The 144,179-nt window shown below is 45.0% G+C and overlaps 1 protein-coding gene and 2 long non-coding RNA genes across 4 annotated transcripts; 1 reads left to right on the plus strand and 2 right to left on the minus strand.

Moving 5' to 3' along the window:
- Positions 1-19,538: 19,538 nt before the first annotated feature.
- On the minus strand, positions 19,539-20,658 carry LOC129381898 (uncharacterized). The gene is made up of 2 exons (XR_008610004.2): positions 20,414-20,658; positions 19,539-20,298 (listed from the first exon to the last, which is right to left on the minus strand). It is a non-coding gene; the product is annotated as an uncharacterized lncRNA (long non-coding RNA).
- Positions 20,659-20,677: 19 nt separating this feature from the next.
- Positions 20,678-30,481, minus strand: LOC129386289 (uncharacterized). The gene is made up of 3 exons (XR_008613738.2): positions 29,977-30,481; positions 28,928-29,062; positions 20,678-21,779 (listed from the first exon to the last, which is right to left on the minus strand). It is a non-coding gene; the product is annotated as an uncharacterized lncRNA (long non-coding RNA).
- On the plus strand, positions 25,256-110,285 carry LOC126536556 (protein lin-9 homolog). Of its 2 annotated transcripts, none has more exons than XM_050183570.3 (16): positions 25,256-25,283; positions 25,610-25,645; positions 25,818-25,864; positions 25,991-26,098; positions 26,185-26,259; positions 35,777-35,904; positions 39,038-39,163; positions 54,624-54,781; positions 58,375-58,508; positions 61,033-61,146; positions 79,124-79,228; positions 80,544-80,624; positions 84,173-84,298; positions 90,263-90,502; positions 100,326-100,420; positions 103,779-110,285. In XM_050183570.3, the coding sequence occupies exons 1-16, from the start codon at positions 25,265-25,267 to the stop codon at positions 103,885-103,887; spliced, it is 1,701 nt and encodes a 566-aa protein (XP_050039527.1). In that variant the 5' UTR covers positions 25,256-25,264; the 3' UTR covers positions 103,888-110,285. The 2 variants fall into 2 exon arrangements, with proteins under 2 accessions (XP_050039527.1, XP_050039528.1); XM_050183571.3 differs by lacking the exon at positions 25,256-25,283 and adding an exon at positions 25,295-25,452.
- Positions 110,286-144,179: the final 33,894 nt, after the last annotated feature.

Raw genomic sequence — 144,179 nt, forward strand, 5'->3', positions numbered from 1 at the left:
TGTGCGTGCGTGCGTGTGTGTGTATGTGTGTGTGTGTTCAGAGACCTGGATTGGGAAGAATTGGGGATAAAAATTAATGGAGAATACCTTAGTAACTTGCGATTCGCTGATGATATTGCCTTGCTTAGTAACTCAGGGGACCAATTGCAATGCATGCTCACTGACCTGGAGAGGCAAAGCAGAAGAGTGGGTCTAAAAATTAATCTGCAGAAAACTAAAGTAATGTTTAACAGTCTCGGAAGAGAACAGCAATTTACAATAGGCAGCGAGGCACTGGAAGTCGTAAGGGAATACATCTACTTAGGGCAGGTAGTGACGGCGGATCCGGATCATGAGACGGAAATAATCAGAAGAATAAGAATGGGCTGGGGTGCGTTTGGCAGGCATTCTCAGATCATGAACAGCAGGTTGCCATTATCCCTCAAGAGAAAAGTGTATAATAGCTGTGTCTTACCAGTACTCACCTACGGGGCAGAAACCTGGAGGCTTACGAAAAGGGTTCTACTCAAATTGAGGACGACGCAACGAGCTATGGAAAGAAGAATGATAGGTGTAACGTTAAGGGATAAGAAAAGAGCAGATTGGGTGAGGGAACAAACGCGAGTTAATGACATCTTAGTTGAAATCAAGAAAAAGAAATGGGCATGGGCAGGACATGTAATGAGGAGGGAAGATAAGCGATGGTCATTAAGGGTTACGGACTGGATCCCAAGGGAAGGGAAGCGTAGCAGGGGGCGGCAGAAAGTTAGGTGGGCGGATGAGATTAAGAAGTTTGCAGGGACGGCATGGCCGCAATTAGTACATGACCGGGGTTGTTGGAGAAGTATGGGAGAGGCCTTTGCCCTGCAGTGGGCGTAACCAGGCTGATGATGATGATGATGATGAATTTCGCGCGAAGGGCGAAGCATCGACAGGAATAACAAAGGTTTGGCGTGGCGCTTGCCTACGGAGTTCTAACTATATGCGGGTGCGACATGTTTGGACGAAGAAGCGCGCAATCTTTCTTTTCTTTTCTTTCTTTTTTTTTATTTTCGTTTTCTACCGCGACAGTTTCTCGCGAGAGCCACACGCAGTGCTCCTTACGTGCGCAGAACGGCCGATGCAAGAGTTTCCACATTCCGCAAGTTTTCCACATTCTGCGCAAAGCGAATTTGGATCTGGCGAGGCCTTCACGTTTGCATAGCTCCTACTCCCACGAAACAATGCCTAATTAAATATTCACGTGTTATTTCTGCGCCTGTGGCTTAATGCGAATATTGGAAAGACCAGATTAGATAGATTTAGCTGGACATTTACTGTCCGTTCCGCTGAGGCCAATCTACAGGCACCACGGTGTGGCATGCCCACAGCTACTCAGCCGGAACACTAATGTGTCTGCGCGTAGCGCTCAGGCCCGTAGCGAAAGGCAGAATGCTTCCCTGACCCTGCCAGAGTCAATAAAGCTTAGCGTAACGGTAAGTCCCTTTCGCTTTGTTGCTTTTTTGCTTTCTTTTTAAGCCAAATGCACTGCGCGTCTCTGGAGACCGGGCAGAGGGTTTCGGAGGCGGGAGAGGAGGTTGGATGTTGTCTTCCACAAGGGCGCGCTCGCACCACTGGACACAATACAAGCATGGCGACTCGGTTAATAGGTCTAGCCACCTACACTATCGCTACAGGATGCTGACGGAACCCCGCAATGAAACAGGAAGACCTGCCTTACAACCTGACTGCAACAAATACGTATCCTTCGAGTGCATGATTTTTTTAATGAGGCAAATGTTTTTTCCAGAAACGTTCGGCTATTCGCTTACGTCGGCAATCGTCGTATAGTAGTGGTTTGCGCGCAATTTTCGTATTGCGCCGCCATCCGAATGCAGCTGCTGAGGCTGGGATCGAACACGCAACGTCGTATTCAGCAGCGCAACGTCACCGCCACTGAGCCATGGACCATGGCGCTTTCCTTGTTAATAATTTTTTTCGTGCTTTAATCACGCGCATTCTGTTCATTCCTAAATTTATTTACGTCTTCAGCCCCCCGGTTGTCCGGCCGCTCGTCAGTGGCCACACTTTCTTCGCCGGTACAATGGCGCCAATATCACGCTGTCCGTCACCGCTTTATGCGTCCAAGCGTCCGTCTATCTGTCGTGGAAGGCCTCCAGTACCTCCTCCATACCTCCACAGCCCACTTCATGTTTCCATGGGTGCTGGAGGGTGCGATAGAAGCTGCGCAGGGCAGCCTCCCACAACCCGTGTTCGCGCAGAACCAGCCTGCGAGTAACGTTCGTCGACGAACGCCGGATAGCCCTATATTATCATATGCAAGAGGTTTGCGGTGTCTGCAGGTGTTATATGTATACGGATGGTTTGCCGGGATGCGTGTGTCCCCGAAATCCGCTGTGTGTTAATTTTCTTTGTTTCTCTTCTTTTTCGTTCTTTTTTTTTTATTTTTGCTGGTATGCACCGTTCCGTCTTCCCATGCAGGTCACTACAGCTTTGCCTGTAGACCACGAAGCGAGGGGGATCTGCGTGATTTTAAAAGCGAATTGTCGCAGACGTGTTTAGCCTTCGTGGCGTAAAAGAAAACTCAGTGGCGCGGCCGCGCTGTCACGCCATCGTCCTTACGACGTCCTGATTCCGTTGTCGTCACGTCTCCTTGGTCACGCTCCCATCATCGGTATTTCATCGTCGTCACATCGTCATCGCTGCGTCAGCGTCGTCACCACGCTGTCATACCACGCAAATACCAAAATGATATCGACGTTAATGGTACCGCGCATCCCCAAAAAGCGTTATCGACGTCGGCATGCTATACCTCAGAAGTATTGTTAGTAGGCCTATTTTATTTCTGCGGCCCGCATAAACTATTTCCTCACTATCATCGTCGTTGGTGTCAGCAGCAATTTTTGTTTCTAGTGTTTGTTTTCTCTTATACGCTTCAGTCCACATTTTTGCATAAAACATCTTTATAAGGTGTCTTACATACATATCTGAATAGGACAAGCTATGAATGTCGACATTCGAGCCGCTTGCAACGGACAAACATAATCTGGCCGTCTTACGGATGGCTAAACGACTGTATTTTATGTGTGTCGACAACAAATTTCGGATCGGATATCTTCTTACTCGAGCGGAGTGCTTTAAGTGACAGCTTTTCCTTTATTCTTCATCATTCGCAACTACCCATTCAGGTATCGTGAGAGTGATTATATCATCACTGGGTGAAGGCGGTGCATAGGGAGGAATACTTGCCAAAATAAGGGGTGACACGAATGTAAATCGGTGGTTCCGCCCTAAATGTCCCAGGCGCTGTGCCTGGACAGCCCCGATTTCCGTAAGATCAACTATTGATAGTGCTTCCTCACCTGAGGTCACTTGATCGAATCCCTGGCACGGCGGCTGCATGTTGATGAAGGCGAAGTCCAAAAACGCCCGTTTACCGTGCATTGATTGCACATTAAAGAAACTCGGGTAGTCAGAATTCACCTGGAGTCCCCCGATACGGCAGGCCTCAAAATTATATCTGGGTTATCACATGTAAAAGCCTGATAATTGAAAAAAAAATTATTAGTGGGCTCTTAGAGTAGCCTTGCTATTTTTTCCTCGTGACCTTCTTTAGTAACGGGCGCGGGAGTAAAGCAATATATTGTATTAAAAGTTGTAAAAAAAAATTTCCTAAGACCTAGATTAAACCAAAATAAAAGATCATGGCGCTTTATTTAGTTGCTTGTTTTAGGCATAGAATAAAAGCACGACAATTTATTTTTTGTGTGTGACATATGTATATCATGCTTTTATCTGGGGCTCTGCATACGCTTCTTTTGAAATTTTTGAGGAACAGATTGTCTTCCTCTTTTTTTAAACATTATTGCCACACCCAGTAAAGATGAGGAAACTTCCGAACAAAGGCCATAAACTTGATAACAGTCATTCATGACTCTATTCACGCCTAAACTACACGATGAACCTGGCCAAGTAAAAGCACCGCTGATAACGGGTAAATTCGATCCCTTCATTTGCAAATTTCTCAGAAAGCTTCATTGAGCTTAACTTTGTTCAACGGTGAAAAGGATCTTTTGCGATGTTGAATAGTAACTATATACGTCGCTTCGCATTTTCTGCGCAACTGCACCTTAAAAACATGGCGCACGTAGCGTGATGAACCTTCTAAAACGACGAACAAGTACTTCATACACACGGTGCCCGTTGTTGAGCTGTGTGATATATGCTGTGAAGACAGCAATTGCGCAGCAACACGAAAACACGTCGCGAACTCTCGCCTTCGAAATAAGTTTTTTTGTTGTTGTTGTTGTTGTTGTTACAGCAAAGCTGTACGACGATCCCGGTATTTCTTCGTCTCCTTAGCCAAAAACTCAACCAATCACAGCGAAAGGCGCGCGCCGCTGGGTTGCTTGCAGCACCACCAGATGGCGCTCGCCTCCGCGCATCTGCGGCAGCGGCGGCGCCGGCCGTGCGGGGAAAGATAAAAAAAAATAACCAGAAAGCTCGCCTTCGCGCATGGTGCTCGCCGCAAGCGTTTCACGCTAAAGATTGCGGTTGCATAAGCTGCAGTTACCGGGAAGCGGCAACTGCAGCATACGAAGGAGGTAGTGACGTCACTACACTTTCGTATGCAAAAGAAGAACCCGCCTGGCAACTAATTTCATTTGTGTTGTGATAGCGCTATAGAAAGGCCATGCATAGTTAGGACTACCGAAGAAAAGCGTAAACAGGATGAGCGGCGGCGTGAATGACAACTTAAATGTGCACAATGGCGTCGTGCTCAGCCTCTGCAGGACTCAGTTCAATGCTACGTCACATTGGTCTATTGGATCAGGTGATACCATAGCTTCGCTCGCCAACCACATTCGCAGCGTGGATTGGAGGACAATTTTTTTTCTTCAGCATGGGATAAATTCTCCACGTAGTGGGCTGTCAACTTTCCCTTCATGTATTCGCTCCTATTCAATTTATTGTACAAAACACTACGCCTTTTTCATCCGCACCAAAAACGAACTTAAGTACATACGCATGTTTAATACCAGTGACCCAAGTTGCTCGATATCATGTTTGTCTTTCTTTTTCTCGTGTTTACCAAGAACCAACTAAATTAAGTTTTCTCGTGAAATCTGTAAGTAAGGCACCAGGTTAAACGTGCTATCCGTTGTAATTTTTCTTCGGTGGTGTCAACTCCGGGAAGACAACTAGCCAGAGCGCAATATATTCATCAGCACTGTCACCTCTTGGTTCGGAAGCTTGCACACCTTTAGGCGGAAACGCCATTTGAGTGATACGCCGAGCGAGGCCCACGACTTGAAGAGGCGGTTGAGATCGCTGTCGCCTTCAGTTTATCGCTGGCCGTGAAAGCACGCGCAATCGATGGCTGCAGGCGTCGGGGCAATGTGCCTTGAACGCTTTTTGTTTACACTCCAATTTGCCGGAACGCGCTAACTTCTGCCGACATCTGTGCCACGACCGCTTTGTCAAACATGTTACTCTAGCAGTATAAGCCATACATTGGGAACCAAACGGCCCTTCTACATTTTAGCAAAAAAAGAAAGAAGAAGAAAAAAATGATTACCATCCTTTATAGTCAACTCCCGCTCCCAGAGTTTCGTAATTATTAGCGAGTCCGGAAATACCGACTAGAAAGCGAGTTTATGACTTTCCACCACGCATTCAATTCCCTAACACATGCACAGTGTTTGTTAGACTTTAACCCTTTGACGGAACAAATAATTACACCCTCCCCCTCCAAAAAAATTTGCTTATTTTCTATCTAAGTGCGCAAAACGCGTGGACAATAAACATAATCAACGAAAAGAAGAAAATATAACTCGCGTAAACGTTTTCAGCAACAGAAAGGAAACGCCGGGCAGAAAACTGGAAGGTGGCTTCACGCCAAGCCACCTATGACTTTGTTTGAAATTTGTACAGACAGCTGTCGTCATATGTGAACCGTAGGAGTACATTATATTTGCTTTACATCCCGTGCGTGACTCCATCGCAGCCGGAGATATTGCATTGGTCTGTCTGCTCTGCGCGCGCTTTTCAAAAGAAAGCGAGTCGCATGCCAGACTTCGTTTTCCTAGCTGTCTGTTCCTGCTCCAAACCAGTAAGTGACATTTTGCGGAAAGAACAAGAGCAATAAGCGACGCTTGGCGCCTGTCATTCAGGGTTGCCCTAAAGCATTTAGGCAGAAATTGGTACCCAGTAACAAAATTCGACAAGAAAAATCTTTTTTTTTTTGTATTTTTCCGGTGTGCAACCTTCCTCGACAGGTGGTTATGTAACTCGAATTTTATAGCGACGGCAACATTTCTTATACGATGAAATAAGTAAATTCGAGCTGCACTCGCCGATGAGAAGGCGCGCTTCGCCGCAACACACGAAAGGACGACCGATGACGTAAACTATGCGCATACCCGAGGATTCGTTGTAGTCATGGTTGAAGTGCTTCCGGGCGACGAGCGACGCTTAGTTTTCAAAACGGAGAGTGCTGCACTGGACGTGATCAAATTCCGCCGTTATGTCAGCTCTGATTGGCTCGCTTGGCTCTACGGCCTTTCTGATTGGCCCAGAGCGTGAACGTAGTGAAATATGGCAACGTGCCGGAGTTCGACGGTCTCCAGAATAGCAGCCCGTGCGATTCGCACCGACCTGTGCCGTCGAGTGGCGGCCGATCCGTCGTATTTGCCGCGGCCGAGCGCGCGCGAATTCGCTGCGATACGGTTTCGCCTTTGTCTCACCTGTGAACAATGTCCAATAGTAATGTACTGGTCCGCGATCTCCGAAAAGATCTTGCAGAGCTCGATATGAAAGCGAGCTATTGCAAAAAAGAAAAAAGAAGAATCGCAACAATGAAAATCTTACTCTTTTTTTTTTGTAGCAAAAACTAATTTAAAACGTCTTAATTTGATCTTGATGGAAACTCAAGAGCGTCTGTATTGCATATAAAGGAATACTCGCGGTCGTATACGAAATATAGGAAACTACTCCTTGAAAATTTGCTGGAAAAAGGGGTTCTGCTCTCGTTCCCAAATATAGTAAAGGCCAAAAAGGACAATCAACAGTTAAGACTATTCATGGCCTCGCTTTTATTGTCACTTCTTTCTTTTCTTTTTTTTTTTTTTTACTGATTCTGGGATGGTCAGGTGCAGTGTCTGCGACAATTTCAAATCACATTTGAAACGACACAAGATAACGACCCAAACGTTTATCGGGAAAACTTAAGTCCTGGAATCAATTCAAGGCTGGTATAATGTACATATATTCCTTCCATTTGATTCCGTCATTTTTTTCCTGTGAACTCCGTTCCCGATCAGTTGATCGCGGTGATTTAGTGTAGTGGAGCGCCGCTCGGACATATGACGTAGTGACGAGAGAAATCAACTTGTAATAGACTCCCTTCATTAACCTATACACGAGCCCTCAGGTGACAAAGATAGTATAGGGAAGAAAGAGCTAAGTCGGTGATTGTAGAACGGAATCATGCACCCTGTTCAACTCCTGCCGCAACTTATGCATCCATTGTCCTATATAGACATTCCCGAGCAGTACGTCGACACTGTTATCACGTCACGGTTCGCGACTTGCATCTATTGCAGCATCCGATGCATCTGTATACAGCCTGATTATGAAATGAAATGAGTTGACATTTCTTTCGCCATGCAGCGAAAATACACAAGGAATTCCTGCAGGTACAAGCTAACTGGTAGGCGCTTACGCAACTATAGCTTGACGAGTCCGCAGGCCTCTTCGCACACTTTTGGCAGCATAAAAGCACAACATGCGCACAGTTTTTGCAAACAAAAAAACACAAGCCAAAGTTTAAAGATTCAGGCTTAAACTGCCCTTATTAACGCGAGGTAATCAAGCTCATACGTATACGTTTCTCGCAGCTCCTAATATTCACAAACGAAAATATCAGGGTTCTTAATGGGAAAGCCCTAAAAAACTAAAGGAGTTCATGGACACGGTTTGTTGTATACACTTCCAACAAGGTGCACGCACGCAAACCAAGGTTCCCCATGTTTTGTTAAATAACCTAATAATTTTAGCTGTAAATGCGCCAGTCTTTTACTTAGTTACACACAATGTCTTGCGTCTCTAGGTTAAGTTTTACAGTTGCCCGATAATTGTAAAGTTATGCACGCTGGTTATAGGGGGCTTTTGAATAAGAACTTGTGCACGCAAACTTGCCGCGCGACTGGCCGCTCGAGGCACCTTGCGTGTTTTCGCGAGCTTCATTCACGCTCGGAAAAACTCTTTTATGTAGCACGTATTGAGCAAGAGAAAGCTGTATCGGGAGTTTTTTATGTTGCTCTACAATTTTGTCATTGACACTTTTAATCTAATAATATTTAAGAAGTTGATCAATTAATTGAGACTAACTATCTAATTAGGCGGAATGAAAAAAAAATATTCTGAGTATCACCAAGCAGCGGCAAACAACATTACCTTGCTTCTGTCCAGCTAACGTGGCATATTCGCACATTTTTAAGCTCTGGCTGAAGTTTGCTGGCACACCCTGTATATAGTTAGGTAGAGGAAACAAAATAGCGGCTAACTACGTTGGCGCTTCCATTCACTGCCGCTCCACAGAAGCCTCTGCAAGTGTACCTTTCGAAACTTGGCCGCGTCTATTGTTCTCACCTTCCAAGTAAATTTGTAACGTTAGAGTTAATCGAAAGGCGCCTTTTTTAAGGTTCATATTTTACTGCTAAGAGTCGTCTGTATCACGGAGAACAATGACAGCTTTCGTATAGCGGCGTGGCCTCACGTAACAGGATGCCAGTGGATCGTCTGGCGCACACCGCTTACGTTGCAGTCATATCGAGCTGACGTTACTGCGGAGATGATGACTGTACTTTGCCCACGGGTGTTTAACTGCTGCCGCTGCGGCTATTATACGCTGGAACCCGGACTTGCTAACGAAGGAGTTATACCCGCGGACAACTTTCTGTGACTATGAAGGGAAAGCTACGGAGACAAAGCGCGCACAAGCGAGAGCGCTTCTGGAAAGAGTCCCACGTTTTAATCCAGGTTAGTTTAGGCTGGGGAAGACAAAGCATAGACACCTTGTCAGCAACAGTGCCCGCTACGCGCCACGTTTGTGTGCATTTCTTGCCATGCGCCTATGGACAAAGCTGCGTGCTTGTAAACGCAGGAGTATCTACAGGGTGCCCCAGCTAACTTTAGCGAGAATTTAAATATATGCGAAGGCCACGTAGCTGGACAGAACCAAGATAATCTAGTTTTCCGTCGCTTAGAGATACTCATATTATTTTTGTTGTTGTTTTTCGATTCTTCTATAGCTGCATTTCCTGTTTTGTTTAGTCAATTTGATGTGTTTCTCGCTGTACCTGTCATGATCCGGCTGTATTATTCCCGCATGTAATGCTAAAGAAGTTGTCTATAGTTCGGGAGCCTCTTGACCTCTTGATCATCATTGCAAGCTCTCTTGATCTTTTTTCTCTCCATGCCCCTCCCCTCTCATTCATTTATTCATTCTTTCAGATGGGCCGGCGAGTACACAATTCGCAGAAAGTGTTCAATCGAGGGTGAAATAGCAACCATCAGAAAATAAATACAACTTTCTTGCCTTTGCGCATGTCACTCGCTGTAAATATTTTTTTTTAAAACTGACTCGCCATCCTGGCCCTGCGAAAGTGGATGTCAAGCGAAGCTGTTTGAAATCAGCACTACAACTGCTGATGGGGTTAAGCAGTTCTTTATAGCTTTATAGTAATGGTAGTAAGGGTAATTTAAAGTAATGGTAGTATTGGTAATTTTGACAGTACGCCACCGCTGTATTGTCATTTCTTCTTCTTTTTGCCGCTCCTCGTATTCACGCTGCTCCTCAGGAGTCCTAGCTAAGCGTTGCCTACCCATAGCAGTGCTGCAACAACAATGAAATCAGTTGCTTGGCTTATTCTTTTATATGCGAAAGGCTAGTGACGTCACTACCCACGTCGCAAGCTGCCGTGGGCACGGCAGCTTGCGCAACATTATTGTTTACCTTGAAACGTATACGGGGAGCGCTACATGATTTGCATTGTTATCAGGAGCGCCTTATCAATTATGTGGTTCGGATGCTTGTTTTGTGCTTGTTCTTTATAGAAATGAATGCTGTTCTGTATGTTGTATGCGTGATTCCAAAGAATGCACGCACTTTTCGCTTCACTTTGCTGAGTGCCTGAAGCCTGCTTTACTTCCGCCGAGGGTGGGCCCGATTTTTCACTACCTCCGGGATCGGCCCACATTTTTGCCCACGGACGATGCCACGAGAAATGCCGACCAACGAGAGGCTAGCCGCTTCGCTGTAAAACTCTCCTTTTTTTCTTCTTTTTTTGTCTGCAAGGAGTGTGATGCTATTGGCGCCGCGGATTCGTGACGTCACGCCCTGAAACTTGCACCTCTTTCACGCACGCGCGCCTCTGACAGCGTAGCTCGCGTCTTGCATGATCCTCTTTGAGCGATCCGGTCTGTCACCGGTTCTCACGGTGACTCGACGGGGCATATCCTTGAAGTAAGAACAATGGCGTCCCTATTGTTCTGGTCGCACAGTGCGTCACCGTTTCTGATCCACTAGGTGACACTGACAGAAAACTCCGCACCGCCCTCCCCGCTGAGCAGCTGAGGGAACAGGGATGGAAGCGCAAAGTTGCACGGGCGTCCTTTTATTTTATTTTTTTAGCGATCCGTCCGCACGGTCTCGCTCTCACTTCCATACGCAGCGATGTCGACGTATCCCATGCACCGCTGTGTGGCGCGCGGCATTCACAACTTGCTCTAAATACGACACTGTGCTTTCGCCACTGTATAGGCGTGCCTCCTGGCGTACGTGTGCGCCAAATGTATACACGATCATTTCGAAATTAAATCAAGCAATGAGCTTTAACGTCCACAAATGGCGCAGTGGGTTATCGGGAGGCGCCGTACTGAAGGACTCCGCATAAGCGGCGACCACCTCGGAGTTCCTCACCGTGCATGCACCCGATGCACAGTATTACGCCCGACGGGAGCCAGCGCAAGGCGCGTATAGGCACCGCTTCGTCTCTGACCATCTCAACCCTGAGAAATGAGCAGTAGTCAACCGAGCACGTCCTCAGTTAACCTCATTGCCTTTCATTCTTCGTATATTTCTCTCTCTGTATCGTAGACTCGCGTATATTTACAATGTTCACTCAGTATGTATGCGGAGAAATCTATGTCGATGATTAAGAGTATACCGTCCACCAGGAGTGCATTGATCTATAGCCTCCCAGCGCAGGCAGACACTCTTCATCAAAATAGGAGGGATAAGAAAGTAGCCCGGTTTAGCAACTTAGCACCTCGCTCCACATATCCTTCTTAAACTTGGCACCTCCAACTCTCTTAAGCGTACTTAGAATGGGATGATTCTGACGTCTAGACAGCTGCGCGCGCGTGCGTTATGCTCGAACTTGCACCCTATCATTTATATAAAAGTGGCGTTTCTATACCTCTTATCTCTCACAAGCTTTGCGATTTCGTGCTCATTCTGACGCGCTTGCGTACGCTAAACGCACCCCGAGTTTTCGGTGCTCGCGTTCTTCGCTCGTGACAGCACTTTGAGATGCCCTATTTGACTGCACTGCCTACAGGATCGGCCCACATTTTTTTTATTAGAAGAATACAAGGTGGGGGGGGGGGGGCGCACAGGCCACACGTAATGCAATCGCTCTAAAACAGTCATGTAGTATTTATTTTTTTCTGAAAGGGTGCGGAGTCGTAGCTAATTTGTATGGCGTACATATGCTGTAACTGAAAAGTGGAAAGTTGGGCTAGTTGGTGAGTAATAACCATACCTTGCTGGTGAAGCAGCGCACTGACACGGACACAGTGAAGACACACAAGAAAGCACACAGCAGCAGCGAGTGTCGTCTTTTCTTGTGTGTCTTCACTGTGTCCGTGTCAGTGCGCTGCTTCACCAGCAACATATGCTGTAACGTAGGGCCAGAGGCAAAATTAGTAGGAGGGGAAGAAATATGAATGCTTGCCTCAGTCCTCTCCATTGTGACTGTTTTCGGCAATCAACTCCAACTATGCTCACTTGAGCAAAGTATCGTCATAACATGCTGGATGTATTCTGGCTTAGATATTTCATGATAATCACAGTCACCTAATTGTTTCGAAAGCAAAAAGAAAATTACCTAGTAGTGAAATGGATTTATTTTTACTTTCGAGGAATGAAGGGAAAGTAAGAACAAAACTTGTTTTGTTATATATATATATATATATATATATATAGATCAAGAGAGATCAATTTTACCGCACAAGTATCTCTCTTAGTAAGCTTTTCCAAAACTGTAATGGCTGGGGCGATATTCGAGCAAAGATTGAAATGTCTGTTAGGTTTACAGTCTCGAGGAAACTTGCTGAACACTCATTTCTGCATATATGAAGCGTGTAGAAAGTTCCGCGGTGTAACCAAACAGCGACGGCATATTTATCGAGCATCTTATCATTTCATGTGCACCGAAAGTCTAAACTACGTAGGGGTTTTGCAAATAATTAGTAGAAACAGAGCGCAGCTAAGCACTTCTTATGAGTTGTGAATGCGAAAGCACTAATGTGCAATTGAACGCCGCTGAGCCGTGTCCTTCGAGTTCGAACTCGTAGCTCGCGGGCAAGCGAGGACGTTGAGACGCAATTTCGGCCGAAGTAGCATGACGTCATAAAGAAGAGCGCACAGGTCCACTGTCTGTAGGAGGCGTCGGCTCGGCACGTTTTGATTTGGTCTTACCGAGCCGCAGTTAGAACGCAGGCAAGAGCTTGCGCGCTCAAGGAACGCGCGAACAATACTCGTTTTCTTCCCGTTTAGAGGCGCTATACTTTTATCCGAAGCATACTAGCCGCACAACCACGCTCTTCCTTGCTGCGCCGCGCGCGGCCGCGTAGCTACCATATGACGTCATAACAGCTGCAAAAGCGGAGGCTCAACTCGTGCGCTCGCTTGCGGCCGCGTAGCTACATAGCCGGGTCTCAGCTTCATGCGCTCGCCTGCATGAGTTGTTTCTTCGTCTAGCCGAACCGAATATAGCCAAGCAACAGCAGTTCACCAGGCTAAACAGTGGTTCAACAACTAAAATAAAGGCTAGTATGCTTCGCATCCTGGGCTTAACCTTAGCTAAGCCACAGCCATTTTTTGAGAAGGGTTTTCGACTTTTGAGGCGTATCTTGTCACCAATCGATAATGATCCCATGTTTTGCAATGTCTTTCTTTCTTTATTGCTTAAAACCTATCGCCTCACGAACGGCATGCGCGTTTCAGCAGTATACATAAACCATATCGTCCTTGACAGGAAGGTAGCGACCCGCTGTGGTTGCTCAGTGGCTATGGTGTTGGGCTGCTGAGCACGAGGTCGCGGGATCGAATCCCGGCCATGGCGGCCGCATTTCGATGGGGGCGAAAACACCCGTGTACTTAGATTTAAGCGCACGTTAAAGAACCCCAGGTGGTCGAAATTTCCGGAGTCCCCCGCTACGGCGTGCCTCATAATCAGAAAGTTGTTTTGGCACGTAAAGCCCCATGATTTAATTTTTTAAGGAAAGTAGCGAGCGCAGAATGTCAAAGAAAGGAAATACTCGCGAGATAGATAGGCGGCAGTCATAGTTTAGAGAGAAGATAAGCCACAACGGGCGTAAAATTATTCAGAGCGCGTGAAGCGGGTGTTTTGTCTGCTCAGTATGCCAGGAGAACGAAACATCGTTGCACTGATATTTAACTTGCGTAGGGATGGTGTGGCATGCTATACGGGTGATTTACAATCAAGGTTTAAGCTTTTTTTGATCTTTACAGCCATTTGTTTAAAATCACCTATGTACAAGCGTTCCAGAGCGTTATATATGGAGCAGTTAGACGTATGCCTAGTTTCCCCGCGTCTCGAGAGAACTTAAATGCGGAGCCAAGTTCACGTTTGGTAAAAGTTGAAACCCTTGGCAGGAGCAATGTGCCCTGAAGTTTTAACCTCTGTGAGCTAATTGCGCGCTTATTCTCCGTAATTTTACGCGAATATTCTACGTGACGAGATAAAGTATTCGTTTTCTCTTTATTTTTCAGGCGTTACACTACGCTAGTATAGAACGTTTTTTGGGAACTGAAGATGGCACCGATTTCATACTTGGCAGCAATGGTGGAAATGTCTTGGTTGATGTGCAGGGAAATGTTAAAAAAGTGTGTGGTTTAATGACAGCGTCATCAATAAGCGATTCATGCACGCGCTCCGCAACATTATAAATGCATTTCACGAATGGCATATAGAAGTCTTGCACACTGTTTCTTACAGCACAACTATAGCTACACCACTTAGTTATGATTTGCTTAAAACAAGGGACGCATTTATGAGTAATGTGCACACAAATATAAAATGCAGGCATAGATTAATCTGCGGTGCAAATTAGTTAAGCAATTGCTCGAAAGGTTTATACAGCTGTATACGTCCGACGCTATGTTTTCTGGTGTTTGTGGTGAAGTATATGCAGCGTCCTTCGTTTTCTGGTATATATATATATATATATATATATATATATATATATATATATATATATATATATATATATATATATATATATATATATATATATATATATATATATATATATATATATTTCTGAAATTCGGGGGATAAACATCGGCTGTTACTTCGAAAGAGGAAAATCGGGTTCAACTCGGTGGTTTTGTCGCCTGCCAGCCCAAAGTTCGGGATTTTTCTTGCAACTTCTAGAAGTGAGCAATGGCCTTCTTATCAACGCATCCGTTTTATTTAAACAAGCGAAACCACTTACGGGAACATTAATCACAGAGAGAGCTACTCATCTCTACAAATCCTCGTTGTCAGCCACTATTATTATACATTCTAAGAAAGCCTTATTATTAACAACCATAAATAGAGACGGGTTTGACAGTTCCTTTTTTACAGGGTTCTCTGCACTTTTTTCTCAAATAAAAAAAAAGTAAGGAAAAGTAGAGCACACGGGCATACGCTTCGCCGCAGGTGTGAGGCTTTTCCTTATCTTACAAGCCGTCTTTGACGTATATTATCATATGCACTAGGAGCATTTCTGTGTCCATTCTGAACCTATCGGGCTTTTCGTGCTCATTTGTTGTCGTCCTAGCTGCTTTACTAGTTCCTACACTCTTGCAACATAATTAATGGATTACCATATAGACTGATCGGTCACTTCTTTGAACGTAACGTGGCTGGCTAAACATCCTCTCAAGGTCACAGCGGCCATTCGCAGTGCAGAGCAACGTCAGTGCTACGTTGATTAGCTTCCTAGCTCATTACCGCCGTTTACGTGCATGCGACGTGCGACAAGTGCGATAATGCGCCATTTTCGTATTCATGTAAACGCGGCTACTGGAAATGCGACCCTCTTTCGTTCACGCTTTCCCGGCAGGTGCTGATTATATTACATTTTTATATACGCCGGAGTTCCGTTTAGTGTTAAGCGGTAAACGAGGCACATACGGAGTGATCATTTTTAAGTTCTGTGGAAATTTTAGGAGTCACCCGAAGTAGAGTGCATAATTCTTGTCCTCGAGCTGTATTACTCGAAGAGGCGGAGATTACTAGCACGAGATATCGAAGCAAATATTCAGTTAATTAACGCAAACACACTAACTAGCTTGTTAATTAATTACTTTACGGCACATATTGCAATTTACGAATTTCGGCCGGTGAGTTTGTTAGACGTATCCATTTGAAATGAGAGGGAGAAGTAAACTTTACTGGAGGCCTAAATTGGTAGTCGAGGCCCTGGCAGAGGAGCTAGCATGGAGCCCGTGTGGCCGCGTCACGGTTAGCCCACACGGCCATCATGACTCGGCATTCTCGGTCATCCTTGTTGACCGCACAGCCCAAGCCTCGAGCGGGGGGAAAGGGGGGCTTGCCGAAGAATCGTCCTCGGTGGAAGTCTGGATAGGCACCCCCCAAAGAAGAATGTGATTTTGGTCTGTGGTTAGTGCTTCGCCCTGCAGTTTGGTTTGGAAACTTGCTTGCTTGGAAATTGCAGCCAACCTTTTCGGGCTTAGCAGGGGTCGAGTCTGTACCCGCCGTAGAGCCGTGGCCTGCTCCCGGGAGAGAATCGTGCTCGGGAACGTACGATACGCTCTGCGCGAATCCTTGTAGAATTTCCAGGATGACGCCAGTTTTGAGATAATATTTCACAACCTGGTGGGACGAAATACATGGGCCTTCCAGTTACTTTTGCGCTTCAATGTATTAAAGAGCGTTCTACTGAAAATGTAAGCGGAACAACAGTGCACCTTTACGGCGAGTCTGATGGCGCATATATCTCCAAGCTGGTGTCATTCTGGAAATTAATTCTGATTGGATACGGCTTCCCAACTCACTGGCTACAATTCGTAAATTGCAGTGTGTGTCGTAAATTGATTAATTAAGAATTTATTTAGTGAATTGTTTTAATTAGTTGAATATATGTGTCGCATTTCTCGTGCAAGTAATGTCTGCCTCTCAGTAATCTATTATAACTGAAGAACAATAATTACGTAATCTGCAACAGGCAATTTTTAAAAATTCCGCAAAACTTAAGAATGATCACTCCGTGTACTATATTCATATAATAATTATATTCTTAATAGGATAACATATATTGACCACTTGCTCACAAAAGACGGGCAGATTTCAATAGTTTTGTAACACCTGCATTTATTATTAGACTATATGAAGGGACAATTTTCGGGGAGAAAGCGGGTTCAACCCGATTTTCATCAGTTGTTTTCGGGATGCAAAAATTGGCAATTGTTGAGTTTTACCCTAAAATGAAGAGCCCTACACATATATAAACATAGCCTAAACATGGCCCTAAGCACCTAATGTTTCCATTCGGTGTAATTGAGGGACATGCTGGGGGTAATATAAAAAGATTCTCAGTTCCGCCTGAAAGGCGAAGCCCCGATTGCGATAGCAAATTAGTAGGTAGCTGTACCAAGTAAGGATAGCAGATTTATCGGCCGTATAAGCTTGTAAACATTCGCTTACTAACTAAATTAACAATGATAGAATGTGTAAGCGTGATTCAGCGAGGACGTAGAAAGAAACAGACACACAGACAGCGCTGTGTTTATGTGTCTGCTTCTTTCCAATTCCTTGTTCAGTCGCGCTAACACATTCTATCATGGATTCAAACCAACTAGCCCGTCAACGTGTTTTAACTAAATTAACCAGCACGGTGTCATGCGCGCACAGGTAAACATGAACACATCTCTCTCGATGAGCGCTGAAACCCGCAGTGAAAGTTCTGGAGTGAGGAATCGCGGCAGCAGCAAGCGAATTGACCTTCATGCATGTCTCGCTTCAGCGCGAACGAAACGTCGAAAGCACAGCGCATACGAAGCTACCGGCGCTTCGCGCACTCTGCAAACATCGCAGATCGCTTTGAAGATGAGGCCCGCGCGGGCGCGCACTTTGGCCACGTCGCAGGTCGCTTTCAAGACACACGAGCGCCGGAAACACGTCCCTACGGCGTCCGTAATTCGCGTAGCCAACGCCGTATTAGACACCGCGGTTGTCTCCACTCTGTAGGGAGCGGCGGTCGAGCGGGACATCGAGGCACCCTAGCCGCCCTAACAGCCGCCGGAGAAGAGCGCCCCTCCTCCCTCGCCTGACCCCCCTACCTCGCGCGCCACAGGAGAGGGCACGCACCCGGGCCGCGTTCCTCGCTTGCGCACGCAAGATTGAACCGCCTTCGCCGGCTCACCCTCACACGTCTTCATTCATCCAGAACCTCACGGCGACGGCGACGGCGTAAATGCACCTAGAGTGTCCATGTAATTGCTATCGAAATAAAAACTCAGTGCCCTTCCACTCTGTGAAGAACGATGACCAGCGAAGCTGTGTATGTGAGTCCCTTAATGGCGAACTGCACCTCCGCCGCGGCTACGGCCCGGCATTGCACCATCTTCGGGATCGGCGCACGTGTGGGGAGTGCTTAACGCCTTCTTCACCTCCGCCGTTTGTCGGCCCGGGATCTTAGAGATGACGTCTGGCCACAGTTTCAAGTTTTTTATGAATAATTACAGACTTTTCACTACATTGCTTATTACATCGCTCGAAAGCGTTACGCAAGCCTTATGCACGCACTGTGGACAATATTACCTGCCGTGGTTGCTTAGTGGCTTGTGTATTGCGCTGCTAAGCACGAGGTCGGGGGCTCAAATACCGGCCATGGCGACCGCATTTCGACGGGGGCGAAATGCAAGAATACCCGTGTACTTGGATTGAGGTGCACGTTAAAGAACCACCAGTAGTCAAAATAATCCGGAATCCTCCACTGCGGCGTGCCTCATAATCAGATCGTGGTTTCACAAAGTGAGGGTTTCGTGGGCTGTACGTGTATCGGTTCAGATGAAAGTCAGCACTCGAGTTGTCTCGTCTTGCCCTACGCCCTGTATTTTGCGTTTATTCCTGCCAATTGTTGCACCAACTGGCCAGCACTTCTACACTTAAGCGCACATGTTCTTGCGGTGTCCTGCGGAACTAAATGTGTCACCGAGTTTATTTTTGCAGGAAATCGTTGCCCCATATTATTGGTCATGCGTGGACAAAGTTTGGAGGTGTATGGTTTGATTCATTTTCTGTAGTTAGAAATTTATTATTACAACTGCTCGAAAGAAACAGCTTCGCTGGTGATTCGGTTGTAATTCTGCAAGCTCGCACAAATACGTTTTTCTTTTTCTTTTTTTCTCCCACGTACATATGCGTGCATGAACAAATATCCAAAAACCTCCATTATCGAATCGAATACGAAATGTGTAGCAAAGACAATTCTATTCGCAATAGAAATTTTGATCACTATTATGCGCGCCCTTAATTCAGAGGTTGTATACACTCAAGACAACCGGATACATACGTCAGACGTGATCCGCTCAAAGGGAACTCGGCGCCAGTACTACACTGAGGGGCTGACAATGCCTGGCCTTGCCTGGCCTTGCCCCCTTCCAGATGAAATAGAAAAACCAATATGGGGGCATTTGACTGCCTAATATTTTAGTATGCAACTGTGCAAATATCAAACGTTTGTGATTTCTAAAAATGCTTTTTTTTTCAGTCAGAAGCCGTGATGGCGAAGGTACATCAAATATTATGTGGTTGAATGTACGGTCTGTCGTGCCTTTTGGGCTTTAAAGCACTTGAATATATATATATATATATATATATATATATATATATATATATATATATATAGGCGTAAGGCATTGTCATATGTTTCCCCATATGACCCCCTGTGGAGTGCATTGTGTCACGTGTTATTGACAGACGGACGGGCGATTTCCGAGGGAAGCAGCCGTAGAACGCTTACGCATTAAATGCTTACGGCAGAAACTTAACGATGTTGCACGCTGAGCTGTCAATTTTATATTTCTTAGGCGAGCTCATCACTGTTACTCCTGTACGAGAGAATCTGCTCACCAGAGTCGACAGCAGCGGAGAGCAACGTCCTGTGGCTCTGATTAGTCTGTATATTTGAATATCATGGCTATATTCGTGGTAAAAATTACCAGCATAACAAAGTCACTGTATGCAGGAATTTATTTACAATAAAAAGTTGTCAGCTCGCGCGCGCTCGAGCTGTTTAAACGCGCAAAACCTTTCGACTGAGCGGCTTAGTGAATAATCTTTTGCGATAGGCCACTCTGTCCGTAACAAGAGCAGCAATGTTTGACAGGAGGGGCTTTATGAATTTCTTTACGACTATTGAGGATGTGACCGAGGCATGGTCCTTCCTCTCTTGCCTCGCATATAAATAGAGGGCAGCTCTCCAGATGCAGCAAAATCATTGCCGTGATCTTCTTGCACACATCGTTTGTGCCAATACGTGGCACTGCGATGTCGATGTCCTTCTTTACTTTTACAAGAACAGCTACAAACTCGGGCTTTGGGAACACCAAACCCCCTCTAGTTCGGTGGTTAATAAGTCCCATCACTGGTGATATTGATGGTCCCGAATCATTCAGTCTTGGGCAGGCGCTGCACATCCTTTGTTCTTCTATCGTTTTCACGACAGAACCGGCGACGTATGCTACTGCAGCGGTTTCCACTGTTGAAGGTGGCCGCTGCACTGAAAAAGAAAAGGTAAGAACAAAGTGCTCATATCAGGACTAATTAAGGAATATGGAGCTCCAATCCCGGCTTGAAAAATTAATAAGCGCGAAAGGCACAATACACTGCACTGCATGCACAATACATTAAGTATGCCTACTTACGGGGCATCACTTTCAAGGGCGCCAGCATACTGTTTACATCATCCACAAAACTCGGTGGTTCACAAATGCTAGAAAACAAAACGGTCATGCATCAACGCAGCCTTAGCTGCGTCTCGATCGTATTATGCTACAAGAAACAACGTGCACTGTGCAAACCTGATTTGAGGATATACAGAGACGTACCTTGATTTCCTTGCGGTTTCCTCTGGCTGTCAACACAATTTAGAGCGAAGCTGACGCCAGGCTGTAGACGTGCACTCTCCGATGTATTCGCTTCTCCAAGCATGTGCCATGCCGCCGCGCCGTCGGCAGGGGTGGGAGAACAGCGCCGCTCCGCGGCGCGCGAGGAAACTTCTCCGATTACACCTCTCCAATGGGGTGCGCGCTGAATGGGACGGCCGGAGCAAGCCCCGCCGTGCGCGCGTGATCGAGGCGGCCGTGACTTATTGTCTGGGTCGGCGATTGCGTAACGAATGCATGCACGCATACCGTGTCGATACCCGAGCCATAAAAAAATTAAAAATAAGGAAATAACTTGTAACATTACTGTCGGATAGGAGTAACGTATGTACGCCTGCCCTGTTCATGCTCACGCCCTGAGGAAGATGGTGCGTGGAGCCAGGTGACAAATTTCAATCTACGAATTGTAGCTAGTGAGTATGAAAGGCATATGGACTTGGAACGGATCCTGAGGATGGTGCCGGTTTCCAAATATTCGCCGCCAAACCTGCGGTAAAAATGCACTGTTCCACTTTAAAAAAAAAAAGACTATTGTTTGCATTGAAGTACAAAAGTAACTGGAACGCGAATGCATTTCGTCGGACACTGAAAATTAATACCTCGAAATAAGAATTCGTTCCAAGTAGATATGTCTTGCATACTCACTACATTCAATTCGTAAATGGAAATATGTTCCGTTATGTGATTAATTAAGTATGTTAGCTTGTGTTATTATGTTAATTGTTCAATTAAGCATCTTTATCTCTTTTAGAAGTAATGCCGCCTCATCAAGTAATGTAGATCAAGGACTGTGATTGTACTAGCTCCAACAGGAACTTTTTTTTTTTTAATTGAGTGCAGCTAAAAAGAACACCCTGCATTACGCGAGACATTGAATACACTGCGAACCAAGTGCTCTGTGCATTTAAAACACACTTCTTTCCATTTAGTTTCACCTCTAAGCTAACTTACATCTGCGTGCACGTCACCCGTTGAGGTTAAGACACCAGTTATCGAGTAATAATTTAGGTTTTGACAAGGATACAGACGCGTGTGACAGGAGTTACCCTTACAAAGGATGTTCTGTTCTGTACAGCCTGCAAACGAGTTCTAACGACGCACCTATGGAAGTTCCACCATTTCAAAGGACTTAAAATTTATCACATGTATTTTGCATAACTGTCCCGAAACTTAGAACTGGTAAGCAGCCATCGGCTGCAACTGGAGCGTGCAGCAAGCACTTCCGCGAGCAGTATTTCTGCTACGGCGTCGGAGCTCCGATGTTCGCGGTGACTAGTAGTCTATGAAATTGTTGATGCTGGCAGGTTCACTGGAATGGAAAGGGAACGATAAGAAGCAAATTTAAAAACAAGGCATGACATATGTTCATGCTTGTGTTAGCAGCAAAGCAGCGGGAAAGAAGCAACGGGAAATTGCTCGCTGAGAAGACCGATAAACATACAGTGCGACGCAACTTGAGAAATATTGATATGGAAACGTCCAAGAGTTTAGAAGAAAATAAAAAAAAAAGAGATTGAATCGTCGCGACGGCAGATCACAATTCACATATAGGCGTCGAAGGCCCTAGTTATAATGAAATTATTTTTGAACAGCTCAGATAGTCTACGCGACAATGGTAGCTTGTGTACTGTCAAATGCTCATATGCTCACGGCACGAAGCGAAACATTGCGCGCGGAAATGGGTGCATACGCGCACTCGGTCGCTGCAAACACCGCTGCATTGGGTCTTCATTCTTTATGCTCCATTTGGTTGTACGGACAACTCACTATAATACCATATTTTATATAGTTTTCTCTCAGCGATTGCCTACCTTTCACGCAAGATGCCGGTTCGGGGGACTCCATCGCGGCGACCGCGCGCAGTGTGTATGTACGTATTCGGTAAAGAGATAACGTCTGTAAACCATTCTGTGCTTTCTGTTACTATTATTTTGACAGTAAAAACTTCCCTCGTTTCGACAGTACTTACATAAACGTAAAGGAGGGCTCCCGCATGGTGTTTTTATTGAGCGCCCACAGCCAAACCTACGAGAAGCACGCCGCGTTATCCCTCATATATGACCTCCGAGATTTGCGCCCGCCGTCGCGCGCAAGTCTTGGACGCTATGCCTCATACTACGCAAGTGAGGCATTTCCGACCGATGGCGACTCCGTAAGTCCTCGCTTCCCATAGAGTTAACATACTCTATGTCGTTCCCAATAGCACCAAAACCGAACAGAAATTTCAACAGAATTGAACGGTTCCTTTGTCCGAGCGAGATGCACGAGCATGCATTTAAAGCCCCCGCACTTAACTTTCATCGCATAAGGGCCAGCTTTGACTTTACAAGATAATAACAACATGCCGAGTGTCACAACTGAGTTGAGGTCATTCGAAGTCGTTTGGGTCTGGTCTATAGCGTGGGAATCGCTTGCATGCTACCGAGGGCTTCGAGAACGTTACGTTTGCCCAACGTTTCCACTCTGACGTGCCCTAGCAGCGCGTCCTCAGAGTCTTCTGAACAATTTGTTAAAGCGGCTCGGAACGGTTCCTTCAATAAGTACCGCTTCGGATTGGGTTCCAGAATGGCGGAAGAGTAATGATTTGGTTCAGCTTCGGTTTTTGGTGCAGTTCCGGTTCGGCTCGACAATCGCAGCTGTCCTCCTTGCTTGTTCTATGCCGGCCAGTTCGCGCTGGCAGGGGCGTAGCCAGGAAGGCACACCGGGTACTTGACCTCCCCCTTAATGTTCTTGGCAACGCGAATGCGTGCGGGGTTCAGCCTCTGCGCATCTTTGTACTCGAATATGCGGTACACTTTAGAAACAGTCAGTTATAAGTCGGGAAGCGGTTGCACATCTTCGTCGCCTGCCTTGTCCCAGGCACCCGCATATGACATTAGTATTTCTCACAAGCCGTTCTCACTTTACGGCAGTCATTGGTATTCGACGTCAATTAATTATCATTTCGCTAATGCTACAGCGCTATTATATAAATGCAAACACTGCAGCAATGGGCATTATTAGATTACACCCTTCTATAAAAGTTGAAACTTTGGCTAATCTTACCATAAAAAAATCGGAATATAGCTCGAACTTCTTTTCAAAAAGCCGCGGCAAAAATCAACCGCCGTCTTGTATACCGATCACTTATTACCGGTTTATACGTCCCCCTTTTTTTTAGAATTAATGTTTGGGGGGTCGACCTATATTCCGGCCCGACCTATATTCTGGTATTTACGGTATGTCACTATATAAAACTTGGTTGCAGAAAAAATCACGACAGAAGGGATCGAAAATTCTTTCGAAATTCAAATTGCACGCCACAAATGGGCGCTATTACGTAAGTGCGCGGATTATCTCAGAAGGATGCTATTGTCTGCTTTGCGTCAGAGCCATGCACACAGAGAGCGCTATATAAAAGTAAAAATATAGAAAGGAAATGCGTCGACAGCTGTGCGAAGGGTTGCACTGAAGTTGCACTGTCGAGCGGTAGCGAAATGGTACTATCACGAACGATTGTTTTCGGTAAAAGTAATGCCAGAGTCCTATTAATACTTTTTAAAACTATTAAAGGAAGCTGGTAATGCAATTTGAATGTCCTATGAACACTACTCAGTTAATTTAGTTCGACGAAATCACAGCGACGCGCGATTAAAGTTGTACACGCGCCGCGTCTTCAAATTAATGTTGTCGTTAAACTGTAAAAAAAAAAAAAAAAAACAATTATCAGTCTAGACCTTTGCGTTGTTTGTTTTGATTACGCTGTGGACACGTGTATGGTTCTTTGGTGCGTACCTATGTATGTTGATATTATCGTTTTTGTTTAAGTTCGTCCGATAAGTATATATATCTTTTACGTACGAAAATAAAAAAGTCTATAGTTAAAAGTAGTATTGTGTATGTGTGTCATTTTCTTCTCTGTCGCTGCACTTGATATCATGATTGCTATAGCCGAGTAACCTGCCAACGCCAATCAACAAAGCTAAGCAACGCGACTCCTTCGCATGCAATGAGCTTAGTTAGCACCGATTTTCTTATTCAATTACATGCAAAGCGCAGAAATTTGCTATCCTTATTCAACCGATGAAACAACTTGAATGAAATAGGTTGCATGTATGAAAGAATTCCGAATTTTAGCGACTGCGGGAAGCAAAATTTTGATTTAGGAGCTCATATATAGTTAGAAAAGAAAAATGTGAGCACGTTTACAAATCTGCAAGTATACGTAACAAAAGAGAGTGTCGAAGTTCTGTAAACTGCATATGTTAGAGTATCTGAAGCAGATGAACATGATTTTGCAGCTGAAATTGTTTCAGTGTTAAATAACGAGGGTTTTACAAACGTCCTGCTTATTATTTTTATTTTTTTATCGAGGAAAGACAGAGTTGTGCATTTGATGCTTTGATTTTTAAAAATCTTGTTATCGACAATAACTTATATAAAAAAGTAATGATGAGTAGCAGATTTAATTTTTCGCCTTTGAAAGCAACAAATCTAACGAAATCGGTTCACTGGATGCCGATCTATACGATGTATTTGGATAGGAGATTCTGAGGTAGACCTTCCTCTTCAGGTAGCTTAGACACATTGAATCGGATACTGCACATGTTACACATTGTTATTTTCTGGAAACACTGATTCATTTGGCATCGTAGACACAAGCACGATTTCTTTCCTGTCTGCAACTCTAACGTATGCTCCAAACAACGCACCCGTTTGGTTTCAGTTTCGTTTTTGCGGTGTTGCCAGACTGGCGTTTTTTACTGATGTGACGTGGCTTGTGGCGCTGAGGTAGCGGTTTTTAAATGCGTCGACATGGCGGACTCGCTTGAAAGTAGGAAATTTCCTCCGTAGTGTTTATAGGCGTGATCGCAAGCTTGCCGCCCAGCTGTAGCCCGCTGATTTTAAGCAGGATAAACGAAGGAACCTTTGTTGATTGTAGCCGTGGTTCTTTCGTTGAATTTTGCGCGCTATTCCTGTAGCAAAAAATAAATACTGATTGTGTAAGCCTAATCGCAGTCCCGCTGCAGGCATTTTGAATTCGCCTCTGAAGCATTTTGAAAATTTGGCGGAAAAAAGTGCTAGCGGTGTTTGAGCACTAATGCTGGTCTGTAGTGCGCCGCGATTCGTTTGTATCCACTTTCCTTCTTTTCATTTCAGGTGAATCGGCGGCAGCGCTTCTTAGCATGAAGGATGGTACGTAGCCTGAAATGTTTTGTATACGACGCCAAACAGCAGCGTAGCTATGTAGCCCGCCCCGTAAGCGCGCGACATTTGGAAAAAAAATGTGAATATGCAAGGGAGAATACCGTGCACTGTGGCCGCTTGTGAGTATTTGCTGACAACTAATGTCTTCTTCTCTCCTCAGGCGCTCTGAATAACAACACGCAAAAGCAACTGGCAGTGATGTCTAGGGTGAGTCGCTTTCAGGTGTGACCTTATTCAGCCGTCCCACTGTTGATTGCAATATGCTCGTGTCTGGTGTGAGCAAGGTGCGCGTGGTGTCGAGCTCTCCTAGTTATGCCGTGCCGAATCTTGCAGCCACCTCGTATAAGGAAGAGAAATAGGAGGATATTCAATGACTTCGAGGACACATCGTACACGCTATCGAGATCTTCAGCGCGGAAATCGGCACGCATCGCGTCGCCGGTGAGTATGCGATATCATTTCGGCGTTTAATTAGAAATTTGGCATCCCTTGAAAGCTGTTGTGCGTTTGCCTGCTTTTTTCTCAAGATTTCGCAGAAGACAGACGATCCGGAATGGACACCGGACAAGCGGACGGGTAACCGCAGCATTAAAAAAGAGCCGGTATGTTCCCATCTAGCACGCCTTGACCTCTGTGTTCAGTAAAAATTTTATATGCGTATATATATCATATAAGTTTAATTCGCTAACATAGCTAAAAAAGGGGGCATTGTTACATACGTCGCAGTTTGTGTAATGCGCTGCATTGCATATGCGACATGAATCATTGAATGAATTGAGGCTGTATGAATTAAATTCAGAAGCCAAATTTGAAATTTCAACTCATGTTTCGTTAAACATAAAGCAGAAATAATGCTATTAAGCAGTTGGAATTAATTGGATACCAGTGCTATAGTGGATAAAAGAAGATCTTGTGTAAAATCCTGTCACCGAACTAGGCTTTATTGCATATGCTTGCTAAGGAGTGCTTGCTAAGGAGTGCTAAGTCAGCCAGCATCATTTTTGAAAATGAAGTATATGTAAGATAGGGTTTGTCATCCTAATTTCAAAGGTGCAATTTATTGACCTTGCAGCATTGCAAGATTGAAAATTGTGAGGCCTAGTAGCCTTTGCTATCATTCATTCTTAGAAAGTTGCGACCCAGAACCAGTTTTGTGCTCTATAATCTGCAATGCAGATGTGAAGTCGGGGAGTTTGGAAGCAGATCACTGCCATCTTCAATTGTTTTTACTGCATTGCAATGAAATTCATTGGTGCCTTGTTATTTTGGCATTTCAATAGATTCTCTTCTGCTATTCCGTAAGTACCTTGTTCAAGTCGTACATTGGCCAAATGTGTACTGTGGGCAAACATGTAAGCAGCCTGCAGTGACTTGAAGCTGTAACGTTAGGAGTTGATAAAATTTCCATATCCTGTTTTTGCATCAGCTGACTAGAGTATATAGAACTGCGAGAAAGGTATGGTGTCAATAAGTGTACTGTGCAAATGCAAATTACATTTGCTCATGCGATTGTATTTTATGGCACAAAAGCAACTAATGGTATGGTGCATTGATATACAGTGTTAGAAGTACACTATAAAAAAGATGGTATGACGATAATAATCAGAATTGTTGTAAAATGCCACTCTTCTAAAAACTTGAGTGTACAGTAAAATTTCACTCTCAATTAAGAAGAACTGAAGACCAGTTCAGTCTTTATGAAATTATTTTACATATTACAAACTTGTTGAAACTCTGCCTTTACCAATGTGAACAGCTTGAACTTTCTGATACACTGTTAGTAAAACATACTTGGTTAAGTGTCTCTGCTTCTTTTCCGTTGAGCAGCATTGATGTGTGTAATGTAATAATGGAACAACGCTAAAAATTGGGTCCCATATCCTAAGCATAATGGGCGTGGCACCACTAGAGCTCCACAGACAAATTGTAGTCGGCTAAGCACATGCACTATGGTGTTGTGTTTTCACCTCATGCCATACCAGTGCTGAATGTTTGGCCTTGTGCTGCAGAATGTAGGCTAACGGCACTCATTTAACCCTGTAAAGCATAACATATCATTCATGATATGCTGAATTTGATGCCTAAAGACTAATTTGAGCTCTGGAAACCCAATTTAGAGCCCATACTAGCGTTATTGATGTGCTGGGGGGAGTTTTTAGTAGAAGTTCAGCAAATCAATTGCAAAAATATTTAGTTGCTGTAGAAAGTAATTATTACTCAATTCTCATTTCACAGTTTTTTTCATACCTATATACTATCCACGGCCAGAAAAAAAAAATTGTGAACAAGTTTTATTTTCTTTGTCGCAAAATGGTGTACGGTATTTATGGGGTTAAACATGACAGTCCTGTGGTTTCCTGCATTAAGGATCTTGGCAAGTTCTATTAATAGTAAAGAAGTCAGTGTGACCAAATAGAATGAAAACAAGTCGCAGAACCATTGCCATGCACATCTTTGTTAGTACTTATCATTCTGTTCCTCTTTGGTATTTCTTGAATTTGCTTGAATATTTTGCTGAGGTAGTGTAGCAGCTACTCAAATTTCAGACGTCATAATATTTTGCTTGATTTTTTTTTTTTGGCCATTCAAATCGCCATCTTTATTTCATAGCTTCCTTTGGTAATGTGCAATTTTGATCACTGGCACGCAATTTAGGACTGTGAAGTCTCCAGAGCAAAAGAGAGTTGATTAGCACAGCCAGTATGAAAGCTCATGTTTATCTACATTATAGTGAAGACACATTTCAGGACTCAAGCTTGACGGATGATATCAGCAGAATTTCGCTGTGTGGTCCGGGAGGGGCAAGCTCGGCAAGTCTACCAATTGTTACCGTTCCACACTTTTGCAACTATCATTGTCGGCAACCTGTGGTCCTTGGATAAGTCTGTACTTTGTTTCGTACATAGCAGGTGACACTTGGAAGGCTAGGGAGATTCCTCACACTGCCCGCATTCGTGATGCAATAGTAGTATGTCGCATAAGAAAAGTGTAGGCATGCATACAGGTGTTGTTAATCTGAACATATTTACCACCAAACAATCGGTGAAACATTATTGCGACCAGTGGCCACAGCGCACCGCTTGCACTTGCGACTTAAAGATAGCGTGTCATGTACTAGAAACAGAAAAGTGTACAAATAATGTCCGATTCAGCATAACTTTATGTCCGCATGTTATAGTTGTAACATATAAAGTAGTTATCATGTAGAAAGCTTTGCAGAACAAAAACCACAAGGGCATAGAATGAGACTTACATGACCATACTACGTACTTTTATAGCTTCCGTAGCCGTGTCTGTTGAGTATGAAGTGAAGCATAGGGGCCTTATGGTGGTCCACGAATGAAAATGGGTTCAATTGGTGGCCATCATGATGTTCCATTGGCGACAAGTTCACAGTTGTGGTGCCTACAAATTGGAACCCTTTAGTATGCTTGCCGGTGCATTTATCTGACTGAACAGTTTAAGTTCGCGTAGATACATCCAGCAGGCATTAGAAACTGAATTCGTGCGTCACAACCAACAGCACACAGTGAGCTTCACATGCAACTTTGCACTTCGCAGCATAATGGCAGCGAGCAAGCTTTGTTGGAGTTATGTGCACAATGGTCTGTTATTGCAAAATTTAAAGCTGATGTTATTGCATTAAAGCACAAGACCAATCACTGGGCTAATAATGAGATTTCCATGCTACGTTATGACTCAAAACACAACTAAAGAATCTTTTCTTTCTTGAAATTTGCTATCGTGGGCTTTCCAGTCAGTTGAACATCTTGGAGTTGCTTTTGTGTCCAAAAAAAGCAATTGGCGCAAGTCACTATGCTGTTTAAAGGAATGCTATGAGGGCAGCACTGAACACAATTGTACCACAAAGAAGGATGAAAAAAAAGGATCTGTAATTTCCCAATAAATCCATGCCAATCGTAGAAAAATCCACAGGCTACCCATGATTGCAGCACCAATTTCTCTCTGTTAACATTGGCATAAAACTCTTGACTGTATGTTGCTGTGCACCAGCCAAGTGCATGCACATAAGATAAGCAGTGCGGCTTGATGCAGTCATCACAGTGCTCAAACCTAAAGGAAATGAAAGCATGCAAGCCAAGAGAAGCCAGGCTTATAAAGCCAAAAGAAGAGCCAAAGGGGGGATATGAAAGTGGAAGAACGAACAAGAGCAGCTTCTTTGAGTTCTAATGGCGTCAGCGCAAGATGGCGCCAGTGCACGGCAGTGGGCGGGAGGGCAATAATGCTAGTGAAACACAATATTGACCCTCAGCCTTTTCTTCTTTTTTAAAGCTGATTGAGAAAGTGGAAGCAAATACGTTGTCCAAAAATGCCATAAAGGGTGCTTTTCCGGCCGTGCGCTTCTTCACTGACATGAATCGGCTTTCTTTTTTTTTGTATGGTGCGAATTTGAACATTATTAGCGGTTGTCTTTAACCGCTTGATGTGGCCGTCGTGGGCCCGATCGCAAAAACAAAACTAGGCATGCATGAAAAAAAAACATTCCGTGTCATACGTGCAAAAAAGTTGCATTGGGGGGCAGTTTATTACCGCTTTACTGCATTCAGTTGGTTTGATTGGCGAACAATAGGCCTGAATCACTCGTAGCGGAATGCTGCCGTGCACATTTCAATGCGAGCTGCCGACCACGTATCCACACTAGCACAGCGACAGTGCTTCCACCTTCGCTCGATTTGGCAACAAATAATAGAGTGAACTGGAACAAAACACTAGCTATGCCACATACAGTTCGTCCTTCTGTAGTATATTTCGGTACATTGCGCACTCCTTTTTGTGTGCTTTGTCAGTCTTCACCACATACACAGATTGTTTTATGCCAACTTGGAAAAACAAAGTATAAGGGGACAGAAGCAGGTCCTTGGTGCCACTGTTAACTGCTGAAGCTGCTTACCCACCTGCCGTGGAGCTACACATAAAATTGCCATAGTAACTAGGTAATCTTAGTGACTAGTTAAAGTAATGAGCTATAAAACCTAATCTTTACAAAAGCCAAACAGGGAAAAGCTATGTGTGTCAATGATGGCACTGGTATTCTGCCTTGGTTATCTTTTATAGCATTCTACTTCATACCTTGAATAGTAATTTCTTATGGACAAGTATTGTAACTGTTTTCCCAGCTGCTTGCCCTTGCCTTAATCTGATATGAGGAATCAGCAAAACATGGATGAGAGGCAGAAAGCGTGCTAAGTTTATGTGCCATTCTAAGGTTATTTTTTTCCACTATGGCTCAATGTTTATTGAGTGCTTATTAGTTGCTTTCACACAAGTTTGAATTTTAGACTGCAACATTTCTCATTGCAGTGGTGTGAATTTATTGGATTTCTCTTGTTTGTTCTGCACAGAAATTATTTTAATGTCGTGGTCGCTGTTTGGTAGTTTAGGAAGCAGCGTATGGGTACTTGATGTTACTAACATGGGAAACATGCCAATAAGATACAGCGTACTAGTTTCAATTTCCAAGGGGCATGCAGAGCATTAAAAGCATTAGGAAATTGCATTCAAGCATTGTAATGTGAACACACAAGGATTCCAAACACTATTGACAAAGAAATTACGTATTGAGCACTTCATGTATGAAGGACTCAGTCAGATGTGGCTTTGGAGGAATGGTATGATAAAACTTATTTGAGATGACTATCTGTGTGTGAAATAGTTGTAGTCAGTTACATCATCAGAGATGAGTCATCACCTACAGTACCAAGATAAACAGAATCGTGCTTTGTCATTCTTGTAATGTCCCACAAATAACTTCTATAAAAGCGAAGCTGAAAACACTTTGTGTTCTCAGTCGTAAAGAAAGCAACAGCCATATGTTAAAAAGCAAAAATGCGGCGATGAGTTGCATATACATAATGGAATGGGAGGCACGAACAACGGCAGTGGTCAAAAAGCTTATTGGTGACGCATTGACTTGTCAATTTAATCCAAAGCAGCAATATAGGATTTAGTGAAAGTTCCATATGATCACTCTTCAGCAGGCCGAATACTAACAGTTAATCACTAATGTTAGCCCAAAACCCGGCAAACGAATCGCACCATGAGTCGGCACCTTGACACGCGTGCTGGATAAATATTGCTACGGAACAGCCGCCACAGTGTGGCTGCACTGAGGAGGAGGAAGACGACGTGGGCCCGCTTGATATAGCGTCACCATTTTGGCCTTCCGTTAGCGTCCCTGTAAATAAATTGTATATAGCCTTGGGCTTCAGCTACACATAACATTAATTTGGTAGAGATGGACGTTCCCCGTACCCGCAATGGAGCTTCGCAGCGGTCGCAACGGCGACAATGCAACTTCGGCTCCTGCTGGCGGCACTTCATCTACACAACCGTCACCGCCTGCAGCCCCGACCTACGTTGCCGTTTCCCCCCTCGAGATCCTGGTGTTTTCAACGGAGTCGGCATTCCTGATGTTGACGACTGGCTCCGCTTATACGAACGTGTCAGCACCAGTCACAGGTGGGATCCGACTATTATGCTTGCGAACGTTCTTTTTTACCTCGACGGAGCTCCACTTGCATGGTTCCAGACTCACGAAGAGGAGATCTCGAGCTGGGATCTCTTCAAAGAGAAGCTCCGTGACCTTTTTGGCAATCCGTTCGGTCGCCAAGTCAATGCCAAGAAAGCCCTTTCCACACGTGTACAGACGTCGACCGAGTCCTACGTGTCGTACATTCTCGACGTCTTGGCCCTTTGTGCCAAGGCTGACCCGACCATGTCTGAGGACGATAAGGTTAATCACGTCCTCAAAGGCATTGCTGACGACGCCTTCAATTTACTGGTGTTTACGAACATCACCAGCATCTATATGATCCTCAAGGAGTGCCGCCGTCCCGAGCATGCTAAAAGCCGCCGGGTATCCCAGCACATCACGCGACTACGTCAGAACACAGCTGCTACGTCATCCTGTGAGGACCTCTTCCACCAGCCGTCGCGATGTGACAACTTGACCCGCATCATTTGTCGTGAGGTTTAAGCGGCACAACCGGCGGCCCCTTCATTCCCGTCACCTGGTCATTCTCCGGTGGCAATCTCCTTGATCCAGGCTGTTGTCCGTCAAGAGTTGTCCAACGTCGGCCTGCAGTCCATTCATTCCATATGCTCGGAACCTCTCTCTTCACGCACGGCCCCACCGCGCTCTTCTTACTCTTATGGACAGCGCAACCCCTCCGAATGGCGAACCGTGGACGACAAGCCGATCTGTTTTAAATGGCGACGCATTGGACATGTCGCTCGCCACTGCCGCAGCCGCTGGACTTCTCCGACACGCTATTCTCCTAATTACCACCCTCGCCCCTCTAGCGCATCCTTTTCCTTCGCCCCTTCTATGCCTGCCCCATCATCCCTTGTTGCACCCTTTGTCAATTTTGCGCTAACCACGCAAGTTCTGCCTCAGGGCATTTCATTGGCTATAATTAGCGCTTTGCAGGATGACGAGATCAAGCCATTCACAGTGGAAGATCGTCACAGCTCAGCCCATACCGTGACATCATCGCACGGTACTGATGTCGACATTGAGAATATGGTTTCCTCTGATCTTACACCTGCTCAAGCTGAAGCTCTTTGCCGCGTTCTTGAAAGCTATCGCGACATTTTTTACTTTGACAATCGACCCTTAGGCCAAACGTCCGTCGTGACCCATCGCATAAACACTGGCGGTGCGAACCCTATTCACCGATGTCCATATCGTGTTTCTGCGTCAGAACGAGCTATTATCCAACAGGAAGTCAAAAAGATGCTTGCAAAGGACATTATCGAGCCTTCCTGTAGTCCCTGCGCTTCTCCCGTCGTACTTGTCAAAAAGAAGGATGGAACGTGGCGTTTTTGTGTAGATTATCGCCACCTGAACAAAATAAAAAAAAGGACGTGTTCCCTTTGCCACGTATTGATGACGCTCTAGACTGCCTGTACGGTGCCACCTATTTTTCTTCTATCGACTTACGGTCCGGCTACTGGCAGATATTTGTCGACGACATGGACAGAGAGAAGACTGCATTTGTTACCCCTGACGGCCTCTATCAGTTCAAGGTAATGCCTTTCGGTCTCTGTAACGCGCCCGCCACCTTCGAACGAATGATGGACTCTTTGCTTCTGGGGTTCAAGATAGCACCTGTTTGTGCTATCTGGACGATGTCATCGTTTATTCGCCCACATTTGACACGCATCTAGATCGTCTTTCAGCGATTCTTGACGTGTTCCACCACGCCGGTCTCCAACTGAACTCGTCCAAATGTCACTTCGCTCGCTGCCAAATCACCGTCCTTGGACACCTCGTGGACGCCAGAGGCGTGAGACCTGATCCGGACAAAATTCATGCCGCTACGAACTTTCCTGTTCCGAAGTCTACGAAGGACGTTCGTAGTTTCGTAGGGCTAGGCTCTTATTTCCGACGCTTTGTGAAGGATTTTGCGACCATCGCACGTCCCCTTACCGACCTCTTGAAGAAAGACTTGGGGACCTGACCATGCCGCATCTTTTTCGCAGCTCACTACTCTCCTTACCACGCCTCCAATTCTGGCCCACTTTGACCCGTCTGCCTCAACGGAAATTCGAACTGATGCCAGTGGTCACGGCATAGGAGCTGTGTTAGCACAACGCCAGCGTGGACATGATCACGTTATAGCCTATGCCAGCCGGCTTCGATCACCCGCCGAGCGCAATTATTCAATCACAGAGCGCGAGTGCCTCGCTCTTGTGTGGACTGTTGCGAAGTTTCGTTCATACTTGTACGGACGCCCCTTCTGTGTCATCACTGATCACCACGCGCTCTGCTGGCTATCCTCGCTCAAGGACCCCATGGGACGACTCGCTCGCTGGGCGTTACGCCTGCAAGAATATACCTTCTCCGTGGTATATAAGACGGGACGCTTGCACCAGGATACTGATTGTTTGTCCCGCTACCCCCGTCGACGAACCAACTGATGCGGACGCCATCGCTTGCATTTTCTCTGTATCCCAGTTGCTTGAAATCGGCAACGAGCAACGCCGCGATCCTTCATTACCAGCCTCGACCACTTTACTCCGGGTTCTCTGGTGCTTCTTTGGTCACCCATTTGACGTGTGGGCCTTTCAGAAAAGCTGCTGTTGCGCTACACTGGCCCATACCGTGTGGTGCGACAAGTGACCGATGTCACGTATGAAGTCATCCCCGCCGACCTCTCAGTGTCATCGTCGGCTGCAAGTGACATCGTTCACATGGCGAGACTAAAGCCATACCACACACCTTTAACCGCGGATGTGCAGATTAAGCACCGGGACGGTGCTTCTACTGCCGGGGGTGATGCTACGGAACAGCTGCCACAGTGTGCCTGCACTGAGGAGGAGGAAGACGACGTGGGCCCGCTTGATATAGCGTCGCCATTTTGGCCTTCCGTTAGTGTCCCTGTAAATAAATTGTATATAGCATTGGGCTTCAGCTACATGTAACAGTATGTTGCTCATGGAGCAGCTATCCATGCTTGAGAGCGAGACTTCGCCTTTCCTGTAAAAAAACTGCATTTCCGACAGAAAACAAAGCTTGTAGTCATTTCACTAAAGTATCTGAAATGGAAAGTTGGAAACTCACCAGGTGTTTAAGCACTGCTCAGGTGCTTTTCTTGTACACAAACTTCTTGGCTCCATTAGCCTTCTCTCAAACACACCTTGTTGAACTGAGCCCCTTCCAAAATTTTGCCTCAAACCCTAGAATGTTGACAAGGCTATCTCAAATAACCTAGGCTGCTCAAGTTTTCAGCGCAGCTTTTGTCCAAATATTTCTTCAGATCTTTTAGCAAGTGTGGAATTTCTGTAGAAACGCAAATGCATTTCCTCTTCACCTCATGCCTTTTAATGTACCTTTTATTTTAGAAGGAACAAAAAGGTACAATCACATATTTGTATACAAAATTATTGCACAGTGACATAGCTTCATGACACACTCGTGAACCAAACCATGAGGATCAGCAGACCTGTATGGAGCAGGGCTTTGCATTTAACAAAGCACAGCCTGTCCTGCAATAATAGCTGGTTCTTGTTGTGTTGCAATTTATCTGTGTTGCTCACCAAATTGTTAGGGCACTTTGTAAATTTACACCCTTCTTTTTTTTTTTATTTCTGAAGCCGCCTCCTGTTTCGATGCCAGACAAGCGAGTAATCCAGAAAGTGGGCATACGCCTACGGAACCTCCTGAAACTTCCAAAGGCCCACAGATGGGTCTGCTACGAGTGGTTCTACTCAAACATTGATCAGTGAGTGGCTCTTCTTATCTGTTCTCATGCCATACTCAGGATAACAACAGTGTTTTGAGAAAGTGCATGTTTTACACTGCTACTGCATTATGCTTGGAATTTCTTTTAAGGAAGGGTTTCTTGTTTTATTTTATTCGTAGAGTGTAGAGTTTAATGGTTTCCAGGATTTTGTCTGAAAGGACTATACTGACATGACATTTTCGACTTGTCAGAGTGGCATAAACTTATTATGATCAATGTTTCTATGAACCAGTTTTGATTTTGGTACCCAGGAGGGGGTTACAGCATGCTGGTTTGCTCCATTCCTGGGATAACTGCATCTGCCACTTGCAAGCACAGACAAAAGAAACTTGCAACACTCTCGTTTACTCGTTTTTATGAGCAGTGTCATCATAGTTAGCCTTATTGTTACACTGCATCGGCAAACCTTGCTTTATGTTACGATCACGTATGATTCCAGGTTTGTAGTATGATTAAAGTGAAATATTTTGTAAGAATTGCAGAACCTTTATACAGTCGATCCTGGATATGTCAAACTTGGATATATGGAATTGTTGTCTATATCGAACAGTTGTAAAACCCCCTTGAATGCATTCTCAATCTTGATCTTTTCACTGAGTGGTGCTTGGCATGGGATACCCAACTATGTAGAGGTGCTGCGCCACCAAGTGTCTTGTAGACAAGGGCTTTCTGCAAACGGAATTTTAAGATGCCACGAGTGGCCAAAATGAATCTGACCCCAACCTCCACTTGGACGGACCTTTACATTACAGTTTGTATTTAACAAAGCCACTGCATATGTACTTCGCGGAAAGACCATTGCAGCAGCCGTGCGCAAGACTCACTGCTGTGCGATTCACAGCTCCGTGCTGAAAACTTTTTATTCGTGCTCATACGATTACCCATAAGTGGGAATGGACTCTGATGTTTTGCAACTGAAATCCACTTTCAAAACTAATGTTGGCAATCACTGACACAGGGACCGGAGGGGAAGGGCTGAGGACTAAGGGATATACCCGTCACTAGCTGTCAGCAGAGAGCTGAGCGGCATGCAAGAAGAGATGCGCGGACTTTTTAGGGCGGTCGAGAAGCAAGGACAACGGCTTCTAACTGGAAGTTGGTTCCGTAACCCGACACAACAGTCTGCCTGGCTCGTTGCCCATGTGTGACGATTGGATGCACTTAAATAGCATATTGTTGGTATTATAACGGTCATCTCGCCCGGCACATTCATGCGCAATTCACAGTACAAACGTGCTTGTGACAGCACGGCACGTATCATACAGGCTAGTTTGTTACTGCAGTGCATCCATTTCTACCTCATCTTGAAAAAAAAAATAAAAAATTTGCAACAAGCACTTCGACGTGCACAAGCCACACCGTGGTCTCGTGTCCGGAAGATGCAGCCTTTTAGAGTCAGCGTTGTGATCAGTACGGTGTATCAAAGGCCATTCCGTAGTGTGGGTGACTTGCAACGTTCATGAGCAAAAAAGTTATGTTTTGTGCATTCGACACAGTCTTGGAGAAGCAAATCAGCAGGTTCACAGTTTTCACCATCTCAGGGGAAGTGTCCGAGATGTGCAGAGATTCCATATCACTTTCAGATAGGCATATTTTATACATTCGAACCCGGTAATATCAAACTCGCAAAAAAAGCCTATCAGTTCGATATAGAGCATAATTTGATATAAGCCTGCTAAATAATTGGATGTCGTAAAAGCACATACCATTTATAAAATCACTTTCTTGATGAAACTAGCTTAGTTACGCATAAATTAGTCCTGCATTTTCTTCTGCTTGGGCAATTTCGCTGCCTGCGACGCAAGCACTTGCCCAAGCTAAAGCCGCAACCTTCCGCATTCGCGCAGAAGCACCAGACTAGGGAAGTGCACCAATCACTTCGGAGGATGTGGCCAAAGGACCGTTGTTGCTTTCCTCGTTGTGCCCACTTTCATTTATGTTCGGTACGATGTCGGCGATGTAGTCTTCGTTTTCAGGCTCTCCTGTGGTCGCGACACCATCATCTGCGCTCAAAAACTCGTCCACCGTTCATTCGTCAACAGCTCCCGGAAATTCTGACAGCTCGCTCTAAACTACAGCATTCATCAGAATTTACAGTCGTCACTGAGCATGCGGAAACTGGCACGTATGAAGAAACACTTGTACACAGCCATGCGTACACGTCGGGCGCCACGGGCACCGAATCGAGAGTTTGGCCGCTTTAGCCTTGAATCGTGCCGAGAGTGCTCCTCGGAATCTTGCATGCTGCGGGGACATCCGACTTCTCATTGCGTTCGACCCAATTTATGATTTCAAGCTTCACGGCGAAAGGTGAATTCTGCCGCTTCATCACGGCAACACTGCGGGAGAAGGCCCACAAGGCGCAAACACAATGAACCAGAAAAGCAGCGACACAACTCGCACTTTCGCCATCTTGCATGACGAGAGTGCAAGAGCCTCTGATTGGCTGTCTGAGCAAGCGCTGCAGGCGGGCTAGGATCATTTTTTGCGGGGGGGGTGTCGACAGCTCGCCCGAGCAGCCCGAGGCGGCGCAGGCACGGTAGGGAGAGTGGTTGGATGGAGCCACGCCGCTGGGTTTCCCCGCTACCACGAGGGAAAGCCAACTTTTGGGGGCACTTTTCCGCCGCTTGACGTTCTATATATTAGGAGTCGCTGCTATTTTTGTTCGATGTAAACTTAATTTTTGCTATATATAGTCATTGTAACTATACCGTGACCAGAAATTGTTCGATATATAGAATAATTCTATGTAAACAGGTTCGATATAGTCGGGGTCGACTGTATTTCGAATGATCATTATCTTGAACATTTTTCGTAATTCTCTACGAGTTCGGCATATCCGATATCGACTGTACTTGCTAAGTGCCATTCTTTTTACATACAAGAAGCATGTAGTAGCGTTTGTGCAACTTCGTAAAATATGTGTTGCTTGTCGCTGAAAGGAAGAAGCAGCTTAAGCGGCTTATCTATTGGGCTTCCTTGTAACTAGGCTACCATCTTATTTCGAAATGTATTTGCGTGGAGTTTATGCAAATGAAAAGACTCTGAAGGCTCACTTAGGCTGTCATACCATGTCTGTGACTAACTCAGCTGCCCTTATTTTTCTTGAAAGGCCACTCTTCATGGGAGACAACGAGTTTTGTGGTTACCTGAAGCAGTCATTTCCTTTGCTCAAGACGAGAAAGTTGACGAGGGTCCAGTGGTGCAAGATCCGTCGAATCATGGGCAAGCCTCGGAGGTAAGCATTTTGACTGTACTTTATTCATGTCTGGGGCTAGCGTTCTGTTTGCCTCCATTGTAGTGCAGTAAAACCTCGTTAATTCTTCGTGGTGCTGGAAAGAATGTTCTAATTAACCAAATGTCGAATTATCGAGTGCATCAAGAAAACAATAAACGAATGCGTACTACGTCAACATGCTTTTATTTACTGAATGAGCCAGCAAATCCTTTTTCTATTTCACACAAAATTGGTGCTGAAGCTGCTGAAATTCCCATCTTCTTGTCACTAATCAGCACTCGCAGCGACGTAGGCCTCGTGAGTTCCTTCACAGCGCGACCGTGGTGCATGCATTTTGAGACACGCTTTTTCACTACCGCACGCACATCATGATCATTTTTCCGCGCGTGAGCTGGTCACCAACAGATCATCCGTCCATCAAGATGTAGCCATTGCTTTTCATCCTCGAAAGGTTTTCACCGAGTCAAAACGAAACTACAGTGGAGTCTCTTTTAACGGAACCACAAGGGACCAGGGAAATTGGTTCAGTTTGTCAGGAGTACCATTTACTGAGAGACAAAGCTGAATACAATTGCACGAATACAAAACCAACCAACCATGAGGATGGCGTTCCATTTTAAGAGGCAGTTTTATTTTAATGATTTCCATTTATAGAGATTTCACTGTACTGTTCGCCGAAAACGCCGTATGTTAAATCGCGGCCACTATCGATGTGATCAAGGACAGCAACCTTGCGGTGGTGAAGGCACACGACCTATTTTGACAAACACATTCAATCGTTTCCTGGAGGCTGGTGTTTTTCCCGCTACATGAAAACGCTCAATCATCATTCCGATCCTAAAGTCCTAACTGCACTTGCAGTTACAACAGCCCGGAAAGAAAAATAAAATCCGCGCGTATAACCCACGGAAATAACTGCACACTCAAATCTTTGCAAAAACAGTTTCCATTCGTGGATGCATGACTTGCCCACATCATATCTTTGTCATGTTATGGTATAATGCGGAGTATAGGTCAAGGTTCTTTCCATAAATATATTACTAAAAGTTCACCCCTCGACTTATATACTGGCCCTTGGCAAAGCCTGAATAGTTGTCTGGCAACATGCGGAAGCTGCAGGCCTAGCAGCATCTGCATCGTTATCGCCTCCATGTTGACTGACACGGCCTAACGTTGACGCGGCCTACGCAGTTGGCCCAACGCCATCTTCCCATTTTGTGCAGCAATCGTTCCTGGTGTTGTTAATTTCCGCAAATGAGTACTGGTACTCGACGTCGGTTCACCGTGGCATTTAAAAAGAAAGTGATCGAATACGCTGAAGTGAATGAGAACATGTCTGCCCAGCGGCATTTTGCTGTTTCGGAAAAAAGTGTCCGATACAGGCGAACGCAGAAAGTCAAGCTGTCTGCCTGCAGTGCGCGGAAGACGTCCTTTCGGAGGCGCCGCACGGTGTACCCTGAGCTTGAAGACAAGGTGTCAAATTTTATCCCTGAGCATCATGCCAGATCCTTCGCAGTGACAGCTGTACTCATCCGCATCAAAGCTATCGAGCTTGCCCGTGAATCCGGACTGTCCAAGGAGCAATTCCAGCGCTCCATTTACTGTGTTCGCCGCTTCATGCGACGCAAAGGATTCGCACTTCGTCGGTGCGCATCAATCTGCCAGAAGTGTACGAGGACAAACTGGTCGAGTTTTAGCACTATTTTATCCGTTTCCGGCAGCAGCATGGCTACATGCTGGTACAGATGGGCAACGCTGATGAAATGCCAGTGTGGTTCGGCATGCCGTCGTCTGCGAAAGTGTGCGAATGCGGCGCGAAGGAAGTCAGGCGTCTTTCGATGGGGAACGAGCTTTCACGCTTCACAGTGATGCTCGCGTGCACAGCAGACGGCAAGAAGTTGGCCCCATATATAATCTTCAAGAGGAAGACGCTGCCGAAAGAGGCTTTCCCGCGGGACGTGGTCGTTGGTGTGAACGAAAAGGGCTGTATGGACGAGGCCCTTGTGGTCAGTTGGATCCATACCGTCTGGTATCGGAGACCCGGCGCACTCCTGCAGTGTCCGAGAATGCTCGTTTTGGATGCCTTTCCGGGCACTTGACCACAGGTGGGAAAGAGGCGCTCTGCAAAGGGAGGCATGACATCAACACTTCAGCCGCTGAACATCGTGCTCAACAAGCCCTTTAACTCTTTTGTTACCACGAGAAAATGGTCGATTTTTATAGGTGTTGGAAAAAATTATTTACCACTACAAATAATATTCCAGCACACATTGCAGCATAGCACATTCTGCAAAAGGAAATGCTCTTTCCTAACACATATGTTGCCGAATAAAAAAAGTTATTAGGTAAAAGAAAAATTCTAGCAAGCGCCATTTTCGCTGTCAGTTGATAAAAACATCAATAAAAAAACATCATACAAAAATATTATTATCAAAGAAAATTCAGAATATACATTTCAAAGATAAATAACCCAGGAAATGCGTCTGAAGAAATAAATGCTCAGTACACCGCCGTTCTTCGTATACAAAAAAGAAACTAAGACTAGCTCATCGTTCTTGCGATGCAGTGAAGCAGTTCATAGATTCTGTAAAGCATAGGTGCACTCCACAATTTCTCCACAAAACGTATAGCATTCGTTTAACTTTGGGGTCCTCGTAACACATTCGGCAGTTCCGCCTTTTCGGCATTTTTGGAGGATGGTCTGATGAGAAGTCCAAGGAACGCACTTCACCAGTTAGTCTAGAGTCATGCACATCTTCCAGGACCGATCACTTTCAGCGTAGCTGGGCAACTACAGGATTATGCTTCCGAGCATATCTGTGTATTTTTGCACATTTTCTTTATCACCTCTGCAGAGAAGAGCAGTAGAAAGAAATCCCACGCTGATGTAAACTGTCTTGCGTTGATCCGTAATGCTGGGCCGAGATGTGCTATGGGCGGCCTTCTTGGTGTGAACCTAAGTTTCTTCGCTGCCGATGGCAGCACGTCATAACCAAGCGAAGTATGCACCCTGAAGATAATCAGTAAAGCTCTCAAGGTGTGAAAAAAGATCGGCAGATAGGTGCGCACAAGGAAGGAGACCACTCAAGGCCGTAAAGGAAACCCGCCAATGAAGAGCTGCGGATGTCCCATGCTGACTCAAAACATTGTCGCAGTCAGCGCTTGAATCTACTTTACTTTATTTTACTGTCATTGTCGGAATCATAACTCTAGTTCTCATCACTAAATTCATGTGCGGGTACAGCATAGTTTAGAGCGTGACGCTTTTCTCGCGATGCGGGACGACGCCATGGGAGCGACTTTTGATAACTGTGCAGTGACACCGGCAGTGCCCCTTGCCGGGATTTTACGGGAGAAGTGTTACCGAAACTCTTGGAAACTAGTTGCAAAAATCGGGTCCCCATGTTGGACATGCAGTGGCCCTTCAGAAGTACACTTTAGTGGAAGAAAACAACTCAGACTCCAAACCAAAGCTCACTCAGTGAACAGGTGGCGTCATTTTCTATGAATTATCACCACTCAGCACTGTTGGATGGCAAAGCTGGCAATACAATTTAATTCGTGACGTGCTGGGAGTCATTTGATTACAAGATTTTGATGCTAGTGCAGTGTAATCATGAGCAGCGTGCTTTTTTCTCGAGCTCGGCAGGTGACAGCCACGGCTGTTTTCGCTAGAACATACACACACATTAGTTCACAAAAAGGTCCGTTAAAAGTCACGACATCCCGATTCTGAAAGTGCAGTGCCTGTACTAACTACTGGACGGCCTTATATGGATAGGAAACGGTTCCATTGCGTCAAAATAGGTGATCTAAAGCATCGTTCACCAGTGATAGATTTAAATAGGCGTGGTAACAAAATACAGTGGAACCCCGGTTAAACGTCCCCCGGTTTTGCGATGACCCGGGTTTTATGACGGACTAGCGAAGTCCCCATAGAAGCAGTGCATTAAAAACCCCGGTTATCCGACGCAATTTTACGCCTGACCCGCATTATACGACACCCCTCGCGAAGCGCGGGATCCCCGCGACGACCCTCGCGAAGCACGTTCGTTTCTTTCTCCCCAACCAGCAGCCGCCCGCGACGCCCGCTGTGCTGAAATAGCGCCTTTTCTTCTTCGCAATCACTTTATCCCTCTCTTCTCGGCGGCGGCGCCTCTCGTCGCGCTGGGGAAGGGTTTTTCTCCTTCCAGTTTCCTAGCAGCAGATCGCCACCAAGGTAGCACGGAGAAGCCTAAGTTTACCACACATGTTCTTTGACGTAATCCTAGCATTCAGCGGAGGTTTTGAGTTGTGTGGAGCAACGCGACACACAGGCCGATACAGGCTTCGGCGATACAGGCTTGAGGCCGATACAGGCTTCGCCGCTGCCGATTTCGAGGGTTTAAACGTCACGACGACTTTCGCTGAGTACGTGGAGGCCGACGACAACATTGCAAACTGCGGCAAGGTGTCGCTGGATCACGCCATCGAGGAGGCTTTGCCTAGTGCCGACATCGCTGCGACATCGGACGAGGACAACGATGATGCCACAGATGCCGTGCCTGTGCCTACCACGTTCACCGAGGTGCTACGGCACATAGACGGCATCTGGAACTTATCTGTTCACGCAACGCTGCAGGGGACCTCCTTTTGGACGTTGCCCAACTCAAGCGAAAGCTCTTGGTTCATGGATCAAACAAGGTCCAAAAGAAACTTAGTTTCTTGTGCCATAAAGGTTCGTTTGAATAAAGCATGGATGGTACCTATACCGCAGCATTAATTCTTATCGCATTTACTTTTTGGTAGTTTGGGTTTCCAAGCCTGCAGAGTATGTTAGTAGTTTACATGGAAGTTTCTTGTAAATCCGTCGCGTAAAATAAGTAGTATTTTTACAGACATAATTTATGTTCAGATTTTACGACGCATTTTACAACGCTTTTTCGTGGTCCCGAGAAAGTCGCATAATCGGGGTTCCACTGTAGTTAAAAGACCATGTGCGTGAACTGTATAATCAGTGGATGGCCGGCGAAAACCTGAAGACCCTAACCAGCCAGCTGCGCAGGTCACCTCTTGCCACTGTGGCCACGTGAGTGCAGCAGGCTTGGCACTCACTGCCCGATCATGTGGTGGTGCGGGCATTCAAGAAATGTTGCACTAGCAACTCCTTGGACGGCATGTTGTGGGACGCAGCCAGTGAGAAGCAGTCGTCTTCGGACGAGAGTTCAGACAGCTCGAACGAGTGAGCAGGCACTGAGTCTGATGGCACCAGTACATAAAACGAAGTTTTGTGCCTTATAATTTTTATGTTTACTTCTTTGCTTCAAGGTAAGGGAGTCGACCTATATTCCGTATTATATACGGGACCTTGTTCATCCCTCCCTCTTAGGTGACGCTGATAAAGCTGGATTCACACGATGGACGTGATTGTGGACAAATCAGTCATATGACATAAACCCAATCACTTTGCGGCTAGCATTCACATGCAGAGGATGACAGCATGGACGGAGCTGCCCTTGCATGGGCAACTGCAAAGGAGCAAAGCGACCGAGCTGAAAATCCTAACGGTCATTTGCCTCTCCCTGTATCACGAAGCACTTCGCGCAGACCAACGGAGCGCCACTGGAACCGAGTTGGTCAGCACTGTGTGCACTTTTTGCCTGTTACTAAACTAAATAAAATCGCAACCTGTAAAGAGGAGGAGAATGGGCCACCATAAAGAAGCAGAGGAAGGAACTTCTACATGCAGGGGTGGGGATCTGTAGGAGATAATGAAACTTTGAATAGCAAAGAACTTTGCCTTGAAATGGGCCTTCAGGCAGCATGGCGCTGGGGAGAGGGTGGGGTTCCCTAGGATATACCGAAACTTTGTATGGCAGAGAACCATGCCTTGAAATGTGGCTTGACGGCAGCGCAGTGCACACTGCTGTGAAGCCACGCCTCATGGCGAAATTCGCCTGTAACTCACACATCCGATTTTACTGTCAAGTATTTCGAATTCTTGGTGTGGGTGATATGCGCGAATATATAATATTTTCACCACAAGCTGTGTGAGCAGCAACACAGTTTTCATCATTCCCGCTCCACTGCCACGAACCTGTGTACATTCCTTCGTAGACTTGTACCCTGATTTCCATACCAGAGGCCACATGGACAACATGGATTTTGACCTGTCCAAAACCTTTCAGTTTGGTTTTCCAAGCTCCGTTCCTGTGCAAGATGAATTTGTGTGGTGTATGCAGGAAATAGCCAACATTGTTTTCTAGTTGCCTGTCTCATCGCACAAATGCTGTACTCATGTCAGGTTGCCTCTCTAAAGTATTTCACTCTTCCTCGGGTGTCCCTCAGGGCAGCAATCTCAGCCATCTACTCTTCTTAATATTTATCAGTGATCTAGTCTCGCATGTCAAATGCTGTGATGTGTTACTCTTTGCTGATGACATTAAATTGTTTCATAGCACTGGCTCCACTGACGATTGCTGTCTTATGCAACATTGTGTTGACTTTGTTTCATGACGGTGCTCCAACATGAAGCTACTAATCAACCCGTCCAAGCCCCGTGTGATATCATTGTTGCTGTTGCTGCCCGCTTTATCATTCGTATACAGTAAGTGGCCTGGGTATTGCAAAAGCTTCCGTAATTTGTGACCTGGGGGTATATATAGATGACTCACTAAGCTCTAACTGGCACGTTGAAGTCATTACCAACAGCTCTCTGAAGACCTGAAGCATGGCCAAAGAATTCACCAAACCAGCTTCTTATAGTCGAACCTTGATATATCGAATAGTGCAGTGATCGCGAAATATTTCGATATAGCCAGAATTCAGTATATGAAATCACATAAGAAACGCGTTAAAAACTTCTGTAAATCAATCAATGAACCAAGGGCGCAATCGGGGATCCTTGTTTGGAGCGCGCATTTGGTTGTGCCGCGTGGATTTGGCCTAGGCTGCGCCAACTTTGTCCGCCGGGAACGTGTGGTCGATTGCGCCGCACATAATTAGCATAGGCTGCACCGACTTCGTCCGCTGCGCAAAGTCTGCGCAGTCTAGGCCAATCATGCGCTCCGAACAACGATCCCCAATTGCGCCCCAATCGTGGCACAGTAAAGAATTGAAGCTTCACAAGAAGTATTTATTTATGTGGCTAAAAGTGCTGCAGTAGTGTAGCCTGCTTTTTATTCGCAGCCGCGAGCTTAAACACGGAGTCCTCAACATTGTCTAAACGATCCACAAACAATAGGCCGGTGCCTTCTATTGCACCGCAGTAGCGGCATAGAAGGGCCAAAGCAACTAAAGCCTCAGTTGAAGTCGGGAGCGGGGCAACATCAGCGCTTGTGGGATCAACTCCCCCAAAATGACCCATTAGCTGTTATTGTGACCAACTCGCTATCTGTATGTACAGCACTAGCTGCATCTTTAAATTCAAGAATTCAAAGAACCTTTCATTCATTGGTACCTCCGTACTTACTCAAAGTATGTTTGCTTTGGGTACCAGGACATCATGGGTCGCACTTTAATGAAATGGCTGACTCACTTGCACGAACATCCCTCAACACCCCTATCATATCTGTTTTGCCGACATCAGCTTATGTCACCGCGGCTAGGTACAGAAATTTTGCTACATCCCAAAACTCTGCAATATCCAAGTTAACACCGTATTCTGAATTGCACCATCTTGGCTTCCCATGGAATAATAGTTGGTGCCCTTCAAGGCAATTGGAAGTTTCTTTTACAAAATTTAGATGTTGTATACCCCCTCTGAATTTTTACTTGCACAGGTCTGGTCTCGCTATGTCCCCTCTATGTTCTTCTTGCGGTGCACCTGAAACTATCGAACATTATTTTTTCTCGTGCCACTGCTTTCTAATACAAAGGAAACTATTAAAATACTCATTTACCAAACTTGGGCAATCACTAACCTCGCCAACCATTCTTTCTTTTGGGACGACTTCACTGGGATCCAGCCACAGGGATGCTTTTCTTGTAGATTACAATTTTATTAGAGAGACAAAAAGAGTACCTTGCTGAATTTCTAAAATTATCAATTTCTATTATTTCATTTCTTTACGTTAACTTATTTTATCAAAATTCTTAACAATATTTTCATTACACTTCTAAATTAGTTCTATCGTTCCACGCTCCAATATTCAAATCTTGTTTCGCTTTACTTATAAGCATACGGAAAACCGCCTGCTTCTTGGCCAATCCCCCATAGTGGGAACACGCCACTGTTGAGGGTACAAGACAAGGCAAGACTTCTGCTGCGATCTCCACGTCCGTCAATCGAAGAATTTTGAAACACTGCCAGTAACAAAGTATCAAGTGAGACATCTGCCAAGGCGTCTGTGAGTGAGCCCAGTGAGCGCGCACTGTTGCAGGTCTTTGCAGATGCAAACCGCCAGTTCTCGCGAGGCGCGGCAGGCGCAGAGCACTGCACCGAGGAGGTGTCAGTGCAGCAAATTCAATTTGTCGTTGATGCTGTCGAACTAGCCAAGCCGCTGCATGTGTACGCCGCTATGTTCGAACAGTGTCCTCGACGCGATCGATGTGTGCAGTTATAGTGCGCAGCAGTCGGGAATGCCCATCACGCTACTGCTAATTTCGAGGGTGTTGTGGGAAAGCCTGCGCACTGAGCGCACGTGGTGCGGGATGGCGGAGTTCGATATCTCCATATTACGTCCGACCTCGTTCGAAATTAAAAATTAAAAATGCGTCCAATTTTCCAGTTGATATAAAAAGCATTCGATATACGCAATAATTTGATATATCCTTGTTCGATATATCGAGGTTTGACTGTATTACACTACGCCATGCTATAGTGTACTCTAAGCTGGAGTACTGCTTTGTTGTCTGGAACTGCCTGCCTCAGTAGCTCTCTGCCTTGATAGAATGCATTCGGAGAGAGTTCATCAGGATGTACACTAGTATCTTGCCGATACGATCATGCCTGGTAAGAATATTGGGGTGATACGAATTTTTCAGAGGTCCTGGCACAAGTCCATTAGGTTACATTCTGGTAAATTTCGAAATTTGCTAACTGCTTTTCACGCCACAGCGATTGATACGAACAATCGAGCCTCCGTGCATTCCTCAGCAGAGCCGGTGAGGAGGCGCTGGTATAGCACCAGATAGTCTTTTCTCAGGCCAGCAGAGCAGTTGCGCTGATGTGCTGATTGCATTCCTTTTGTCAGGACGGTCTACGTCACTTCACCTTCATTGCACAAGTCGGTCATGTCATTGTCTTCCCATAGTGTGCAGGTGTATATGTATAGTTTGGGTATCGGCCCTGTGCAATTTAAATGCTGTCATTGTTTTTCACTTAGTTTTGCTCCATGCATTCTGTTTGTTACGGTTCTTGTGTGCCTTTATGTGTTTATTATGCTTCTTTGCTGCTACATACACCATTCACTTTGTATGATATTGTCACGAGAGGAAAAGCCAGTCAGTCAGTTCTAAGCGAACGGCCGTTTGCCGTTCGTTTTCGCAGCAGCTACCACGCACACTTCTTCTTCCTCGACTTCTAGCATAACTAGTGTGTGCCATTACCCCTCCCTTCAAAAAATAAATAAATAAAGTTGGGGAGATGTTAAATGCCACAAGAAGAAAATAAAAGAAGGGAGAAAGACAACGGACGTGACGACAGGGGCCGCATCACAAAGTTTGTGGATGAGAGTCGGCGCGAATGGTAGGGCTTCATCCTGGTAACGTGAACAATGTCAGAGGAACGTGGTCTACGGGAGTGGTGCGAAGTGTCGGCTGGAATAACTTCGTAGTTGACAGGACTTAGACGACACAAAACTATGTAGGGGCCAAAGTATCGGCGCAATAATTTTTCTGACTGGCCTCATTGACGTATAGGGGTCCAAACCCATACAAGATCTCCCGGGTTGTATGTGACGTCTCGATGGCATATGTTGTATTGACGAGCATCTTGACTTTGTCGGGATAGAATTCGTTGCCGCGCAAGGTGCCGCGCTGCTTCGGCACACTGAACAAAGGCGTCTGTATCTGGTGCGGTAGGTTGAGACGAAGTTGGTAGGAGCATCACGTCGAGCATAGTGGTGACGTTGCGTCCGTAGACCAGACGAAAAGGAGGAAACCCGGTGGTTTCTTGTAGGGCAGTGTTGTACGCGAATGTCACATACGGGAGCAGTTCGTCTCAATTTTTATGATCCGTGGCAACATACATGGAAAGCATATCCGCAATCGTTTTGTTGAGATGCTCAGTTAAACCACTAATCTGCGGGTGATACGCAGTTGCCGTACGGTGCATTGTTCCGCTCAGCTGCAGAATATCTCGGACCAACTGGGCAGTGTAGGCGGTACGACGGTCTGTGATGACGACAGCGGGAGCACCATGTCGAAGGACGATATTTTTGATAAAGACGTTAGCAACTTCTGAAGCAGTAGCTCGCTGAACGGCTTGTGTTTCGCAGTATCGAGTGAGGTAATCGGTGGCGACAACGATCCAGCGGTTAGCAGCCGAAGACTTGGGAAATGGGCTGAGTAAATCCATCCCGACTTGTTCAAAAGGTGAACAAGGAGGTCGGGCAGGCTGAAGCAGACTGGCTGGTTTCAGTGGTGGAACTTTGCGATGCTGGCAATCTCGACAACTTCTGACGTACTGCTTCACGGTTTTTGTGAGTTTTCGCCAATAGTACTTCTGCTTGATCCTCGCGAGAGTACGCGTGAAACCAAGATGCCCGGACATTGGTTTGTCGTGGCATGCACGTAGAACGTCGTCGCGGAGAGTAGCGGGAACAACGAGCAGGAAAACGGTTGCCGTAGGGTGAAAGTTCCGCTTGTATAGGATGTCGCCACGTAGGCAGAAAGAGGACAAGTGACGCGCGAACTGCCACGGGGGTTGTGGGCGGTTTCCTTCAAGGTATTCAATCAAGAGCTGGAGCTCGGAATCTTGGCGTTGCTGTTGAGCAAGGTTTAAAGACGGAAGAATACAAAGAAAACCAGAATCATCATCAGTATCTAGTGGTGCGGGTTCGATGGGGGCGCGGGAGAGACAGTCGGCGTCAGTGTGTTTCTGGCCAGACTTATAGACGATGGTCACATCAAATTCCTGCAACTGAAGGCTCCATCTTGCGAGACGGCCTGAAGGATCGTTGAGATTCGCCAGCCAGCAGAGAGAGTGGTGGTCGCTGACGACACGAAAGGGGCGTCTGTACAGGTATAGGCGGAATTTCTGGATAGCCCATGTGACTGCCAGACATTCTTTTTCAGTTGCCGAGTAGTTTTTTTCAGCAGCAGACAAGGTTCGACTGGCATACGCAATAACGCGCTCAACACCAGCTTGAAACTGTACGAGTGTCGCTCCGAGACCAACGTTGCTAGCATCAGTATGCACTTCTGTGTCAGCCTCGGTGTCAAAGTGACCAAGGATCGGTGGTGTCTGTAGACGTCGCTGAAAGTCGTGGAAGGCGTCGGATTGTGCCGGGCCCCAAACAAATGTGATGTCGTTCTTGATGAGTCGTTGCAAAGGTTCAGCAATTTTACAAAAATTGGGTACAAGACGGCGGTAATACGCACAAAGCCCTAAAAATCGCCAGACATCGTGTTTTGTCTTCGGTATCGGGAACAGAGCAACTGCCATGGCTTTGTCGGGGTCAGGGCGCACACCGGTGCTGCTGACAATATGACCTAGAAATTTGAGCTCCTCGTAGCCAAAGTGACATTTTTCGGGCTTCAGGGAGAGGCCGGCGGTGCGGATAGCTTGAAGAACCGCCTCAAGCCGCTGGATGTGTTGTTCAAACGGGGTGGAAAAAACAACTACATCGTCTAAGTAGACTAAACACGAGTTCCACTTGAGGTCAGATAAACTGTGTCCACCATGTGTTGAAATGTGGCCGGAGCGGAACACAATCCAAAAGGGAGGACCTTAAATTGATAGCGACCGTCGGGTGTTATAAACGCCGTTTTTTCCTGGTCCCGTTCGTCAACTTCAATTTGCCAGTACCCACTACGCAGATCCATTGAAGAAAAGTAATGGGCATGTCGCAGGCGATCCAAGGAGTCGTCAATTCGAGGAAGTGGGTAAACGTCTTTTTTCGTGATCTTGTTCAGTTTGCAATAATCGACGCAGAATCGTAGTGAACCGTCTTTCTTTTTAACTAATACAACAGGTGAAGCCCAAGGACTTGTCGATGGTTGAATGACATCATCGTCGAGCATTTAACTTGATGATGAATAGCATCCTGTTCTCTCTGCGACATGCGATAAGCGTGTTGGCGAACAGGTTGGACGGTCGGTTCAGTGATGATTCTGTGTTTGATTAAAGGAGTCTGTTTGACCTTCGACGTGGTGGCGAAATAGTCGCTAAATGACGATAGCAGAGTGAGGAGCCTCTCCTTCTCGTTTTGGTCTAGCTGTGGGTTGACGTTGATGTGACTGGTCAAGTCCACATCACTGGGTTCCGGAATCGAGATTGTCGTTGCCGAAGCACAGGCGTTGGACTCGGCCACCGTTTCAAAGTAGGCCATGGTGGTATGCCTCGCAAAGTGCTTGTATTCGCCACTGAAGTTGGTAACTAGAATCGTGGTTTGCCTATGTTGGAGCTCTACGAGACCTCGTGCGACGCCAACTTCGCGATCCAGCAATATGGTGAGGTTACCTTCGGCGATGCCTATTCCTAGTTGGTCTTGGGGGCATTCAACGAGGACGAAGATGCTACTTCGAGGCGGTAACGTCACGCAGTCATCGACCACGCGTAAAGCCGCGCGGTGATGTTCATCCTCCACACTCGAATCTGAAGAAACATAGTTAGAAAAAGTCACGAACAAGTCACGAAGGTTAATGATCGCCCCATATTCCTGGAGAAAATCCATGCCCAGTATAACTAGCCGAGAACACTTGGGCAGCACAAGGAAAGACGCTACGAAAGTCGAAGTAGAAATTGCAAGTCTGGCGGTGCATCGTCCAATGGGTGACACGAGGTGTCCTCCGGCCGTAATCAGATGTGGGCCGCCCCACGCTGTCAGCACCTTCCGTAGCAGAGTGGCCAGTGAGGCACTCATAACCGAGTAGTCAGCTCCCGTATCGACAAGTGCAGTTACCGGATAACCGTCGATGGAAGCAGTAATAGCAGCAGAAGTTCGTTTTGCAGTTTCGAATGAAGGCGTCAGCGGTACGTCGCGAGGTGATGGCGTCGGCGGAGGATATTTGACAGTTCGCATGACAGCGGCCTCACCCCCGGAGGTTGCCGTTTTCAGTTTCCCCGGCGTGGGCTTCCACCGTTGACTCCAGCGGAATCAAAGACGGGTCAAGCACGGTTTGGTGACGCATACCGACGAGGTGAAGGCGACCGTGACTGTCTTCGCTGTGGGGCAGGAGGAAGCCGGTTTCTTTCTATGTATTGCTCGATTTCGTGCGGGCGTTCGCCATAGCGCGGGCAACGGGCATCCGGATGGTATCCCCGCAGACCAATCCGTCGGTACTGGCAGTCGCGATACATGTGACCAGCCTCCCCGCAGTGATAGCACAGCGGACTGTTGTTGGGGGCGCGCGATACTGTAGATTTGCGTATACCAGGATGAAAGGGTGCTTGCGGATTCGTGCGGTGGATCGGACTTGGGGAGCGTCGAGAAATCCCAGCAGGCTCTGCAAAAAACGGCCCGTCGACGGCGCGCAAGCCCGAAGAGCATCCGCGTACGAGAACGTGGCAGGTTCGGGTCGTGTTGGTGGCGAGGGATGAACCACTTTGCCGATTTCTTCCCGAATGACATCCGTAAGAACCGCGGCACTGGGAGGTGCCGGAGCTGATGCATAGGACTTCTGCAGTTCTTCTCGAACAATTTGTCGTATTAGCTCGGTAAGGGACTCCCTGTCATCATTTGCAGGTACGAGAGAGCATGCAGCAGTCATGGTGGTCTGGCGTTCATACTGCGAGAGCCGTTGCCGAATGCCGAAGCATACGTTCCATGACTGTTGCCTCACGAACGAACTGAGAGACTGTTGTAGGAGGATTGCACACGAGGCCCGCGAAAAGCTGTTCCTTTACGCGTCGCATTAACAGACGCACCTTCTTGTCTTCTGGCATTAGTGGGTCGGCCCCACGGAACAATCGCGTCATGTCTTCGATGAACATGGCGACGTTTTCGTTAAGCATTTGGAACCTCGAAGACAGTGCCTGTTCGGCTCTTTCTTTCTTTTCGGGGGTGCTGAAGGCGTTGCGAAGCAGTCGGTAAAACTCCTTCCAGCTGGTAAATGAGCCTTCGTGGTTCTCGTACCATACTCTTGCCTCGTCTAAAAGGGAAAAGTAGACGTTCGTCAGCTTACGACAATCGTCCCAGTCGTTAAAGGCGGCGACCCAGTCGAAATGGTCCAGCTAGTCTTCAACGTCCTGAAAGGCGTCACCATGGAACGGGTTAGGCGTGCGAGGCGCATTGAGAATGCATGGTACGGCAGCATTTGGGATCCCCGCGGTTTGGCTTGCGGTAGTTGTTGACATCTTCCTCACGGAGCTTGCCAGGGGACTGTATTGCGATGGAAGACCGTGGAGGCGACGGCTGCTTCGATAGATTTCTGCCGTCCCCGAGGTACTGGCTATCGGTAGCTTCTGGTTCAGGACCCGTAGGCATATGATGGATGCGTACCCAGCTCCTTTACCAGTTTGTCACGAGAGGAAAAGCCAGTCAGTCAGTTCTAAGTGACCGGCCGTTTACAGTTCGTTTTTGCAGCAGCTACCACGCACACTTCTTCCTCGACTTCTAGCGTAACTAGTGCATGCCAATATTGTGCACCACACTAAACGCACCAAACTGTTTGTGGTCATGTATTCAATAAATAAATGAGTGAGGGAGGAAGGGAGCCCCAGCATGCAGGGGTGGGGAGGAGGTTGGGCATTCTTAGGAGATAACAAAACTTTGTATAGTGGAACACTTTTGCCTTGAGGTGTTGCTTCACAGCAGCAACACACGCACCGCCATAAAGCCACATTTCAAGGCAATGTTCGTGTTGCTGTAATGTTAAACATTGCTGTAAATGTTAAACTTCTTTTTTGTGTTACTCATACAAAAATATGATGTGTGCCAGTGGAGAAGACAGTGAAATAGCAAACAAAGCTAAAATAATGGCATCTTAAGGTGGCTGCACATTGTGGCAAATGAGTCTGTTTTTTGTAGCAGATAGCATATTTTTTTTTTTACTTTTTGTTGACGTGGGAGCTGCACCTGAGAAATTCAGGCCCAAATTCAACTTTAAGAAGTGCTTCCCTTACCTGAATGTATAGTATGGTACTTGTGCGAAAATTGTGTGCTTGAAGTTGGTCAGAGTGGCTATTCGAAGGTCAAAGTTGGTTAAAGTGGCGATTACGAGAGCCTGTACCGAAACCCAGAGCCCCTGCCCTGTGGCAGCTTTCCTCACATTCTCAGGCAGTTCTGAGCAATCTAGGATGACAGATAAAATAGAACCAAGGTAGTGTCCAAGGTGCAGCCTTTTTCAAAGACAGCCATGGCTTTTCTATTTTGAGGTGCTCGCCAGCCTTTTTCGACGAAGAAATCCGAGCACTTCACGAGCGGAGAAACAACATTCGTCAGGTGCAGCAGCGGAGAACAGTGTCCATGGAGAACTACACCAGCCTTCCTGATGACATTCCACTGCCACTGGTGATTGGGACCAAAGTGACTGGTATGTATACCAGCCAGCCTTCCAGGATATTTTAAAAAGCTTATGAACTTACAATACACAAATGCTGCATCGAGTTTCATGAAAAATGAGGTGTTAGAAAGGTGGAGCAGCGCAATATTGAAAAAAAAGAAAGTAGATGTATACAAAAGAGAAATGTGACGATACCTGTGCTGCCCTTTCTTTTTTTCAGCGCAGGATGCCATATGCCAGAGAAGTACTTGCTCTGAACCAGTTTAATCAGCCAAGTTCCTAAAGCAGGCAACATTGGCGGCAGCAAAGTCGCTAAAAATGTCATTGTGATCTAAATGCAATGTATTGCTTCTCTGCCTGTACTGTTCCAAGTTTGCTGCTGCTACTTTTGTGCTGCCTCTAAAGGCAAGTAATCACTAATAAAGTGCGTATGTATCCCACAAGCAGGGCGTGCTCGGGGCGAGCTTTAAATAATTGCATGCTATCCCTCCCCCACCCCTCCTCTTGTGTTGTGAAAGATAGGGCTGCCTGCTCATCATTAATATAAAATTTTGACAACCTGGTAGTCATAATATCAGAAAGTTTGTCATTACACTGCACATTATGAAGCATGCTTTTTTAAACGCACAAAGGGGGCACTAGAGACAATTCCCGAAGTAGTTCTCAAATGTTGGGCTGTTCGGAGTATACATATTCATGCATTGTCATATAAAGGTTAGAAGTGCTGCTTTGTTGGCCAGTTAATATCCGTGTATACCTTCGTGACCAAATTGGTAATTTGTGTATCTGCTGCGATGGCAGAGTAGAAAAAAAAATGTTTTTTTCTCTAGTTTGAATGGTTGTGGCAGATGGTGCCACTATTGTAAAAAGTATGTTGCACTGAGACATATTAATATAGAATTCATTAAAACAATGCAGGTACTGCATCCATAAATAGTGTCTAAGAGTATCCACTGCTGAATAGCATGTCCATACAACATTTTATTGAAAGTGGTTGTGTTTAGCCAGAAAAATCTTACTGTCTTAGTGATGCAGCCTGCTGTTCACTGTTATGTCCGCTGTGTATGGAATTAAAGTTATTGCATTTCTTCTTTAATTTCATGTTTGACTGTGTGCAGTAAACAACGTAAATATCCAAAACCTATTAGAAAAGTGTGGGGATGTTTTAATAGTAACTATTTGATTCAGAGACCAAATCAAATAGGTCTACAATTGAACCCACTTATAATGATACCGGTTTTAACAATATAACATATATAACGAGCAGCCATTGTGTCAAACTTTTGAATGTATTTTATGGTAAAATAAATCGCTTACTGCAATACTCCCATGTGGCGTTGTCATTTATAACAGTTAAAACTGGTTAGTGGGTGTGTGCCTAGGAAGGAATAAGAATGCACAATCCTCTAAAAAAAATGTGAGCCCTTTGTCACACTTGCCTTTGGGCTGTAGACGAGTATGCTCTGCGTGCGCGTGACGGCAGCACATATGAAGCAGGGTTTGCAGGTAGTCAAACCTCAATACTATAATGAACCTCGATGTAACAATATTTGTGATGTGACATACTATAATTGCTGATCTTAGTTGCATTGTATACACTATTGTTTACTCTTCCGCAATTTAAAGAAGTAATTTTGTGACACGGTTTTGACTTAACAATGTTTTCGGCCATTTCAAGCATGTACTTGAGCCTGTATGGCTCGTAAATCTAGCAAGAGACTATGAAAATGACGCCCGAGGCAGAAGTTAAATTTAACGTCCTTCTGCACGAAAAGTTCAAGCAAGACCACTTTCAAACTGCGCGCGCGGCGGGATGCGGTAGGGGGGAAACAGCACTGCACCATTTGTTGCGCTGGTAAACAACTTGCGGCGGCTGCGGGACGTGTGGAAGCTCGTAGCACTCCGAGAAACGCAAGAGCTGACGACTCTATGTGTGCAAGGGAGAGCAGGAAAGTGCGCCTATCCACCTTCTAGCACCTACATTCGTGCGTGGACCACGCACCAGATCTTGGAGGTGATCTCTCCGCGGCGAGTGCAAAGGTTGAGCCGAAATAGTTGGCACCTTCAGGCGCATTTTGTTGTTCCTGCAGGCTCGCGTTGGGACTGCAAGTTTGTGGTCTTCACCATGAGCCTCGCCGATGCATTGCTTTCGGTGGAATCCGCACTGCACATGCTGGCACTCATAACCATGCTATTATGGCCTGACCTTCTTGCAGTTTGTTTAAAAGTGCTTACTAACAAGGTACTATCCACTTGGAATGCTCTGGGAATTAGTAAAGTTAATATTAATAATGAAACAATAAAACATTGAATTAAAAAATTCACAATTTAAGGAAGTTTTACGCTGTCAGTACAACTTTGTTATATGTATCAAGGTTCGACTATAAGAGCCAGCAACTACCGGAAACAAGTATAGCAAGAGTTTGTGAGTGCGTGTACTGGTAAGAATGGCCAAAGCTCACATGTTGACAATGTTGAGGTCTGATGAATTTGCAGAACACAGTGTTTAAACTGGCAATGGCATGAAGGTTGCCTCATGATATATGCACTTCCTGACAACGTGCATTTCGGCGGGTGAACTTAATATGTACTCGCGGCCTTGACTGACTTTTCCGGGGTGCTGGAGTTGTACAACACAACAAATTGATATTAGTGCCGTAGTTTTATTAGAGTAGTTTTTTCGGCTTGCCCGATAATTCAAACATTCTTGCGGCCCCATTCTGGTCCACAAAAATCAGTCGGCAACTGTATAGTTAGTTTCTGCAGTCAAACTATAAAAAGCCAAAGAATTACAACGCTCACATGTGTGGTGTGGACTGCATGCCGTCGGGTGTGGCTGGAGCAGAAGGCCTTCGTTACCTAGGCAACCCTTGCTGATCTAGCATGTTGCTGCCGCTTCTTTTTTTTTCCTCTATTCCTTGCACGTTCACTTGCTCTGCATCTCCTCCTCTTCTGCATCATCCTTGTTGCTCTTCCTTATGCCGGTGCACCTCGTTGGGAAGGGAACTTGCTGCAGTGCTTGTCTAAGATTTTCCGGCAACTGCATTATGACCAGTTGTGCACCATAAGCGATTAAGTTAGAAGTGGCCTGAGCCGGAATGCACTAGTATTAGAACGCTCATGCAAACAAAGATTTGTTTGTTGGCTTGTGTATGGCATAAGAGGGGAGTGGAGATGGTGGAGACACCCGACGTCATGAGGGAGGAAGCACGGTGCAGGGACAGGTGCACAGATGGATGCACTACAGTAGATGCACTTCACTCCAGGGCAAGTCCAGACACGTGTCACGAATTCGAATAGTCACATTAGTGGATGCATTTGTGTCATTTGTGCTGTGTAGTTAAAGGTAACGGTGGTACAAGTGATTCCTGTACAAGAACGTCGACGGAAGATTGCCAAGACTATGCAACGAAGAGTGTGGCACATCTCGTGATATGCGCGGAACGGGATTGCGCAACAGGGCCGAAACAGGGGAGAACTTATGCTAATGCATTACTGTCGCATTAATTCCACTGATTGCCCTCAAATTCAATTGTTGAATTGATCTGTGCTGCTGTTGTTTGCCTGTTTTCTCTGGCTAGACCCGTAAAATCTCAATGCTGTTCATATTTTCTTTCCTTCAGCTCGCTTAAGAAAACCACAAGATGGGCTTTTCGAAGGCTCTATCGATGCCGTCGACACACAGACAGCAACGTACCGCACCAAGTTCGACCGGTCAGGCCTTGGCACACATTCAGTCCCTGACTATGAAGTCCTGGTGAGTGAAGGCCTTTCATTTAAAACAGCTACTCTGGAGCCCTCGGTATACAGCCCCTGAATTCGCAAAGTCCCAAGTTTTATGATGGGTTAATGCGGTCCCAGCAAATTTCCCATAGAGATAGTACATTAAAAACCGTGATCATACAACTCAAGATTACGAATGTCCCGTTTCATATGACGACACGCATGGAACTATGAGTGACGCCGCAGGTGACCTCCTTGTGGACGTTACAGAGCGAGCGGACAATATTTGGCTGTAATAAAATAGTATTTAAGGGGTAGTTGCACAATAATAACGGGAAACTCAAGAAAAAAATAACACGTTAGGTTATGTAGAGTTTGAAAAATGTGTTGCTAGAAGATGCCGGAATTTTACCTGGTCACTCTCATAAGCGATGACATTAGGAAGATTGTTCCAAAGGTGAATGGCTCTTGGAAGAGCGGAGTAGTTAAATGAATTAGTTTTTCCGTGGATGCGCATGAAATTGAACTGATTGTACAGCCGGTGTGACTTGTAAGATGGAGTTTCAAGAGGCAGGACTGATGGTGCTGTATTATGGACATATTTATGAAATAATGATAGCAGGGCTATATCACGACGATCAAGCAAGGGCTGTAGTGAGAGGTCGAGTTTAATTTGTGTTGTGCTTTTGTTACAGTCATACCAACGTGAAATAAAACGCGCAGCCCTATTCTGGATAGATTCGAGTTGTTCGATCAATTATTTCTGATGGGGAGACCAGACGGATGCGGCATTTAGAGCTGAGGTCGAACAAATGTTAGATAAGCTAGTTTATGAATGTCATTAGTAAAATTATGCAACTTGCGTCTTATGTACCCTAATGATCTTGAAGCATTGGTGCATATGTATGCAATGTGCGTTGGCCACAAAAGAGTCGAAGTTAGGTTAACACAAAGATATTTGTTTGAGTATCGTGCAAAATGGTGATGTTATTTATGTGATAAGGAAACGTAGATTTAGTATGCTTGCGGCTAGAAGAGATAATTTTACATCTAGAAACGCTAAGCTTCATTAGCCAAGTCTTACACCAAAGAGAAATAAGTTCAAGATCTTTTTGGAGGATTGCGTGATCATCGGCACATTTGATGGAATGATAAAGAATGCAGTCATCTGCAAAAATGCGCACGTGTAAGGAAGTGTTATTGGGTAAGTCATTAATGTATATTAGAAATAGTAATGGCCCAAGAACGCTGCCTTGGGGTACACCTGAAGTAACGTGCAAAAGAGGAGAGGAAAAATTAACTGCTGTGAATTGCTGACGATTTGAAAGGAAATTGCGAATCCATGTTAATATAAGAGAATCTAATTTAAGAGTAGCTAATTTCAAAATCAAACGGCAATGTGCTACGAGGTCAAACGCTTTTGAGAAGTCTAGAAAACCATAATCAGTTTGGAGATCCTCTTCCAAGTTAGCATGCAAATCAGTTGTTAATTCTAGTAATTGTGTTTCACAAGAGAAGTTCCTCTGAAATCCATGTTGGTTAGAAAAGAAAAATTTCTTGGCTTCCAGGTGACTGTAGACGTGATGCAATTGCATGTTCCAGCATTTTACAGCATATAGATGTTAATGATATTGGACGGTAGTTTTCCGGCGTGCGTTTATTACCTGACTTAAATATGGGTATGACCTTTGCTATCTTCCAATCTGAAGGCAGCAGTCCAGTCTCTAAAGATTGCCTGAAGATGTGACAGAATTTTATTAGATGCTATGACGGTGTTTTTCAGAATTTTAGAATTAATGTCGTCAACGCCACAGGATATAGTTAGCTTGAGGTTATTTATCAGGCATGCGACACCTTCAACTGTTATTTCAATTGGTGACCTGTATTGAAAGCAAACATTGGACATATTTATTTATTCAATTTATTTCTGGTGACAACTAGTGACATCTAGTGTCCCAAGTTGGCCAGAAACATACAAACCACGAAGTGGGTAGAAGAGTCAAAGAAGACTATAGATTTAAAACTGAAATCTAAATGTTCGACTGTGCAAATCAATGAGGATTTCATGACAGGGCGGGGATCCATTGTCGTAAAGTCTCCTAGCGCTCAGTAAATAGCACTGGTAAGAGCAGAGATGACAGAATGTACAAAAAGCAAGGCTATTTACGCAGGTAATTGTGCATGCAGATTTTTTTCTTGCTCTCTGGTTGCGTAGGGTGGCAGGGTTAATTGCAGGGACCAGTTATGCATGCAAATAATAAGTAGTATCTTGATTGTGTGTTGTGTGCTGCAGCCTTCTGCTATTCCAAAGGCAAATAAGCATTGCTCTGAGTGACGTGGCTATTTTATCTGCAGCAAAACAAGATATACAGCAGGCTTTTGCGTCAACTTAAAACCATTTAAGTTAGACAAGAAAAAGAAGTCTGTATAGCTGTGTGTGCACACTCGTGCATCTTGTGTTTGTAATAGGATATTTAAAAGGACAATTCATCTTGTCAACACCACGTGTATAATGTGCCACTCATTCCACAAGTGCAATGTTTCTTTTCCCTCCGTAGAGCCTAGACCCTCCTGAAACGATGCCCAAGTCATCCTTTCTACAAAGGCAACGGCCTAGGCAAGTGTTCTACCTGAGCCCTCCAAGGACGATGTATGGCCATGGACCACAGCTCGTGAGTGCCGAAGTCTCAATAAGTGTTGAAACTTTATTGAATGCCTGTTAAAAAATTGGCAGAGGCTTAGCTTGGCTAAGCCTAGTGGATTGCGAAAGCAATCTTCTGTTCAGGTTGTAGAGTTCCATACTGCTCATCGAACGTGTAGATGCAGTCTCGTCGCCATATAAAGCATCCATAAGGCTTGCTGTCGAACGATCAGGTGTCGCCAAAGTCGCGTCAGCATTGAGAGCATGCATGATACTTGTAGATGCATCCAGATCAAGAGATGTTGAACGCATTCGCCTGGCTGCATAATATGCACGCCGTTTAGCTAAACATTGTTCCCGCTCTTCATCCGTTTCTTCTGCACGCCGCCACTTCTTAGCTGCAGCACATCGTTGCAGCTTCACCTTATACACATCATCCGACATACCGTGGAGGATTCGCTGGGACGACTGCGACGAGCCGAGTTGGGGGGCCGCTTTTCCACAGCTGGCATGACATCACGTAGAGTGAGCGCCTCCCCCACGGCAGCCGCGCGTGGAGGATTCGCTAGGACGATCGCGACGAGCTGAGTTGGGGGGGCCGCTTTTCCACAGCTGGCATGACGTCACGTACAGTGAGTGCTCCTCGCGGCAGGGGCGCGCAGCTGCAGCATGGAGGATTCGCTGGGACGATCGCGACGAGCCGAGTTGGGGCCCCGCTTTTCCACAGCTGGTATGACGTCACACATAGGTCACGCTAAAGGTCAATGGTGGATTCTCCGGGACGACGGCCAAGAGCGGAAACCTCGAGCAGTATTGCTTTCGCAATAAAATCTTCAAAGTAAGGGGACATTGTGAAGCGGGGGAGAGCGTTAGATGGGGCCTACGACATGCACTGAAGAAGTAAGTGTAGCAACAAAAGTCTGGAAATTAAACAAATGCTATGTTAGCATTTGCTTAATTTGCAGACTTTGTCGCTACACTTATTTGGGGCAGAAACTTGGAGACCTACAACGAAACTCGAAAACTAGTCAAGGAATGCGCTAAGAGCAATGGAATGAAGAATATTAGGCGTAATGTTAAGAGACAGGAAGAGAGCGATATGGATCAGAGAGCAAACGGGGATAGCCAATATTCTAATTGACATTAAGAGATAGAAATGGAGCTGGGCAGGTCATGTAATGCATAGGTTAGATAACTGGTGGACCATTAAGGTTACAGAATTGGTGCCGAGAGAAAGGAAGTGCAGTCGAGGACGGCAGAAGGCTAGGTGGGGTGACGAAATTAAGAAATTCGCATGCACTAGTTGGAATCGGTTGGTGCAGGACAGGGGTAATTGGAGATCGCAGGGAGAGGCCTTTGCCCTGCAGTGGACATAAAATAGGCTGCTACTGTTGCTGATGATGATGATAATAATGATGATGATGATAAAACATGCGATTAAGGTGCTGCATCGGAAAGGTGTTAAAATTGAAAACATAACAGATGCAGGGATGCAACAGCTGTGCCAGTTGCGCCATTTTGATACAATTGTGTATTTCTGTGCCAAGCTGCACCGAAAGCACGAAATTTGTTGAGCAACACTGTGCCCAAATGCCTCGACTAGCCACAAAAGCTCTGTCCCGCTAGTGTTAGCTGGAAATAGAAAATGTATTGGCAACCTGCAGTTTTTCCATCATAATTCGTGTGCCAGATGTTGCCAATCGAATCCAGTCATGGAGAAGCAGCAACAAAAAGGCGCAGGCTGCCTCGGAGCAACCCACACTTGAAGCAGAAAGGCATGAGGAAATTATCAACTCAGGTGCGAAGCAAAAGTTTGGAGGACACTTAAAAGGACTAACAACTGGCCAGAATGTGTTGCGAGATGTTGATGGAAATGAAATCACCATGATTTATAGTCATAGAACCCAGCATGCTGTCTGTGATTTAAGAAGGAATTACAGTTTTAATTTGGCAAAGGGAGTCTCAAAAACTAGTAAGTGGCAAGACCCGGCAGTGAAATCTTACTACTTAGGATGTTGTTAATGATATTACTGTATGTAAGTCGGCTGTTATTAAGGGGGGAGGCTACCCTGATGACCAAACTTCTTATTTTTTAAGATATCCGGATGAAACTCAATGTACGTTCACACAACCAAACTATGCGGAGCTGCGAAGTTTCTTGAACGTGTGTTTATTAGTTCCAGAGTTATTGAGGTCTAACTAGGTGGTTGATGTATATGCCTGAGGAAGATTCTGGAGGAACGCCAGGACATCGTAGGAAGCTGAAATTCACTGTGATGATCCCTTGATAGATATCCCAGGGGGCTACAAAGCCCTTTTCTTTAATTTACGCTCCAAAAAATGTTAACACAACTTTGAATTTGATGTAGCCAGTAATGACCACATTCATCAAAAATTGATTGCGTATTATAAATTAACTGCACCAGCTTTCAAAAAAAGAAGCTTGTTGCCCCCTGGCAAAGTGATTCAGGAACAGAATAAAAAAAAACGGCACACAAATCTGTAGAGCGGTTCTTGAGATATCGCCTTCCCCAGCACCACTGCTAGCGAAAAAATCCATTCCGAGAAAACATGCCTTAAAAGTTGAACACATGTGTTCTTTTATTAGAATAGAAAGCTCCTTGGGAGCTTCTAATTAGCGCTCGTGGCTCCAGGCACACTCAATGTGTCAGATTTTCGACTGGCGACAGCTGACAACGCTCGCTCATGACTCGCTGCGGAAGATCGGAAGTTTGATGCTCGTACAAGTCGCATATCATGCTTACGCGCACCGAACATCTGCACTGTCTTGGGCTTCGTTGCCGGCATCGCGTGCAGCAAAGAACTAGGGAAAAAAAAGAAGCTGAGAAAATAATCTAAAAGATAACGCAAGGTGATGAGCATCTCGCACCATTGTCAGATGGGAAGAGGACTTGGCACCCGGAGGCGCCGCGTCCCAGAGCTTACATGTACTCATCAACCCAACATCATTCGATACATTGACCCCAGTGCTCCCCCTCAACCCGGGCTGACTGGGCGGGGAACTTGGTTCGCGCCAACGGTCCTTCCCGGGCAAGGGGGCTATTGTGGTGCAGCACAACTGAGGAACTTCACTCAACACACAAACAGCCATGTCGGTCTCACAGGCCGCAAGCCTGGCTGACTCGAACTGCCTTGACGCAAAAGCGGTCAAGGCATACAACCGTGGAAACCACCAAAGCCATCCGCGGGGCAGCACGACCATACGAGGGTGCGCCACCACCGGTTCCGGCTCTGGGTTCCACTGAGCCAAACAAAACCCTGTAGATCGACTGGCACGCATGGCCGAGTATAGTGACCTTAGAAGCATGCATCATAACTTAATGGATAGCTTTCCGCATGACTCATCAAAAATCACGGCAGGATGAGCCCACGCTTCGATAAACTCGCAAGCAGGCGTCTGTTGAGGCGGACAGAGCAAGGGGCAACAACGACACGAGCGCGGCGGGCGTGGCTTCAAAGAGAGCAGCCGCCGCTGCCGCCTGCGCAGCAGCCAATGGTAGGCGCGCTATAGCGCGTGGGAAAACGCCAATAGCGCCCAACCGCGCCAACGATGCCATTTTGCAAGGTGGCAAAACAGAGACAAAGAATTCACTGTCAAAACGACACCAAAATGGTGCAGCAGGCCGCATGGGCCAGGAATGATGTGCGCGCGGTTTGACTTCATTTTGGCATTTGCGCGTTTTGCAGGCCACAGTGGCCTCAAAAATAGCATCTTTTTTATACTTTGCGGTTGAATTAGGTGCTGATAATTACAGAACAGTTTATGAGACATACAACCCAAAAGTATTGTTTTTCAAAAATCGACGTTACCTCGATTTTTCGGTTTTCGAGGGATGTGTCCCCCCTTAAGTACAACATAATTATTGCTTAAATTGCAGTTGCTATAATATTAGACATTTGTGCTTTATTCTATGCTTTAGAAGTCAAAAGCGCATGCACGGCTACGGCAGCACGCTGAACTGCATATCATGTGTAAAAGTGTTGTTTCGTTTTTGATCCGATTGGTTTCATTTTGACTGGTTAAATACCAAAGAAGTTGGACAGGAAACCATGAAAAACTTGGCTATTATCGCAGAAATACTTTAACACTTCAGAAAACTTGAATCGCAGGAACCTCGACTTAATAAACAAAATAATACTTTCTCACAGTTAGGCCCACATTTGTCACTAGCCTCCAACTAATGCCGGTGTGTAATCGCCATCGTGCTCACCTAACACTGTTTTCAGCAGGCTTCCAGTGAAGGACTACATCCTCACTGCAGATTGAAAAATTTTGATAAAGAATGTTCCACAGCGTTTTCCACATTACTAATTCACAATTAGACCCTCTGGCTGGTAAGCTTTCCATTGCATTAAAAAAATAGATGCAATGAAAATTGGTTGTCAGTCCCTTTAAGCTTTGCCTTTAAGAGTGGAACACAATAGCATTCAAAGATCCCTGACGACTGCTCATGGTTTCTGGCAACTGCAGTTTATGTAACTCTAATGTTTTAGGGAAATACTGGTGGTGAATGCTATACACGGAGGCGAGCTTTCTGGTAGAAACACTGCCTCTTGTGTGGGCGGCGTTGCAGCGGAGGCGAGCACCATCTGCATGTGTTGCAACAAACCGTGCACGCCGCTTTATGGCCTTTGAGATTTGCGCGCACCAGTGTGTGTAAATCTCGGAGGCCATGGCTGCTTGGTAGAAACGCTAGAAGAAGGGTTTGTGTTTTGAATTTCTGCGTAAATTATGTTTTCTTGTATATTGAAATCACTATCCGACGCTACAGTGTCTGCAGGTTGTCTGTAAGACGTAGTTTACCATTTTTCTGACATATTTTGCCTTGAGAAATTCAATTATTTCAGTAACTTCCTTGCGCTACATGAAAGGCCTGCGTGATTGGGTATGCGAGGTTCGAAATTATTTTTTTTTCCTAAACGATGGTTGACACTAGACGCAAGGCGCTGATGCTGGACTTCTGCGATACAGGGCCCTGACATGAACAATGCACAAAGTTGTCATGTGCTCTTAACGAAAAGAAATGCAAAACTTGAGCACACAATTAAAATACTTGGGGAAATCAAAAAGAAAATGTTAATAAAGGCAAAGTATGGATGTCATGTCAATGACGTCTGCACTAGTCATGTATAAGCTGGTAATAGTTAGCTTATAGTCACATGTAATAGCAGTTTGGCCTTGTCTTATAGTAAAACCTCATTAATTTGGGACTTTACGGGACGAGAAAAAACATCCCGATTAATGTAATGTTTAGGATACCAAGAGGAGAATCAATAAATGCTTACTACATCAAGCTTTCATTTACTAAATGAATGTGAAAATCCACTTTCTATTTTGCACATAATCAATGCAGAAGCTGCAATCCTTGAAATCTTATGATTGATTAGAGCTCACAGCAGCCAAAGCATCACAACTTCCTTCACAATGCGATTGCGGCACAAGACGCTATTCTTTATCCGAGACATGCATACATGCACATCCCGATTATTTTTTTCGCATATGAGCTAGTCGGCAACACATCGTTCGTCCATTGCGATGTAACTGGCGAGTTGGATTCCAGCGTGTGCCATGGTAGAATTGTTTCTAATTCTTGACAGCATCCACTGTATTTGTGACATCGCGCGCATATTTCAGTGAGTCAAATGTAAACTACCGCTCGCTGCAACCGTGGTACACGGCCAACATGCACCGAGTCAATATGAAACAATTGTTTGCTGTGGCTGCTGCGTATGACATCATGGTCTCTATCGGCGTGATCACGGACGGGGATTAGGCAGCTCTGAAAGCACGTTTCCAATGCGGAGTCATGCACAGTGGTCAACGCAAGAAAAAAGGCCCATAAAGGCACACACAAGTTATGTGGAATACCGACAAGCATGCAATGACCAACAAAGTAACTCCGCATGTATTCTGAATGCAACCAAGCATTTAAAGAAAATTACTGAGGGCATTACGCGAATGACGGTCACTGTATATTGATGGGTGCTGTTCATGGCTGTCTCCGTCAATATTTCTTGTTCATTGTGCACGAATACGTGTTGAGTCAACCTCCAATTTTTCGGACTCCCGAGGGGCCACGAAAACGTCCGAAAAATCGGACAGTCGAAAAAAGGAATGCATGCCTTTTACTGCCCTCATGGGTTCAAATTGCCACAGGCACGTCCGAAAGAGCCTGCCAGTACACATATTAGGCGTATCGGTGTTCGTACTGTGATAGGAGACGGCGGGTGCACGCGTGTATGGACCTTTTTCATCCGTGATGTGGCAGTAGGGCGTTCATGACCCCAGAGAACTTCCGGTCAGCCATTTTTGAGAGTCCAGTTAGCCAAGAAAAAAAGTATTTTGAAGTATACTATACTGTAGGGCACATATTCTTGATGTTTTCAGATATAAATAATGTGCACCATGCATCAAACTCATGTGTGGGCTTTTTTTGTTGCACTTAACAATACAATTAATTGTCAAACACTCAAACTCCCCAAGAAAACTGGTGCCAGCTATATGGTCCTGTAAGTTTATAGGCTATTGTAACTTGTGTTGCTCCTGTGGGCTTTACCGTAAGTCTTCTGGGAACTCAGTTTGTAAGCATGAAAATGGTCTATATATAAGGAATATGCATACTGCGTCCTGTGGCATTTGCCCCCTTACCATTCCTGGTATGCTTCACAGCAATACTTCGCGTTTGCTTCACCGCGTAACTTTTTAGTGTAGAGGCGAAGCTGACTTTCGGGAACCGGTATTACGTAACGAGTCATGCTTTCCAAGCTTTAACGCCATTGGCAAGGTTTACAAAGGCGAAGCCGGCGCCATTGCTAACAGTGACAAATTGTTTCAATGAAAAACATGGTACCGAACAGCAAAAACTTGGTATCCAACATCGATGTAGCTAGGCCTAGCGTTGCCACAGTGGTGGCTACATCTACCAATGGATCTGCATGCAAGAGCACCAGTTCGAGGCGGCAGAATAATAAAAATAGCGGCAGTGCTGGCTTCGATTAATGCCATTTTAGACATGCAGTCATGGCAAAAAGTCCGGAAAATCAGGCGGCGAAGGTTTTTGTGTCCGAAATTTCAGACGTTCTTATAGATTCACTTATGGGGCACGTGGCAGTACCACAAAGGCATCCGAATTATAAGGCATGTTAGAAAAAGTCGGACGTCCGGAAAATGGTTGTTGCCTGTAGTTAGCTAACTTTATAAACTTAACTAATAGACGAGATCACAATGAAAAATGTTGTGGAGAATGTTAAAACATGAGCCATAACTGGATTTAAAGGAACAGAGTATTTACGTTATCCAATATCCTTATCCAGTAAGTGAGATAATTAATGTTAGCTAATTAAACTGAAGTGTTAGTTTCCTGTGCACAGTGAAGATCATCATCGTCATGATTTTTATTTCCACCACTGGATACACAAGGTGAAAAAGGGAGAGCCGAAAAAAAAAAGCCAAAATTTCTTCGGCTTGACAAAGCTCCGGTAAAAGAAAGCTCTTGACTATCGTTAACAAAAGCCTATCAACATGCAATGAGTGCTGCTTGTGTTAATCCCTTGGTTATATTTCTCTTCCTGGCATGTCAGGTACATAATCTTATACAGTCAAACCTAGTAAATACGTAGTCGGCCGAGAACGACATTTAGGCACGCACTAAATGATGTACGAATTAGCCACAAATGCCAGTTTAGAAGCTACTTACCAGCCGGAAAAGAACTACGTCATGATGCTCTCAAACACACACACTCAGGCAGGCTTTATTTGTGGTTAGGCAGCAAAAAATCTGCGATCTTTACTTGCCACTGTGGTGGCCTTGCCGCAACACCTTCGAACTCGGTAAGGCCATGAGCGAGTTTGTCCACGAGGCCCCGCTTCTCTGCGAAAGCTTGTGATGCTCAAAGCACGTGCCACGTCAGATAATGAAGGGCCATCATCCACTTCCACATCGTTGTCGTCATCATTTTCGCGTGAAGATGGGCGAGGTGCGACGGCGGCAACACTGTTGCTATCCGAGAATTCCGCGGATGTAACAATGTTGACGTCTCGATAACAAACATGACACGTTGCAACAGAGACCTTTGAACTCCATGACACCACCACAACCGCAAACGCACTGGCGGAATGAAGAAAAAAATTCATGCAGGAACTTCTTAGGGAGTCGTCTAAGTATGCGTAAGCATTATGTCACATTGTTCATTTCCATGCATCCCGGTATCATTATCAATGTTCTGAAACTGGATCCGGCCAGTACAAACAAATGACAGCGCTGCAGCAACACGAACTGATGCGGAAGGCGGCGCAAGCTGCATTGATAACGCAAGCAAAGTACTGCAGGTGGCGGCACTCCTCAAGCGCTGATGATCCGATCATTGTAAGCCATTATCTCTCATTAGCGCCTTATTCATCCGCATCGAACCATTATGAACTGTGATCAAACGTACACCAGCGGTGCCTGCGTATATGGCACGGCCGTGCGGACCATATCCTGAAAACGATCTTGATGCTGACAGAGAGTGCCAACTGACAGCTCCGGACGCTGCGTTTCCGTTGCTGCGCGCTGCACAGTAAAGTGCAGTCCCACATTTTGAAAACGATCTGCAAAAGGGGCAGGGTGTGGCTTGTTCCGAGAGCTTTGTGAGCGCTATGTTCTCGCCGCCTTGTTAGCGTTGAAGTGACAGGCAGCGTGAAGGTACAGTCACTCGCTGCTGCGGGCTTTATTTTGAAAGCGGTCATCTTACAGGATGGATGGACGGGTGGACGGAGGGACATTTTTCTCGTTTGATAAGCATAGAAATGCCAGAACATTGAAAAGAAATTGTGCTTTTGCACAGTTACTACTTGAATTGGATTTCGCATTCCTACCAGCAGCTTCTTTGCGTTACAGGAAGCCAATCTTGAAGGCCATGCTTTGGTGCGCTACAATTGGCAACAGCTGTATGAGCAGGAAAGACATCACGGTGGCCAAGTTTTAACGTCACTATCGCTGGCGGCTGTCGTCCAGGTGTCACAACTCAAGAATCGCACGTCTGCTCACATGAGATTTTGCCGATTTTGTGCTTGTGCGTGTAGAACAAGGAAGAAAATAGTACATACTAACCATATGGTGGGCACTGAGCGACTAAGGCTTAAGCGGTCAGCCAATACATCAGGTTCAATGGGGGCTCGGTGGGGAAATTTCTGCGACTACGTTTAAACTGCAATTACATATTAAGCGGGTACGTATTAATGAGGTTTGACTGTAGTGGTTTCTGAGGAATGCAAATGGGTTTCCTTTTTCGGATGTACGACATCTTTTTTCCTTTAGTAAGCTTTCCTCCACCTTGCGAGCTTCCGCAGAACTGATTCGCCATAACCTATTAGTGTTCCACAAGGCAAGTAGAGAGCATGTTTCCTTTATCTGTCTGTATTTCACTCATGTTGAGCCTTACTTGGCATGCTCCAAGAGGCACATCTTCTGCTACAAAATGAACAATTCCTGTTGCAAATCTCCTTCCTCCACTGTGCCAAATTTTCTGCTCCCAGAGGTGCTTGAAAACTCCCTTGGTCGTTTCCATCCCTGACCTCTGCAGATGGCAAAAAAGTTCGTATTTTGAATTCATAGTATTCACCTCCATATTGAGAATTGAACAGTACTTGAACAGTAATTGAACAATTGTTCGCAGCACAACAATCAAGCTGGGAAACTTAATAAGTGAGAGCTCTTTGTGGATATTCGCCAGAATTGTCATGGAGCATATGTTCTTTATGGATGTTTAAGCATGAAATGTATGCTGGCACTTTCGGGTAGAGAGTTTTCAGATGCAAATCTTGGATGGCCCGTTGCATCCAAATACTCTTTATGTCGACTTCTGTTAATTCGGCTCTGACGGTATGGTCAAAACTAGTTGAATTACCTGGCAGGTGAATTGAACAAGATGCTGACAAAAAAAACACTGCTAATTCATTTGGCAGTATTTGCCCGATTCTATCATGCCTCTGAAGCAAATGCATGCCCTCTGTGTCCAAAGTAGAAAACGAATGTTTGTAATAACATTCATTCAATCAATCAATCAATCAATTTTTATTATTTCACAAAGTATTTTGAAGGTCAACATATATACATCAAACTGAATTGGGACTTCTTGCACCTAGTAAACATACAAAACCCTTAAAGTTCCTAAACAGAATAGAAATCTAACGCACGCCTGATTTTTTAGCAAGTGTTGTGCTGTGCAATATGTAGTGGCTGCTTTCTTAACATTAGCTTCGCCGCAATACACATGTGTTATGCGGTAAAGCATACAAATGTGGTTTTGGTTTTATAGTCACCGACCGTTTATTCGGATCTTACAGGGACTGCGGAAATGTCAGAATAAACAGGCATCCGAAAAAGCAGATTAAGAAAAAGAAAGAAATCCTTTATTTCCACGCACTTATTCGGGCTCAGCAGTAGGCTTGAAGAAATCGTGAATGCGACATTGCCGATGTTGCGTTTAGGCGCAATCAGATAAGCCTGAATCTCTGAGAGGGTCGTACGGTTACTATAGGCGGCTGAAAGCAGTCACTGCTTGTTCACGCTCCGCATGCGACGGCAGCGTAGCACATGGTGCGTCATCTTCCGACTCAGAGTCATCGTCCGGCGACGCAGCAGAAACCTGACGAATGATCTCACCCTCGTCGAGTTCTGCGCATGTCAGTACAGCAGTATCAGTACCTGTGAAACTCAAATGAGACGGTGTCCGGAATCGCAAGGCAACCACTGCGCAGTTCTCGGCAGAACATTTTCGGCGTCAGTAGGGAGCACATCGGAAGGCGACAAATCCTTGGCCTCCTTGTACCCACTTGCCAGCATTCCCCAACGCAGTCTGCGCGGGCACTGTCGGCAGCATTAGACAATTGATGCAATGTTTCCGTATGCCGCATTCCATCACCGCAACCTCGACACTGCACGCAAAGCAAACATCACCACGCCGTCACGCCGACACCAGTCGCACAAACGAAAAAGGTGGCCTACTCGCAGCATCGTGCACGAAGAAACAAATCAGCTGCTGGATTGTCTTGACATGGCCTACTAAGCTGAGACCGGAACTGCTGTATCTATGAACCAGGCAGAAACGATGATGATGAGCGGGGATTTGCAGTAGCGCCACTTTGTGGGGCGGCAAGGAGGCTCCATTCACAACAAAAATGACGTTCAGCAAGTCGAACCATGCACCGGTCAGTCGGTGCATGGTGCTCTCGATCGAGTTGGCTCAAGAAGTGCCCAAGAAATCAGACGAGAGGTTGCAAGGTGTCCGAACTTTCGCCAGTTGTTATACATTATGGTCTATGGGGAGAATGGCGGTGCTGCAAAGCAGACCGAATAATCGAGCATGTCTGAATTTTCTGAAGTCCAAAAAATCAGTCGGCGACTGTATATTTAATCACACTGCACATTTTCAGCTCAATTTTCTTGGGAAAGAAAAGGCATTCATTAGATTCGAGTCAATATTGTTATCGGACATTGTGAGCTACCATTATTGCTTGAAAATCTGCCTAAGGCAGTCTGAGAATAGGCATTTTCAACGACAGATTATGTGTGTTCATCGTCCTCTAAGTTCTGTTGAGACATACTGCCACTAAAAGGGTGGCTATTGGAGTCACCATAGGGGTCAGGTGTGTGCATGCTGACTCGTGAAGTCCGAAATACCCAGTGAACTTTAATTTTAGAATTTAAATAGGAAAGGTTTGGGTCCATAGAAATGCATGGGCGCCAGCCAGCACCTTCAGCCAGAAATCGAATTAGCCCAAAAATTGAGTTAATGGAAGTCTACGGTAATTAGTCTTCTCAGGTGTACACTTTTACTCCCACCCCCCATAAAAGGCTAATTAACAGTGCGTTACAAACAAGCACGAAAATGGGGCATGACTAAACAGAGAAAGCTCTTTATTTAAATGCACAGAGATTTTATGTCGTGGTATTTGCCTGTAGGCAAATACCTAGACTAGAGAAGTTGGAGGAAGGCCTCAGAAATAAAAAGGAGGACAGGAGAAATTAAAGGATGTAAATAATGTCGCTGGTCACCTTGATTTCACTGTTGACATTTTAAAGCGTGTACATTTTGAATCTTAACGTCAATTTTAAAACGTGGCCAATTGAATCAAGGCAACTCAGTGGCATGATGCCACTCTGACAGGCAGTGCAAGGGATCTAATGTGCAGTCAAAATTTCAGGGACCTCTTAGTATGGGGTCTGTTCAGAATCATCTTGTATGAGCTACTTTTTCCACTGCATGCTCTGCAGTCTAGTTCAGTGTTGTCAATGAGTTTCACAGAGCCACATTTGCAAAGCGGAGTATTCTGATTCTGGCCAGGGTTGTAGAGCTTTGCATATGCAGTTTTATGTAATTGCTGGCCGTGTAGAGTCAAACCCCGCATTAACGAAAGCCCAAGATAACGAAATTTTTACCGCAATGAAATACTTCCATATTCCTGACGAAAGCCCATAGGATTCAATGCATTTCATATCTCTGGACAAGGAAACATCACTAAACTGCAATGCAGCATCAATTAGATCTGCTGGAACATTAGACGCCATATTATCTACACACATAACACTAAGAGAGCACAAAATGTGCTCCAATGCATTTCGTCCTTATTTAAATTGCATAAAATGCCTCCACGGTGCGTTTGCGAGCCCACCACCATTTTTGTTTAGAAAAAGAGCAAAGCACTGGAAGCAATCGCATGCACCGGGAGCACTTCATGATCACCATCTTGTTTGTTGACCACCCGTGTCAGATGGCATGGCCACATGTCTTTACCAACATGTGACAACAGTTTTGCATACCTAGTGCAGTGTAATCAGCGGCTCGATGAGAAAAGTGCAACAAAATTAAGGAGATCCACATTTGACTGATGTGGACTTGTTTATGACACTTGAGATAGTGGCTGCAGCATTGGCTGCCATGCCTCCAGCCATAATTGAGTGATTGTATGAGAATATGCATCCCCTGCTTCAAGAACGCTGGTTTCAGTACCACCCAACAGGCACCGAGTGCGGATTCGGCATTGCCAGAAGTAGATCTGCATGGAGGGGCTGTGTTGGTTGATTGCTTTTGGGGATACAAGATATGGTCCCTTTCACTCTTGGAACTGGATGCATTAAAGTCTACGGCCGACACATTGTGCACTAGAGGAACACTGCTGCGCCGTGTCTGTTGCCGAGTTATACGAAATGCTGCAAAAGGGATCACATCTCCAAAAGCTATCAACCAAGAAAACCACTCCATGGCAGTCCCATCATCACTAATTGACGCACAGGGTATACTTTGTGCTGTCAGCCATGCAGTTCTATAGCCTCAAGCAAGGCTTGCCAAATTAGGCTAATGGAATATCGAAAGTTTCGACACTTTCGACTGTTGAACTATAGATAGTGCTGTGCAGCCTCCTTTCCTTGAGAATGCAACACATGCATAATTACATAATTTTTCAATGCGACCAGTTCAAAATGCACGGTAAATGCAGCATGGCTTCAAGTATGGATGTGAAGGCTGGTTGCATCACAGAGACCCGGGGTGGTGGCCACGTGGTGATAGAAATCATATTCTTGTGTTAGGTCTGTGCTGCCAAAAGGTAAATGCAATGGGTGTGCGACAAGACAAGAAGGGAAAAAAAGAGGACCCCCTGCATTCCCAGAGGACTGACATCAGAGGACTATAGTTAGCCCTTGTCAATTGCATATAAGTGAAGCATGAAGACGGGTTGAAGGGCCTGTTCAGTGGTGCATAGTCAGCTTTCAATGATGTAGGTGTTGTGTGGTCTTCATCCTATGTACAGGCTGAGTGGAGTGCATGTGAGTGGTTTGGTTTGTGACAGCGCATGACTGCCACCTCCGATTTCTGGGGTGTAACCAGCCACCAACCAAAGCAGTGTGGTACATTGCACATGTTTTGAACTGCTTGCATTAACCCTTTCAAGGTCGATTTTTTTTTTCGCCATATGCGACCGCCCAGGGTCGATTTTTTTTCGCCATATGCGACCGCCCAGGGTCGATTTTTTTTTATTACAGATTCCAATTCTTCTGAGGGACCTATTTCTAAAAAAAAATTACCGTAATTTTTCTAGGGTGACTGTAAAGTGAGAAAAAAATATTTTGCATTGGTGTATTATGTACTGTTTATTCATGAATAACAACAATAAAAAAAGGAAATAAACTTATAAGAATTGAAAATTTGATGCATTGTTATGCACAGTTCAAGGCTTAGAATATGCGCGCACAAGCATATTTCGCAACTCTCAAATTTTCCTGCTCTTGCACTAATATTTACGTCCATAGCGTAATCGAACTGTGTAGGTGAGCGCACTCAAGAAAACTGTATGGTTGTGGGCCCGTCAAAAAAGCAAGACGTGTGACAAACTTCCACTAATCTTCATCTTATCACCGACCAGAGGCAATTAGTTTTCCAGTTTTCGCGCGTCTCCAGAAAAGAAAAGGAAACGCATGCAAGGCGGCATCCTTCCTATGCGCACTCCTGTGAGCACTAAACGAACGAGAAACAGGCAGTTGCCCTTTGAGCGATTAGTAACGAGATAGCCATCAGTTTTGTGAGCGCAAGAAGCTGAAACCATTATGCAAAAAAAGAAGTGAGGCGTGCAGACAGGACACAAGAGTAAAGAAGTGTACAACACAGGACACTTGTGTCCTGTCTGGACACCTCACCTCTTTTTTGCATAATGAATCCTTACCAACTAGCTCAGCTTTCTGTCGTTGTAAGCTGAAACCGCCCGCGGAACAAAACTCAAACTGCCGCCTGCCTGCGCGCGTGCCAACGTGCGAGCTGTAGTATGTAGACACGCCGGAGCAAACTAGCTCTAAAACAAACCATGCAACGAAAACCGAGAGAGGGAGGCGCAAGAAAAAAATTTCCCTGCATTCCCACATAGTGGTAGCACATGCCAGAAAAGAAAAAGTTAGGAAATAGGCGCACTTTTTAAATGTACTGACGGCGCCGTAAATATACGGCATCGACCATTTTGGGCTTGTTCGCGGCGCTGTATATTTATGTCATTGGCCCTGAAAGGGTTAAGAGATGATATAATGGATGGTAAAGAATGTCTGGAATTGACTCAGTTTAATTTCATTAAATGGTTATTTTCAAAGTGCTGTTATTCAGATGATTTCATTCAAAAAGGCAAGTTCAGCATTTTTGACAATACCAGCAGTACAGAAGATTAATTTGCACACTTGTGCTCAGTCTTGTGATCAGTCTGCTTAAAATTTTGTGATGGTCAAGGCAATGGGTGTGTGTTCTGTGTTCGGCTGTTAGATAGCCCAATGTGTGGTGTGTTGTTGCAATACCACAAAGAGCAGATGTTACGTACATGCAACATTGACCGTGCTCTGCTGGCACTTTAGGCTGTATTGCACAAGTTCAGCCTGCTGCTTTCTGCGTACACATGAGCCTAAACCATCCTGTATATTAAGCACTCCAAATACATGGTAAGCATGCTCACTGTAGTTGGTGGCCAGTCACCCATGGGCCGGAATGCTGCGCTTCTGCAGACCTCAATCTAGCCCGTTCACTTCACTTCTTCGCTTCATTACCTTAAGGACCTCCATTTAAGGGGTAATACATAAGGGGTGGGCTAACAAATGAAAGTTACAAAAAAACGGTCTTCGAGTAGGACAGTATGCTGTGACGTTTTTGGCATAAGTTGATGGACACGTGATGGCTGCAATGTCACAGGGAAGGCCATTCCAGCCCACTGCTGTACGAAAAAAAAAAAAGAAAATGAGGCAGCAAAAGTAATAGCGCAAGCATTGAGCATTCAATTCGATACGGATTGGTAGTATAGCGGGGTATGCATGTCGGTGTGGTTATGTAGGGTGCTTGAGTGAGGAAGCTGTGAAAAAACTCGTGAAGCAAACAGAGGCTGCCGACGCAGCGATGCACAGGAAGATCTAGAAGACCAGTTTCACATTTGAGGGAACCGTTCTCATGATCTTGGATACTGTAACTGATGGGCCACTTGCGCAAACATGCCAGCATAGTGGCAAACTTGTGATGGTTTGCCACCTGCCACCACCTTGGCCAGCAGTGAATTTTCACTACAGCCATACTGCCTTAGCCTAACCAGAGCTGCTTCATCGGGTGTTCGTGACCAAATTTACAGTTTGGTGCTGAATTGACATACATCTACTCTTGGTTTTAAGTTTTATTCTCACCATCTGTACAGCTTTTGAAAAGTGAAGAAACCACCTCATCAACGAAAGTGAGAGTATAACGGACAACCTGAATGGGGCCAACTTTCTTCACGGTTGGAATGTCTCTGACATTGTGTGTAGGGATCGTGCCTGAAAAATTGGTCTAGTCACCACTCTGTGTTTAAAACTTTGGTCAGTGTTATACATTAGTTCAATGAAAGGACGTGGCCAGTGCCGTAGGGATGTTGGAATAATCAATCAGGTCTGACAGATTGGTCAGCAACTGTAAACATTGGAGGAAAGAAATAAAAAAAAGAACCCTTATGGGGGAACATAACATGTGGCATTCAGCCTTTCGCAGTGCAACATCTTCCAACATCATCTTCTTCCTTGTATCAGTTTGCAAATGCACACTTCACACGTTGAATCCTGTGAACAGCACACCTTACATGACATAATAACTGAAAGCCGGGCGAGTTGGCATGGATTCATTATCGACTACAGCACGACAGAAAGACAAAGGATGAGAACAAAGCGAACACGTGGAGGACTGACTCTCAACCTCATTTATTTGATGAAACAAACAAGAGGCAAAAATAATACACATGCTCAAGCTACATGTGTTATGTAAACATTTCTGCAGTCTGCTCCTTCCGCTCTTTTTCCACATATGTGCATTTTAAAGGGACACTAAACAGAAAAAATGAGTTCTTTTGCATCAGTAAATTACCTTTCTGCAATACCAAAAACACCACTCTTACCACGATACGACGCTTGGTAAGCCAGAAAAAGCGCACGAACAAAAGAAGGGTGGCGACGCCTCCTTCAAGTTCTCGCACCTGGTTGCTGTGATGTCATGGATTTTGATGGCATCTTCTAGGGCCCACCAATTATGTGTAGCGGTACAGATTCACTGCATTGTGTTCTAAAGGAACCAAATATTCAACATGGCAAGTTTTGGGAACATTTACTCAGCCAATGCGGCCCAAATGCGAAAACGTACTTTGGAATCCCTGACGTTACACTGACGTACCGGCGTCGGGGTTTCGGCACGAAATTCAAATACTGATACTTCAACCTTCATTTTCTCATCTAATAATCAAACTATTATATTGAAATGACTGCCTGCAGGGTTCTCAAATAATGCCTTATTAGTCTAAACTGATTTATTGTTTCGCTTTAGTGTCCCTTTAACATTATCAATACAAGAAAGTGAGATAATAAGGGGTACACTAGATTGGCTTCAAGAATGTCATGTGATGGTTCCTCCTATTTCTTAATATTTTTCCCATGCTCTAAATGAATTCTTTGTTTTTGGCTTGTCTTGCCTATGAACTGTGTCAATGGCAATGCAATTTGCATACTGAAATTGTTGATTGTACATGTTTTCAAATTTATATTCATTTGTTCCAAATACCTTCAAATCTTTTAACACTAATTCAGACTGAAGCCATTACTGAATAGCTAGTATTTGATCGAGTTATATGAGAATATTCAACGTTTAGTTGTTCACGAGCCTAAATTTAAGTGACCTGTGCATGACTTGGAAGCTGATTAGCAGGCAAGTTCTGATGCTTACACTTCACACACCCCTTTCCCCCTTTCCTTTCTTTTTCTTTGACTCTGCTAGAAGCAATTTTTGACACCAAGGTGTGATGTCATGTGTATTAGTCCATATGGAACAACTTTGCCCAGCCAATATCAACCAGTGTCAATTAATGGACCACGGAGTTGGTACATTGACTAGAGTTGTAAAAGCTGCCTTTCTGAACAAAGAAAGCCAAAGCACATTTTATAATTTCTTGTATGTCCTACCCTTTCACCCAGGATAATGATCCACTCCTAGGTGCCTCTCCACTACGTTCTGGGCTCCAGTCCGTCGATGAAACATCCACTGTTGGCGGGTTCCCTGTCGAATTTCTAACACTTATGGTAAGTGAGCATATCTGCAGTCTTGAACAACAGGATTGTGGAAGTTAATCAAATTTAATAAAATTCTGTTGGGATTCAGTTGAGTCCATTTATAAAAAAAACTGCTGGCACGTAAGAAAGTAGTGCAACATCACAAAAAGTACATGCTAGGGAAACTGAATTTAACTTAAGTGCAGCGGATGTCTTACTGAAAAATTCAAGTAAACCAGCAGATACTACGATTTGACCTGACAGAGTTGGAGCATCAGTAGGGCTTGTGCATGCGAAGTCCAAAAAATTTAACAGCATCCCGTAAGCTTTTCTACGTAGAGCTTGTTAAAGTGCTACAGTGTTTAATAATCGAGAACACCAGGGTATTTGGTGCACAGAAAAATTGGTCTGGAACTTATAATAAAGTGACTGCTCTGTGGCAGCTTATTCTGATTGTTTACGTTTGGTTGAATTTAAGTTGAGAAGTACTCCTTAGGTGTTAAAGAAAGTCCAGGGGTACGTGCAGACAGGACTTTGGAGCAGAAAAATTGTGGAAATGCCAAAGTCTTTAAAGCTACATTGTAAGCTTTTTCAGACGATAAAGTGAGTGTCTGCGAAATATCTTTTGCCGTTCGAGTGGCTGATTATGGTGATAATGGTGTTGTTGATTCGTCTGAGCCAATGACAAAGGGCACGAAAAATTGAAAATGAAGTTGATCATTTGAACTTTGCGAATGCAACAAGACCACAGAAGTACACTACAGGTAGACGGCACAGCATGCTCCGAAGCATCTTTTCTCCATGTACCGCAAGCTACGCAATCCGCTGTTTACGTTTGCTATGCATCACGTGCATAGAGTGCAGGAAAGAGTGGGAATTGGTAGCGTTGACAGAGTGCTGATGTGGCAATTGATTTGGCAGCGCAGCTGGTTTGGCACATTACCAGGTAGCCAGCAGTTTGCTGAAGTTTCGAAGTGCTGCACGAGAAAAGTTACTAGCAGCGTCAGGAGCTGCTAGTCTCAGGGCAAATTGGCAGGAGTTGATCAGTAAATGTTCATTATGAACTTATATCCATTTATGGAACATTTTGGTATCATTAAAGTCAGTTTTTAATGCATGATTTTATTTTTCTATGAGAATTGCAAGAAGGAATTATGATGTCTTCGTTATTTTAAATAGGTAATTATAACAAGGTTTGACTACTTCACTTTTATTAACCCTGCCATGATGTAATTTTTGTCAGAAGGAGTGTGAATTATCTACATATCTAGACTGTGTATATTGTTTTTGTTCTTGTGTGAGTGTTGTTTAATGTATGTGCTCATGCATAGTTCTTTCTTTCCAGGTCCAGCTGTCCAAGATCCTTACTGTAAAGAAGCAGAAAATTGAGAAGTTAAGAGACATGAACACTCAAGCAGAGAAGATGGTAAACTTTTTTCTGATCATATGTTAGTTGATGTTCTGTGTTTTACAGTGCCACATTGGATTGAGGAAGCAGTTGCTGTAGTTATGGCCAGGGGTGACTATAATTTGCCAGTCATGTAAACGGGACATTTTATGTAATGCAAGCTGGCACCATATTTTCACAGTGGCAACAATAATCATGTCCTGCATTTATGCCAGTTTTCAGATGTACAAAAGCTCTTGTCTGATTGAAAATGGGATTTGGACATCTTGGAGCACCGGTAGTTGCCTCTACTTCTTTTTAATCTGGCAGCTACATTTTGGTGAAGCTTAAATACTAATTTGCTGTGTTTCTTGATCTTGTTGCATCATAAAGAGCCCAAGATAGTCGCCATAAATTAGGACCTATCCGCTGTGGTGTCTCTTATAGCGTCATCGTTGCTTTGGGATGTTCCGACTCCATGAATCAGTTAATCAAGTTGGGGGTACAATCGTGGGTTTTGCCCAAAAAGTGCACTTTTAATCTGGTTTCTTTTGGACTCCTAAATCTTGAAATAAGTTCCTCACCAATATTTGGTTATGTGCACAATAGAAAAGAAGAAAGGGAGCTTTTTTACTCGTGAGTGGTACGTATTTGCCATCGAAAGCACCTGCTAAACGCTATTTTCAAAATGTGGCCATAGAGCACAGGAGAGGAGCCCACAATTCACTTGTTAGAAAGCTTCTTTTTTCACTCTTTAAAATGATGAGAGACCTATGGAAAGTATTAAAAAACGCCCCTCCCCCCACCCCCACAGCAAAAAAAATGAAAGAAAGGCACATTTTTGGCCACAGTGAGTCCGGATTGCCTGCAACACGAAAACTGAACTCGTGCCATCCCATATTTTGTGTAAGGTATTTTGCTCAGTCATATTTTTGTTATTGTAGTAGGGACTGGTCATCTTCAAGTTACTCTGTATTTTTCCGCTACTAGTTCATTGTTATCAGCTGCTGTTCAGTGCTGTGAGGGACTATGCACAATGTCTTCTATGTGGAGAAGCTTTGGGACGTGAATAAGCCCCGCAAAACAGAAGCATTTTATGCTGAGCTGCGTAAACTTGAAGGAGAGGTCCTAACCTATGCAAAAGGAGTGGCATTCGATTGAGCATGGTCGCCCAGAGAATAAAATGGCATGTTTTGAAATCTTTGAATTGATTTTTCTTGGTTGGCGCTTTTTGGCCAATTTGCATGTTTAGGAAAGACAAAAACTGTTTGCAAGATTGTTTTTGAACTGAAAGTTTACGAGGAACAACACTGTGAACGGGTTGAATTTGTAAATTGCTTCTACCAAGAAGAAAGTTATATATTTCTGGATCACATTAAAAAAAAAAATGCGGTTTCTGCACCAAAAGGTATAAAATTGCAAGCAGCTGGCGCTATTCTGTAATTATAAGACGTCCAGAAGATTTCTATTAAAAAAAAAATTTATGTATCTATAGTTTTCCAAGTTATAGTTTTCCTAAAGTGGCGCACTCATTTGCTCAATGGGACATGTATAACTTTTTTCTATTTACACTAGGGCTATGAAATTTACTAAGTACATGTTTTAATGACAAGAAAACAAAGCATCCCACCAAATTTTGTTAAAATCGGCGTGCCGGTTCAAAGGTCGACCTTTCTGCTGAGCACCCCACCTTAACCCTTTAAGGGCCGAAGACAGGTGAGCTCATCAAGTGCGTGCTTGCAAAAAAGCTGGAACGACGAGACCGGCTCGTCTAGCGCTTTTTTTGTGTTTCATGATTTCATGCCTGAAGATGATTTGAGCTGCTGTGTTGAGGGGGGGGGGGGGGGGAGGTAAGCGCTCTGTGCTTCTGCCAGGTGGCATGCATTTATTTTGTGCCTGTAAATAACATCAGATGACAGAAAGAGCTTTTCAAGAGTGAGTTTGGATGCATAATCTCACTTTTGTGCAGTGAAATCCTAGCTTCACTGGAGTAAAATAATTTTCCCTAGTAAATTTCACCTTTCTCACAAAAATTTTTCACGTGGTCTTGCTTTACGTGATTATGAAATTCTTTGCACATGAATATAGGAACATGAACTCTCTTGTGTGGAGTGAAGCCCACCTTCTTTACAGTGTAAAAAAATTATTGCCCCAGTAAAATTCATCCTTCGGACAAATTTTTTTCCATGGTCTTGCTTTATATGATAATAAAAATCGTTTGCACAAAAAAAATGCAACCTCAAGGGACCAGGAAAATTCGTTCCGTTTATCAGAAGTTCCATTTACTGAGAGACATTGCAGAGAGCATCGCATGAATACGAAACCAACCAACCATGAGGATGGTGTTCCATATAAGTGGCCGTTCCGTTTAGGTGATTTCCGTATATCGAGATTCCACTGTAGTTTCATTTTGACTCAAGAATGAACAGTGTTGGCTACATTTTGATAGACAGACGACCTTGGGGCCCAGCTCACTGACGAAAAAATAATCAAGATGTGATGTCTCGGATGAAGACACGCGCCACGGCTGTGCTGCAAAGGATGTCATGAGGCCTTCGCTGCTTGGAGCGCTAATCAGTCACGTGATACCTAGAATTGCAGCTTCAGCACTGCTTTTGTGCGAAATAGAAATAGTGTGTTTTGTTGTAGGTGTAGCGTGCATGTGCTTGCGACACATGCACACTAACATGAGTTAACACTAAACACGAGTTAAAGATCTACAACAGGAACCCATATTGTATTGGAAACATGCGAGGCAAAATAGGCAGCGACTATCAACGCTTCTCAACAGGTGAACCAAACCGTTTTTCCAAGGTCGAAACTTGCCGTGCTGCCGTCACATGCGCTGGCTGTAGTTCGCACTGGCTGCAATGCGGGGAAACGTGGATGGCGTCGGCAGTAGCTCTGTCTCATCTTTCACTGTGTTGCTTCATTGGTGCTGCTATAGATTCATTCAGTAAACAAAAGCGTGTTAATGTAGTAGACACTTGTTTACTGGTTTCCTGATGCCCTTGATAAGTTGACAGTCGGTTAATTGGGACATTTTTTTTTTGCAGTGCCGGGAAATCCAAATTAACGAGGTTTTACTGTAGTGGATATTTAAGTGCACCAGGAACAGCAGATTTTGAGTTCTGCTTATCTCATCTGTCAAGCCATACTTCTGATGAACAGATTTTTACAGTCCCTTCAAATGCACTTTAGGGGTAGTTCACTGTAAATTTCAACCTTGATATAGTATAACAAGTTTTAAAATATTACATGCCAATATCAGCATGTAACAAATATTCACTTCACTGTAACAATATTCAAAGAATATTGGATATAACAAAGGTATTCTTGCACCAGATGCAACTTCATTCCAATGTGTTTTGACTGTGTCACTATGTGGCCGTGTAATGAGACATTTAAACAGACCACAAACATTGGCCGTAGTTTGTAACACAGCTGTGAGCACACCAGTTAGTCCACCCACTTTTGAAATGTTGCACAGTCAGTGCAATAGGCAGTAAGGGGATGGTTATTGTACTTGTCTTAACTGGGTGGAAGCAGAACTGATTTCTAACAAGTTATTGTGGCCTTGTTTGCAGACGTCGTATGGACAGGTGATCGAGCCGGAGTTTAAGAAGCGGTATGCAGCCCTCATCATGGAGTTTGAGGCACTCAACAAAGATCTGGAGGAATCTCTGGAAGGCATCATGACCTACTGTGAAAGGGTATTTATATTACTGCGCTACCTTCCTGTGTTTCTGTCCACTACAAACCATTCTTGCCACATTGTGTTCTGTACTTGCCAACAACTTTACTGTCTGCAACTGTGTCTAGAATTAGATAAATATGTGATTGTGCTTCTGGTGGGTAAGGTGTTCGCTTAATGAGCCAAGTATTGACAGCTTGGACCTGTTTGTGGTTAGCACTTGGGAAGGAGATGAGGGAATAATGCATTTTTTTTTAAATTTAGCCTCAGGTGCATTGAATTTACTTTATTCTCACGTGCGTAACCTGCGCACCAGAAATTCAATAAAATTATGTACACTTTACTTCCGTAAATTTGACCCTGACAGGACCAGCAAAATTGATCAAATTATCCATCAAATTAAACAAGATGTGGAAAAGAACAGCAAAACACACTGTTGATTCATTTAGCAATATTTGTCCAGTTCTGACATGCTCCCGAAACAAAAGCGTTCCCACTTTTTGCATGTCCGTAGGAAAAAACTAACGGGGAAATGGCATTAAAGCTCTTAAATGACGTAGAAATGTAACGTGCACTCAATCTTTAGCAAGAAATGTGGGCAAGGGTCTAACATGTCTTCCAGAATGGGTGACCAGTTTCCTAAAGTCACCTTCACCACATAATGTTTTTTTTTTTAAACCTTAGTTTTGCCGCACTGCATCCGTGTTAAGCAGTAAAACATACGAGCATCACGAAGGCAGTTTGGGCTTTTATCCGATCGCACTACGCAGGCTATTCTCAGCTCAATCTTCTTTAAAAAAAATGGTGCGCAATGGAATCGGGTAAATACTATCGTAATCGGACATTCTAAGCTATGGTTATTACTTGAAAATCTTCCTTGGGGGTCAGGCCGAAAATAAAAATGGGAGATAAGGTGTACTTAATGTAATCACTGCCCCCTAAGCTCCATCGAGACAGACGCTTCCATTAAAGGGGTTTCTATTGGGGTCACCATAGGGGTCAGGCACATGTGTGTGACTGGTCAAGTTCGAATTACCCAGCAGAGGCCAATTTTAGGATTGAAGCATGGAAAGTTTCTTCCCATAGAAATGCATGGGCGCCAGCCGGTACCTTAGGTCGTAATCTAATTAAATGCAAAATGCTCTTGCTCCACAAAACACTATAGTCATCATCATAAAAGACTACTTTTCTTTTTTAATTGAGTTATTTAGTTATTTATGCTACTTATACAAATAACAGTTTTTCTTACCCTAAGAGTTTTGCAATGATGTGTGGGTTGGAAGAAGGAGTGACTTACATATCATGCAAATATAGTATGAAAAATGCATGCAGGGATATGCTATAGAATAAAGGCTGTTGATGTACGAGAGGTGGTTGTGTCACATACAGCCGGTAATGTCTCATCTCTGGATATTTTTGAAAATAGTGCCCAAGGCAGTCATTTATTTGTGTTGAAATCGTATCCTCATGGCAGTTTTGCTAAAGCATAAAGGATAAATGTTTATGGATGAAACCTTTATGTAGAGATCGCTTACCCACCAAAGTCTAATAAATGAATGTTCTGGCTGAAAGGAGAAAGGCTGTGGTCATCTGATATCACCTAGTGCCATACAATGTTCTGAAAAATATTATTCATAAGGTGCGACATGTGCGGAGATGGACCAAGACAATGAAACGGTAACTGCAGACACTGTAGGTTGAATGAGCTAATTTGCCATGGCATTGGTACAAAACAATTGGCAGCATGGCCTTGGTTGCTCAAGCTAGTTGTCAGGCATGGTCTAAGGCTATCATGTTCTGCATTGTTTTCGCTGTGAAGGCTTCCGCTATCGGCAGTTAAGCAACCCATAGTAGCGTGAAATGATCATAGTTTATTCTGGCTCCCGAGCAACGTAGCATGCGCCATGTGTAACTTGTGTTTTATGTGTATTTTTACCACAATAGGATGTGCCATGAAAACCCGCATACAGTTGACGACCGATAATTCGGACTCCATGGTGAATGTAAATAAGTCCGAACTATCGAATGTCCGGAAAAAAAATGTATCTAAAAGAGGTCACTTTATGTACGTTTTAAGGCCCCTGTGCATGGAACAAGTGGTCGATGCGTTGCTGCATGCACTTCCGCGTATGTGCAACCCAGTCTGCCTGTATTTCTTCCAGTTTTGAGTTTTGCTGTACGCCAATGCTAGGACTGCAAAGGCTCGAGTCAGATCCGCATGTGGAAGGCTCCGGAGCACATGGCACATCATCATCTGAGTCAGAGTAGCTGTTTGACGGTGGGAGAACTTGCTCAATTATTTGGTCATCATTCATTTCGGCACATGACGAAAACGTGCTGTCGACTTCTGCAAAGTGTTCAAATCTAACGGCGGCAGGAGTCGGCACACCGCAGCCAAGCAGGTCATCATTGACGTCCACGTTTGAGTTTGTTGTGGTAGGTGGCAGCTCAGCCTCTTCAGTCGTGGAGTTGGGCCCATTCGGATTGCGACTCTAGATTCATTTGGAGTCGGACTGCGAGGGCACCGTTGGTACCATTTGACGCGGCCTATCTAGAACTTCACGAGAAAGACTTGTTGGAGCCAGCAGAGCGCTGTCTCATGCAACGTTACTAGACTAGCTTCAGTTTTCAAACTCGGCGCCGTTGCACGGAACCGCCGCCTTCGTGGCGCTGCAGTCGCGCCCAGCTTCACTTCCTCACTAGCCGGCTACGCGGGCAGGCTGGACTAAGCATGTGCTGCAGAGTTGGTGTATTCTGTTGTTCGTTGTTGACGGCGAATTTCAGAAAGCATGTCATCCACGAAACTGTAGCCTTCGCCGAGTTTGTTAAGAATATCAGCAGACAATGCCGACATGCTGCGTACTTGGCTGCATAGGTGGCTATCAGAACGATGTCGACAGTTAGGCGCGCCACTTCTTCTGTGCTCCCAGCAATGCGACGCTTCGCTCAGAGTGGAACGGAGTGATTCCTCGTGCCGACCGGGAACTCTCTGCGAAATTCACGGCACGTGCTCGTGCCACTGCTCCCGCATTCGTCGTAGTTGTTGTCTTCCACAGCTGGCTGCGCTGCCGTTCATCATTCGAGCGTAGAATTTCACTTCTCTTCTGTCGTCGTAATGGGGAGGCCGTTTATGGGGTATGAGCCATTGTTTGAAGGCTGCTAACCACGCCGCCGAGCAAACTCGAGACATCGAATGCAAGTGACAACGGTGGACTGCGGGCATACCGTCAGTATCGTCGTTCTCTCCGTCGCAGCCGATTGTGCGTGTAACCTCATAATTGAGAAATACTTTAATGAACCCTCGGGATTAACCCAGTGATAAACACAGGGGCCGCACGTTTCAGCTTCGCTGGTTAACCATCTTCACAGAGTGAAAGAGCTGACCTTTTTTTTTTTTTTTGTGGCTTGTGTGTTCAAAGACTGACCTCATCTTTCTTTTTGTAGCGCTTCTTTGGCGTGGTGAGAAGCTTCGGTGGGGATGAAGATCATCCTACAATCATGCACTTTGGCCAGATCTTCAGGCTCCCGAGTCTAAACTGTGCAAAACGTTAAGACAACAGGAAGAAACACATAACATTTAAAAACGCAGCTTCTGCGCTTCGCTGTATGCGTTTCTTCCTTTCGTGCAGTTTACCCTTCTTTCAGTATGAACCAACTGGTGTGATAAATCTTTTTGCTGTAGGTGTATACCGCTTTCTCATGGTATCACTAATTCGGACAAGAGAGAATGCCAGCGAGGGTAAAACACGCGCAAAGTGCCTGTCCGCACGAGCTCAAGGCTGCGGCGAGGCGTCTGCAGTGGAGCTTGATGGAACGGCGCTGCCATCTGGCGGCTGTCACAGAAGTGGCAACAGCGGCTGTAGGCACGTGGGCAGAGAGTTTTACAACTGAAGCTAGTCTAGTAACATTGGTCTGGTGTGCAAGGCAAACTCTACAAACAAGATGGCAATAGTGGGCCATGCGCGGCGGTGCCGGAAAAGGATGCGATGATCGCGATGTTGATGCAACCTCACAATTCAGGCAAAGCCTCCAAGATCAGCAGCTGCAGTTAAAGGTCAGAGGCGTAGAGTGGCGATCAAGGCGAGGTCTCAGAGATTACCATCTAGCTGATAATCTTTGAGGCCATACTTGATGTCTCGTCGAGGTTGCCAGGGGAAATAATGGCAGCAGCATTAGCGTATGCAACAGCCCCTGACGGAGTCTATATAATCGAATGTAGAGCTGGCGGCTGTCCGAAATGTTGATTGCCTTTACACGTTAAGTCTATGGGGCCATTGACAGTGCTGCGAAGCTGTCCGATTACTAAGCATGTCCGCATTATTATGTTTCCGAGTGGTTGGTCGGCGACTGTATTATACAGGCCTGCATATACATAATACGAAGCAAGATTTGTGGGTGGTGAAAAGGGTGAAAAAGTAAGCTTCATCCACCTAAACAGTAAAACCTCGTTAATTCATAAAATCAAATAATTTGGACTCTTCCTCTGGTGTTCCAGGAGACGTATGCATTACTTAATGTTTTCAAACGCTCGTTAATTCGGACGTATCCGACTGCACGTTTTGCTGCTTCAATAAATTTAGCTTCGCCGCAATACAGCCGTGCTATGCCATGAAGCATGTTAAAAGAGGGAAGCGACCACTGTCACGAAACATACCGTATTTACTCGTATAATGATCGCACGCGCATAATGATCGCACCCCTGAATTTTGTCGTCAAAATTAGATTTCTTTTATTTCCCGTGCAATGATCGCGTCCCAAACTTGCCGCAGCGATATGTCGTGTACCAAGTCTAGCTAATAATGATCGCATTTACCATTTGTCGAATGCTATGCGAACGACTCTTCAAGACAAACCAAGCGGTCTGCATGCGCCAACCATCTTTAAGTAGATGCCTCATTTCATTACTTTCATCACTTTCCGCACTTCCATGACAAAAAGAGGTACAACCAGACTTGCCTTTATAATTTGTATGCTTCATAATGGTTTTGGTCAACAACAACATAAAGGGCGCCTTTCGATTCTTCTCGTCTGCACTCGTGGGCATGCAACAAATCGCAAGCGGAAACGATAGTAGCCACGTTTATACTGATACGTTAGGAGTGCACCCTATTCATACTCCAACGCTTGTAACACAGCTGAGATATTCGCCCATCTATAGCGGAAGCATACCGTATTAGGATGGTAGTCAAGACAGATGCAGCAGTTTTCGCAGCATGTCGGTCATGTGTTTCTATGTTACTGGCAGCTAAGCGTGCCCATCTGTTTCTGTCCCCTCAAAGTGGACATGGCTACATTATTGCCACAAACTTGCCGATATTATTCAATACCGATACGGAAGAAACTGTTTCAGTGCACGTAATGTACTCACGCGAAAAAAAAAAACGTGTTCGGTGCATTCGGCTTGCTCTGCCGCCCGCCATTCTTGTTTTGGTGTCCCGCACCAACGCGGGACACCTGCATCCCACAGGAAATGCGGGATGAAAAATGTTTTTCTTTTCGTGGGAAATTTAACTGCGTAATGATTGCACTCCTGAATTTGCATCAATTTTTCTGACCAAACAATGCGATCATTAGGCAAATTAATACAGTAGTATGTGTCCCTTAATTATACGCACATGCACACGCCATCTCTGGTCGCAGTTCGAGCATTGAGATGTATAATAAGTGCACTGGCAGGAATTCGAAGCTGTTTCTGATGTCGCTGTGGTGATTTGTGGTCTTCCTTAATGCTACACTTTGCTGGCTGTTCCATTCTTCCTTTTTGCAGTCTCTTGAGAAACGTATCAGCTGTGTTCTACTGGATTGTGAACACATTTATGTATAATAATAAGCTTGATTGATGATTGAAGACTCCAAGAAGGCAGCGGTCTTGTTTAGGCGACTAGAAGCTCCCTTAATTTAGTGAATTTCTCATTACGTTATGAACACAGCATTGACTTTCCATCACATTTTAACTCTTGACGCCTTTCCCTCTCTCTTCCAGCTGGCTCCCGAGCAGGGCCTGCAGTTCGACATGCAGCCGCAGGCGATCCGCAGCAAGTGCCTTAATGAGGCCCGTGAACTGATGCAGCAATGTGCTGCCCCAGGAGGCAGCATGGCGGCCACCCTGTCGGCCTCCTCCTCCTCCTCTAACGCTTCCCCTTCGTCCCAATCGGAGGGGAGCGTGGCACAGCAAGCGCTAGACCTGGTAGCCAAGCTCACCTCCCTCATGCTGCAGGTCAAGGTATGTGTTGCAGTCTCCTGCGAAGCTGTGTGGACAAGCTTCAAATTTCTTCCAATAGGCATCTCGAATGTACTATCAGTATGGATTAAAACGTGAACAACTCCCAAATTACTCCAACATGTTATTTTGTTTATAGGGTCATCTGCATTTGTGACAGGGGCTTAATTCATGTGCCAGAACACGTTCGAGACTACTGCATGCTTAAAAACTGGCTACAAAGTAATTACACCTTATACTTCCATGTAATTAAGCATAATAGGTGTCCGTTCATGCTGGCATTTTAATTTATGCTGATGGTACCGTCCAACCTCATTAAGTTGCCAACCGATAATTCAGACTCAACGGGGACTGCCTAAAAGTCTAATTGGGAGTCTCGAATATGTGATTTGCCAAAAAACAAGTGACTCTATTCCATAAGTGACAAAAAAATTTTTCCACGTAGTGCTGCAAAAGATATCCACCTTTTTGGAAAGCGGAGAAATCAGCCTACCAATGTTACGGCTTCGGTGCGATAGCGGTAATGCCCATGTGGATCAGCATCGGAAATATACGGGGATGTGATGGCAGCCTTAGAAAAGAATATAACCAACAAGTGGCACGCCAGTATGACTTCTCTGTGCCAAACCTATGGTGACAAGCATCTTCAGTTATCTGCTCAGCTGCGTGGAGTTTATTTCCTTTCTCCGGGCCAGGCAGCACATGTGGCATAGTGCCGTTGTAAGCGTACTGCAGGCTTACACCCAGAAGCTGTGCCAAGTAACAAAGGACTTAATAAAGAAATGACAAAGCATAAAACCGTCTAACTAAAGATTACATAGAATCTGCTGAACTGCAAAGCTGATAAACAATGTAATCAACATTTGAAACTACAATGATATAAAGATTGAGGAAGCAATAAAATAAGTCAGTGAGAAAAAAACTTGGCATAGGATAGGGCAAGATGTGTGCAGTGAAAGATAAGCAGGGTAAAGTCATCACAAATTTTGATGACATAGTAAAAGCAGCAGAAGAATTCTATGCTGACCTGCACAGCACCCAGAGTAGCCACGCAACCTTAACTGGAAGTAGTGATGAACAGGCTACAGAGGCTTCTTTTGTAACTAGAATTGAAGTTAGAAAGGCTTTACAAGACATGTCCCTGGAAATAGCATCAGGAGAAGATGGAATAACAGTCAATTTTATTATGCTTGAAAAGCTTGTGGCCTTTTATACACAATTCCTCACGACTTGAAGTGCTCCAGAGAGCAGGAAAAATACCAACAACGTACTAACCTTTAAGAAGGGAGACATTAAATAATTGAAGAATTATAGGTCCATTAGCTTGCTTTCAGTATGTATAAAATATTCACCAAGATAATTGCCAGTAGAATTAAGGCAACGTTTGGCTTCAATCAACCAAGAGAGCAGGCTGGCTTCAGGAAGGGATATTCTACAGTTGATCATGTCCATGTCATCAAGAAATCTGCAACCTCATTATATAGGTTTCATACATTATGAAAAGGCATTTGACTCAGTAGACATACCAGCAGTCATGGAGGCTTTGTATAATTAAGGTGTGCAGGAGGCATACACAATACGTTTCCCCGAGATTCCACAACTACTTTGTCTCTCCACAAGGAACATATCAAATTACCTATCAAGAAAGGGCTCAGGCAAGGAGATACAATCTCTCCAATGTTATTCCCTGTATGCTTGGAAGGATTAGTGAAGCTATTAGACTGGCAAGGCTTAGAAGTGAAGATCATTACCGAATATCTCAGCAACCTTCGGTTTGCAGACGTCATTGTCCTGTTCATCAACACTGGGGATGAAATGCAACAAATGACTGAGGACCTTATCTGAGAAACTGTAAGAGTCGAGCTGAGGAATAACGTGCAGAAGACAAAGGTTCTGTTTAACAGCCTGGCAAGGGAGCAAGAATTCATGATCGCCAGTCAACCTCTAGAGTCTTGCAGGAGTATGTTTATTTAGGCCAATTACTCACAGGAGACCCTGATCATAAGAAGGGAATTCGCAGTAGAATAGAAATAGGTTGGAGTGCACGGGACAAGCATTACCAAATGCTGGTTAGCTCCCAGTCAGCATTACCAAATGCTGACTGGGAGCTAACCAGTGTGGTTGAAAAGAAAAGTGACAATCATTGCATTCTGCTCGTGCTAACATATGGGGCAGAAACTGGGAGGTTTACAAAGAAGTTCGAGGACAAGTTAAAGACGATGCAACGAGAGATGCAACGAAAAATTATAGGCATAACGTTAAGAGACAGGAAGAGAGTGATGTGGATCAGAGATCAAATGGGGTAACCGATATTCTAGTTGACATTAAGAGAACAAAAGAATTAGTTTCACCCGAAAGGCGAAACATTGAGTGTGATAGCAAATTAGTGGACCACTAGCTATACAAAGTGGAGTAGCTTTATCGGCAGTATAAACTTCTAAACATAGGAATGCTAACTAAATTAACAAGCATGGTGTCACGCGCACACAAGCAAACATGAACATGTGCATTTCACTTGATGACCGCGGAAACTCACTGTCGTAATGCTAGAGTGAGGAAGCGCAGCAGCGAGCAAATTGATCTGTGCTGCGTCTTGCATCAACATAAAGTTAAGGGGGGACGCGGCCCTCGAAAAACGAAAAATTGCGAAAAAGTCGAATTTTGAAAAACAATATTATTGGGTTGTATGTCTCATAAACTACCTGTTCTGTAATTATCAGCACCTAATTCAACTGCAAAGTAAAAAAACGCTACTTTCGAGGTTACCGCAGCCCACAAAACACACGCAAATGCCGAAATGAAGTCAAACTTTGCACGCGTGCCATTCTTGGACCATGTGGCCTGCCTGCGCCATCTTGGTGTCGTTTTGGCCGTGATTTCTTTTTCTCTGTTTAGCCGCCTTGCAAAATGGCATCGTCAGCGCAGTTGAGGCGCTATTGGCGTTTTCCCGCGATGCGATGCGGAGCGCTGATTGACCGAAGCAGCGCATTCAAATTCCGCAGGCTAATGCGCGCCTGCCATTGGCTGCTGCACGGACGGCAGCGGTGGCGGCGGCTGCTTCCTTCGATGCCGCGCCCGCCGCGCTCGCGTCGTTGTTGCCCCTTGCTCCGTCCGCCTCAACAGACGCCTGCTTGCGAGCTGCTCATCGCCTTGCGCTATATTTTAGATTATTTTCTCTGCTTTCTTTTTTTTTTTTCTCTCTCTCTCTAGTTCTTTGCTGCATGCGATGCCGGCAACGAAACAGCGCAGATGTTCGGTGCGCGGAAGCGCGATATGCGACTTGTAGGAGCATCGAACTTCCGATCTTCCGCAGCGAGTGCCAACTGTGTAGACGCTTTCAGCAGCGGAACTGCGCTGTCGGCTGTGGCCAGTCGAAAATCCAACATGTTGAGTGTGCCTGAAGCCGTAAGAGCTAATTGGAAGCTCCGCAGGAGCTTTCCAATAAAAAACACGTGTTCAACTTTAAGGCCTGTTTTCTTGGAATGGATTTTTTCGCTAGTAGTGGTGCAGGCTAAGGCGATATCTCAAGAACCGCTCTTCAGATTTGTATGCCGTTTTTTTTATTCTGTTCCTGAATGACCTTGCAAGGGGGTAACAAGCTTCTTTTTTTGAAAGCTGGTGCAGTTAATTTATAATGTGCAATATTTTGATGAATGGGATCATTACTGGCTACATCAAATTCAAGGTTATGTTAAAATTTTTTGGAAGGGAAATTAAAGAAAAGGGCTTTGTAACTCCCTGGGATATTTATCAAGGGATCATCACAGTGAATTTCAGCTTCCTACGATGTCCTGGCATTTCTCCAGGCTCTTCCTCAGGCATGCACATGAACCACCTAGTTAGACCTCAATACCTCTGGAACTAATTAACACATCTTCATGAAACTTTGCTGTTCCTCATAGTTCGGTGGTGTGAACGTACCCTGAAAGTTTCATCCGGATATCTTAAAGAATAAGGAAGTTCGGTTTCCAGGGTAGCCTCCCCCCTTAAGCCGCGAAAATATGATGTGCGACGGACTCTGTCCCTGTTGCAGATGGCTTTCAAGATACAGTGGCCGGGGCGGGCGCATGCCGCCACCTGGGCTGCCTGGAGTAAAATGTCCCCCCTCCGTCCCTACCCTCCCCCTGGAGGTTTTCATGCGATGGAAAATGGCATGCTTTCTCGCCGCTTTCGTCACTTTTGTGCGCGAGATTGAGCCGCAATCACGGGCTCACCCTCACACACTTTCACTCGCACATACAGCATACGGAGCGTGGCGACAGTTTTATTGCTTTTCGACTTCATACTAGGGATGTGCGAATATTAAATCTGTAATATTCGTATTCGCTTCGATAACTATATTCAAAAATTTCAAATATTCTAAAGGTTTCAAATATTCGGATATCGTCGAATATTCGAAGGGATTCAATTATGTGATTATGCCAAATTTACTGAATACTGATTTTTTTTATTTCCCGTGTAATGATCGCACCCCGAACTTGCTGCAGTGATATGTCGTGTGCCTAGTCTAGCTAATAATGATCACGCTAACCATCTGTCGAATGCTACGCAAACGACTGTTGAAGACAAACCAAGCGGTCTGCACGCACCAAACATTCTTAAGTAGATGCCTCATTTCATTACTTTCATAACTTTCCGCACTTCCATGACAAAAAGAGGTACAACCAAACTTGCCTTTATTATGGATAGGCTTTATAATGGTTGTGGTCAACAACAACAAAAAAGGCTCCTTTCGATTTTTCTCATCTGCACTCGTGGGCACACAACAAATCGCGAGCGGCAACGATAGTAGCCACGTTTACACCGATACGTTAGAAGTGTACCCTATTCATACGCCGACGCTTGTAACACAGCTAAGATATTCGTCCACCCTTAGCGGAAACGTGCTGTATAAGGATAGTAGTGAAGACAGATGCCACAGTTTCCGCAGCATGCCGGCCATATGTTTCTATGTCACTAGCAGCTAAGTGCGCCCATCTGTTTCTGTCCCCTCAAAGTGGACATGGCTAAGTTATTGCCTCAAACTTGCCGATATTAACTATACATATTATTCATTACTGATACGGAAGAAACTGTTTTAATGCACATAATGTACTCACGAGAAGAAAAAAAATTGCGTTTGGTGCGTTCGGCTTGCTCCGCCGGCCGCCATTTCTGTTTTGGTGTCCCGCACCAACGCAGGACACCCGCATCCCGCAGCAAACGCGAGATGAAAAAAAATTTTTTTTTCTTTTCACTGGAAATTTAACCCGCGTAGTGATCGCACCCCTGAATTTGCGTCAATTTTTCTGACAAGAAAGTGCGACCATTGTGCGAGTGAATACGACATTCAAAACCAACAAACAGAAGATAATGGGGTTAAAAGATCTGGTGCTTCAAGATCTGGCCTTATGTCCTGCCTGGGACATGACCAACTTGGAAGCTAGAAAGCAAGAGCCAAAGCAGTCTGCACAGCCCTCCTGTGATGTTGGGGGTGCTTTTGATAATCTTGCAGGTAGCCATGCGGGAAATGGAAAACTTTCTTCGTCAGAATAGGAAATTGCTGCATGTTCCGAGGAGGCATTACTAAGAAAAAGACAGTGATCCACGTAGCTGGTGGCAGACTGTGGGCTTCTTCAGTTACCCCAGTCTAGTCAAGCTTTGCCTTAAATAACTGGCAATACCAGCCACTTAGGTTGCAAGTGAAAGCACATTTTCTGTGGCAGGGGAAGTTGTGTCTGCCAAAAGGGAGCGCCTGCTTCCTGACCACGTAGAACAAATCTTTCTGCATGACAACTTTTAATGTTTGTTGCCACTTGTTTAAACTGCAAAATTTTATGTGTAATACATTTGTGATTTGAAAAGCTGGTCTCAGTAGTCTGTCATAACAGTCTCTCTTTTGTAGATATTGATATTTTTGTGAAATCACACATTTTGTTCTCATACGTAATACATTGTTTTCAACATAAATATATGGTGAAACAAAAGTTTATTAGTGTAAGAAGCTTCTGTCTTTGATTATTCAATTTGATATTCGAAGCTAGATATTCGTATTCGATTCGGATTCGAGAATTTTGATATTCGTGTACGCCTGCTTTATACAGAACTTCATGGGGGCAGGGGCGGCACAAGTGCGTTTGATGTGTCCATATATGGTAGAACCTCATTCATACGTTTTGGAAAAAAACTTACTAATCGGGTAAATGTACTATCCAAAGTAACTTAAAGAATTTACAGACTCAACTATCGTTAACATCTACTAAATGCAAAGCCTTGCGCGGATTGTTGTGGCGTGAGACGCTGACACGCGTCGAGCTGGTGGTGCTCTGGTGGTGCTTTGGTTTTAAGAGGGCGACAAGAAACCAAAACGAAATTGAGCTGGTGGGCAACGGAGGATACCGCCAAAGCGAAACGTGATGCCCACATCGCGCTGCCTGCAGCAGGGAAAGGCTGTGCAGTTGGATTATCGCCTGCTAAAAGCGTGCAGTACGCTACCAATGGCATTACACAGCACGCGCTATAGAACTGATAAGTGACGGTGCTTATCGCAATAGGATTGGCAGTGATAGCTGTGAATGTGGCGTCCGACGACCCCGGAGAAGATTTGCTGGTACTGAAATGAGAAACCGAGTGCGTGCCTGCATTTTCACGTGAGATGGGTGGGCAAGTATTGCGGTGAAGTTGCTGTGGCAGGTTGCTATATACTGTTCTCAATCGCGCGCGTCTCGCACATTTTCTTGTTCACATGGGATGGATCGTGTTTTCCGGGAACGTATGAACCGGCAAAAAATGAGCGTAACTCTATTGGATCATTTTTTATGTTCTCGATTGCAAACATTGGCGCTGGGAAAACTTACGTTACGGGAGCATATCAACGAGGTTCTACCGTAATTGCTATTGCAATAAAGTGGATCTTTGCAAGCCATGTAATGCATAGGGCACATAACCAGTAGACCATTAGAGTTACTGAATAGGTGTCAAGGGAAGGGAAGCTCGGTTGAGGGTGGCAGTAAATTAGGTGGGTTGATGAAATAAGTAAATTTGCAGTTGCAAGTTGGAACCAGCCTGGCTCAAGGCAGGAGTAATTGGAGATCACTGGGGGAACCCTTCGTCCTGCAGTGGACATAAAAATAGGCTTATGATGATGACGAACCCGAATGTGCCTCCATCCTTTGCTGCGTCTTTGAGTGGGACCACTTCAAGCGCGCGTCATTTGCAGAAACAAAAGCAGCCCACTGCGTTGATTCAATGAGGTACACGCTACATGGCCGAGAGCGGTGCAGGCAAAAGAAAGCCGATTGCACAGATGCTGCAGTCTACCAGCGAATGTGCACATTCAATAGAGCAAGCATACCGGCACAGTAATGACATGCGCTTAGTAGGTGACCCAGTGCACACAAATCGCACGGGACAATCGGCACTGCGCAGTCGCAGGTACGGCATTTCAGTGAAGTGGCGTCGGTTTCGCTCAGTAGCAGGTCGTTATGCTGACGTACATGCACGAGTTGTCAGTTCTGCCGCCATGTGTGCCTTTGTGTCCCCTGCTAAAGCATTAATTGCAGATTGATTTTGCACAGTCGTGCGAAAGTACCAGATATTTTTCCTTGTTTGGAAAAATAATAATAATAAAACATGAGTTGAACCCACTTATAACAATTCCGGTTTGTGCAATATATCGGATATAACAATAAGCAGCCAATGCACTGTCAACTATTGTATACGTTCTGTAGTAAAGGAAACCGCTTACTACAGTGCTCCCACGCCGCGTTATCAGTTATAACAATTAAATCTAGCCGCTAGGTGTGTGCGTCGGAAGGAAAAAGAATGTATAATCCTCAAAAAATGCTAACCACTTGTGCCGCGCACATGGCATGACTTCGTCGCATTGCTTCGAAAAAAAAAAAAGAAGCACTGGCTGCTTCATCACACCCTGCACGGCACGGATTTATCACATGTCATCAATGGCCTCGTGCGCCTCTCTCCAGTCTCTCTTTCGGTCTCCCTACCACCCTCTCGCTGACTTGTGAGGGGTGGAAAGTAGACCAGACAGCAGCAACTGAGGTGAGGGTGCGCGGCACAAAGGTGGCTGTGGGGAAGCAGCTCGTGCTTTATAAAGGGATAGCGTTAAGGGCGCGGTGTCGCAGAAAATCCAGTGTCGACAACTCGCATCCAGCGTCGACCGTCGTTTCGGGAATAATCATTCCAAGCGACAAATACCCAACTGTGCAAGCCCTCCAAGTAGCGCAAAAAAGTTACGGAACTAATTGAATTTCTCAAAGTAAAATGCGTCAGAAAAATCTTGAAGTACGACTTACACACAACCTGCGGACATGATAGTCAGATTGTAATTTTAATACATGAGAAAACATAATTCTGTTGTGCAGAAACTCAAGCACAGACCCCTTTTAACGCGATAGTGTTTTCCAGCTGCCATTTGAGGTACATCTTAGTAGGAGCGATGCAGCCCCCTCGGTTCCTTGCACACCATCAAAAAATGAACCATAAACCTCACCTTCGTGCATAGCATTCGCCGCCAGCGTTTCCCAGTAAACTTTACAGTTAAAGCTGCAGTTGCCAGGAAGCATGAAGAGTACTCGGGGATCTTTGAATGCTATCGTGTTCCGCTCTTAAAGGCGAAGTTTAAGTGTCCTCCAAATTTTTTTTTTTTTTTTCTGTATTTCGCGTTTCTTCTTTTTCTTGGCACGACACCCAGTAGGCAGATTTAATTGTTATAACCAATAATAATTCGGCATGGGAACATTGTAGTAAGTAGTTTGTCATACCATAGAACACACACAGGAGTTAGGGGCAGGGCAGCTGCTCATTGTTGCATCCTACTATTGTTAAATGTAATGATGCTGTAAGTGGGTTCGACTGTGCTTCTTTCTGTCCAAGCAAGATGTTTTAATGTTTATCTCGTCTGCTTGCTTTATACAACCCAGTTATAAAAATTATCCGTTATAATAATGTGATAATCTTTGCAGTTAGATATTTGTATAAGTGGGTTATTCTGTAGTGTATATTTTAGGCAACATTTACAGTGGTACTGCGTTTATTTCTTCGGTAGTAGTGGCGACACATGTCAAGAGATGCACTTTGAGTCTTGGGAAATAGGCCCTCTGAGGATGCTTTTCTGCCATATTGTCAATACTTGCGATCTTGTCAGCTCTGGTTGGCCCAGAGGGCTGCTACGGCCTCTCTGATTGGCTCAAAATGCCACCATTACAGAATTTGACAATGTGGCAGAATTTGACAGTGTCCTGGACAGCACACTAGGTTGCCAGACGTTACAAGGAATTGTTTGGTTCATTGCACCTTTATGTTACACGCACAGCACGGTTGATGTCGCTGCCCACTCTCTGCTTTTACTCTCCACACCCTCGGCCAAAAATTACCGCTTGCCTATCATACGGTGAGGGTCTACTTTTCATGAGCCGTTCCTTTACATGTTTTATGATAGGATTCATAATTGTTACATGATACCCCTTCTAGTCCTCTTCCTTCCTTCGTGTGCAGAGTGATGCCATGCTGCTATGCCTGTGTAGATGAACCATGCTGACAAAAAAAAAAATGGCTTTCAAATGCATTTTGAAATGTTTGATTTACGTTGAAATTTCAAAAAGAATACTGAATGCAAGTTCACTAATTGAATACCCACTGGTAATAGAAGGGCGCTTCTTAAATCTCATCTGAAGTTTTAAACATCCACATTCCTCAGGTTTGACGTCCGTGCTGTGCATGGAGAAAATATATAATGGAATGTGGAACATTTTGTACGTATTATGCACCAGAGACAGTTGCGTGACCCTTGCAGACTTGAAGGCAGTTCTGGATCTTCTACTTGCAGAACCTTTCCCAAGGGGACCTGAACTCGTTTGAGTTGAAATCACTCAGTGAAGCCATGGTGGACGTTCAGAACAGCGTGAGCCAAAGTAATGTCGGGTGAGTTTTGATAAATCTCTTTTTCATCTACCGTACTTATTCAAATTTAGACCATCCCCAATTCTAAGCCTACCCCAATATGTCCACAGCCAGAAAAAACAAAAAGAAAGGTAGGCAATAGTACAAGCTGGAGGAAGATATATGCCTTGTCGTGGTTGGTGTGGTTAGAGCAGTGGAAGGCTGGTATATATAATGTTGGGAGTCCGCGAAGACATGAAAATATTTGTGCTATACGGAAAGACGGGCTACTTTACGGCAAAGAGCAAGGCTAGGAAGGTTAGCTGATGACTTAAATGCTGTTTTAAAGGAGCTAAGGAAATAGTCGGAAATAGGCTCAGCCTCTAAAGGATTTACAGTCGCTGACACCTAATAAGGACTTGGCAGGGCCGCCTAGAAGTTCAAATGATTGAGAGCCCAAACTATCGGATTCTGCAGCCAATGAGTAACTTATTCCACAAGTAGCCTAAAATGTGACATACTTTCACTGTCATAAAATTCTTTGTGACTAGCACCAGACATGTCAATGTCTACGAGTGACGGCACTCTTGACACAGTGACAGTGTCGCTTTCACCCATTGATACGTCCAGGGGTACGAAACTGAAAGTAGTATCTTCAAAAGTAATCGTCCAAAAATATGGCTCAAGTCTATCATCGCGTTGCTGCATGCATATATGATGATTGATCGTGTTATCATTATCGTCCTGTTGCTACAGATAGACAGGAGTATAGTCAGTGCTTGCACCATATCTTCATACCCTGGCAAAGAAGTCAATTGAGCTGTGATAGCCGAATGCTCACGAATCTTTTCGCAACAGTCATTGTCTGGTGCCTCCCCCACTTAATCATCATCCTCATCCACATCAGTGCAGTGCATACATCATGGGTGGATTTGGTGCCACTTGGAACTTCTTGAAAAGCTTTTCGCTTTTGAACACACCAGTGAAAAAACGCTGGATGCACAGAACTCGCATGACAAACAGTAAATGCAGCCAATGCAACCTTTCAAAACAAAAAGGCTTGGCTTGCCCCGAGATTTTGACGCAATCTGCAACTACTAGATTGATAGTTGGTGCTTTGCTAGGATGCACTGGCGACATATTAACTCTTTCATTACCACGGGGAAATTGGCTGTGTTTTGTATAGTTTAGTTAGGAATTTTTTGTGCAGCAGGTACTAAGTTTACAGTGTCATGCAGTACATAAAAGTGAAGGTAAATGAACGTGCTTTCAAATTATTTACCCATATTTACCCATACATTATACAAATTATACCCATACATTAAGTACTCTTTGAGTTACAAAATATTACAAGACGCATAATGAAATATTCAAGATCTTGATTGGTCCTACTTATGATTTTTTTTTTCAAGGAAAAGATTAACTGATAGCACAACATTATATACCAAAACACATGTACTAAATGTACATTGCAAAAGCACATTCGAAAAAAAAGAAGAGTAATAACAAAATGCATAATAAAAATTATCAAACACAAATAATTAATCAAATTCACCGCAAGCTTTCCTAATGATTAACTCATATTTTCAGAGCGAAAAATTCTACAAAGCTTATGACAGATACAATATAGTTAACACTCAATAGCAGAATATCACAGCAAAATTGAAAGTCATAACTCAATAATGATAACGATAGCCGCTTCGGACTGATACTGAGCGTCATCATGCGGTCAATGCGCGGATCTCTCTGGGGTCAAAACTCTACGCTTCTTTGAGCTGGTGGAAGCATCTCTTGCCCAAATGAAATGGACACCCTATAAATAAAGAAAATAATAGTTTGGACACCAACAGGGCAATTGAACCGGCTCTAGATATCCATACACAAAGTGGACGGCGAATCCGAAACTCATCTGCGGGTCACAGCTGATCGGCTGCACGTTCCTCACCTCAGCTGAACTCCGACGACTCGATATCGATGTGCGAGTCATCTGTGCTCAATGAGTCTAAAAGATCACTTGCCGGATCATTGGAATCAAGCGAAACTGCTATCTTTTGAGCGCGCACGGTTTTGGATGTCGAAGCTATCGCGCCGCTCAAGTGTGCATCAACCTTTCAGCTCACGCGCCCTTTAAAAGTCGCCGCCGCACTGTAAAAAAGTGAACCGTGCAGAAACGGAAACTCTACTTTGTATACAATCACCGAGATGGCGCCACGAGTCCAGGGGTGCAGCGGTTTTTTTTAAATGCGCGCTCAAAAAATTCGTTCACCGGTAAACCATGTCTAGTGCCGTGGTAAGGAAAGAGCTAAAGACAGAATATTGCTATTTTTACTTGATTCTCTGATCTAATTGGCATACCGTTGTGCAGAGGGATTCCGATTATCGAACTGTGTGCTGTAAGGTGTCTGTAATTTCCGCCATGACCACACCGCCAAGGCTGTGGAGTGTGAAAAGTGCAAGTTGGTGGTGGGGGGAAGTGCACAGCCAGAGTGTCTAGTGTGATGGATGTTTTTCTTTTATAGTTCTTAAGTTGTAGACAGTACACTTTATATTTTCTTGTAATTCATTGCCAAAGTTGAAACGTATCATGTGGGAACATTGTGAGAACAACAGTGTATGAAAGGGGATTCTAGTACATCGCTGTCCATGAGCCTTTTGCTGAGACTGGGCTTTAGTGACGTTTTACCTGGGAAAACGTATAAATGAGGAATGTATCAGCAGGGTTCTACTGTATAGCAAAACATTTGGCTAGTTGGTGTTAGTTCATCTTGTAATGCACTGAGTGCAACTAACAACTGCGAAAGGACACACGAGACAAGGACCACTCTATTAGTGTGTCGGGTGTGTCCTTTGTAGGTGTTAGTTTTACTCAGCGCATTACAATAAGAACAATTGTGAGTACTAACAACTGCAGTGAGCAAGTGGTGAACTTTGCTAGTGACTCAGCTGCTTAACACACGTGAGCTTTTAGCACCATCACTCCAGCAGTGACGGCAATGATGAAGTATGCCTTGTATGTGGGGAAGAGAACATGCACGGCACCCACCTAGATGATCGTCATCTTAAGCCGACTCTCCAGCTGTTGACCATTCTGCCTATGTTCACAGATGGCACTTGCAATAAGTGTGGCAGCTCATCGCCACGCGGCTGTCAGAAGTAATACTGGTCACCATGGCATGGGGTAATGGCGTGCTAGAAGAGTTGAAGGCACTGGGTTTGATGCTTTAGGATGCGAGCACGAAACATGGCTGTATCCCTTCAAATGCCAGCTTGTTCTGAAAAAAAAATGTTGTCACTTCAGGATGGCCCTTTCATGTCGATGCACTGACCAGCTTCATAAGTGTCTTTAATATGTTATTTGGATCAACATGTCCTTACATTCTTTCTCCCCACTTCCTTGCAGACTTTTTCAAAACAAAGTTCAAATACACATCAACCACATCCAGAACGGTCTGAGCCAGCTGGGAAACCTGCACGCGTTTACATCATCGTCTCACAACATCTCCGTCTAATCCCATCCTCCATCCTAGCTGTACTCTTTGCCTAGCCAGCTTCTGCTTCAACGGTTGCACTCAGTATGGATTCATCACCTTTACGTGCTCACAGCCATTAGGTTTTGTTTTTATTGTTTGACTTCTGGCGAAAGCCCTCTTCGGGTTCCAGACGCTTTGAGAATTGTGTGTTACAAGGAAACCCTGAAGACGCTGCATGGTCCACAACGTTGTCACCAGCGATGGATCACTTGTAATTGAGGGGTTCATTGAACGCGTGTTCGCTGTAATTAGATGGCAATGTTATTTGACGTGTGTCTCTTTCAGCCCCAGTGCATTGATTTTGTTTGTCACATTAATGCAGATGTACTTTTGAAGCCTTGTAGTTATCGTGGTGCTGTTTGCAAACGACATATAGAACGACACGAGATTTGACAAGTGATGGTACGGACATATGAATCGTTCTTGTGGTTTGCGTTGCCTTTTTTTTTTTTCCTCTTTCTTAGGTTGTACAGGCATCAGCTCAGTGGTCACAACTGCTGTGCTCGCTCTTCTTGTGGAAATAAAATGCCCTGAGTTAACTTGTGATTATGCTGTAACATAACAATTCATGCCAAGTTGGTGCTTCCTTTCAACTGGCTTCACCGTGTATATATTATATACTATACAGAGGGCCTTGCCTGACAGCACTCCTAGGGCAACTACGAAGTCATTGTCAATAACCTGCATGCAAGCTTTTGTCATCTCGGGTTGACCGCAGCCGCTATCAGCAGCAGCACACTTCTAACTTCAGTGCATGCGATTTTGCTGTTTGTTATAGAGCCATGGAAAGTGGCGTGCTGTGCATGTCAAATGGTGAAGATTGTAAAATCCATGCTAGGGGCTGCCAAGGAGTTTGCATTACACTTTGGTCTGCCTGTCACTTCGCTTGGGAGGTAGCGATGGCTTTTTGGGGTCCATGCTATGCTTCCTAGGGTTTTTTTTGGGGGGAGGGGGCATGTAAATAATGCAGATTTGTTTGGGCATACCATGTCCCCTCAAAGCTCCAGTATGGGGGGACTCCGCAAGCTGTGTATGAGCGTTTTTGTTGTGAAGGCATGAAAAAATTGGGAAATGGTTCATCTTAAGACTGGTGCAGAGACAGGCGAGTTCTTGAAATTTGTTTCTCTCCTTTTTATGTTGAAAAAAATTCTGCTTACTACAGTTTATCTAAATCATGTCATTATGAGCCACTATTTCACCTGCAAAGCAGCATACATTTTATAAGCATTAATCATGGAAGAGCAGCTAGTAGAAACGTAAGTAGTAGAAACGATTGGGAACATCATCAGGTCTGTGTTGCTTTTTTGGGAACTAAGAAGTCGTTCAGAGTTCCACTTAGATTGTTTGAGGCTAGTGCAACATAGGTTGCCCAAATTTACTTTGTTTAGTACACAGAAAGGCTTGCTTTATTAAACGGTGCCCTTGAAAATAAAACCATCAAGCTAAAAAAATTTTTTTTCCTATCGTGTCCTTTCATTTGCGTGCGTATTGTGCACTTTGAGGGCTTGGGCCTCGGCAGCCTGAATTTCTCGATCTCGTAAACCTGCTGCAGCACTATTGTCCTCATTTGGTGATACGGGTGTATTGAAAAAAAGAAACTTGCCTTTTTTGTTCCAAAACTGTCCTAATCGTTCTGAAGAGAAAAGGTAGACAATTTGAAACATTATGCAAACAGGCCTTGGTTTTTAGAAGTGGCTGAAAAAAAGTGCAGCAGATTCAACGAGTTGGAATCTATATAGAGAGATGCTTTGTGCGAGTGTATAGAGTCGAAACGCAAGTTTATGTGTATTGAATGTCCGCACAAAGTGACATGGAAGGCTTTATTCACTCGGGCATTGTGGAGGGCTGCTGCTGCTGCAGAAGCGTGAAGGCGGGCGCCTTGTGGTGGTGATGCAATGGTTGACGATAAAGATCACGAGGCGTCCTGGCGTTTTTCTGGTTCTTTTTTTTTGTTCTCCTGCACGACTGCTGCTGCGGAGGTGAGTGCCACTTGGTTGTGGCGTCAGGAACTCGGCGGTCAGAAGCGGTGATGTCGCGCGTACCCTCAGCTTTGATGGGTTGGTTTATTCGGTGACAGAACAGCCACGCAGCACCGACGGTCATGCAAACCCGGCGCAGTTCACAAAAAAAAGCTTTGATTTTAAAACAACAGTAATTATTGTATGGTTTTTATTGTAATAGAGTCAGTTTTGACTGGGGGGCTCCCTAGCCTTGAAGAGAGAATGGATGCTGAAGGGAGCTTTTGAAAGAGCTTTCGACCAGTCCTCTCTGTAAGAAGCCTTTTGGAATTGCATGTTTTTATGTGCAAATTTATAGTTTGTTGCAATAAGTCTATTTATTTTGTGGAAAAGCCTTTAGTAAAACCAACTGCCGCAATCATGTGAGTCAGCAGTGAATGTTTCATCCTCCATTTTTTAGTGTTTGTGTGTGTGTGTGTGTGTGTTTGGTTTGTCTTTTCTTGAGTTTGTAGATTTGGCGGCGTAGCTTGGTGTGGCATACTAATGGATGCTTGTAAGAGGGGACAGAGTGTGGTGGACATTTTTCTTGTCATTTTATTTCCTCTTTCACATATTGCGGGTGAGAATTAAAAATAAAGCGATTGAGCACTCAACTATTACTGCTTTGATGGCGAATGGCATTACGGATGGTTACGTTGAAGTGCTAAATATTGAAAGCTTTGCTGCAGATACGATGTGTTGTTAGCGTTTATGTTGATCAGATTTCAAAGAAATGCAATGCAACTATTGAAAATTAGGGCATCTGGTGCTTATGTAGGGCTAGCAGGTGGGGGAACTTCTTTTAGCCGTATAAGAAGTCTAATATTTGTAGGATAACATCGTTATTTGGCGCTGTGCATAATTTTAATGTCAACCTACATCTTGGGTGTCTACGAGTGCGGCTGTTTATAGGTTACTGACTGGCCCTACTTGTCACTTTATCGCAGCAGTGAACATCTCACTCTGTTGAATCAGTTTGAACTGTGACCATTAAACTTCCAGAGCATAAACTAGCATTGAAATGATTCGCCTTACAATATGCTGAGCTCTTGTTGAGGTATTGCAGAGTACTTCAAGGGGTTTTGTACAGTGTGAGCGGCAATAGTCATCAGTGCACTTAGCTGCAGTAGCTTGTGAAGATTCACAAAATTGATTGCAGTATGTGGTAACTGTAAACTGTGCAGTGAACTTGTCATGTGCTTGTCAAATACTGCTGAAAGTACAGTGTTGTTATAGTAAGAAACTCGGGAATGAAATCACTTTAACTGTAATTGCATCACAGAACCGTACACTGCATACGAATGCATGCACACAAGCACACGATGTAGCACTCGAACTTTGTTGCTGGAACTGTATATCATTATAAGTGGGATGTACTGTACGCGTAAGTACTGCTGCCTGAGGTTTTTTTCAGTTCAAGGAGAGGCAATAAACATGGGAGAATGTAGTGGTGGAACTTATGCCCCCGTCGGACAGACCAATACAGTGTTTCGCATCAAGACAGTGCCGTTTTTTAGAAGTTGGGTCATATTCAAACAGCTCAGTGAACCCTTCTATAGAAATCAATTCACACATTTAAGGTAAAAGAAATGTGTGGAGTAATATCCAGAGTCTATTTCCCTACTTCGCATAGGTCGCTGGCACCAAAAGAGAGCTGAGCAATACCTTGAATGTTAAAGCAGGAGTACGGAGCATTACGTAAATAAAGAAGCCAGGTATAAAAAGATATTCTTGCCAAGTAGCTTGCCCATTCATGCGCAGATTTCTCTCAGAAAACAACATTTTGCGGTCCACTTTTATTATGTTTCAATGCAGTACTTGACTGCATCATCCAGAACAAATCTGTGTCATCTGCGACGAAGCCTAGCAGGAAGTGCAGGTTTTTCCAAGAGGAACTGTGGAGTCATTCGTATCATTACAGCAAAACATGGTATGCACCATGTTTCACCACGGTAATGACCGGTAGCACCACTGTCTTTTTCACTGATTTCACTTTGACGATAACTTTCTTTTTGTGGTGCCATATCACTGCAGGTAGCACACGGCTGATTTTTATACTGGATGAAATGGGAAAGTATTGCCCTTTGGCGTAGTAATGTAATGCACTGTGGATTGGCAGCTGTGCAAAATTTGAACACCAATGAGCCTATGGTTTGAACGTAGCCCTCTTGCTTTGTCATCGACATTTAAACTTGTCCACTTGTTCCATGAGACTTGCGCATGAATTTTAACATCATATGAGACAAGGGTTTGACCTTGTTACCTTTTGCAAGTCCAAAGGTTGTTGCTTTCTTATTTTCCTATGATCCTTTTGTCAAAATTTTAGCAGTGCAGTTTTGTTTGCTGCAGCTTCACAGTATTGATTGTGAGTGTAGATTGAGAAAAATTTTGTTCTCGCAGGCATGTCTTATTTGCCTAAGTTGTGACTTATTTCTTCCATGGAGCAAAGTCATTGTTATTTGCTCAGGATTCTTGTTTTGCATTATTGAATGTAAGCTAGTAGATGCCATGACAGCTTAATGCAGCGCGCATATTATAAAAAAATTTCTCGCAGTGTTTTTTTAGCACCATGAATCGGACAAGCTGTGCAGTTTACAAAGTTCTAATAACCATCATTAGCTGTAAAACAAATAAGCAAATGTGATTTTCTTTCTCAATTCGAGTGCATAATTTACTTTGTATGGGCTTGTTTTCTTTGCCACTGAATCGTGGGGATTCTTGTATGCTTAATTTGCATAGTGTTAGATGCCTACGGCAGGAGGAAGTAAGATTGAATGTCACTTGAATGCCTGTTATTGCACTGCATCCTTCAGACTGTTGCATTTGTCAAGATTTCAGTCTTTTTTTTTTTTCCTTGTTGATGTACTACATCACTCGCAAAAGATTGAGCTGCATGTTCCGCAAGAAATGCTGAAAATCCTTGACATTTTGTGGCTGCAGCTAGTGAAGTAGTACAGAACTTTGTTGGCCACGTAAGCTCATGGTGGCCGGAAATCTGATTTCTAGGTCAACATGCTGTCCATAGGGCCCGTGAACGAGCAGAGAGGCATGGCCTCTCTGTTCTGACATAGGACTAGCCAATGGCTGGGTAGGGACCTACCTAGCAGGTCCCCACCTAGCTTCTCAGGACCCCAGTAATGTCGTTTACTACTACTACTAGGGCAACATGCCAAGATCGCAGGAATATTCTGACTTTTTGGTTGATTTAGTGGGCTATAAATTTAATCTTGTAACACATTAATGATGGCAAGGAGCTCCCCCACCAACAAGCATCCTTTGGTATGGCATAACTGCTGTAGCATACAGCCACCACAGGGAAGTTCTTTCTCGAGGCACACCTTTCAGTGTTCCTTCGAGTGTGTGTTTTGTTCCTTGCATCCTGGTTGCTTTGTCCAGCTGCTTTGAGCCAGAGAGTTTCACTGAAATATGTGAAGACACCAGTGTAATGTTATGTTCAGAAAGGGCATGTTAGTAGTGAAACCACAGCCATTGAAAGCTGCTCTGGCTGGCTGATTTGTTGGAAGCCAAATGTGAGCGAAGAGTTAGTCCTTGTCAGGGGCGTAAGAAACCTTTTTTAAGGGGGGGGGGGGGGGAGAATGCTGGACAGGGCCTGCATACCAACGCAGAAATTTCGGGGTGGGCATGTGCCCAGTTTGTCACCCCGTGGCTACTGGTCCTCGCAGTACGTCACTCTTTGGACACTGCAGAGTATGTAATTAGTTCTTAGCTGCTGCAGTTTGAAAGCATAACACTGAACTTAAATATCAAGTGGTGGAAATTGTATTTTCTTTGATGTCAAATGGCCGTTGCTTATTGAGTGCTATTTCTGTTAAAAAAAGCAGGTCTTGCTTTTTCTCATATAAGTGCACATTGTTTTACTGTTGCAATTCTTGGCATCAAAGCCAGTGTCGATAAAAAAACTGAACAATAATCGTATGTCATCTGTGCTGACAAATTGCAAGCTGTAGTTATGTACAAAAAGTTCAGTGAACATGCTGGTGTACTCTTGCTTGTCTTCTACAGTTCTAGCCTTGAGGTATCTGCATCCCTGTGATGCTTGTCTAAATGTGTTATTGAAATGAAGCTAGTTGTTCCTGGTTGGAGTTGGTGTGTCTTCACATATTTCAGCAAGGTATTCACGGCTCAGAGAGGCTCAACGGATTTGTACATTTGCAGTGGGATAAGTAGGTGTCTGCTGACGGAGTTATAAGCATATGAAGCCTGTATTGAGGAGCTATGTGCATATGTCGTAGTGTGACAAAGGGTTTTGAGGTATACTGCTTGTGTTGGCTTACCTTATGGATGTGAGGTCTGCACTGGAAAATTAAAAAAAGAAAGTACTAGAGGTATTTTGCGACAAATAAAGTTTATTTACATGTACTTTGTATCTAGTGTCTGTGTGAAAGCTGGTTGGAGCTTTTTTCATATGCTCCCCTTGCAAGTCTTCTCTTGCTTAATGTGGCAGTAATGTTGAATTGGACAGAGAAAACGAAAGAATGAGACAAGATGAAGCACTGACTTGTTCTTTTTGCCTGTTTGCACTGTTCTGTTCAGCATCAATACCAGCACACCCATTCATATATTTCATCCATGATGTGTTGAATATATTTTTCCACTATATTTTACTATTAGGATGTGCTAGTCTGTTGAGTTGGCAGCATCTTGAGGATATTGGCTTCCAAGTAAAGCATGCATGTTACTTGTTGTGGATCTTGCCGAATGTCTTGGGTTTGTACTATACAAGTGGCTTGGCATGTTCTTCGACTTGGTTTCGATATCTCTGCATCACCTTCAAAAGTGAAAAGTGCTGTGTCAGCTGAACGAGCATGTATAATAGAGTGGGCTGTGTCCAATAGTATTTGTGCATAACACTGGCTGTGACATTGAGCAAGAGAATACAGGGAGGTTTCCCTGATAAAGTGGGCACCTATTTGCGACTCCAACTAAGAAACAAAACAAAGCTTGGAGACTATTTCGCAGATACCCAATGGCAGAAAAATTTATAAGTTTTAAAAAAGCGAGAGCGAAAGCTTAATATATCCGCTGCAGTGCTGAAAAGTATCCATGGCAAAGCTACGTGTCCTCTATAAACAGCTCAACCACATCAAAACAAATGTGGGAGAAGTTATGAAAGCTAAATAACAGCTATTCCCCATTCACAGTTCCACTTCTCACAGCCCCCGGTATTCAGACAAGCATAGAAGAACAGGCAGACATATTGGGCGAATATTTCTCTGCAGCTTCCAGTTCATCACACTCTACAGAATCATTTGTAAAATTCAAAAACACAGCTGAGAAACAAAGACTACCGATAAATGGCAGCAGAAATGAACCATACAATACTTTAATTAAAGTTCAAGAAATCCGTAGAGTACTGTCCTCTGGTAAACAAACTGCACCTGGCCACGATATAATACATTACCAAATGCTAGGCCATCTCTCTAAACATGCCGCAAAAGGCCTTTTAAATTTTTTTAAAACAAAATTTGGATATCGGGGAAGATACCTGAAGCATGGAAGAAAGCTATTGTTCCATTTTTGAAGCCAGGAAAACCACCAACTTCCTCCTGTAGCTATAGGCCCATAGCCCTTACCAGCTGTCCTGCGAAGTCCTTTGAAGATGTCCTGAATACTAGATTAACCTTCGTGCTAGAAACCCGTGAGCTGCTCGATATCCATCAATGTGGTTTTAAAAAGCATCCTCCACTAATGACCATCTAGTTCGTCTTGAAAACACAGTACGAGAAGCATTTATATGCAAACAACACTGCCTTGCTGTCTTTTTTGATTTAGAGAAGGCATATGACACAACCTGGAGGTTCGGGATTCTTAAAGATCTGGCCAATCTTTGCATCCACGGCAGCATGTTGAACTGCATAAAAGACTTTTTGTCTAACCGTTCGTTCCATGTGCGCTTAGGCTCAACTCTGTCGAAAAGTTTCGTTCAAGAAAATGGAATACCTCAGGGGTGTATTTTAAGCACAACACTTTTTATGATAAAAATAAATTCCATGGGCAAAATAATCCCAAAATCCATTATGTATTCAGTATACATCGACGATCTTCAGATAGCCTGCACGTCATCAAACATATCAACATGCAAAAGACAAATACAGCTAACAATAAATAAACTAGCAACATGGGCAGATCGAAATGGTTTCCGCTTTTCTCATCAGAAAACTGGTCATTCTCTTTTCACTCAAACGAGGTGTACAGACAGACCCCACCCTACACCTGAACGAAGCCGAATAACCTGTCCAAAACGAGCACAAATTTCTAGGCCTACTTTTTGACAAGAAACTCTCCTTCCTTCCGCACATCAACGCGCTGAAAAAGAAAGCATCTCGATCTCTGAACTTACTTAAAGTTCTTTCATGCAAACACTGGGGTTTTGATAGGGTATGCCTCCTACACATTTACCGTTCTGTTATACGCTCCTGCTTAGACTATGGGTCCATAGTGTATGGCTCACCAAGGAAGTCATATTTGAACCCCCTTGACCCAGTACATAATTTAAGTTTACGTCTTTCAACTGGTGCATACAGGACGTCTCCTATACACAGTCTGTATGTAGAAACCAATGAACGACCCCTTTCAGACCGAAGAACCATGCTTACATGTTCGTACATTCTAAAAATTCGTTCGCTACCGAAACACATCTGCTACCCAATAGTTACAAGGTGCCCATCACGAAGATTATTTACCAACAAACCCCAAGCAATAAGACCACTCCACTTCGAGGAGAGATGCCAAGAACTAGATATAAGGGACACGTTGCCTCAGATAGCCCGAAAACCCAATCCACTCCCGCCTTGGTATTGCCAGCCTTCAGTCTACGACTTCACATTAACACATCTTCAAAAAAACAAAAAAAAAAACACCACAGGAACACATACAAGAATTTTTAGCACTAAACGAAAAATACGCGGTATACACAGCGTTTTATACTGATGGCTCCAAATCGGCAGGATACATTGGCAGTGCTGCGATACAAAACATTTGGGAAAAACCGGTACGCCTACCTCAGTGTGCATCCATTTTTACTGCAGAGTGTTACGCAATCTCTCTAGCTGTAGAAAAAAATAATAAATGAGAACGTTGAAAACAGCATAACTTACACACATTCACTAAGCGTACTAACAGCACTTCACCCTAGAAATACAATTACACCATTAATCGGCGACATCCTACATAACATAAGAACCACAAGACAAGGACACAACATAAAATCTTGCTGGGTGCCCAGTCACGTCGGAATCGGTGGCAACAAAAAAGTAGATGAATGTGCAGCGAAAGCTCAACATAAAAAAATCACCAGAACAAGAATTCCTTACAAAGACTGTATGAAATTAGTGCACCATACACTGAGAAATAAATGGCAGACTACATGGAATAATGAAGTAACAAATAAACTACACCTGGTATGGAAGTCATGCTCGCACCGAGAACGCTTCATCGAAGTCATTTTATGTCGCCTTCTCATCGGACACACGCACCTTACACACAACTTCCTCCTGACAAAACAAGACAAGCCTGGCTGTGAAAAATGCGGAAATGAACTGGCTGTGAACTACATCTTATTAACATGCGTGCAACTCGAAACACTAAGGAAAAAATACTTTACTTCGTTTTATAATTAACATATTCCCTTTCACCCAGCATTGATTTTAGGCGAAGATGCACTTGTCGATACCACTCATGTTATTAGCTTCTTACGAGAAGCAGGTATCATCAGGGTGTCTACCAAGTTGACATTTCCAGATTCCCTGAGTTTTCCAGGTTTTCCCCGAGTTCCTTTGCAAAATTCTCTGAGTGATGCAGAACTATGTTTTATGCCAAGACGGGCTGAAACCATATCGCTCGATGCTGTCACTCTAGTAAGCATATGAAAAAAATTTAAAAAGACAACTTAATGAAATTTGAATACTAAGGAGTAGTGTTTATGCTATTCAAAAAAAGAATAGAAAGGAGGGGTTGGTAAAATGCACAGCAAATAAAAAGCCTTCGAAAAAATTGCAAATCGAGTCGGACATTCTCAAATACAAATAAAAAGGAAATGCCTACAGAAGCAAATATTGTCGAATATGAGCTATTTCTGTCAATTGATAGTAAGCTCAGTGGTATGAGGCCCGAATTTCGCCACAATTGAGATCCTCTCTCAACAGCTCGTAAGTCAACCTCAATTGTCCTGACATACTCTTAGCCCGCGAACGACGCCTCAGTGTTGTGTTTCACTGCTTTAAAGAAACTATTTTGGTTTGGATGAGGGGCACCTGCATCTCAGCATCAGCCAACACTGTTTTTTGAGCTCAAAACGGTGGCAGCCCGCTTCCTTTCCCGTTCATTCCCCAATGCGTAGGTCCTTTCTGTTCTTGTCCGCCTTCCGCCACTCATTCGCCACCCGGACCATTTGAAGCATCTTTTTGGTCAGTTTGAAAGTCCATGTTCGATTTTTCGAACTCCCCAGGGGCCGCAAAAACGTCCGAAAATCAGCCGGTTGAAAAAATAAATGCATGTCATTTACTGCCCTTAAGGGTTTAATCCGCCACAGGCACATTGGAAACGCTCTGCAGGCCTGTCAGTACGCGTATTAGGCATATTGGTGCTTGTACTGTGACAGGAAAAGCCGGGTGCACACGTGTATAATTAAGGAACACATACTGTGTCCCGTGGCAACCGCCCCTTCCCACGCTTGTTTTGCTTCACTGCAATACTTTTGCATATGCTTCACCAAGTAACATTTCTGTACAGAGGCAAAGCTGACTTTCAGTAACCGGCATTATGCAACGCACCGTGCTTTCCAAGCTTCTAAGCCAATTGCGAGGACCACAAAGGCGGAGTCCGTACCATTGCTGACAGCAGCAAATTCTTTCAATAAAAAACGCTGCACTCAACGGCGAGAAGCTTCATAGCGAACGTCGAAGCAGCTAGACCTAGCGTTGCCGCAGTGGTGGCTACGGCTGCCAGCGGATCATCGTGTGAGAGCGGCGGTTCGAGGCGGCGACGTAATCAAAATGGCAGCGGTGGTGGCTTTGAATAATGCCGTTTTGGAACTGCAGTCACGGCGAAACGTCTGGAAAATCGGACGGCGAAGAGTTCTTGCGTCCAAAATTTCAGACGTTCTGATAAATTGACTCTATGGGGTACGTGGTGGTGCCGCGAAGCCCTCCAAATTATCGGGAATCCGGAATGTCTGCCGTTGACTGTACACTGGCAACTCCTCCAGCCGACGACAGGGCGTCAAAGACTATTCATTACGATTCCTGTCTGTTACTCGAGCCAGCGTTACCGCGGTTTTCAACCCTTTCAATAAACTTACAGCTAATTTTTCCTGATAGAGGCACAAATTCCCTGAGTTTTCCCTGAGTTCTTCCAGACTACACAAAATCCCTGAGAATTCCTGGTTTTCCCGGTTTTCCCGGTTGGTAGACACCCTGAATAATTGAAAAACTATAAATGAGCCTACCCACAACTTTATATTGGGGTGAAGGCAACGGGCAGGGTTTTCATGAATCAAGAACACACACATTGTGTGCACAGGTTTCGCTCGCACGCACGTGTGCGCAAGTGCAGTATATTCCATATTCTTCTAGACATTCCGAGAAGCGAAAGTGCCTTGTTGAACAAACTGAAGTTTTCAAATTGCATCAGAAAATTTGTAAGGTACAAAGTGCGAACAAGCTGCAGTGGTGATAGCTTCGGATTGTAATTCGAACATGTGGGAAACATAATTCGGTTGCCAAGAAACTCAAAGCTTCAATTGGAAGACAGATATTCACGTGTACAAGTATGTCAAAAAGGTTGATGTGGGAAAACCTTTGGACGTCCATGGTAGGATATCTGAAACAGGTCCATGTGCTATATCTTTGGAACATCCGCAATGGGATATCCGGGACTGCACGTCCAGCGGATGTCCTATTTGTATCCGAAATGGCGCATGGACATGTGACATGATTTGGATGTCTTATGGATGAAGTGAAGTGGTTTCACTGTGAAGATATAAGTAGCCTCGACTTGAATTAAGACATCTAAATGTGCACTTAATGGAGTTCGGTTTTACGGTGACGTTCGAGCTGCAGCATTACCAAGCCATGCCGCCGCATATGCGCCTCGCTAGACTAACGAGAGTGAACAATTGGGTAGCCTGGAGTAGGCTCTACATTATTCTAGTACACTATAGGCTCTACTCATGACTATCATAGTTACCAATATCTGCAAATAAACGCCTTGCACGCGTTGTTTTGGGGAATCAAGCACTGCACCTAGCCACTGTTTTTATAGGTTGTTCTAAGGTCACGATCAATTGTTTTATGCATTAAACGTTTGTTCCGGTTCAAATTTGTCTATCGTGAGCCGACACGACCGCAGTGCATACTTGTAATGAATTTGCTATAAACGAAGGGAGACCAAGAAGCGGGCTTTCCCGCGCGATGAATCTTGCTGTGGAGAAGCTAGCTTTAAAGGGACAGGCAACCGCTCAGAACCTGAATCGAGATAGCCCCGCTGATGGAATGATTCCATATCGCAGTGGCTAAAACGAGCCATGTTTTCCCCATTAACCGTGGGTTTATATTTTTAGTTCATCACCAGAAGTCGCGAAATATGACCTTTGGCGACCCACGTGGCAAACACATGAAGCTGCATAAGAGGCCCCACCACGTGACCTTCTACTAGTGTATGCGGTTACTGGTACTTTTATTAGTATTGAAATGCAGTATACTTTTCATTATTGTATGTTTCTCCTGACTGATGATTTGCAGATAATCGTTTTTAGTGAGCAGAAAGTGACGCTGCCTTCGCCTTCGTTTTCGATGAGTTGACTTGGCTCGTCTATCGACAGGACAACGACGATGGGGGCCAGCCAGCCATGACGTAGGCGTGTACTTGGGGGAAAATGCGGTACAAATATAAGAAATGTCTGTGCAAGAACGTGAACTTATCGCATTAGGTTTTTGTTTTCGAAACTGGTTGTAAAGGTCAAAATGTAGGTAGGTGGTTAACCACAGTTTCATTCCTGTGAAAGCAGAACGATGGATGGCTTTCACAATTTGCGAGGCGGGCTATCGACATCGCTCTCACTTCTCAGCGTTGCTGGAGGAGGGACTCTTATTTTTTTAGAGGCTGCCGAAATCGAAAAATTCCGCATACTAAATATTCACACGCTTTTGGAAGTAACCGCTGCAGATGTAAACACTACTGAGGGCGAGCTTTGCGTTGCGCCATAAAAAACTAGGTCCTTAAAAGTTGGTTAGACCCTTTAAGCACAGCTGAATAAGACTGCTCGGGCAAGTTGGTGTGGTCTGCTAAACATTGTTTTTGGGCCCAAAAGGAGACATAGAAAGGAAGGCGCGCTCTCTCTCTGTCATTTCTCTGTACATCCTTTTGCGGCCAAAAACAATGCTTTCCAGTCTTTCCAGGGGGACTAAAAAAAAAAAAATGTCATGAACCATTCCACACTGCGGTGGCGGATGACCAGCGAAGCTGTGTAGCAAACGACAAAGAGCTGACGCAGAATTTTGAACAAAAATACGAATACATTTATTGTCTTGATCGGTGGTCATTGCGACGAAAGGCAGGCACACACATTTATTTTTGCACATTCACGTTCATTCGTTATACACATTCTTTATATACATTCGTGTTTTCATCTCGCAATATATTGAGGCAAAGAATTTGAGACCGAAGCCGCCTCACCTACTGGCAGTGGGCCAGTGCCGTCAGCGCCTTCGCAGAGGGAGGGGCGGTATGGGAACGCTAGCATGATGAGTGCCATCGGAGCCAGCTGTGGAAGAAGACGACGAAGGCGCGAGCAGTGGCGCGAGCGCGTTCGCGCGATTACGCCAAGGGACGCAAACGAGCCAGCTGTGGAAGACGATGATGAACGCGCGAGCAGTGGCACGAGCCATTGCTAATGGTGATAGTTTTTGCTGAACACATGCAGGTTTCATGGAACCCTAGCCATAAGCAGCTTCGCTGTAAAATTCCGCCGTGCCGTTCAATGTAACCGCTGAAGAAATGTGTCGTAGTGCCGAATAATTTTTTATGGCGGAGCTTCGTTGGACGAGCCAGCTGTGGAAGACGATGATGAACGCGCGAGCAGTGGCACGAGCCATTGCTAATGGTGATAGTTTTTGCTGAACACATGCAGGTTTCATGGAACCCTAGCCATAAGCAGCTTCGCTGTAAAATTCCGCCGTGCCGTTCAATGTAACCGCTGAAGAAATGTGTCGTAGTGCCGAATAATTTTTTATGGCGGAGCTTCGTTGGACGTTTTAGAGAGCTGGGAACCAGGAGCCGGTTTTTGCCTGTCTGTAGACTTATTGCAGTACCGGAAGCCATGACTTATTATCACCAACTCAAGAGGAAATGCTCCCCATAGCGCCCATGCATTGGAATATGCAATCGCAGGGACGCCGCCATGTTGCCACTGTGCAGGGGCCTTGGCGCAGGCGACGAGGCGCACGATACCGAGCCTGGATGGATGTTATGAGCGTCCCCTTTAGAACGGGGCGGTGGATTGTGCCACGAAGCTCTTGCAATGAAAAAAGAAAAAAAAAACACTATGAACTACCACGCCCAAATTTTCTGATCCCCTATTGCGAACTGTGCTTTTGTACGTCTCCGTCTTTTGTCGTTTCCCCACTTTTCTTCCACCAATCCTCCAATCGCCTCTTACTAATGCCTATTACGGACATCTTTGCTTTACCACTGCTCCCGCTGAACCCAAGGGCTTCAAGGAGGCTAGTGGTGCCTAAATCGACCGCTGGGTAGACGTCTTCACATTCTAATAAAACATGCTTCATAGTTTCCCTAGCTTTACCGCAGCAAGCACATGCTTCTTCTTCCTTCTTATATCTCGCTTTATAGGTGCCTGTTCTAAGGCATCCCGATCTCGCTTGGAAAAGTAATGAGCTTCCCTTTGAGTTATCATAAATGGTTTCTTTCCTGATTTCGTTTTTTCCTCTTAAGTAGTTACTCATGGCAGGTTTCCTTACCATTGCCGCCACTCATGAGATTATTTCAGCCTCTCTGACTTTCTGCTTGACCTTCTTTATTGCTGTGTTGCCCACCATACAGGTCGCATACGTGCTGGTAAGCTTCCTAGTTCTTTTCCTCCACTGTGAATCAATGTTTTTCCTGTACAGATACCTGAATACCCTCCCAGCCCATTGACTTTCTTCCATATTCCTCAGCCGTTCTTCATACTCAATTTTACTGCGAGCTTCCCTCACTTCAAAACTAGTCCAGCCCATATCACCCTGCATAGCTTCATTTGTAGTCTTCCCGTGAGCGCCCAATGCGAGGCGACCCACTGACCTTTGGTTCCCGTCGAGTCCCAGCTGATTGCACCCCTGATTTAAAGCAAATGATTTAAAGCCTCCCTCAGCATAGTAGCGCCATCTAGTTCAGTCGCCTGCAAGCGCATTCTTTCACACAACATAAAGTTTGCATCCAAGTCTTTCAGATATCTATCCGATCTTTCTGGAAAATATAAGGAATGAAGTTTACACATTGTCGATACGTACGTGCTACGTGTAAATGCTTGTTCTTGTATATTGTTTCGAATATATTTAGCGTTACAGAAATGTGTCGTAGCAACACTATAGCACTTTTCTTCGCGCAGCTTTTCTTCCAGAGGTAGAGTGCTAACTGTATGCCGGAAGCGAATACGTGCACAGCAATGCTGGTGGCGCCACCTTGTGAAGCTTCTGCCAAATATAGCACGAGGAACCTTGTTGAAACAATCATGTTGTCCTACTTGTGTAGTGGCGCAAAGTGCGTAAACATTAGCGTAAAGCGCATTTCTTTTTTTTCTTTTCCGTGAGAATAATAACGCAACAAAAATAACGTTTCCTCTCAACACAAAAAAGCATTGTGGTTGAGGAAAGCAACGCAAATGAGGCTGATGCACCCTTTTACGGACAGCGTACCGACCAAGGAACAGGCTTTTAGCATGCCATTTTGTGCGATGTCATGGTGGCGACATCTGCGACGGGGCCTGTTGCGTGTGTTTGTAAGTATGGCTACTTTCCCTAGAATATCTCTAGGGACTATAGTATGGCTACAATAAATGTTCACTGCGAGACGAATTGGGCCTCTGCTAACCGTAAGAAACATTTTTTTTTTTGAAATATAGTAAAATGATGGCCAAGACAGCTACATGTTTCATCAACTTATCTGCTGTTAATGGGCTGTGAACGAGGCTAGCCTTAACGCGCATAAAGTAGGATTTCTCCCTTTTTGCAAAGGACCCTTAATCGAAAGGAGATACTCCTTTGTCGTGCGTCACCTCGTGTGAACGCCTTTCCGATATTTGTCCCTTAGTTCAAAAAATGACTTTTGAGTGTCCATGTGTCAGGTTCCACATGCGTGCAGTGTGTTTGGCTGCAAAAACAAAGTCATATGGGCGCACCCTCATGCTGCGCTCAATCGACTCCGTAGTGGAGCAATGACAACGTTCCGTCTCCCACTGCTGGCAAGAGTTAGTGTGCTTACAAACACTACAGCATTACTGTTGAGCAGCTGTGTGCATGTACCACACAGCGGTGCATAAAGGGGTCCAAGCGTAACGGACGGCATACACTTCAAGCTACAGACGCTGGCGGTTTTCCTTAGGTCTCATAGCGCACAATCGAGGCGCCACGCCTGCAACGCCACAGGTGGCACCCGGCGTGAGGTTCCTAGTTGCCGACGTTGTGAGATGCCTGGTAGCTGCCGGGGCGCTGTTTCTTCTCCCCGGCAGCAGTTGCCTTGCGTGCTGTGTCGCGCGCCACCATATCGCACCAGCGTATAGTTAGAAGACCATCCGAGTAGTTCAAGCGCAAATGCTAAACTTTCATATCACTGTGGGTGATTCGTCCTCCTGGCCAGTGGTGGTCCAAGACATTGCTTTTGGAGTGGACGAAAGGAAGCAAAGAGGGGGGGGGGGGGTGGCAAAAAGCAAAGACAACATTAGGCAAAGCAATGAAAGGGGCTAGTTGGTGCACGCTCACGATTATGTTGCGCTGAGTTTTACACAGGCAAAAATTTACAAAGAAAGGAAAAAGGACGCAGACGAACGAAGCGCAAACTACCAACTGCTCACAGATTAAACCGCAGTTGCGTCCTAATACCGTTGCTCCTGTAATGAAGAAGATAGCACAAGCGTTGCTGCGGCCGTGTGGCTTCTGAAGTGAGGAAGACAAAGATCAAATGATCGGTGTCGCTGCTTTCTTGGTTATTGTTTAACATTCCTCAATAAGAACACAAGTATATTAACTTCAAATTTTAGATTAGCACAGCCTGAAAATTGACAAAAGGGTTAGTATTCATTTAATATCATTTCTAAATTACACAATTATATTTAAGTATTCTTCCCTTCTTACCTAGCCGATTCATGCCCGACCCCTCGTAGTGGGTTGAGTCATATCCGTAGGCATCAAACCAAACCGACATCACCCTGGGCTTCGCAGGGAACCTTTAATAACGATTTATAGCATGTACGTTCGATCGATACTAAAATTTGGGTGCGTGATATTCTGTGGTGGACCAGCATAGAAGATTAACCCCCTGGTTCTGGAATAGGAGGCTCTTCGGCATTGTCTTGGTTTCCCACAATTGGTTGCTAACAATGTTTTATATCAAGAAGCACGAGTACTTACTCTTCCCTGTTGATTCCTCATTGTAAAAAAAAAAAAAAAAACTTATTTACACATTTATGAATCTTCTTTGAAACTATCACAATTTATATTTATTAGTGGAATGAGGGCATTTTTCCATGAGCATTGGTCCCGCTTACATAGACCTCGGGTTTTGTTTGTGCAAGCTGAGCTAGATCCACTAAACGTTAATGTGCGCGAGATCATTTTCCCAGACAAGCCCTTGCCCAATATAAAGATTTAATTTGATGATATATTTCCATAAAATGCCAAACTCCTGCCCACTACATATTTAAATGGCATGCTACAAGATCATTTAACGGAACTGGGAACAGATTATGTGATCGCGACTGATACATCAATGAGTGAGGAGAAAGTGGGTGTGGGTATTTTTGCCGAGTCACTATCCTCGTCATGTGCATTACGCCTTCCGTATTTAACACCCATATTTATGGCTGAGCAATCAGCCGTTATCTTAGCTCTTCGAAAACTTCCTTCGAATTATTGAACAGTGGTTGCATTACTAATATTATAACTGTGAATAAAATTATTCACAGTTATAATATTAATGGTGTTATTATACAAAATTTAACTTGATTATCTTTACGTCTATCATTTACTTTGTGTATTCTATTATTAAGTTCATTATACACTACTTTATTTCATTTGTTGTCGGTTTATTCCTCATCTTTAGTTATTCATTAACTTTCCTGCTTTATTACTTATTTATTTAATGGCCCGCTACTCACTTACCAAGAAATCACCTCACACTATCGAAAAGGCAGAATTAAATACCCGCTCCCGCACGCCAAACTCGAGCGCGCGCAGGCGGCCGCGTTTCGAATGCTGCAAACGGACTCGTATCCGTCACGAGGCCTATTAAGCCACTACAATTCAGAAATCCCGGCAAATTGCCCAGACTGCCCAGAACTCTATTGCTCACTCTCGCACATGCTTTGGCAATGTACCGCGTTACCAGAGGGCCCTCTCTCCAGTGAGCCCGAATGGGAAGAAGCCCTCAAAAGCTCGGACCTCAAACTCCAACTCAAGGCCGTCCAGAGGGCCCAAGAACTAGCGGAGCGTCACCACGTTCCCGTCCCGACTTGGGCGTCGCCTACGGTTTCGGGCCAAGGAGTTCCCCGCGTGCGATCTCCAACGGCTTAAACCCCCTCAGGACCACCCGGTTCGTGACCTGCCCTCTGCAGTGGGTTTATGCCATTAATTGCGGCTTCATTATCATCACCATCTTCTTTTGAGAGACAGCACCCGAGAGACGCGAAACTCGGAATAGTAGGCACTAACTGCTTCGCTTTAAAATTCGTGTATCAGCCTTTCTCCACCACATTAGATGTTCTCGGATAGGTGGTGTACTTCTCCGTGCCATATGCCTCGCATCCCCATTCTTTCATCGACCAGACATATCTAGATAGAAGGAACCATAACTAGATAGCATGCAACACTTACACGTCCGTTTGGTGCAATGCTATAGATTCTTTCTTGCTACAAAGACCGGTCGTCCAACTGGTTGAGCGCAACGGAGAGTGATCGTCCCTGTACGCTGTCATTAATTGCGGCCATTGCTTCAGGAGTCAAGCGAGTTTCAATGCTTCGTCGATGCAGCGAATCTTGGTACACGTGGACTGCGACCACCGGGGGCAAGCGTCGTCTGCTTAAGCATGTCATTCAAAGGCTGCTAATACGAAAATTAGACAAATACCGGCCCTGCAGATTTACTCAGATACTACTCATTTATAACGTATTTAGTCGAAGTGAAATTTATTTGCAGTTTGCCTATAACGGCGTATGGGTAAGCTATAACCTAGCGTTAGGCTTGGTAAGCTACTCCAGGTGAGGTAAATAAATGGGCGAGAGAAAGAAAGGCATACAGGCACAAACCAAGGCCGTGATTTTGTAGCGATGCCTTTTCCGATGCTATTCCTTTTCGCGCTTCGTCAGTGGTCAGAGCGACGCTCCGCCCACGTTATCTATGGGATCAGCCGGCCGTGAATGGCGGGTGGTGACAGTGGCATAGAACAGAGCGGAAGACACCGCTACAAACTCGTAGCCCAACAACACGCGCTCTTAACGCACTGCAAAAAAGTTGTTGACCGAGTCTCTGAGGTTCTGTCGAGAGCCAGGAGACCACCACGGTCTCCAGGGACATCTCCCAGCTCAAGTCGCGTGTCGTGTCACCTGTTCAGATCATTCCTTAAAGGGGCACTAAAGGAAAATATTAAGTCAATCTAGATCTATAGATTACTCGTCTTGAAGTCTATCATCGTTTTCTGCGGGGCCAATATATGGATTTGTGGCTTAGAAAATCGCCGCTGAATGCACCGGTGCTGCTCCTCGATTTGATCCGCCCGTGCCAAAACGGACGAGTTTATGTGACCTGCAGGTGACCTCCATCTCAGCACCTCAATGTGAAATAGTTAGTGTTCACGTCACATTTGAGGCACCATAGCCTACAACAAGTGACGCCGCTCAGATTCTCCGTTTCCGTCATTTTCTCGCGTGCAAACGCTCTCTTCCTGCTACTAACCACAAATTAGTTATTGCAGAAGCGTAACCTTTCAATCTAGCACAACCTAATATTTTGCTTTAGTTTTTATTTAAGACAGCGGGTATACGAGAAAAAAGTATATCGGCTTTTCGTGTTTTTTTTGTTTTTTTTTTTTTTTGCTCACAAATCTCGCGAATAACCTGTAGATATTTTGGATATCTTGAGGTATAGGTGCTATTCGGGACGTCCTATTTTCGTACGACTATACATCTGGGTCAGTATTCCCACAGAGCTTCAGGGACCGAATTCACGAAGCTTTTTGTTCGTCAGCACTATTCGCCATCATCGGGCCGTCGTCGCTAACAGTATCTTCAACATCGTGAGTGGCTGGCATATGCTCTTACAAACAATTTTGGGGCAATAACGTTCTTTCTTTTTCTTTTTTTTAATGCGTTAGCATTAGGAGTGTCAAAGTGGAAAAGTGTATATGTGTGAACTGCGTGAAGCCGGTCCGAGGGGTGTGAAACTAAGTCACGGGGTAGAGGTAGAAAGGCGATGGGAGAGCTTGCAAGACCTTACCAATGGGATAGCTTAGAAGAGCGTGGGTGGTCTAGAAGTCAGTGGGAGTTGGGAAGGAGGGAGAGAGAGCAGCGCAGCTACGAATTCACTTAAAAAAAAAAAGTTTACACCTTTTTGGGCTCATCTTGTCCCCAAACAATAATCGCCATCTGCCTTGCTTGCGTTTCCTCTCTTGAAAACTCGGCGCTCGCTACTTTCATGTCGAGAATGCTATGTCAAGCTGATAACGCGCAAGCCGTTCCTGAATACGAAGTACCGAGCTCTCAGCGTTAAAGAAAGGAAATGTGGCCAAGACAGATTATGATCGTTTGGGGACAAAATACAACCCAAAGGGTGCAAACTTTTTTTAGAGTGTAGGCTCTTGACAGAGGGAAAATGGTGGCGGTGCTGAAGCGCCGTCGCGTCACTTTGCTCCGGACCAACGTCAGTTGCACTCCGCTCCTCGAAGAGGCACGGCTTGTGTCGAAGTCAGCTAGAATGAAACTGAAAAAGTGCAACGTAATGCTACCGCATTTCTCTCGCCTTTACCGCTAAATCACCATTGATTTCTTTTCCTGACTACGGGCCCTCTTACGTAAGCGTCGTCCGCGAGCGGCCATCGCCGCGCCTGCATTCTTGTTATCGCGTCGATCCATACCAGGAACGGCTCATGTTCGAACGTTGGCCAGTAAGAAAACAGTTTTACGTTAGAGAAGTTTCGCGAATATACGGGCCCATTGCTACACTCTAAGAAAAGTTATGGCTATGTCTGGCGTGACTTTGTTTAATACGGGTGTCACACGGCGCACTTTTGATCGCGATCAAGCCCGATCCGGATCGAATTTCTCGGTCATGATTGGCTCATTTGCACAAAATGTGCGAGAGAGCCAATCGCAGTCGAGAATTTAGATCCGGATCGGTGCCGATCGCGATCAGAAGTGTACGTGTGACACCGGTATTACGCTGCGCGCCCAGGACTTCCATGTAACGAACGGCATGCGCGTCTTTAGCGTGACATAGCATTCCCGACAGGAAACCAGCGAGCGCAGAGTTTTCAGGAAAGGAAACGCAAGCAAGGCAGAAGACAATTATCGTTGCGGAACAAGATAAGCTTGAAAGGGTGCAAACTCTTTTAAGAGTATATACATGCGTTGCACACCGTGACATCGTGGCCCACACAGTGGGTGGACACCGGGGGCTAGTTTCGGTATTGGCAATAAAGCGCCGCATTGACACTGTTAGCCGAAGGAAAATTCAATACCTGATGCATGCACATGTGGCTCTAACTTTTCAGCCTACATAGCAATAAAGTGATGCAATTATGTCTAGAAATAAAATGTGCTTTTGACTGTTTTCTTTTTCGGCGTCTTATATCTTTATTAGTCGCTTCATTTGTTGCGGCCTCCCCCCCCCCCTCCTACGGGTGGCGCTTTCACTCTTATCGCTTCTGCTTCCATTCTGTTCGTCTGCTCCTGCCGCTTTCAATCCACGTGCATGCTTTTTTTTTCGTATGCTGTGTCGTTAAAATTGTTCTTTCTGTGCCGGCGAACGTTCCGGTAATGTCGGAAAAACTGGGGAAAGGACTCAAGGCGTGCTGCGTGGCTACGTGGTGTGGCGGCTCGGGGAGCAACGCAAAGGCGAAATTTTTCTGTTTCCCAGCGAACGAGAGAGGTAAGCACACTTTTTCTGCATTCGTTATGAAGCAACAAGCGCTATACTTATTAAAACAGCTATGGAACGAAATGAAAGATCTTCCGCGGTTTTTTCAAGGGAATATCTTTTTTTGATTTGGCGCGGTGCATTTTTTCTACGGTGTTGTAAGAGACTGAAGCTACTTGTTGACAGTTGCACATGGGCTGATTGATGCTAGCTGACGCGCAGACGGAAATTTCGATTCGGTATATGTTAGCGTTTGCTCTTCATTTTTTTCCAAGAGTAGAAAACTTGCAGCGTATATTTGCCGAAGGTATATGAATGCTTGCTGCACAAACTGGTGGCGCTGGAGAGCGTACCAGTGACCAGTTTTTGCTGTCTCATTACCACCTTTGAATGTTCATGAACACGGCAGGAGCCGGAAAAAAAATCAATTACGTAGCAGTTCCTGTTTGCGTTTTGAATTACAAGAAGTTAGAGTTACCTGTGTGACCCACCTAGGTTCTCTTCGCTTTACAGCCTGTGCCTAGGACAGAATTTTTTCGTCGCTTCTTCGTACTCTCAATTTTGGTCTCACTTTTAGGTGTTCTCCAATCATGAACACGTGGTATTTCGCCCATTTTTCTGATGTGACATATCGCGAAATTACGCAACATGGGCAGTCCTGACGGGGCTGACATGGCATCAGATGTACAACGGCTAACCGCTTCTGCTCGCACCACCTGACAGAAAGGGTCCTCGCCGACCCGTCCAAAACAAGTCTGTTGTGGTCGGCTGGGCCGGCTGCTGCAGTGGTAGAGCGGTCCCTGATCGATGAAGGTAAGGAAAACAAGTTATTAGTGGTTGCGAATCTGTCCGTCTGTAGTTCATCGTTTTCGTACAGAAACCACTTGACAGGCCACGGCGCAAGTGCCATGAGCACGGCGAGCGCTGCCTTTTCCAGGTCGTCTGCTACGGGCGTCGGATGCAATGTCACGTTACGCAGGGAAATTTGCTCCGCGTGCGCCAAGAAACCGCGTGCTTGTCAGTTTCCCTTAACAGCTCGTTCGTCTGCGGTGCGCGATGTTCTCGATTATAGGCTAAACTAAAAGGCCGAACAGTTTCCGCTGACAATGAGCGAATTCGCGTTCATATAAAAAGTCGCGCCGCGCTTGGCGACGCAGTATACAATACGGCGAAGACAGTTCTTGCCGCGCGCTGCCGTGTTCTCCTTAAGCTTTGTTTGCCGCTATATAGCAGAAATTCCTCTGGAGCGAAAATTCCAGTGCTGTGTTGCCCAGCAACTGTAAACTATTGGAGTTATTATGGGTGTATTGCTGAAAAATGAAACCAAAGTAAGTAAAACACTCCGTTACCTAATCCTTAAGACGATGAATAAAAAAACTTTCATCGATTAGGAAAACTAGCTCTAAAAATCTGATGCCTAGTATTCTCAGCCAGCTATTGAGAAACAGCAATGCCTGACATGTTCCATGAATATATAGCAGCACTAAAACTTGGAACATTGATTATTAAATATTGGAGGCATATTTGTACCTGAAATTCTTCAACCAAATATAATCAGAACTGACCTGCATGAATTGAAAGTACTATTTTAAGTTCAGTTTCTTTTTTACACGCACTAGAAATTTGATAATGATGTGAAACATCGTGTTTCCATAAATCTGAAGCGATGTCATATATGGCACGCATTTGTTGCCAATGTAATTCGCTTCACAATGGAGCATGACACTCAAGCATAGGCAGGACGCTGCGCTTGTGCTGTGTGCCTGTGTGCGGTGTTCCTTTACACAGCGTGCGACCTAGCCAAATATTGCCAGCTAGCTCAGCAAGATGTTCTGATGATGTGTCTGTCTTCACAGGTTCTACGCCGCCGCAGCAAGGCCAAAAGCGGAAAATATGCACACCTTATACCGCAGGCATCATCAACCGACTGAGGAGTGATACACAAAAGTATCGCAAGTCAGCGAAGTCAAAAAGCTGCCGAAAGATTACCACGGGGAAGAGAGACGTTTATGTACCATGTGAGTCCAGAGATCTACCAACTCTTGGGGAGCCAGGTGGTACTCCATTATAGCAAGAGGAAGAAAAGGACATTGAGAAATGTTTTCTGGAGCAGGTTGGTGTGGTCACGCAGTTGTGCGGTGTGAGCCTGTGGACTATGTTAAAGAAAGTGCATAATGTACGTTCAGCCTATAAGGTCTTAACACCATTCAAAAGAGATTGTTCTGAGCAGGTTGCCCTGATGCGCTGAATGCAGCCGACTTGCGTTGCTTTTAAAGATATGTCTCCATGTCCCGAAGTTACGGTTAATAATACCTTTGTGCATCACTCTGTCCTTGTCCAACCTCTACCATCAATCAACCGCCGATTGACACATGCTTCTGCTGCATTTACTATTTCTCGACAAAAAAACTTGGCGCTATTTATTGTTATTGTCTTGGAAATGTGCCACTTATGCCTGGATTACGATAGATCAAACGAAGTGCAATACACTATTTAAGAAACATCTGTAATATGCTCATGAGGAATTTCGTAATGATACCTTGTTCGCGATGTTAGATCTGAATTAAGCTTTAGCGGTCTTAAATGTTGAATCACGAAACAAAACGACATATGTAACAATACTATAGACATTTTCAATATAATTTGCGGAATATTTATTTGCACATTAGCAGAAGCAGAGCTATGCAGGAAATTGACTAGGTATAGCATGTTGTTTGCACTAGCAGGTATACCCGTTGTATGGAATAAAAAAGGAAGTTGTTTTTACTGGTATGCGAAAAAGGTGGATCTGCTGCTCTTTATAATCTTTTTTATTATTCACAAATAACTGTTGCGACAAAAATTGCTTTGGTGGAGTTGTGTTGTGCACAGCAAACAAACATGACATCTGTAGCAATTTTCGGTCTATGAGAAATTGTAGGAAGCTGTCTTATGTATGCGTGATCGTAGTACAGAATGCACCAATTTGTACTGAATAATGAGATAATCAGCTCTACATTGTTGTGTTGTGCATTGAATGCCTTACTATGCGATATGTTGCTGACGAAAACTGTGAATAAACAAGATTTTTCTGCCTACTTATGCTGGCTCGCGAATCTTGAACAGAAAAAGATAACTTCGCACGGACGCGTTGCACATATGTTGTGAGTACGAAAAGAAAACTTGTAGGCACAGGGTGTTGAAAAGAAGATACGAAAGAGGAAAACAATCTGAAAAGAAAATGAATGTAAGCGCTCTTGGTTTCCGTTGGCGCCCACAGAGAAAGTCGTGTGCTCATCGAGTGCATGGCAGACGGCAAGTAGAATGGCATTTCCCCCATCAACAAAACCACTGCCATGGCGGCATGTTTGATTTTTTCTTTGTTATTTTTATCTCGGAGTTCGGCCTTCCAAGCACCAGGGGAGAAATTTACGCTCGTGACGCAATTCCCGCTTACCTGGGGGGTTATACCAGCTGACATACCCGTAGTACACACTGGAAACTAGTAATAATCGACCTTTCAGGCATGAACGTCTGCCTTAATACGTCAAGCTTTTTTATATGTAAATAGAATTCGCGGGGCTCGCCATACGTCCGCTGATGATAATTTTTTAGAGATAACCATTTTTTTTACCCATTTGCATACTTCACAGTTTATACTTGCCAATGCCAAGATGGTGGCTTCAGTGGCTGCGGCGCTTCGAAAAAATAGCAGTACGAACTATACTGACAAGAATTTTGACCAAAGCTCAACGAAAATTAACTTTTAGTTGACCATATTTTATTCATAAAGGCTTTGTACTATGCACAATCACAATTTGCACACCTGCCGGGTGTTATTTCTTTTCTCTTTCTTTTTCAAAGAAGAAGAGAAAATAAAAAGCGCGCATGTAACAATTCACGCGCACACATCAATTATACTTTCTCCATTGTCAGGGGTGAGCGTACTACAAGACAATAATTAAAGATAAAAAAGTGAAAGTGGAAAATTTCATTTTTCTTTAAAGCGAAGCTTTCTGCGCTTCTTCGAACGCTGCGTATGCTTGCTGCACTAATGTGGCACTTTTGTGTGACTAAGCGTAAAAAAGCCTGCATTGCTGGTCTTAGCTGCTCATGTTTCAGTTTTCGCACGGTGTGTAGTCACAGCGTGATTCACAATAGCAAAATTGCGTATCATTAGGTATGTGCCTGCGTGTCGGTCCCCTCCTCCCCAATAGGTGCTTCACTAACCTACCCTACTAACGAAACTAAGACCCACCTAACTAGCCATACTAATTAAAGGGCTAGAGTTAGTAAATAGCTAAACTAATTTCATGACTATTACCGAACTAAACTCACTAATACCTAACATTTCTAACTTAACAAAATACCTAATTTAATTAACTTTACTAAATAAATAGCTAAACTGACTAGCTGAGGTAGCTGAACTATAAAACCAAGTAATAAGTAGGTTAGCTGATTACCTATTTAAACGAAAATAATCAACTAATCATTAACCAAACTAACCTACATCAACAAATATGACTATAATGTAACTAGCTTAATAACTGAGCTAATTTGTTAACTAGCAAAATATTACGATCACTAACTAGCTAACCAAGCAAATACGTTATCAGTGATGCCAGTTGAACCAACTAACCTACTTTACTAATTAATCTACAACTACACTATCTAACTAAACTTACTAATAAACAACCTAATTCCGTAACTAGTATTTGACTGAACTAACTAAAACAGCTAATGACTAATCTCACCACCAATTAACTTAACTAAATAAACTATATTATGCAAGCTTTTGAGATCCGCTCGCCGGCGGATTGCACGGAGGCTCTGTATTTCCGCCTCAAAAATCCTATCTATATACCTGAACATGAAATGCCTAACCAAATTGGTTTCATCAAATTTTAAACAAACAATAGATTTCCCCATGTTTAAATCACTTATGGAAGACGCAGGCCACCAAGGTTTTTCGTCCACACTGGAAATTCAGATCCCCAAGGCTTTGAGGTACAAGGATTTTGAGGTAAAAACAGGATTAATTGAAGGTCGCAGGGGGAGGCCTTCGTCCTGCAAGGAACATGAAAATAGGCTGATTATGATGACGATTAATACAGAATGTTACTGTGCTTTCTTGACAATGTTTAGGCAAGACATCGAGGAAAAGCGTTGGTGCCAAAGGTGTCATCCTCTTGCGGGACAATGCTTCGTCCCACACTGAAGATGAAACAATGGCAAAACTGGCTTCCCTAGGCTTTCAACTGATGCGCCAGCCACTCCGATTGCCCGACCTGGCTGGTTCTGACTATCGTCTTTTTCCCGATTAAAAAGAAAAGACACCTAAAGGCACACCGATTTAGGGGTGTTCTGAAAGCAAATACTGATTCAAATAAGTGGTAGCACCAGTAAACGTAAGAATCTTATTTACAGGGACTTAAGCTGCGAGACAGATTTCCCAAGTGTGTTGCCTACCTGTGGGAATATGTAGAACAGCATGGCAGTTGCAGCTATGTATAGCTAAATGTTTTCTGGGTAAGGCGCACGCACGCACGCACGCACACACACACACACGCACGCGCGCGCGCGCGCACACACACACGCACGCACGCGCACACGCGCACACACACAGATAGCGCATAGATAGCACGTAGATAGCGCACTATCAATAGCACATGTACATAGATAGCGAGCTTGCACAGTGCCAGGAATGCTGGCAGTTGACCGGCATCCTCGAAAAGTATTTAGTGCGTACAGTGTATTCGAGCGTTTCGAGCGATTTCGGGCAGTTTACCTTCGGCAGGTCTAAATCAAGCACTCGAACACATTCGCCTGGTTCATTCGGAGCGCCGTGCTCCAGCTCAGAGAGCCTCGAAGGCGCTCCCATCTTCAAGCTGGGAGCGCGACCGTGATCCGACAGAAACTCGATCACGTGACAGATTCGATTGCTCTGAGAGCAGCTAACACGTTCGGCTGGGGCAGGCTTTCTCTGGCTTCAATCTCGAGAGGGCTCCGCATTGCTGCAAACCGAGTTGGAGCATGGCAGAATCCAGTCGAATGTATGTACCATTAGTATAAACCTATATGGCTGAAGCGATAAGTACAACAACAAAAAAGCCTAACAAGCTAATAACTGCACAGGACCCAACGTGGCTTATGGGCTTAGCAGCTCTGGAGTTGCGATGCTGAGCTCGAGGTCGTGCGTTCAATCCATGCCGCGGCAGCCGCAATCTAATGGGAGCGGAATTCGGAAACAGTCGTGTACCATGCAGTGGGTGCACAAAAGTAAAAGAAAAAGAATATAGCGAAAAAGAACATGGTCAAAATTAATCCGGAGTCCTTCACCGCGGCGTGCTTTATAATCAGATAGTGGTTTTGCCGCGCATACACCCAGAATTTTTTTTAACTTTACGGACTCCGGAACGAGTGACAGAACGAAAAAGGACAGACGTAACTCTACGAGACACAAAGCCGACGGTATGGATTACAGAGCAAACAGGTGAAGCTTGACCGTTAGTCGAGGTTAAGTGGCAGAAATGGACTTGGGCAGGTCGTGTAGTGCTTGGAGAAAATAACCGGTGGTCTGTTACAGCAACAGAATGGGTACCAAGGCAAGGGAAGCGCAGTCAATGACGGCAGAGGATCAGAGGGTGTGAAGAGGCTGGGAAATTTGCATGAATAGGCTGGAGTACACTGAAGGCAATACAGGTGTAACTGGAGAGTGCTGCGAGAGGTTTTCCTCATGCAGTGGAGACACAATGGTGTGGTGTTGAGAACGACGAGGACTATGATGATTAACACATCCGAAAGAACATTTCGCTCACGTTGAAACTGAAAAGCTGAGCAGGAAATAGCTCATGGAAAAGCAGTGATTGAGCTAACTGCTGTCGGAATAGCCATACGATCTGCCAACAGACAATGAAGTCAAGAATGATTGCAGATCCCTAAATTCGCCTACTATGTGACGCCAGCGGTTCAAAGAGACGTTCCACATACGCCGCCATGCTCGTGAGGTGCACCACCTAACGGCCTTAAGGGTTTCGTAGAAGTACCCAAATACCGTTTACTTTTGAAGGCCTTCTTCCTGCAGTGGACACAAACGGATGATGTTGTCGTTGATGATGATGATTATGATGGAAATACTCCGACGAAGTGGACGCAGGATCGACGCCACCGTAGCTCAATTACCTGAATTGCTAGGAATCGCATGGATCGTGTGGCGGCTGTGAGTTCGGATACCACCGGCGGAAAACTTTATTTTCTTCCACTTTCATTTCTCTTCTTCTCGTCATTGTGCTTTGCTTTCCTTGCCTTTCAGGGTTCATTGATTGTTGGATTCGTATGCCTGTTACTGCCAAAAGTTCAGTCACCTCGATTCTCCTTGTTCCCCTGCTGTCGTAGAAAAATTTCCCATCGCAATTACACTGCACGCTGAAACTTCTCGCAATGAGCTGTCACGTTTCGTAGCGCTTCCTGAGGCAATCTAAGACTTCCGATTGCACTACTGAACAGCGTTTGGTGGGACAGCACTCCGCGCTTGCTCTAAAATGATGTACGGCGAAAGTATGAGCTGGGGAAGAAGAACAATGCGCAACAATAGCGCGTGTGTGAGATCGTCGTTTCGCTTCCTATGTTGCCACAGCACGGAAAGCACAATCATTATTCGAGCTCTTCCGCGATGGCTAGCGGGATATGAACACAAAATAATCGACAAGAACCGGGAAAGTGTATGTAGCAAGCAAGGGTTCCTGAATTGTGTCCTCCCCTCGCCCCGCAATCGGCAGATCGCCCCACGGCGACACTGCACCGAATTGGTTGCGCATCCCCCCCCCCCCCCTTTTTTTTTTCTTTCTATCGTACACGACCGTTAACAGTAAACCTGGCATCGTCGTGCTAGGTCCCACAAGTAATCGGTTTATTGCTTCTTTTGCCTTTACTTTGTTTCGTTCACATTTATTTATACGTGAACTTATTCCATAGTCTATTTCCTCGGCGGTCACGTGGTTGGGCTGCATTTCATCTGATCCCAATTTTATATGCTTTTCGTGTATACTCGAGTTTTGCTGCTTCTTTTGCATTTTTGGGGGGGAGGATGTAGCGAACAACTGGAGATTACACAAGGGGGTGAAAAACTGCGCCGTTTTCTTGGTTTTTGCTCACCTTCTTCCCCTTAATACCCACACTTCCTATTGACGTGCTCGAGGGCGGCTCGGTAGCCTCTTGTTTACGCCTGCGGCTGTTGGGGCGCTGTCAAGCGTAACGCAACTACGCATAACTTTCAGTCGGTTTATAGCTACATTGGTGAGTCTGAGATAACCCGCCTGGCGGGCATTCAATGCCTTTCACTATCTTTTCTGTACGCCTTAGACCCAAGACCATGGTTTGTGGTTGGACTCTGCATGATCTAGCAACGTGATCTTGCGTCTCTGTTAGTGGGTTTAACGATCGCGTCGTTGTCTGGTCTGCGAGTATCTATATATTGTTCGGGTTGAGCGGTAGGCGCCCATGTTGCAATCCTCCACAACAAGCGCCGCTTCAGCGACGGATGCCTTTTGCCGTGACGTAGCTTTGCGTCAGTTTGCTGATTAGTTATGGAGCTGGTTAGAAGGGGCCAAAGGGGACAAAGGGGTCAGAGGAACTGTATTTGTTCTGTCAGCTAATACGACAGTAGCCCGACATTGGCCTTCTTAAGATGGCGCTGAATGGCCTTTCTTGGAAGCTAGCTATTTGTTGCCACCCTGATTTAAAGGGGTTGTCATTAGAAATGACCGTGATCATCTTCGTCACCATTGTCACCACCATTATCAGCACCATACGCACCGAAAAAAAATAAGCTCAGCTAGTAATCTTGCTTCATTAATATTGCTCTAATTCAAAATTGCTCAGGCGCATCTTTGCGAATATGTGCTATACAAACGCTCTGAATAAGTCATGTCGCCATATGCTTGATGTTTTCTTTTGAAAGCAGATAGAGTGTCTCAAGCAAGCAGGTATTTCAGAACATGCGCTTCGTGTGCATAGCCGAAGGGATTGTTGCGTACTCCAGGGTAGCGTACCGTACTGCTGCCGAGATGTAGCGGCGCCTGCCTATCGAAGCTCGACCGACATTACTTATTGGGTAGCGTGGCGTTGTCGGCGGGCTGCAGGCATCCGGTAGACCATGGCGACCAAGCAAGGGCGAGACGATTTGCTAGTGCGAAACTTGCACGGTTTATTCAAAGGTAGATGAAAGAAAATGAGAAGAGCATGAAGTATATCAAAGTACATTTCGGAGCCCCTTAAATAGGCTCTCTACAAGTGTGGGCGGGATCTTGCTTCCGTCGATGTCACGTGACAGCCACAGAGAGAGAGGGTCCCTCCTCCTGCATTACCGAGCAAGGAAAGGAGAAGTCAACCCTCATTTCGACGAATCCTGGTAGAAGGCCCTTTGTGCGCAAGGTGCCTGACGTTGACCCTCGCAGGAGAAGCCAACCCTCATTTCGACGAATCCTGGTAGAAGGTCGGGCGAAATTCCTGTCGCCACGTGGTGTCAGACGCCAACCCTAACAGGATGCTGAAACGAATCAGGGACAGCCGCGCTCGTATTCCCAATGACAGACAACTATTTAAGGTTGTCTATCAAAGAAAGTGGTTGTTTTGCCCCTATTCATCGGCTGTCGCACAATCTGGAAAGGTTCGGCCAACGAGCCGGAGTAAATGTGCTGTATTCGGCGCCCCTAAAACTTTCACGCCTGTGCAAGATGACAGATCCCTGCACAGAGAAGCTCTCAAGATGCACTACAATACATAAATATAAATACTTCCAATGCAAACAGGCTGTCATCTATCAGATCTCAATACCGTGTGGGATAAGTTACATTGGTCTAACAGGGCGGTGGCTTAATTAAGGAATTTCTTACCTGAAAAATAAGGCGCATTGAGCGTACCATATTACGTCTCGTATATTAGCGCATGTTTTATTTCGAAATAAACGAGTTGTAGGCCGTGCTTTGTATGTCCTGCACCCCCTTTTCTTCGTTTGCGTAGTCTATCTGGCGCAAAAAAAAAAAAACATTTCGTAAAACGGTGGCTTGCTTATTCATGAACTTGGACATTGGGAATTTGACAGAGACGGCTGAAGCGCACATGTGCCCAGACATGCGAACTGAACTGCTGCTTGGTTTGGATATTGTTTTGTTTTTCAACCTCTTCCTCGGCCTTAACACTCTCGCCCTTCGGCAAGACCACCAGGCCCTCCATAAGGCTTGACAAGAACACAATGCACCTCTGAAAGGTGAATACATGCAACTGGCTCTGACTCCCGATATGAAGCACCTACATGAGTCTCAGCGAACACTACAATGCGTTCTTTGAAAGTATTATGACATATGTTCTAAATAATCAAACCGACATCAGATGCAAATCGTGCGAAGAGCATCGAATCATAGTGACTATAACAACGTCTCCATACATTGAGCACCTTTTCGATGCTCGCAATCCGACAACATTGAAATCAACGAGCAAGTTGATGCTCTTTTAGCGCAAGGTACGATCAGACGGTCTTTGTCACTATATGCAGCACCCGTTATTCTTGCAGAAAAGCAAGAATAGTAGAAGAAACGCGCTTGTGCATACATTATCGCAAGCTAAATGCAGTGACAGGGCCAGACCACCAGCCTATACATCGCACTGACGATGCACTAGATCAACTTGGAGAGTTCAAGTACTCTTCCGGCAAGTGGTTGTGATGCTTCGGTCCCTCATAAATACTCTTCGTATACTCTTAAGCAGTTGCATACTCCGCCAGCGCGAAGTGCAGTTGAAGTGCTGGATGCTCTTAATCACATGCTTGTAAGTCTCGAGTATGCCTCATGGCTCACCCGCAGCCTCCTCCTATTCGCGCAATATTTATTTATTTATTTATTTATTTATTTATTCATTTCCTCAAAGGTCTCTGTTGAGACATTACATGAGGGAGTGGGGAGTTAGTGACAAAGATAGATGCTACAAATTACAAAGGGATATTTTCGATGAGTCGCTTGAATGCAAGTGGGTCGATGATAGTGGCAACTTCGGCCGGCAGGCCATTCCAGTCTCGTGTTGTGCGCAGAAAAAATGATTGCTGAAAAGTAACGGTATGGGATTGTGGGGGATATACTGTATTAGAGTGACTGGTGCGGGCAATGCGATGTGCTCTTTTTATGTACGGGTTGTCAAAAGGCAAGGAATGAAAGAATTTATGGAAAAGCTTAAGACGGGCTATTCTACGGCGTGAGGCTAGAGAGGGTAGGTTTATTTGGGCTTTTAACCACTGGCCTTTGGGTCATCCCAAATGTCTTTAACGCACAACACCAGCTATGCGACTTCGGTGTCATGGCGCTTCGCTGCACACACACTGATCATTTCCTTCTTTTTTCCGCTTTATATTCCCCTTTTCTCTTACCTGCAGCGTACGGTAGCAAACCGGGCACTCGTCTGGTTGACTTCCCTGCCTTTCATCTCTTTGCTATATTTCTCTCTTTCCACGCTAGACCTTACACTGATCTATCCAGATGACATGGAAAAAACGGCTTTCGCTACGGGCAGTGGTCATCACGGATGGTCTGTTAGGCCTATCGGTTTAAGAATTGCTCCCGCCACATGTGAAGGTGCAGTTAAGACCGTTATAAAGGTACTGCGCCTACGCACTGTCACGAACTACTTAGACGACGTCGTTGTTTATTCCAACACCATCTTAGACCTTAGGGCACACCTATAGGTTGCTGTCTACGCTTTTCAACAGTAGGAATGAAACTAAAAATCAAGTGCCAGTTCGCACAAACCTCTATCGATTACTTGGGACACGAGGTTTCTGACGGCATTTTAAAAGCCAAACAAAACAACATTGACGCAATTCTTGAATTTACAAGGCCAGCATGTCCGAAAGAGCTTCAGCATTCAATGTTAATAGCATTCACATTGCAAATTCCAGTTACATAGCTTCCGCACTGACCAAACTATTAAAGAAGGATGAACTATGCATGTGGACTGCAGATTGCGAACTGTCGTTTTTGCAGGCGAAGAAAAGAATAAAGCCAAAACCAGTTTTGTCCATATTTCACAGCTCTAGGTCATGCATATCATACTGTGACGCTTCTCGCAAAGGTATTGGTGAAGTGCTGAAGCAAGTAGACGGTTATAATAATGAACGTCTGATTGCCATATCGTTCTCTAAAGCTCCTAAAACATGAAATCAACTATAACATTGCCGAGTTACAGTGCCTCGCCATCGTGGATGCCGTAGGCAAGTGGCGCTGTTAATTGCACGGAGCACTATTCACAGTTATAACTAACCATGCTCCATTGAAATGGCTCAAAAGCAACAAAAACCTTCAAGGACGTTTAGTTCGGCGGTCTTTAAAACTTTGCATGTACGTTGTTAATATCAAGCATTAAAAAAGCACCATTATCACGGAAGCAGGCGCACTTTTCTAGAGCCCCATTGTTCAGCTTCTGCCTCTTCAAGAAGTCCACAGCACCATCATGACCACTGTTACGTGTGCCGAGGTATGCGTGGCCGGCAGGAGGTCTGGACCTCACTTCACGCAGAGTCAGAGACGAGGAGAGCTTTCTCGGGGAAGAATTCTTTATACAGTGTTTACAAGTTGGCGTGGTTATCAGGAGAAAGCAACAGAGCAGCTGCAAGCTGCTTAAATAACACCCCTCAGTCCCCAGATTCCACAGACAGTCCCTAAGGACGAAACAAGGTCGAGAGAGAGAGGGTTCGGGAAGCCTCCATGGTCCCAACGCCGCTTTCAGTGGCCGGCGCCTCCGGGAACTGCGCTGCGTCGTCAGGCCGATGTGGCGGTCGGTCAAAGTGGTGCCCCGGGCAAGTTTTACGGCCCGGCATAGGACAAAGGGAACCAACTGCAAGGCACGGGGACGAAACATAGCCCTCCTTTGGCGGTCGTCCCAAACACAGAGAGAGTCGTCCTTGGTGTGGGTGCCGCCGGACAAAGGAGGGGTGGGGGCTGCAATGCTGCCGGCACGGGGAGGGGCCGAATAGCAATCCGTGAGTCGGTGGCCGCTTCCGTCGTAGACGCCGTGCAGCAGCGAGGAAACCCGAGCCGTGCACGTAGTCGTCGTGTGCCCGAAGCGGGCACCATGCGGGGATGAATGCTGCCTCCACGGTCGACACACCATAGCACTGGCCTCCCGTCAGGCGAATCCCAGGGCACAAACATAACACCGCACACCTTGCAAACATACAACTGAGAATGGTACGTCGATCCTAAGACGCAAAGGAATCCGAAAAGTCTACATGGCATGTGCCTTGCGAGTTGCGACCTAACCTTTTTCAGAAAGCACATAATCGTTTGGACACGTGGACGCGAATAAAACTTGGAGGCTATTCTTCCAACAGTATTACTGGCCTGATATTATAACCGACGTGTCGTAATACGTTCGCTGTTGTGACGTTTGCCAACGCTGCAAAAAGAAGACGAGCAAGAACCACCAGCAGAACAGCATTTTGACTTTCTTGCTACGGACACCATTGAAGGTGTTGCGGTATATGGCTCATTAAAGCGACTTATTCATTTGGTCATAGACAACTCCATCTGATCCACTTGGGCTTTGGCTCATAGGAACGAAACCCGCGAGTCTCACATATCTTGTCTGAAAAGTGGTTTTACCGCTGGGAAACCTAAGCAGCTTTTCTTTTTCGATCGTGGCACTGGATTCATAATCGGAAAATTCAAACAATGTATAAAGCGCAATAATATTAAACTTTTTATTGCGAAAGCAACTATATGGTCACTTCAGGCGCATTTCTGCCGCTGTCGTCGTCGTCGCCGCCTTGTTTTTCCGTATCAAGTCCAAGCACGATAACATCGTCGCCGCGAGCCGTATGCTGTATGTGCGAAAAACATTTTTTGTGCAGCAGCGATGCCTGTATTAGGCTAGACGACGTCGAACCCTGACAAGTTCAATACCTCACAACGTTACTTCATTATTTGAGCCCGTTCGCCTTGCCACGGGCGCGGCTGTGCCGACGCTTGTTTTTGCGGCATTTCGCTGCTGGTAGCAAGCTGTGAGTGCGAAATCTACGGAACGAAGTTTTTACACGCCGAGTTCAACTACTGTATCGCGAGCATGAAAATATTACCGTAACGCCTCATGTCGTGCGATTCGAACACGAATGCTGAACAGCTAAACCTGCGGGCACCGCGTGGTAGGACGAATAGAAAATATCACGTAATGCACAAGCGTACCCCCGGTCAGTTATTTCACCGTATCAAAACAGCACCGAACAAACAGCCGTAGTACAGTGTTCCGTGACACAGCGGAGGGGAAAAACAGGATGAAAACGGCAAGCTGTTTGCACGCATGTGCATATTCCCGGCTGTGCCTCCACCTCACTTCGTCAAAGATCGCTGTAAGGCCGTTTGTTCGACACTCAGGTGATCATCTGTTTAACACATTGCCCGTGTGCACATTAAAACCCTTACCTCACCCTTTCTCCTCTTGGCGAAGGCCGCTCTTGGAGGTGGCGAGGTGTTTGTCTTGTGGGAGAATATAGACGGAACAACGCCGGGCTTCAGTCGCGCCGATTTAATTGGAATACCGATTGCCCGCATCGTTGTCAAGCTCCGATGATAACCACTGTCGCGGAAATGCTCCGAGCACAGCACAGTTGATTTCGTCGGCACGAAATTATCTCTCCTCACCGCACGGACCCACTGCGCTGCAAGTTTCTTGTCCTTCGGGAACATGTGAAACACCACATCGTCTCGGCCGTCTGTGTTCGCACAGCCGAATGTGCACAGAACGAGGGCAGGTTAGGCGCCCTTGGCTGTAGGCACTCACGCAGCACAGAAAGGAAGCACAGTTCACGAAAATCGCAAAGAAAAACGTCAGCGGCGGCATATCTCTCGTAGCGTCGTTTAGTAAAGCGCAGGACGGGAAGAAACATGCCAGCACATGCCAGCACGCCGGTCCGGCAGTACGGTCCCCGCGAGTGACGTCACTCTCGCCGGTTCTCTCCTCTGGCAACCACCTCACCCGGCGCTCCGGGAAGCGACGGGGGCATGTCCGCGGGAGAAATTTAGAAAGGTATTTCTGCCCCTTATATTAACAAAACAAAGAAAAAAATTTCAGAACCGTAAATGAATAGGTCTGTTCTTCCCAACACCAGCAATTCATGGAAATTGAAAACCACTTCAGCTTCCCTTTAACAAGCTAGAGAAAACGCTTTTCGCAATTTGATTGTTACCATGAAAAAAAAAAGTTATCTGCAACAAGAAATTTCAGCAAGCAGAGCTACAAGTTGGCGACTAAGTCCTGTAAGAGACACCGAGGCACATTAACGGAGAAATGCTAAGCGCCATTATTGAGGGCCTATATTGAGGGCCTATTGAGGGCCTATTGAGGGCCTGTTCGGATAGTTTCAGCCACCGATTGCGAGACCAACCGCACCGTGTCACACCTCTTCCAACAGATTGAAATTGTGCATATTTGCAGACTACGGAGATATTATTCGGCTCATGAACTCGCTCTCTCCATGGGCTACTTTCCAATAATAGTTTTTAAGAATTTAAGAAGGCGTTCTTAAATGTTTTCTAGACAACTCCCAGTACGCACTAGAACGCGTTCTTAAATTCTTCATAATTTTTCGTGATTAAATTTTCGCACAAGCCACCCCAGGTCATGGTGGTTAGGTTAGGAACAATTGCGTCAGGCTGCTACATTTCACTAATAAACTGAGTAAGGTGCTACGATGTGGTTAAAGTTATTAAAACACTAAGATAGAGAGAAAAACAAAACAAGACGATTCGGTTATTGAAGAACAAGAGAAAAGAAGAAGAGAGAAAGAGAGAGAGAGAAACCGAGTGGATGACGAAATGTGGCACTTTGCGTAGCGCAAGGTTAGAAAAGGGAAAAAAAAGTTAGCGAAGTTCAAACACACGGACACCACCAGCCCTTGTGGCAAAGCCACAAAAAGAAGAATAAAGAGAGAGACAGAGAGAGACAGCGAGAGAAGAAAGAAAAGAAGAAAACGCAGCACATTATGCCCTCCTGTAATGTCTAGAGAAGGCCACAGCCTATGAATAGTCTATAAAGTAACCTAGTCCCAGTGCCGCAAGCTCTACTCACAGTTTTCTCCTTTCTTGTTTGGTGCGATTTGCACAGAGCAAATTGCGTGACAAGTACTGAAACTCTTATATTTACCCACAGATGACTCATCCTTTTCGAGGTTATGCTGTTAGTGGAATCGTCCCCGCTTGGCTAGGCTCTCACTCTCACTGGAAAATAACTCTTTGAAAATTAAAGACGGGTGTACTCAGTGATATAAACGTTTGTGTATTGTCGAGATAAGAAGGTTCTGTTTGCACACACTCTTTGTTGCAGTAGGAACACAACCTTTCAATAAGCAAGGAGTCCACACGTTGCTGCTTTTTGAAGAATACGTGCGGGAGTTTGTAAAGTACGCTTATATACTTTACGTGCGTGAGGAGACACAACCTGCATTGGAGGCGAGTACCTGGAAAATATAATGCCCTTTAGACGACTCTCTCTAAAATGGCAGATAAAGGTTTTTCAAACTCATCGCATTAGCGCTTACCCGTTTCCAGTATTTTCTGGAGCGCCGTAATATGCTCTTGTACATACCATTCGCGGGAAACACGACACAGCTCGACGGCCGATAAACTGACCCAAGATGGACGAAAGGGGCAGCATAGGAAAAAATAAAATGTTCGGTTTCGGATTATGACCTTTTTTTTCCCTTATGACCTTTTAAGCCCCACGGACTCGGCCTTATCAACGAAGCACGGAGCCATCGTTGATGCCTTAGGGCCGTCCGTTCCCGTTAGCAATCGAGCGAATGAGCGGGAAATACGCGCACCAGAATCGGCACGAGCACCAGTTTGATCGAAGAAGGTACAAGGAGTTGCCCTGTTTACTTGGTGGGAATGCTTCTCTCGCTTCTCTGAATTTTACGCTACTCAGTTGCCCCAACTACAAAGCTGTTCAGTTCTCGTTGTTGCGTCGACTTGAGGAGCAAAAAAAAAAAAAAAAATTACGTTACAGCTGGCAAAGTCGATCGCTTCGGCTCGATTGTATCTCTAAAAGCCGGAGCGGCTGCCTTCCGTGCTACACGACTCGAGAGAGCAGCCGCAACCGGCAACTCAAGTTTCATGTGTGCCCGTAATGTTGTTTCTCCGCTGCGTCGAGTCACTTATCGAAATGAAATGCCGTCGAAACAACGTCCCCCTTTTCGAACCCACAAAGCAAACGCACGGACGGATGCGCTTCGCTGTATGACACTCGTGGCGTGCAAGTAAACAAACGGCTTTATGCGGAATGGGGAGATCTACCACTTCTTTTCCCGGCCGGACGGCGACAACGACGGCGTATGAGGGACGCCGTCCCGGCGATTATAAATTCGCTCTTCGCGAAAGAGCCAAAGAGAAAAAAAAGTAAAGATAAAACAAAAACATGAAAGTTGAGTGCGCGAGGAGCCGGACGTATACGGCCCTGTGTGTAGTGGCCGAGAACCGTGCTGCGAAGAAACGACCCGGAGACGCGAATTCATAAATTCTTCTCCCGCTGGTGTTGCGTTAGCGAGCGAGTTTCTCGAGCAGGCTGAGCGTCCTGTAACGGCGGGGTGGAGAGAGTTATTGCAGGCACTTATTTTCCGCGCCCGAGAGAGACCCCCGAATGGCCCCGGGTGTCCCATAGACGCGTCTGCTGTTTCCCCACATCGCGTCCGCCCGTGACCCGGTCGTCCTGCGCTGGTGTACGATCGAGCGATCAACTCTAGCAGCCAATATTTAAGATACACCCCTCGCTATTGCAGCGCGAACCGTTTGTCTTATGTGGGCTGCGGCACCATCCTAAACGCTCTGTGCGCTTTTAAATTGCTTCATAGACCATTTTACCTAGCGCGCCACCATATTGCGTGCGCACTGCCACCCTCTATAC

Source organism: Dermacentor andersoni, chromosome 4 (assembly GCF_023375885.2).
Source record: "Dermacentor andersoni chromosome 4, qqDerAnde1_hic_scaffold, whole genome shotgun sequence".
Lineage (NCBI taxonomy): Eukaryota > Metazoa > Arthropoda > Arachnida > Ixodida > Ixodidae > Dermacentor > Dermacentor andersoni.

What these genes read in the sequence shown, in the direction of transcription:
- LOC126536556 (XM_050183570.3), top strand. An exon ending in CCCTCATGCTGCAGGTCAAG is followed by an intron (nt 90,503 to 100,325) that starts GTATGTGTTGCA and finishes TTCTACTTGCAG; the next exon opens with AACCTTTCCCAAGGGGACCT. An exon ending in GTGAGCCAAAGTAATGTCGG is followed by an intron (nt 100,421 to 103,778) that starts GTGAGTTTTGAT and finishes ACTTCCTTGCAG; the next exon opens with ACTTTTTCAAAACAAAGTTC.